The 144,179-nt window shown below is 38.9% G+C and overlaps 1 protein-coding gene and 2 long non-coding RNA genes across 5 annotated transcripts; all 3 read left to right on the top strand.

Annotated features, from left to right (window-relative positions):
* The first annotated feature begins 24,426 nt into the window (after positions 1-24,426).
* Positions 24,427-42,671, top strand: LOC149030677 (uncharacterized). The gene is made up of 4 exons (XR_016178461.1): positions 24,427-24,969; positions 30,155-30,309; positions 33,094-36,904; positions 42,470-42,671. It is a non-coding gene; the product is annotated as an uncharacterized LOC149030677 (long non-coding RNA).
* A 7,007-nt stretch (positions 42,672-49,678) lies between these two features.
* Positions 49,679-64,537, top strand: LOC107064303 (uncharacterized). The gene is made up of 3 exons (XR_001475467.2): positions 49,679-49,839; positions 51,338-52,008; positions 64,396-64,537. It is a non-coding gene; the product is annotated as an uncharacterized LOC107064303 (long non-coding RNA).
* A 32-nt stretch (positions 64,538-64,569) lies between these two features.
* dati (zinc finger protein datilografo) lies at positions 64,570-139,315 on the top strand. 3 transcript variants are annotated; one of them, XM_015316847.2, is made up of 12 exons: positions 64,570-68,147; positions 69,876-69,986; positions 97,413-97,749; positions 121,319-121,512; positions 133,975-134,134; positions 135,823-136,035; positions 136,310-136,432; positions 136,536-136,673; positions 137,091-137,288; positions 138,310-138,530; positions 138,744-138,897; positions 139,067-139,315. In XM_015316847.2, the coding sequence occupies exons 1-12, from the start codon at positions 67,095-67,097 to the stop codon at positions 139,186-139,188; spliced, it is 3,024 nt and encodes a 1,007-aa protein (XP_015172333.1). In that variant the 5' UTR covers positions 64,570-67,094; the 3' UTR covers positions 139,189-139,315. The 3 variants fall into 3 exon arrangements, with proteins under 3 accessions (XP_015172333.1, XP_089034256.1, XP_089034257.1); XM_089178130.1 differs by having other exon boundaries at positions 66,269-68,147; positions 121,319-121,503; XM_089178131.1 differs by having other exon boundaries at positions 66,269-68,147; positions 135,868-136,035.
* Positions 139,316-144,179: the final 4,864 nt, after the last annotated feature.

Genomic DNA, 144,179 nt, shown 5'->3' with positions numbered 1-144,179 from the left:
AAAAGATCTACTGACATAAACGCTGAGACGAAGAGAAGAAGATGATATTGAAAAATCGATAGTATCTAACAAGAAGGAGGAGAAGTAGGAGATGGAGGAGGAAGAGGAGGAGGAAGTCGGAGGCGAGGGAATATAAGACTAAAGTAAGTATGAACGAGAAAATGAGTTTTGAAAGGTAAGGACAGTAACAAGCAAAGATAGGCCAAATCTTAGAAAGGGCTTCAAATGGAAGGCAAACAGGGAGGCAAACGGGGAGGAAAATGGGGAGGCAAACGGGGAGGAAAATGGGGAGGCAAATGGGGAGGCAAATGGGGAGGCTCGATTCCTCGGAAGAAGGGACGAAATTGATCGCGGTGCGCCGTGGAATGATGCCGCATGATTAAACCGACGTGTTGGAAATCTTCCGCGCGATCAAGCCCTCTTCTAAGCTATTTCTTGCTGATCGCCTAGCCAGCCCAGCCAGGTCTCCCCCTCGATCTACCCCCGGCTTCGTCGCCATCGTCACGGATGCCTTCCTTCGAGCTCCTTTATCCTATAGTATCTATCTTCATTTTCTTAATCGTTCCCAACCCCTAGCACTGCACCCGGCAGCTTCTCTCTCGCTCTCTCTTTCCCTCTCTCGCTTTCTCTTACGCTTACTTTCCTTTTCTCCTCTTTCCTCTTCTTCCGACTTCTCCTTCGTCTTCCTCATCCTCCTCAGCCACTTCTCATTCTGCCCTTTTCCGTGCCCAAGATGGCGGCCGTTGACGAAGACGTATTACCTAGGACGATGGAGCGATGCGGACTGAAAGGGATCGGCTGCGGGTTCCTAAGAGATTGGATACTTACGGAACACCCAGCGTCAATGGATTATTTTTTTTTAGATCCCTTATAGCAACGACGATCTCGTCTTGGCGTCTTTAATCGCGATAAATAACGCGTGGATAACCTCTTACCACTTTCTATGATCACACGTCGATTATACCATATTTATGTTCACAACATGTTTTAATCGAAATGTGATGTCACCTTCTATCGGATGACTATCAAAGATTGTTTTTTTAACACTTTCAAATTTAATTAATCTCTAAAATCTTTTACATTACCGGCTTGCGTTCATAGTATGTAAATTAGCGAATCCATTATACGAAGTCTCGTCGATGTTCCACTTCCCAGGATAATGATCGGAAAAAAATTAAAACATTTTTGCGATAATCATCAATAAAAATAGATATAGAGAGAAAGAGAGAGAGGGGGAGAGTGGAATGTAAACATAGACAAACGAATCGATGGAATTTCACTGGGTAGATTATTTTGCTACCCCATCTGCTTCCGTCGCTTCATCGTGTCAAATTATTAAATGATTTATCGGCAACGGCGTAGGAAAATGTAGTCGCGGAGCGGTTTTTAATTTCGCATAATCTGTTTTTCACGCGCGACAGGTGTTCGAAACGCTCGTACTGATAGTTATAATTCGATCGCTTTAATTAATCTCGGGGATAGAGCGTGTGGTTGGGTTCGCTGCCTCGTGCTCTTACATATACATCACATGTACGTACACGCAAACCAACGTGTATGTAAGCATACAGAGTAAGTGTGCGTGTTCGTGACACGGTAGGACGAGCTCGAGGTAATCCGGAGACGAGTAAACGCACGCACGCACGCACCTACCATGCTCTCGGCAAGGTTTGCTAGATATGTATATATATATTATACACATACATATACACACATTCACACACGAGTACGAAGCCGTCGCCGTATGCCAAGACGCGCGCCTCTCTCTCTCTCTTACCCTTTCCCTCTTTCTCAAAGGAGCCAAATGTGGGACAAACTGACATCCCATTCATACGACTACCCTGTTGACTACGTCAGTGGCTCACCCCGAAGGTGAACGCATCTTCCTACAAGATTTTCCTTACACATTCAAACACGTACGCGTGATCCTATTCTATTGAAAAAGAGATATTCAAAGTTTTATCTATTTCATCAATTTTATAATCCTTTCCCAAATATTTATGTTAATTATTACTGGATTTTTAAATCTTTTATTTTTTCTCACTACGAATTTTTTAAAAGAATAAAACTAATCTTTAATATCGCAAGGGTGAGTAAATTTAAGAGAAACTGAGACAAGAAATATGAGAACGTCGGCAAACAAGGGGTGGGTGAGCGGGTGGTGTTGGAGGACCGAAGAAGACGAAGAAGAAAAGGAAAACGAAGAGAAGGATGAGGCTGAAGGTAAAGCAAGGAAGGAAGTTACCAGCGAGAAAACGAGTTTCTGCCCTGGAAAGTCTAGATTCTTCGGGGAGACAGTACTCCACCCTCCAGAAAGAGAGAGAGAGAGAGAGAGAGAGAGAAAGCTCGACCTCGCGTGGCAGGAAATATCAAAGCCTATGCCCAGCAGTCGGTTCTCGGCAGTGGTGTGTACGCGCTGCGAATACGCGTTGTCCTCCATCGTCGGTGTTAGTCCATACGACGTTCTGAGACGTTGGTGTTACAGTCAAGCAAGCAAGCAAGCAAGCAAGCAAGCAAGCAAGCAAGTAAGCAGGCAGGCAGCAGGAGGTGAAGAAAGAGGTGGTGGAGGAGAAAGAGGAGGGTGCGCGCGCGAGAAGAAGTGAGAGGAAGGGAGGGTTCCTTCCTTAGCTCGCGGGTGGGGGCGGCCATTTTCCCGAGTTCTTAATATTTTCATGATGGCGGCCGGCGCTGGCGGAGCCGCTTGGAAATGGGCTGAGTAGGTGGGGGTGGAAGAGGGTGGGCAAGCGGAACGGAGTAGCAGCAGAGGCGGCTTCAGGACATGGGGCGAGAAACGGGGAGAGAGGGGAGAAATTAGAAAAGGGGAGATTTAAATATCAAGCCCCGAGGGGCGGACCGTAGCGTCCTTTTCTCTTCTCTAGTTCTCTCTTCCTCTCTTTCTCTCTTTCTCTCTCTCGGTTGTTCGTTCGCTCGCTCGCTCTCTTTCTCTCCTTTGCTCTTTACCTTCTCGCTCCTACCCTTTCTTCCACCCCCTCATTCCTCCTCCTCCTCCTCCTTCTCTTACTACCCTTAGCTTCGCCGTTCTTCGCTTATGCACTCACACTAGTTTGGCTGGCCTCACAGGCACTCTCACGCACGGCTACGCTCACGCACACACCTATCGATCCTCGACCAGAGAAAAGGCGTCTTAGAGCCGTTCGACGGCGAAGCCAAAAGGAGGATGTTGCTGAGCCAGTGGTACGTGCTAATTGGACGGCCCCAGCCGACGCTTTTGTTCTTCCTGGGCCGACGCGAGCTTTGTCGATATAATGACGTCTCCGAGTGGATGCGTCTGGACCACGTCCCTTGCCAAGCTTGTAACAAGCATTGCTCTCCTTTCTCTCTTTATCTAACTCGTAACTACCCTTTCCTTATCGCCAAAGAAATTTTTGAATATTACTAAAATTAAGTTGTTATGTTTTATCACAATCAGAGAATTGAATTTATTTAAGAATAGAACTTCAGTTTCGATGACAGCCGATAACTGTAATCGCTCTTTGTGATTTCCTTTATTATTTTATCTGGTTTTTCCTAAAATCGTATTTCAAGAACGTCTTCGTTCCTCGATCGTACATTTACGAAGTTATGTAGAGTTATTTTACGCTTCGAAAACAAAGATTGGAAAGCTCGGACATGAATAAAGGAATGGCTTGCATAAGATATAAAAATTAGCAAAGCTCAGATAAATTTTGAAATGTAAAGAGTAAACGGTGTTAGAGGCAGAAAAGATTTTTTTTCGCGGAGACATGTTATGCAAAATCGAGAATTTGATGGTAGGGCAACTCGGTACGGTAACGAGGCGAACACTTTGCCGGATTCTTATCACGTGTGAGGCATGCCACGTGTGCGCTGTCGCGTGTATATAGGTCAAAGTCTTCGGCAACGTTCGCAATCTCAAAGGAGATGTTATACACGAGATAGCTATTAACGTACACCTATGTAAAAGATTACGTTCTAGTGGTAAATTTAACAACTTATTGTTTGTATTTCTTTTGATGCGACGAGTACAAAAGTACATTACTAATCTTCCAGGACTAAAGATGAAGGATAAGATTTATTTTCGTTTCGATGATTCCAGGTCAACGTATTGTATTAGGTATGTTATATAAAACACGAACCTTTTCCGAAAAAGGTTTTTTTAAACCATACATTTGAAAGTCGTACGAAAATAGAAAATAAGTTTGATGAGTCCAGTCGAGTCCAAGACAAGTCATCCATTTTAGTTACTAGTCCGAATCTTTGTCTCTCTCGGACGACAATATAGTTTTATGCTCGGAGGTAAGATTAGGAAATTATTTACGAGGACATTATTCGCAAGTACTGGCTCGCGAGAAGATCGTCGCGCTAGTAAGAAGTATTATAGTAGAAGAAACTTATGGAAAGCTTCGTAAGGAAAATTCTCAAGAGTGAGATTCTCGATGGAACAAGCAGTGCGAAGAAGCAGCGGTGTTGAAGCTAGGGGTGAGCGGTTGGGAGCTGGGGGTAGAGGGATAGGGTTGAGGAGGATGAAGGGCCGTAGAAGCTTGGGAGGGCGGGGGAGAGAGGGGAAGGGGTCTACAAGGAAAGGCGGAGGAATAGTGAATTCGAATTCGTCCTTTGAGAGGCCGACAGCAGGCACCAGCCGGAGGAAACGGAGTAAAATGTCCTGGAAACAACGAAGTCTTTCGCTACTCTCTCCCACTCTACTTTTGCAGGTATAATCCCCTCCTCTCTCTCCTCTCTCTCACCGTCTTTGCTGCTACCGTCGAGGAACGCTCGCTCGCCCACCCTATATTTTCAGTATCTGGAATAAGTGTGCAGGGGGCTGCAAGACTGTGTTCCGCCCCCTTCTTTAATTACGTTCAGCCACCCCTCGCGAACGACTCTAGACGGTATCCCCTGCCGTCCTTCTCCTACACCCCCTCAGTCAAATTCACTCTTCTCCCCCACCCCCTCCTCCTCCTACGCCTCCCTTTCTCGGCTCTCCACCCCCGAACCACCCCTTTTCTTACCCCTTTCCCCGATCCTCCCGCCATTTCATCCATTCATCCTTCGGGCTCTTCTGTTTTTAGAGAAGAAAATTTTAATTGGAATCCAGAGACGTTCCGCCAGTCCTAACTCCTTCCACCTTCGCTTATCTTTCCTACGACTGTCCTTCTCTTCAACGATTTTCATTCCTTTCTGCGAACGTCGTCTTGATTTTCGACCTCTTTCTAAACCGATAATCCTTTGCTTCCTACTCTTTTACTTCCTTCTTTTTGCAGTGAATGAAATTCTGATAATCACTATTGGTTAACTTTTAAAGAAATGAACATCAATCCTTTTTTAATTTTAAGAAAACTATAGGATTAGAGTTATTGCTATCTATCATTCTTACTGTTAAATGTAAATAATTTTACGTCTTTTACTACGCCAAAAACAATTAGTCGGAAAATATCTTAAAAACTAGAATATCAATTAAAAATATTTTTTAATAATGGTTACTTATTCGAAACTAATAAATTTTAGCACGAAGTAAAAGACAAGGGTAATGCAAGCCGGAAAGTCTAAATATTTTCTCTCTAATTGCGAAATCGATAAAATCATCATAATAAGAAGAGATAGGTGAAAAAGCGAACGATATTGATTGATGATGACAGTCTAATTATGAAATTTAAAAATGATATAGCTCAAAAAATCACTTGTACCAAACAGATCCCTATATGTTTATTGGGCAAAGTACTTTGTTTGCTAGAAAAATAAACGATACTTAATTACTGTATGTTTAAGCTTGATCGATTTTTGAATATTTTTCTCGCTCTTCCTAATGCAAAAAAAAAAATAAAAGAAAAAGAAAGAAAAACTTACTTTTTTTCTAGAACTGTAGGAAAATCTTCTATGAAGTCTTACGGTCAGATGAATTCTTTTCAACGCTCTTTAATCTCGTGTGACTTTAAAATCACTTACCAATATATTGAAATTTTATTTACAAATATAGCTTACATCTTGTTCTATAATTTGTCTTCAATTACCGAATAAAATTCGTTTTAGCGATTATCGATTCTAACTTGAAATACATTAATAAATCTAGAATCTTTAAAAATTCTTAATTAATTATTATTTTATATTTAGAGACAATGCACATAATCACGAGAAGAATTCAATCAATAGAAAGTTAAAGATTGATCCTACGAGCAACGCGAAAAATAAAACTTAATAAATATTTGAATGAAAATTGAGCGATTAAAAAAAGTTTAGTGGGAAAAAAGGACCTTTTATCAGTCCATTAAAACCGATCGAATTAAAAGTATTCGTGACAATTCCTTAGGCAAATCGTTCGGAGTAGACAAAGACGTTAAATGGGCGAACGAACGAGGAAGAGAATTTGTCTTGAAAAGCTCGGAATAGGAGAGAAGGGTGATTGTGCATTTGGTGCGAGGTACGAGAGACGAAAACTGGAGGAAGGAAGATAGAGAGAGAAACGTTCGAGAGAAGGAACAGGCCAGTGATAGAACCGCTCGATTGAGTCCACTGAAACAGTTTGTGTCTGCGGTCCACCGAAATTGATCCGGCAACACCGCGGCAACTGTCTCCAACACTCTCCGTTCCTGCTCTCCTCCGTACCACTCTCTCTCATTCTCTCTCTCTCGCTTTTCCTTTCTCTCTCTCTCTCTCTCCATCTCATTCAAAATCCCTCTTTCACCCTTTCCACGAACTGCACCGCCACCACCACCACCATCAGCAACCGCCACCACATCTTCTCGTTCCCGTTCTGGCCATGCGGACACCTGTGGTACCTCGTCGAAGATCGCAACGATTACGTGATCCAGCTTGATCTCTCTAGAGATCCCGATCGTTAATCATACATAAAGCAACTCAATCTGATTCTATTGAAACGAGTAATTATTAAAAAAGCAAAAGAATCGAGTAAAATTTCATCTGTAAGATCCTATCCTATTTATTTTCATTATCAATGTTATCATTATTAAAAAAGAAATGTTAAACAAAAACTAAAGGCATGTAGTTTTTATCTTTATTTTTTAACTTAAGAAGAAAAGTATGGAGAACGTCGACGGAACAAATCGGGAGAAAAGGGAACAAAGGGAATGGCCGGAAGACGAGTAGCGAACGTAGAAGTCCCGTTGGGAAGGGTGGTGAGAATAAGAAGAGGAGGAAAGATAGGGTTGCAAGGCACTCGTTTCGAAAAGGTCGAGTTTCGATGGTGAGGAGAGGAGAAAGAAGGAGATTAAAGGAGAAAACAGAAGGAGAAGGAAAGAAGAAGTAAGGATGAAAAGAGGAGAGAAAGAGAGAAGTAGGGAGGTGGTTGAAAAGGAGGAGGAGGAGGATAGTGGGTGGGTGGGTGATGGGGTGAGGAGAGAGAGAGCTCGGCAACGCAAGACGGATAGAGGTCGTAGTCAGCAGGAGACGATGGAAGTAAAAGGAGAAGGAGGAGGAGGAGGAGGAGGAGGAGGAGGAGGAGGAGGTTAAGGTGGAGGGTAGGAGAGAAATAAAGATGGCCGCTCCCGCCTCCAGGGCAGGACCACCCTCTCCTTCTCCATCTCCTTCATCTCCTCACGGTAATAAAAGGAAAAAGGAGAGAAAACTGAGGAGCGGAGTCGAAGGTGGTAGCTCGGCCTGCGGAGCTGCTACGGACGATGCCGACGAAGACGACGACGACGACGACTATGACTACGACTACAACTACGACTACGACTACGACGACGGCGACGACGAAAACTACGACTACGACGACTACGACGGCGAAGGCGACGAGGAGGTTGTCTGCGGGGGAAACAGTTCTTATTGATTCAGAGGAGCCACCTCTACGAAGGAGCCCGCCTGGTGGACTTACTCCTGGACCTCTATTTACCCCCTTCGTATATATATCTATCTCTTTCTTTCTCTCTCTCTCTTTCTCTCCATCTCTTTCTATCCTTCTTTCTTTCTCTCTCTTTTCTCTCACGTCTTGCCTCCCGGTACGAACGAGGATCGCGTTTAGCTACCTTCCATTGCCCTCTTCTTTTCTTCCTTCCTTCCTTCCATTCTGCCTCTCTCACTCTTTCTCTCTCCCTCTTTCCTTCCTTGCCTATAGCGAACCTCCGGGAATTTTACACCCTGATGTCCGCTTGACTAAAAAGTAAATTGTACTTTAAATCTAGCACGTTTGTTTTAAGTTTTTTTTTTCTTATTCTTTTTCTTGCTCTTTCTCTTTCCTCTTTTCCTCTTTCTTTTTTTCTGTCTCTCTTTGTTAATTATATATTTAAATTTATTCCAAACACACGGTTCCACTTGTTTATCTCTATTTTAATTTTTTTATTTTGTGATTGATACGTACAATTGAAATCTTCTTATCAACATAGCAACGTTTTTTTCGTTTATGTTTATCTGAGAAGTAACGATAACTTGTGTGTATAATAATTAATAATCTATCATACGTACGCGTTGAAAGATGATTACGTAGGTTGGTGCTATCGAGTAGCACGTTGGTTCAAATTACGTTCAACGTAGCTTAATATATATGTCGAACTATAAATATCCATTCGATTCATTACAACATTCGAAATGACTGAAAGAATAAGAAAAAGAAAGGCAAAAATAGAGCATTTTAGGAAGAATCTTTTTTTGTTTCGTATTTGTGTCATCGTCGTCGTCTACTCTTCCCACAGTTTTCATGTATACCCACCATATAGAGGAATGTAGACGTGGAGAGAGCAAAGCCCAGGGGTCAAATTGACTCCGACTTTCTGGCTCCTGTTACACGTGAGAGCCCTGGGTTCTCCACTTGAGTTTATAGAAGGAAAAGCGATTTCAACGAGTTTTTCCAGAGTGCTTGTTTACCGCTTCCAACGTGAATTCTACCGGTAGGTATATGTATGTGAGCGCCCATACATTCCGTAGCCCTTACACACGGATAAAACATGTGTATATACGAGTATATATGTGGACAAGCACACACCCTAAGTGTATAGCGGTTACCCTTTATACATGTATCGTTATATTATACATACGTAGGTGAACGATATCACGCCCGACATATACTAAAAAGTTGTCCATCTCGGAAATACGAGATCGATCCTCAAGGTAAGTGATACAATTACGTTGATACAATTTCTAATTCTCGTCATGCGTACGTTTAATTTTATATTTATATGTTTTTCTACTCATTATAAATATTATTCATCTTTTTTAGATGTCTTAAAATAAAAAATAAAAAATTCTTAAATTCGCCGTTGAGATTATTCTTGAGCTTAAAACAAGTTCTATGGAATTCTTAAGTGATCCGTTGAAGAAATCTAAAGCGATAAGAAACGCCCGCGAACATATCGATCTCCGTTAGCGTAGCCCATTCAACGTGGGCGTTGTACGAAAGGAGAAATGCAACGTCGTAATTTTGTAGAACTTTTCCAAGCTGCACTAGCAGTCAGTTTTCTCTCTTTCTCTTTCTCTTTCTCTTTCCTTCTACCTTTCCCTCCTACTCTCCTTCTCGACTTCTCCAAAGCGTTTCTCTTCTCCTCCTCGCTCACTCGCACGCTCGCTCGGCTCTCTGGGCAAATTGACTTTTCCTAATAAACCAACTCGCGAGGCAACTTCGGCGAAAATCATTTAAAACTTTGCCAGACTCGAATTCGCATCTCGTTTTAATGCGGAGGCCCGCAGAAAGCTCTCTGTGCGTGTGCATCCTCTTCTCTATATTTTTCCCTCCCTCTCTTTTTCTATATGTGTGTTTCCTTTTTTATTCTTTTGTTCCTTCTCTTAACATCTCGACTTCATCGTTCACTTCTCTTACATCGTTCTTACCTTCAACATTGTCGGCGCCTTTGTACTGTAATAACCGGTGCGTTTAACCAAGACGGCCAACATTCGCTTCTTCGCTTTCTTATATTTCAACAAGTAAAAATAACAAGAACATGAAATTATATGAGATTACGGAGACATAAAATGGCATCGAAGTTACAATGATAGCCCGACTCGTATTCGAAAGATTTGTTTACATACATATGTACGTTAAAATATGTAACATTAAAGTTTTTCGTCAAAAACATAGTTTAGCCATATTCGTTAGTTGTCAGAAGGAAAAAGACAATTGTAAACAATTAACCTCCGATATCTTCTATTGATTTCAATGAAATCTCTATTCCACGTGGTTCATCTCAAATAGCGCTTAATGGTTCGCGAAATCGATGTGGATAAAATCGAAGAATATAATCCTCCGTCGTCCCTTACAGTCCCCCCTTTTACATTAAAGTTGCATACAATTCTCGCTTTAACATTATTTCATTCCCGTGAATAATTCAAAGGGCACTCCGCAATGGCTGCAATGTCCTATAGAGACCGATCTGGTCACAAGTCGAGAGATAGCAAAAGAGAAAGAGAAAGAGAGAGAAAGAGAGAGAAAGAGAGAGGTAGAGTCTGTGAAGAGACGCAGAGGAATGGGAAGAAGAGATGAGAAGAGAAGAGAAATGGGAGAGAAGCTAAAGGATCATTCTTCATTTTCTCTAGTCGTTAAGTCGATTAAGAAACCGTCGATAATAATTGGATTTGACGTCGAATCCAAGCGAACGCCGTAAAATTCCTCATTGTTTCCGGTCTCAAAACTTTTCTGTTCGTTCTTGGATAATAAATATCCTCTGAAAGCAAACAAAATTGCTCGAAGAAGAAAAAAAATTAAAAATAAGAAAATATGAATAAACGAACTTTTTACAAGAAAAAAAAATAAATGAAAATTGTCGACGAAGCTACGAATTTGTATTTTGTACGAAAGTACGGAAAGATCATCCTGTCGAATTTTGTCAGGTATATAAATTTTCCATCCCATTAAATTTACGTATTGTTCTGCTTTCGAGATTTACCCATTATACTCATTTATTAACCATATTTTTGTTCTCTCTTGGTTGACTTTGACTTTTCTTTTTTTCATTTTTGTAAATAAATTTCTAGGCGAGAAATGGGTGTACGTAAGTTCTTGCAATGGTTTGTAAATGGGTAATCATAAATCGTTTTAATTTCGTTCTATAAACTTGTTGCTTTTCGTTATGAAGTGGTATAAAGCAAGCATTTACCAAATAATATCTCAGAGAAAATAGGAAACGTCTGTTACGACGCGGACGATTCGCATTAATTAGACAAGTAAATCGATTAATAAAATCACTTAATTCCGAAGATTTGCTACTAGAAATAAATAATATCATATATACATCTCTTTTTATCACTTTATTTACCTTTATTGTTGGATAACTTTTCATGGATATTCCATGAGGATTCGAAGTCGAATTGAAAGATCTCACGCATATAGTTGAAACTATTTCTCGAAGGTGTAAACGTGAATATCGGGTGTACGCAAGAAGCTCCGGTGGTACTCGTCTCTCGGCTTGTTATTCCTGGTTTATGGGTTCTCACGTCGTGCGGCTGCAATGGTGGTTGTGGCAATACGGCTTTCCTACAGGATTCCGTTACTATTTATTTCATGGCACACGCCCTATGCTAGGTCGCTACAAGAATGAAACGACTATGGCTACTGCTATCGTTAACAAAATCCCACAAACCTCGTAATATTATCTCTGAAAGATTTTTTTCCTTGAAAAATATTTATTTTAATCAATTTTCTTTGCTTTCTTCTAATAAATTAATCTTAACAAATTTCTAAAATGACTGAAAAAATAGCCAAGTACAATATACGATATACTTGTTTTTATTAATAATTTATTTTCATTATCATGTAGATCGATGTAGCATATTAAAAGATGCGTACAATTTCACTCGTACCATTCTTTTAATTACTGACAGAATGTATACTTATATTTATGTCGTTTAATAATCAAAAAAAGAAGCAAAAGAGAACATATATAATTGCGAACCTGAGAATTGTGTCGTTTTTAGTAACATTAAGTTTGGAAAAAATCTTTAAAATTTCTTCAGCAAGATGAAACAGTAAATAAGTAAAGAAGGTACTAAGCTTCTCTCGTAAGCCGAGGATCCCGTTAATATTTATTTAATGCTTCGTACGAAGCCGTCTCGAGATAATTACGACCGGTTCGTTCCTTTCGTTACGCTTCTTCTTTTTCTGACCAGCGATACGCGCGCGCGGAGCTTCGCGGTCTCGAAAAATTAATTATATCTCGAAAGTTAAAATCGAGTTTGGGGGGAGGCATGCGTTTGTTTTTGCTCGGCGTCGTTCCCATCCCTCGGGAACGGTGGAAATTTTAAACGAAAGTTTACTAATGAAGGCGACTTCTCCCCCCCCCCCTCGGTCTCCCTTTCTCCCATCTCCGTTACTCCCTCCTTTCAAACCCTCCTTTCCTCTTCTATGGAGCACCTCGCTCCTACATCCTGCGAGAAGTAAAATCGCATGGTGCTTTTCCGCAAACCGCTTTCGCCCGTTTCATCGTTGCCTACGTTGAATGGCCGAGAGACTCTCGCGTAGAGTTCTCCATTTTTTCCACGTTCGTAATTCCATCGAACCAAGCTTTCTCCAAAAAAGAAAGATGAGAAAAAAAGGGTTGTTTCGCATCGCTGATGTTCTTCCTTCTCAATCAGGGCGCAATGGCAACGAATTATATGTATGCCTATTATTGATGATAATAGTAATAATAATAATGTAAATAAATTAAACTTTCATTTATAGAGTAGGTAAAGATTATCCAAGATTTCATTTTGTTTGAGAAAATTCAAGTATTTCAAAAGCGGCCATCTTTAATGAGCGAGCAAAAGAGTAGAAGAAAATTCTCCACCCTTGATTCTTCGCTAACGAGCGACACATTTTCGAAAGATCGATAAAGGGTGCTCCTCGAAACGCGGAGAAAAGCAGTGTATTGTGGAAGGAGGCATAATAGAAAGAGATCCCTCCATTTTGCCAGCCATCTTTCGCACGGAGCTGCCTAAACCACCCTCTCCCCGCGCTTACTTCGTTCCTTCCATCGTCACGGAAACAAACCACCCCGCTTTTCCTCGTCAGGGGTAAAAGCTAGTGAGAAAGGGCTGTCGCTTAAGAGAAGTAGAAAGAGAAAGAGAAAGAGAAAGAGATAAATAGAGAAAGAGAACGAAGGGTTCCTACCGAAAGTAAGGGCTTAAAAATGCCCCTCCTTGCCATCCTTCGCCGACCGTCGCGAGAAAGGGTGCCTTTCCAGGCAACCCCCAAAAATCATTAAAACCATCCCTCGCTGAACGTTTAAGGACTCTGTTCTAGAGAAAGATGAGAGAAAGAGAAAAAGAGAAGAATGCCACCCTCCGAGGAGGTCTAGGACGCTTGAGGAAATTCTTTTCTCTGATGAAACTTGTATATTCTACCAACGAGAAAATTAAATTTGAAATTATTTCTTTTCCAGATTTCAGGAATACTATATCTCTCTCGAGAAACAAATCTCATTTGATTCAATGTAAATATGTATATCTTTTAACGAACGTGGGAGGATAAAAAAAGACCGAGTGAAACAGAAAGAAGAAAAACTTAATATTCAGCATATGCGAGTGAGCGTGGGAATCGTCAATTTTTCATCTATTCCTTGTATCCTAAAGGTTGTGAAGGAGACGAAGGAAGAGGAGAAGGAGCGAAAGTAGGTGGAGAAGCAGCAGGTGGCGCGTTAGACATCGAGACGCAGTCTCTCCTTTTCGACTTAACATAAAAATCATGACCGAGAAGGAAGGAAGCGTATAATTCGATGGGATTGCGTAACGAGTCCAACGAGTTTCTATTTCAACGAGAAAGATAGATATATATCTTTATAGATGTCTGTAAAGAATGAAAAAGAGAGAGAGCGGATAGGAGGGAGAAAGAAAGAAAGAGAGAAAAGAACAAACTACCTGGTTACACCTGCCGCCCTTCGTTCTCTTTTTAAGTCGAACGAAGGTAACCCTTCTCGAAGGACGTAGCAATTTTACATAATTCCTGTATTTTCATTATCGTTTCACTTCATTGGTACGAGAAACGCGAAAGAGTTGAATGAGGATGACAACGTGAAAGGGTGGTCTTTTTCAAACGACCCCGATAAACATTACAAAGGATTGTTACGACTAACCTTGAGTGGCACCCTTTCATTTCCAAAAAGAAAAAAATTCCGTAAAAACTCCTCTTCTTCCTTGCTTATTAACGATAGGAACGATATAATGCAACCGAATAAGAGGAAGGCGGGGGTAAAGGAAAGAAGGTAGGCCTTCACAAGTTCTTGATTGTCAGAAGGACCGGAAGACTGTCAGCGGTTAGCAAGAAAAATCCAGGAATGTAGGTGAAAAAATCCGATGGATCGAAAGCCTTGCCAGATGTTATGCGTCATGTGGACGAATGCATACGTTACGTCCCTCTTGAAGACGAAAAAATGTGACGCCTGGTGTGTGCAAGGGCATGTACTCGTTATCACGAAGAGAATACCGGTAATCGCAACAACGTAAACTACCACTTTCCTTGACCTTAGACGCACAAGCTATATACGTTTGCATTCTAATTATCCTTAATTCAAAAACGGAAGTAAATTTTTTTCCCTCTCTAAATGGAACGCATGTTTCTTTAGATATAATCGTATAAGAAAGAATAGAAATAGCTTGAGAAGTAATCGTTTTAAAAGAAAATTTAAAACATCAAAGGAGATATAATTATAATATATTAATATATATAAGTATTATTAATTATAGTAACGAAATTTGTAACGAAGAAATAAATTCAACGTACCCGGGAATAATACGTACCTACAATATTTAAAACGTTTCAATGAAAGTGATTTGGAAGATAGAAATATTTTTCAAGGGAAAATAAATTGAAGGGTAGGTCGATAGCGAGAGAGTCAATTTTCGGATCTAGCGATATAAATTCGTTTAATCTAAACCAAGATAGCTTCCATTTCAAATCTCCTCGAGATCAACCTCCTTCTATTCCACCTTCACTTCTCCTTCCTCTTACACGCTCGACCTCTTTCAAGCCCGGCAATCCTTTGCTCACGGCTGTACCCACCTCCCTTATATTCTGTTCGCTTCTTCCTTCATCCTCGTGCTCTTACTCGCGAGGAAGAGAATCAAAGAGAGAAAGAGAAAGAGAAAGAGAGAAAGAGAGAAAGAGAGAAAGAGAGAAAGAGAGAAAGAGAGAAAGAGAGAAAGAGAGAAAGAGAGGAAGATATATATATATATAAAGAGAGAGAGAGAGAGAGAGAGAAAGAAAGAGCCTTGCTATTCCTGGATTCCAGTTGCCTAAGACGCCTCCACCGACCGCAGAGTAAAGTATGGGCCCATACTTCACCCGCGCGAAGCTTCGCTCTACCCCTCGCGTACACCTCCTTCTCTTCCATCGAGCGCGTCTAATGAAACTTTGAAAAATCACCGGAATTAACCGAATTTGAATTACATCGAGAGTTCCCTCGAATAGCGTCAAAGAAAGTAGGAGAAAGACGACGAGGAGTGAACTTACCAGAATAGAACTAAAGAGGCAAAGGAAGAAATTATGCGATATACCAGTGAGTACTGCCTCGAAACAGAGTAGAATAGAAGTATAAAGCATTAATGTAGACTAGTTCAAATGTTTTATTGTTTTTTTTTCGTTCCATTAAATGTAATGATATATTTTTAAAGTGAATATAAAAATTCCTACGAATTTGTTATAAAGATCCTCATCTGTGGACTTGGAGAACGTCAAAGGTAGAATTGGGAGGAGCGGGCCAACATCATTTGCCCGTATACTGTCCCGTGGATTTTCTTCTCGGCATACCACTGTAATACTGTGTGCCGTTCGAGAGAAAACTAGAAAGAATGTGAATCTAATTGACTGGAATGGCTAATCATTGTTCCACTTTGGCTAACGTAACCGTATGTTACATTTTCCTTATTAGCAGAAAGAATCAAATTTATTAATTCAATATATGATCAAGAGAGAAAACACAATAAAATGACCTAAACATTCAAGTGGTTTTTTTTATCAGCAATTAACTGAGAAATATAAATGTGTTTTTCATGAATATGGAAATCATAACACTATGTCAACAAGATTATTTTCTGTAAATTTCAAAAGCGTCAAAAGTGGGTGTAAGTGGAACGAACGAACATCTTTTTTTACCCTTGTGCCGTCCCACAAGTTTACTATCGAATTTAAAACAGTACTGCGACCTTTGCAAATCCCTTCTTTATATTTTAAAAAAACACCATTATGGATTCCTGCAACTATAATAGGATAATTTGTTGCTTTTAATCAATAATAGATGTATGTACACCATCACAACGATTGTGACATTTTTCGTCAATCAGATGTTTAAGTTTGATAAAAGTAGCACGTTTTCACAATTTAGAGAGCTTTCATGGGACGTTCGTGTCACTTCACAGCAAACCAGTTTCAAAATACCTTTTACAATCTTTTTCTTCCTAACACGGAAAATTTTAAAAACTTATTAATCGCGATCACAGATCGAGGATAAGAAGAACTATTGCGGAAAATGAAAGAGAACCGTTCGTAACGTTGCAAGTTCAATGGACACTGACCGAGAGAGTGGTCTCGATTCGAAAAATGACCGTCGCATTTGCTCCCCCTTTCCTAGCCCTCCCCCTTCTCCCAAAGGTAGGTCCAGTTAACCCCACTGGCCCCGTTCAAGTTGCGAAGAAGGAAGAAACGGGTGGACGTAGCTAAAGGAGAGCGGATAAAGGTGGAAACTGGACAAACCAGTTTACCGTTTTCAAAATTAGGCTCCCCGGTCGTCGTATAGGTCCGCACACTGCCCGATGTCCACTGTCCACCAGGGGTTGCGTTCAAGTACCCAACACAAGCGTAGATACGTGCGTGAATGCATGTAAAACTTGAGTATGTAACTAGTGAGACCCGGTGCAATGGGCCTGAGACCAGTCTTTCATGATATAACACTGATTCTTTCCTTTCCCCATTGTGAAGCCTCGAAATAAAAGGACCCGAAATTTATGTACAGTTCGAACAACGTGCGTTTCAATGTCTTGCTTCCGACTAAGCTCAAGATTACCGATCTACCTTGTTTTTTTCCATTGAATCGATTGTTCGAATACATTATAGAAGATTTTTTATATTCAAGATACGAACATTTATTCTTGGTATTTATGTAGATTGTTTGAATTTTTTCTATTTTAACAGATTTCTTACGAACGATCGAACTTACATACACATTTTAAATACTTTGAATAAATTTTTCCTTTTATATTATTGAAATTAGATATTTTTTTAAATAATACTTGTTATATATAAAGATTACTTTTCTATTTTTTTTCTTAATAATTCCAAGAAAGTTAATTCTTCCCTACATTACTTACTAATCTACTTCTTTATTTTCATAGAACCAAGTAAGTAGTACCAATGCGATGTATCGCTAAGGTTTCCAGGGGATTTACAAAAGTATGATAGAGAATGAGAAAAAAAAGGAGAGAAAGAAAGATAGAGAGATAAAGCGAGCGAGAAAAGAAGGGATGGTAATATGGAGGAAGGAAGGAAGGAAGAAAGGAACGACGAAGAAGAACGAGGTGGATAAGTGGGGGATGGTCGACAAAAGATGAGAAGGTAGTAGGTGGGTGGTGCTGGTGGTGGAGCTGATGTTGATGCTGCTGTTGCTGGTAGTGGATAAGGGTGAGAACCGTTGAAAGGTGCAAAAAGGGGGCCACAACATCCAGGAGCCTCGGCCGGGGCTCGTAAACATGGCGACAGAGTCTCTTGTTTTCTTATCTATGACGGCAACAATGGGCCCCAAGAAACAAAGACGAAAGACGGGCTATTTATTTCGAGCCATTGTTTCGGAGTCGAGGAGAACAGCGGTAGGTTGCTCGGATCGTAGGAAGGAGAGAAAGAAAGAGAGAGAACGAGAGAGAAAGAGAATGAGAAAGATAGAGATAGAAAGAGAGAGAAAATGCTCTGCTGCGCGGCTCGCAGCGAAGCCGCTATGCCATAAAGACTAAACGCTATGAAACGCTCCGTTTCGCTAGTCCTTCGTAGGAGTCGTACCTTTACTCCCTTCCTAACAAGCACGCGTCTCTTTACCTATCCACGAGATAACGAGTTTTCGTCGACCTATTTAGTCGATTAGATCGGTTCCCGAAAGTCATCTCTACTCACAATGTTTATCCTTTAATCCTAAACTTTTATTCATGCGATCTTTAATGGTTTCCTATTTTTATCATCTATTTCATTACTTTCAAATAATCGATATTTATAAATACCACATTATCATAATACTCTTTAGAATAAATGTCTAAATAATTCATAACTTAGGAATACTCAGGCATTTAAAATTTTTCGAAATTCTCAGTTCCTTTTTCTCTGAAGGTAGTATAGTAACTTTTTCATTTTTTTCTCTCTCTCTCTCTCTCTTTCTCTCTGTCTTATGACGAGCTCGGCTGGCGGTGAATTAATTAAAATTTTCGCAGTCACGGGCGTGGGGCCAATTTTCTAGCAAGAAAATTCTGATTCTAATTTCATGCAAATGGCCGCCTCTTGGAGGGTACAAGGCTGGAAGGGTAAGGAGAGCCGCCCAACGAAGGAGAGTGGAGCGAGGGTGGTTCCTGACTCGCCGCCGACGTCGCCGCTCCCGGTGGCCCTGAATGAGCCAAAGGAAACGAGGGAGAGAAATGCATAGCGGCAAAGGGGTGGTTGGGGTGTTGGTGCTGTAGGGTTGGGTGGAAGTGGGAGGGGGTAAGAAGAGCGACAAAACAATGGAACGAAATTTAAATTATGCTCCCCCCAAAATGGCGATCGTATGCAAAGCGATGCTTAGCCAGCGAAGAAGAAAGAGAAGAGACGCGCCGTCGACTTTGCAAACAACTGCGAGCTCTCCTTCTCTTCATCTCTTTTTTCCCTGCATCTTCTTCCTTCTTTCTCACTCTTTTCTCCTTTTACCTTCTTGCGTTACCCAAAAGTCCGTGTCTTAATTTCGTCTCCGACTCGCATTATCTGACCAACAACATGCTTTTTTTTGTCGTACATATATTTGCCTTCTTTTTTTCATAGCACGGCTTCTTTTTATATCCTTATCGTTACAATTTAAATCTTGTTCAGAAAGTAACGTAAAATCGGGTTCTTTTGCTATATTAAAATGGAACCCACGACTACATGTATACATGAGTTACTTGATACTGTTTCTGTTTCGAGAACATGAAAGTGTATTTGGTATATCGTTCAGTTTTACGTTCGCAATATCGTTTTATTACACGTTGCTGTATGACCGTTAAGTAGTTTTAATGAATTATTTACAATTCCCTCATAAATATATAAAGTCAATGATGTATCAAGGAAACTATAATTGGAGTACTTGTATTATGTAATATAATTGTTAAAAGTTCATTTTTATATCTATATATGTTAAGTTTATCGATATTTTATATGTATTTTATATTCTTTCCTGTAAAGATAAAATTAATATTATAATTTATAATTTATGAGAATAATATACTTATTTATGCTTATATCATCGAAAAATTAACTAGAATTAAAAGTAATGTTTCTTCTTTAGTAGTTAATTGATTTAGTTAAAGTCTCATAAATATTGCGTTTTGCATCCATACTATAATATTAGAACAAAAGAATATTATAAAAGTTTTGTTAGAGAAAAGATAACGTGATACTATTACTTCTAATATTATACTTTTCGTAGATGCTGGGATTTCCTTCTCTTCTCGCGAACGCGGCTTCTTAGGAATAAGGGATGTAAGAGGGCCGCCTTTGCTGCGAGGGCCACGCGAGAATGGCGAGGGGCTGAAACGATGGCGGCGTCGGCGGTGGCGGCGGCGACGGGGACAAGAAGATGGATTCATTTATCTTTCCTGTAGATCTAGCTTATATTTCACCGCCCCCCGAGGCAGATACTAAGACGAATGGTCTCTCGAGCAGATCTTGCAAAACATCAGCCTTCTCCTCCTTCTACCTACCTCCACCACCTCCACCTCCGCCTTCTCCTCCTCCTATTCATCCTTCTTTACCTATCTCTGTCCCCCAACCCCCCACCTTATGCCTCACCCCACCACCGTTTTACCATCGAATGCAAATGTAAAACATTGAAGAGGAAAGCTAACCTCTTCAATGTCTTGTTAATCGAACTCGACCGTATTTATTCTTACGACAAAAGATGCCGCGTCTTAAATTATGACCAAAGAGATTGAGATAAATCGCCAAAATTGGTAACTTTTCTTGGTAAACATCAAGAACACCTTTCCCATATATTGTTAAATTCTTATGAATGTTTTGGCTTTGATATTTTCTACAATTCCACCTAGTCGAATTGATTCAAATGTATTACAATAAATCGTTCGATTATTTCAAAGAAAAGTTCGAATTCTTTACTTTATTTGAAATTTTATAGGATAATATAATATCCATCACCACAGCCAATTTTAACAGTATCTATATGTACTCAATTAGAAATGGTTATGTAAACTTTAATTTCGATATGAAAACTACGAGAAAAGTATGGACGTAAATGTGAGTATAAATGAGTGTCAGACCATGTTCCGTTTCATTAATCCTCGACGGCAAAACATTGAATAAAATTAAGATTTTATAATGCTCTTTATTTAGTCCCGTTTAATATTTGATTTAACCCACCCGAACCGCGTTTATTTAACTTATTACTCGTTTATGGATAATTCCGCTGACCGAACGAGCTAATTACTAAATATTGCGCCTATGGATAGTGTCGCTACGCTGCAATACTAACGGCCACTGTCGTTACCGCCGTAACTAGCAATAACGTCATACTCTCTCTCGACCGATCTTCTACCTCTTTCACTCTATCTCTCTCCATCCATTCATCCCCTCTTCTAGTTTTCCTCATCCACTAACACCAAGGACGACTTTATCTGTCTCCGCAAACGACCAGTCCCATAATCTATTGTAGTAGTATTCACGAAGAAAGGTCGAACAATTCGCTAGCTTACTAACTGGTATGCCAACCATCGTTATCGCCCGTCAAATGTGAATTGATAAATAAACATTAATTATATATATATATTATTTGCTCTTCTTTTATAGTTTTTTATTCCTTCTTTTTTCTTTTCAAATGATCATTAAATTTTGAATCGACTACGAATCAGTGAAGTTTTCAAATAGCGTGTTCGTGTCATCGAATTAAATAGCATCAACCGTCCGATTAGATGAATACAAGAAAAGGGCCATGGATACAGATTTAAGACTACTAAAGTGGGGAGAAGCGAAAATGACCCGAACTGGGGTGGCCAGGAAATGACCACCTGGACACGCGCGTTCGGCTGACCGGTCAAACGGGTTCGCGATAAAAATTCTCGGGAAAAATTCCATACGTTTAAGACCTCCGAAAAACCGGTTCCCATAAAGCCGTAACTAGGGTCCGCTGACCGTTGGTCGACCCTGAAGGGTTGATCACGGCAAAGAGGGTCACCCTAAGAAAAAGTTAGTCGATAATAAATAATAGTTGCATAAGAATTCGAATGTTTTCTCACGACGTCATAAGATGTAGAAATTAATAACAATAACGTTAATCATTAATCAATATTTTTGTGCGATAAGTAAAATATGAATCGTAGATATTGAAGTTCATCTGTCCTTTATGATTCTAGATACCAAATTTTAAGGTAACATAGGAGTGGAAAATGTTACATGGGGTGACTAATGGCGTAGCTACAGTACGAAATCCAGAATAACCAATCAAGGAAAACAGAGCGTTAAAAGAACTGTAAATATATATATATATATAGAGAGAGAGAGAGAGAGAGAGAGAAAGAGAAAGAGAGAGAGAGAGAACGGTATATCAATAAACTAGTGTTTCGGTTTGTGGCATAAATTAATGCAAATTCTATATTCAATTCTATTATATACTCGTCGATGAAGATTGGTTTACGTTTCATTTTCATCTAATACATAATTAAGAGAAATATAATTCATTCGGTCGTTAACATAAACATATCCAACCATACGGAAAATATTCTAAGGGTTGATCTATTTTAATCAACTTAATAGTGAGAAAATTCGAGCTGAATGAGGCAAATGATGAAAATTGTTGGATACGCAAGATATATATAAAGCTATGACGGGTAAGAAAGAGAGAAAGAGAGAGAGAGACAGATAAAAAGATAGAAAAGAAAAGAAGGAATGAGTGAGTAAAGTGAAAGAAAGAGAGAGAAAGAGAGAAGGAGAAATGAGGAACCAGTAGCGGCTTCAAATTTGTAACTTTAGAAGATCAAGATGAAAAACGAGCCATCCACCCCCACCACGACTACTTCTCCGTAGTCCTTCCATCCCCCGCCCCCATCTCTGCGTCTACCTTGAGAGAACCGTGCACAGCCTGGAACACACCACCCTCTTTGAAACAGCCCTCGCGAGGCTACGCTCCCGTTTTAATATTAATGGAAAGGCTGATGGGAAACCTGAAAGGAAGGAAATTGAAGGAAAATAAAAGGAGTAGTACACCCCCTGATGATGTTGTACTCGGTAAACTGTAAGAGTTCCCAAGTCCATTAGTTTTATTTTTATTTTTTTTTTATTCTTCTTTATTTCCTTGTTACGAAAAAAAAAAAAATAAATTCGTTTTAAAGTATGAAACACACTCGATAGATGTAAGTATATCATAATAAAACTAGTACTGTTATTTTAGCGTTGTCATAATTTTTATGCTTTTCATAGCGCATTAATAATTTGTCAGCTTAAAAAAAATTTAATAATTTATGAAAAACGGTGAAAGAATAATCTCAGATCATTTATAACACCGAATTTATCGTGAGAAAATACGACGTCCAAGCTGTCGGCCAGGAAGTGACTGGCAGTAGTTTTTTTAAGAAAGGGTCTTGTTATGCCAGAAAGAAAATATTAGACTTCATCCTTAACAGTGAAATCGATTCGATCGCATTTAATGTATTAAAAATATATTTATTTAAAAATCCAAGGTGTAAATAATTTTTCTTTACAAATGAATTTTTTTTTATCATTAATTAATTTTAAAAACGCTCATCTTACAATTAAATCAAATCTTCTTTTTGTTTAATTTTTCATTTTTTTTTTTTTAAATATTTATAGAAACAGATAGATGTCCGTGTTATCCATAAGATTCTAAAAGAGAAATAAGTAAATAAAAGAATCAAAGTTAAGTTTTTAAAATCATTTTAAAAGGGCATCGAAAATAAAATGGAGAAAATTAGATGACCAAAAGAACAATCTCATTGGCGATGTTCGATGGATGGATGTCCTTTTCTCTCTCGCTCTCTTTCTCTCTGTCTTTCTTTTTCTCTCCTTCTGGCATAATGTCTTGACAGAGAAAAGACGTAAAGGCGGAAAGAGTCGCGGCTCGTCTCCAGGAGAGAGCTGCTTTCGTCCTTTTATCTGAAAGTGCGGGGCCGCTCTCTCGCTTGCCGGGCTTGCCCGGCGTCTTGGAGCGGGCGTCTCCTGGACGACGCCTCGGATCAATACCGACGCCCAGCGTCTCATTGGCCCCTTCTCTTAGGTGCTGTGGAAAATCGCCCCGGAGATGACGGCTAGGAAGAGGGAGGAAGTGTGGGAGAGCAGCCGAGGAAGAGGAAGAGTAGGAAGAGAAGGAGAACGAGGAGGAAGAGAGAAAGAGGTGGAAAAGGAGTAAGGGAGAGGCTGAATGGGTGGGTGTGCGAAAGAGGGTGAACCGAGCGGACTTTTCTTCCTTCCTCCATCCTTTCTCCGTCCTTCCACAGCCTCCAGCCATTCTTTGCACTATCATCCTCCTCCTCCTCCTCCTTCTTCTTCTCTTCCACTACCTTTTCAACCTCCTCTCTCATTTACCACCCTCCTGTTCCGTCTCCTTCCTACAACCCCACGTCCTTCTTTTCTCCCCGTGGCTATTCTTTTGCCTCGCAACGTCTACGTGGTGCCAATGAACGCTCTCCGACGAGCATCATTGACGATTTCATATGAATATTCTACAATGTGGGTATACTTCAGACCCTGTCCTCGTCCTTCTTTTAATCCACAACCACGTCTATTATCTTCTCTTTCTTTCTTTCTTTTTGTCTTTCTCTTTCTCTCCTTTTAATGAAATCGATTCTCTATCCATTTCCAACAAAGGAAAGTATTTTTATCTGAACGCTTGCAATGTTATTCGAGCCTTCTTGACACGTCCGTGTAATTGGAAAATCGTTCTGTCGAGAAAATTCTCTTGAACCTCACTCTCTTTTACCGGTTAGTTAGAAATACTTTTTTTTTCTCATTCTATAATGGCACGCGTACGACGTTTTTATTAGAACGGTATTTAAAAGGTATGGGATTTTTCATTTTACGATTCTTTTATGGATTTTTTTGCTCACGTCTATCAAGTGTTTTTCATTGTAAAGAAAATAGAAGGTATGGTAGGAGACATAGACAAAAAAAAAACAGATTTTCTTTTTCCTTTTCTCTACCGAAGATTGAAAAATCAAATTGAAGGGAACACTTTAATGGCAATGGTTTTTAGTCCACCGAGAACTTCTTTTTTCTCTTTTTCAAGCATCCTAACTACTAAAAGGGTAACGAGCCTCGATAAAGAGGGAACGCGTGCCGGAGAGATTTTTTGCTTCCTTCGTGTCCCACCTCTTTTTTCCTTTCTCTCTTTCTCTCTATTTTCAATTTTTTTTTTCCTTTGCACCGACGGCTCTTTTACTCACCCTCTCTCATCGCCCTTCTCAACTTTCTCTTCTCCTTCCCTTCTTTCTGCCACGCATTTCACCGCACCGTAGTTTTTTTTTCACTTTCTTTTTTTCTCTTTTTTCCAATCCTCTCTCTTTTCCTTCCTTCTTTCGTGAGTTCTAGCTCGGTACCGTAAGGTACGCGCACGGCACGCGGCACGGGACACATTATTAGCTTAATAACTCCGGAGGACCTTTTTTAATCCTGCTACCGTTCCGGGAGAAGCTGTGCCCGCGGAAGACTTTAATTAAAAAATAAACAAGCGAGCCGAGCCGGTAAACGTGCGAGAGATTTAAAGAGACCTCCGGGGGGCCTCCGGGCATTAGCATTTCGATTTTCTGACAAGTACTGGACCGAAGACCGGACCCTTGCATTTCTTTACCTTCGGTCAACCGCTACTATCGAGGAAATTCTCCTATCAAGATACTAAAAAATGCTCTATACAAATTGTAAGTGATATCTTTTTTTATTTTTTAAATATAAAATCTTACATTTTTCTATACGATATTATTTATATTAACAATTAATTTTTTCTTTATCTTTTTATTCTTACCTTTTATGCTCTGTAAGAGAAAATCAATAAGATTATTTAGAACTTGTCATCAACTTAAGAATTAATTGGTGTTTATCTAATACATAACACGAGAACAACATTTACGAAATGGTAAACATTTTGTATATTTTGTTATTCGTCGATAGAAATGATCAAGAGACGTAGGTATACGTATATCGATGTATAATTAGCACTTAATAAATCTCCACCCTATCCATACTTCCTGTCCCATATGGTTCGCAAACCAAGCTAATAAACGTATAAATATTCCAACTCGTTGATTGGCCGTTGAATAACGACATTCTCTGATTAATCTGCTCGATTAAACGGTCAATTAACCTCTTTATTAGTGCATTTCTTTTAACCTTCGTTTTCAAATTATTCTACTCATTTACATCAGCCGCGACTCGTAACCATACGTACAGAAATCGTGCACGATTCGTTACATCAACAATGTCTCCAAACGTGCGTGTAAATCATCCGATACTCTGGCCATTCCATAAAACTTTCCGGCATACTTCCGATTTATTTTTGTGTATTACGATATCTATTAATAAATCTTTCACGATTATTGGAAAACTAAGTAGATTTAAACATCACGAATCGATTACATTAATCGAATTAGCGGTTGATAATTATCGAGCCGTCATATTTATGTATGTGTTTAACGATGAGAATTGACCGAAGAGTGATTCATCAAATTTGAATAATATACGCCCGAAAAAAAGTGCAATATTATACGAGGAAATATCTAAGCTCGAGAGATACACGCAGTGTACAAGAAATATTTTTCAACAAAAAGAAAACAGAACGAGCTCGAAGATCGAGCTACCATTTTGAAAATCGAATTTTCAGTATCCTGCCTGCAGTTTGAAGACGACCAATCCTGTGCTAGCTGAGAGACTCGGTAAGGTGTCCAACGGCTTATTTTTCTGGGAGGGTGAATCTCGTCGTAGGTGGGGATAAGTCGTGGGGGGCACGTAGGATAGGTAGGATGGCCAGCCTTTGGCAAAAGAGGGGAAAAGATGGAAAAGTGGGGTAAAATAGGCCGCTGGGTGGGGAACGAAAAAGGGCGACGCTTAGATGATAAATCATGCTGAGACTCGGTGGGAGGTGCAAGGAGTACGGAAAAGGAGCTGGTTGGGGGTGTCTTGATAAGAGTCCGAGCGACACAATCTACACTTCGTTAACCCATTGCGATGTTATTTAATTTACAAAGACCGTATATTCCGCGATAATTTCAATATTTTGTAAGGTGGACCTGATTAAACAAAAAAAATAAGCTCTCTTTTTATCGATAACTAATTGTAAATATACATATTTTTTTCTTGGAGAAAAATTTACGATTCATTACTTTTGAATAAACAATCGACTCGGATAATTTTTTTTATATATGATGATTCATGTTAAACGGTATAATGATACGTAAACAGAAAAAAATACGGAACACCACAGAATTTGACTCCCGCTTGTTTTTATAGCAGGTTATAGGGAAATAGAAACGTGGGGACAAATCGGATCCTCCCTATAGCGACCCTCGTTTGGGTATCCCCTTTTTTGCATAGCTTCTACCTTACGACGATACAACCCACAATACTTTTTACTTTGAAGTTTTTTTACTGCACCCCGACACTTTTTTAGAGGGGACGATGAGTGTATTATAGAACACAGGTAGACGAAAGAAACATCACACTCAAACAAGTAATAAAAACTCTCACCCCTAGGAAAGCGATGCGACAGGTTTGTCTTTAAGTGCATTAGTATGGACTGTGGTTTAAGTTATGTTGTGTTATCATTCATATCACGTTTCTGTTATCATTCATATATCATTCCTTTAGGTTGGACAGAATATTTAATGTTCTTATAAATATATATTTAATTAGAGATTTTATAATTTACAGTAAGAACAAGAATATAATTTATATATATATTTTTTTTTAATATAAATAGCATTATTATTATGAATTGCAAGAGTGGATAGTTTAGAAACGAACCACAAGAATCGCGAAACTTACAATCGAAAATGTCTACCGTCGGTAGCGATGGCGCCACCGGTTATCAGGAAACGAAAACTCCGTCGGTAACGCAAGCTCTTTGTAATTCTTATTCGGCAAATGCGCGCCATTCGATTTTGCTTCTAATCTGCCTATGTATACATTCATATGTATATATAAGCATACATATATACATACATACATACATGTATACACCCACTCACCTTTCACCAGAAGTAAGCCTTTTCACATATATCTTACAATATTTTCTCTTTGCCATATACTTTTACATAGAAAATTTAGGTCGTAACACAAGCTCTTTCTTTGTTCCATGATTCGATTCATAGTAAAATAAAAGTTAAAACAAACTTTTTGGTTGATTATAAAATATGATGTATAAATAAACTATTGTTTTTTTACTTTTTCTTTTCAAAAAATTAATAGTAGATATGTTCAAATATTATCCCTTCTTTACGATTTACGTGTCGATCTATCTATTTCCGATCGAGATAATGAATAAATCTAGAACGTGCGTGTTGCTTTATCCGCGGAAAGATTTATTTCATTAAGAAACACGGGAGGAATAGAGGAAAATGAGAAGAAGAAGGAAAGCAGAAGGGAAGAAGAAGAAAAAGAAGAAGAAGAAGACGAAGAAGAAGAAGAAGAAGAAGAAGAAGAAAAAGAAGAAGAAGAAGAAGAAAAAGTAGAAGAAGAAGGAGAAGAAGAAGAAGAAGAAGAAGAAGAAGAAAAAGAAGACGAAGAAGAAAAAGTAGAAGAAGAAGGAGAAGAAGAAGAAGAAGAAGAAGAAGAAAAAGAAGACGAAGAAGAAAAAGAAGGAGAAGAAGACGAAGAAGAAGAGACGAAACCAGGAGAGAGAGAGGAAAGGAAAAAGAAAGAGAAAGAGATACTTTTTAACTTCATGTACGAGAGGTATGGTCAGTTCGAAGAGCTATTCTCATCAAGGTCGACGATCTCTCCCTTCTCTCTCCTTGTCTCTCGTACCTACTCTCTTTTCTTTCTCAATATTGCAGCCTTCCTTCCCTCTCTTCTGCACTCTTTTAGATGCAAGGTCCACGGTCTTGAAATCACAGAAGAAAAACTCCTTTCGCCATCCCTTTTATCGTCTTACGAACAACATTTTATATTTATAACATTCGAAATTTTTTAACTTTTCTATGGGATTATCATTTTCATATATATATAGATGTATTTTAATATAGATTATATTGCACATTATATGTATTATATAATGTTATTATATTATAATTAAACATACTATAAAATTATATACACGTATAGAATTAATAAATGTTTTATAATATAGTGTTTAATATAATATATTTTGTGTGTGTATATATACATTATATACGTGTGTATATAATATATCAAATTATTTATTTGAATACTTTCGACTCGTTTCAATTAAAAAAACATTTCTCTCAAAAAAGGGAAACATGACGTGCGCTGATTTCCAACACCATTTCCACCGCCGATAATATTATGGTTATTTTTACAAATACGTTAACTTTTGCCACTATTATTTCTATCAAAGGAAATAATTATCTCGTTAAAGGTAATTATTTTGCATTCAAATTTGTTTGTTCGTTTATTATACAAAACGACAAAGTATACTTTGTTGCCAATTTAATTCGAAAATTTAACTTTAGAATGCAATAATTTGGTCAATAGCCACACTCTCTTGGCAATTCCGACCTACGTACCTTTCATTCTTACAAATTGTATACTTATTGTTTTAGTGGAAGTAAATACAAATGCTTAATACTAATGCATGATAAGAATTGATGCTAGTTTTTCATTTGAAATCCTAAATAAAATAACGTTGACATAATGAATAAAACGATAATTACTTTTTAACCTATATACTTTACAGAAATATAAATATATGTAAATATGATTTCATAAGATTATTAAAACGGCACTTGAAAATCTATCGTGCCGATAAGATCGTTAACGAAGTGGTAACCTTTAAATACTCTCACAGTATAATCTTCTATAAAAGCCATCGAACGTGGTGTTTCCTGCGGGCTAGAACTTGCATATGCTACTCGAAGGTTTGCTCCGTGAACGCAGGAGTCTGTCTGTCTGTTTCTCTCTTAGTCCATCTCTTTCTCTCCCTATCTTTCTCTCTCTCTTACTCTCTTTTTATCTATCTATTTCTCTTATTCTCGATTTCTCGCGGCGGGGAATACATTCTCAAGCTCTTCTTTTTCTCTCTTCTTATTTCTAGTTTCATCATGCTGTAAGCTAAGCACCCAGTCCTAGCAATACACTCGCTTCTCTTTATTCCAGACTTTTACACACGAGGACCCGCCATCATAGTTAGTTGGCTGTATTGGCAAAGCCAGTACCGCCAATTTTAGATGCTTTGCCTTACGTTTTTTTTGCTTTTCTTTTCACTCTTACCCCCGTCTATTCCTTCGCCGTTTCTCTTCTTCTTCTTCTTCTTCTTCTTCACCACGCGTGCTGCCATTTTATTTTCGAGAGTGTGCAACGCTATTTTTAGGCGTTCTAGAAAACCCGCCTCTCCTTTTTCCGGGTCTTGGCAAGTACGAGACTCACGACGGGATAGCCGATTGCCATGAACGCAATGCAAAATTATTCTTATGCGCCGACAACGAAAAATATTAGAAATCTGTCGGTAACAAAATGGTGCGATTGAAAGACACCGCCAAGAGAGTCGAAATTTTTGACGGCGGTCGTCATCGAAATCGTTCGTAAGAAACAATGTAAAACTAATGTTTGCCAAATTTTATTATTTTTCACGAGAGATAGTCAAACTTGCTACTTTGTTGTAAGACATTGTAGATAACAATGTTGCGCAATTAGCGCATGCCGAAAACACATGCTTACGTCTGTTTACCGTTGTTTTGCGAATTTTCGAAATTTACGAAAGAATTGCAAGTTTTTACGCACTCTTATAAAATCTTTTTTTTACAATCTTATAATTGTTCTCATTGTTGTCATTGTATAGCAATAATTTATGCGACATTGACTTTCATAAATTTGCTCAATGGATTATGTTGATCCTACGCCGATCTTAATCAAAAGAAAAAAATCTGATTTCAGATCAGGAATAAAAGCAATTCGGAAAGAGAAGAAGATGAAAACAGAAGGGGTTGCGTTTCGAACGGGTGGAAATTCAATTGGCACGAGTTATAAACGAACGTGGCTGCGGGGTGCGAACGCGCGCAACGACGATAATGTTGAGTTCCATCAGAGTTGTGAGTATTGATCGTTTGGTCGTAAATATGTATATAGTTTGAACTAGCGCATCCTAGTGCATTCTAGTGTCGATAAATATGGCGGTGTCCATCGATGCCGTGGATGACCAAACGGACGCTTTTCGTTTCTTCTCAGTTTGCTAGCAAAGGGGAGCGAAAGGAGGGTCGTTGACCTCGCGTGTGTAAAATCGATCGACGAGAGATCAGAAAGGACGTGGGTCTGCCTATAAATTGTAATGCCCGAAACAACAATTCGAAGGGAAGCGTTTGCAAATAAATTACAACTGAGTGCTGTTTGGTTATCGAACTGAAAGATCGCGCGGAAAATAGGGAGAACAAATTTTTTCCCGTTTACGCTTCTGCGCACGCTTGCCTATTCGTTTCTCTACCCCGTATACATATATAAATTCGTTGTATAAAATGAAAATACGATCGAATTTTACACATTTTAATCGTATATATAATGTTTTTTTCTTTTTAATGGAAAAGGAAAAAATTAAAAAATAAAAGGATTATCAAATATTTATATATTTATCACGCTTGCAGATTAGACTTCAAAAAAAACCGAGAAGCTGAAAAAGAAAGGGAAACGAATAACATTTTTTTTTTAAACCAGATTAATGCAGAGACAATGTTTAGTTTGTAATTACATGTATATCTTTAATTTTTTTTAAATGTTATTGTATTATACTTGAACCCTTTCCTTTTTCAGGCACTCAATTAAGTCCATGTATAATACGTAATCAAATTTCAAGGGGTTTAATTAACTAAAATCATGAAAATAGGTATCTCCGAACAGAAAGATTAAAAAAATTATAATACATAATTTGTAACAAGTATTATAAATAGTATTAAATCTAAAAGATAAATAAAGAAAATCGTTTATAGTAATCTTCTCGATATTCATTAAACGGTTGAAAGTTTTTCCGTTATTAGGTAGCACGCGGTGCAATGGTGTATGTATATCGGCCATGCACGTTTCGTATCTGCGTATTTTCGGACGATTTTCTCCTCGGAGCAATGGTAGAGAGTTCTGCCCTCTCTCGCTATCCCTCTTCCTCCTCCTCCTCCTCCACCTCCTCCCTCTACTCCCTCGCACTCACACCTTTCTATGGAGCGGAAGGGAACGGGCCGGCGTTTAATGTAAATCGCCACGCACGGTTCTCTCGTACGCGTTGGAAGGATGAAGGGGAAAGGGAGCAAGCAAGCGGGTAGTGGAAACCAAAGAGCAAGAGAGAGAGAAAGAGAAAGGGAGAGAGAGAGAGGGAGTGGGTTTTAGAGGGAGGAGACGAAGCAAGTGAGAAGGACGGAAACAGATAGAGGGAGAAACATACATATGTATGTGTAAATGTGTACTTACTCCCGCATCCCACACTCCGACCCATCCTCTGTTTCTCTCTATCTCTATCTCTCTCACACTTGCATACACATATACTGTACCCCTTCCCTCTTTACTGCCTCCCACACCTCCTCTTTCACTCGGTGTTTCCCTCTTCATCGTTCTCTCACTCTCTCTCACTCTCCCTATCTCCCTCTTTCTCTATATCTCTGTTTCATTCTATTTCTCTCTCGTACCATATACCTATCCTACTCTCTCGTTCTCTAGGGACGACAAGCGTTCTTCGTGGCATGCCACGGCACTCTCGTATACTTTTTTTCCTTTTTTTCATCCTCCTCCTTCTTTACCCTCTTTTTCCACGAGCACGGCCCCCCCGGGCAGTCGAGTGATTTTTATAATCTGCTACTTGTTGCGCCGCACTCCACCGACCACCACATCAACAGCACACAGCAGCGGTAGCAACAGCAACGTGTGTCCGAGTATGCGGCCCGCCCGGAAAAACCGGAAAATAGAGGAAAACAAAAGCGCGGCGCATCGGCCAGTAGCTGTGCAAGCGACCAAGAGAACGACCGAGAGAAAGGGGTGCAGAGACGAAAAGAGGGGTGGGTTACTGGCGATGTCGGGGGTTGCACGAGTATCAGAGATCCTCGCTGGAGGGGATGAAAAAAGAAAAAGGCATCGCGGGACCGGCCAACGGATCATTCGCCGTTGCTCCCCTCTTTTCCTCTATGTGTTACGTGTGTATGTGTGTGCATTTGTATGTGTGATACTTGAAAACGAGCGCGCGTGCATGCAAGCCTGCTCCAGCGCACGATACACTATGCAGTTGCAATCACAAGGAGAGTCCATCGGCTCTCTCACAAATTATTCTTTCTAGATATTCTTATTTCCTTTTTTTATTTTCTCTTATGTTATTTTCTCTTACTTTACATTTTTTCAACTCGAAAAATAGTTACGTGCTGGAATCTTTTTAGCAATCATTTATCATTACATTTTTTCTTTTATTTAATTATTGCCTTTTGATGAACATTAGTAGAAATCTGATTACATACTATTATTATTCTTTTTGTAATTGCTATAAATAATTTATAGCGAATTATGCATTATTTAAATTTTCATTCTGCGAAAAATATGTCTGAGTAATCGAATAAATGATGAATATAGATTTTTCAAATAATCGTGGCTACACATTAAGTATTTTCTAAGCAAAAGAATATTTTTTTTAATAAGTAAGATAAAAATACCAATATCATCAGAGAGAAGAAAGCAATGTATCTCACGACAAACTCAGCACATCGAAACTTTATTTATTTTCGTTAAAAAAAAAAATAATAAACGATGCAACAAAAAAAATTTCGTTAGAATAGGTACCGAGAGTTAGACGGTAGGATCAAAGTTCTGATCCGTATAAGTGAACCGTGGCTAAATGGCTTCTCCCTTTTCAGGAATTATCGTGATGTCGGAAGTCTTGGGAGCGCAGAAGGGCGAGGTGAGAGAGAAAGAGAGAAAGGAAGAAATAAAGAGAGGGAAAGAGAAAGAAAAAAGAGAGAAAGAGATACGCGGTGGGTCGGAGAGGCGGCACGCTCGCCGGCTGTTGGCCGAAAGTTTAAAATAGAATATCTCTCGCGAGTAACTTTCATCGGTCGTCAAAAAATCGCACAGTGTCGTATCTAGCGGGGGGTCTTCTATTCCTCTTCTAGCGCTTTCCTTTCTTCTGCTCTTAAACATAATGCCATGAAAGACTAATGAATGAAAAGAGACGCGGAGTCTGAGACGATAAGAAAGAAAGCAAGATACAGATAGAGAAATAGATGTGTGTGCGAAAGAGAGAGAGAGAGAGAGAGAAAGAGACAGGAAGAGAGACAGAGATAGATAAGTAGAGTAAAGGAGGAGGGAGGGGATCCCTCCTTTTCGCGTAGACTCAGCACAGAGCTACGGGATAGGCTGATCTCCAACTCGACGTGAAACACACGGGTAAGAGCTTACATAGGAGAGACGACGCGTGCATGATGTGCATCGTCGCCGCACAGGCTTGAGGCAGAGCAAGAATCCAACGGTGACATGGCCAGGAAGTTCTCTCTACGTTTACTTTCCTACGAAAGAGAGAAGAGAGAGAGAGAGAGAGAGAAAGAGAGTAAAGCGAGAGAAATACAGAGAGGAAAAGAAAAAAATAAAGAAAGAGAAAAAGGAAGAAAAAGGGAGAAAGAGAGAGAGAGAGGGAGAGAGAGAGAGAGGGAGAGAGAAACAGAGGTTCTCGTCGAGATATTTTAGCGCTTTTCCAGAGCGCGCTGCGCTTCGCATTTGGAATTACTCGTGTGGGTGGGAGAAGAACGTCCGGAGGGATCGAAACGAACATACCCGGCGTTTTGGAATTTGCCATCGTTGAATCGCTCGCCATTTTTCCGGTTCGCGCGAATGCCCGAATCTCTGCTGCAATATAGCATACGTATATACCTTCTACTACGTATAACTACGTGCGTTGGTTACGGAGAGAACGATGCGTTTCCCTGATAATATCGCGGCATCGCGCCACCTACGCATAATTTTACCGAACAATTCGAGAATGCCGTAATACCGATGATATCGAATTTGGAAAAAGGGGAATCGACGAATGGATTGATTAGCTGATTGGCGTGCAAATTCGCCGGTATGCGAGACGAGATATTTGGGAAACTTAAAAAATGGAAGATTTTGCGAAAAAATCGAACTCGTTGCATAAACTGATCGATATCAATACGTTGCATCAATTATGTATCGAAGGAAGAGAGATGAACGGGATAAAGATAAAATGAATAAGTAGATAGAAGAATAAAGATAACATAGGCTATTGTATTAAAAGAAATCTGAAAATGAGAAATGGAAATAAGATACAATAGAATAGAATAGAATAGAATAGAATAGAATAGAAGAGAATAGAATAGGATAGAATTTAATCATATTCAGGTATATACGTATACATGATGGACAACATAACAGTAAGAAGAGTAGATGAAGTAAAATAAGATAAGAAAGAAAAGAAAGAAAGAGAGTAAGAGAATAAGAGAGTAAGAACGCATCGACGCCAATGAAGTGACGTAGAGAACGAACGTGCCCTCCGCTCTCATATTCGCTCTAGCTCGCGAGCGCGCGCGTTAACCTAGGACGCGGATCCCGCGCGAGTAGAGTGCACACGCTCTCGCATCGTCGTCGGCGGCGGCGCATGCGCGACTTTGGTTGCGCGCTCTAGACCTACCGACGAGGAGAAAGAGAGTAAGAAAGATCGAGCAAGATCGAGCGAGGGAGAAAAACGTACGTAAGAGAGCAAGATATAGAGAGAGAAAGAGAAAAAGAGGAAAAGAGAAAAAGTGAGTCGACTCGAGTCGGTTCCTTGGCTCTTCTCCCCGCCAAGGTGCCGCTGCATGCATGCATTCTATGCGGCGTGCACCGCATTAGATGCATTTCTAAGTCGCGCCGCAATAAATCGCAGAAATATCGAAGTCGAGCACCGCCATCGAACTCGAGAGCGTTGTGCGTTTCGTGTGGGTGTGGGTGGGTGGGTGGTTGCGTGCCTGCGTGTGTGAGTGTATTGAGACACGTTTCATCTCTTTCTCTCTCTTGTTCACCGCCACCGACGCCGCCATCGCAGCCGCATCTGCCGCAGCGCGAACAAAGAGAGAGAGAAAGGGGGGTGGGCAGTAGGGTGAGAGCGAGGGAGAGAGAAAGCAAGTGGAAGAGAAAGAGAAAGAGAGAGAAAGAGAGATAGAACGAGAGAGACTATCACGACCGGACGAAGAGGATATATCGATCGATCGTTCGCAAACTCCTGCGAGCGAAGAAGTTCCTCTTTCTTCGTTCGAAGAAGACTTCTTCGCCGGTTCCCTAGGCCTCGAAGGGACGAACGGTTTGCAGAACCGTCTTCAGGATCGCGAGGATTCTTCCGTTTATTAGCGAGGATTCGCGTAGTATTCGTCGCGTACGAGCGTAACCCTCTTTCTCCTACTCCTCCCTCTTCTTTTTTCTTTTCTTTTTTCGTCTATTACCCCCTCCCTTTGTAAAACTTTGCCACCCTTCCACCCACCAAGCGTCGTGATTTCGTCGGAAAAATCGAAAGGAGAGGACGGAAGAGAGTAATGTGCGACCCGGCGAAAATCGATGCTCCACCTCTGAACCTTCTTCGTTTTGGAGAAGCGCGGGAACGCGAGGAAGACGGAAATATCGCGCGTTACTTTCGCGGCTTTCTTCGAAGAAGGAGGAACGTTACCGTATCGGGACCTCGCCGAAACTAGCTCGCTAATCGCCAAAAAATCGATTGATTTTTGTGAAGAAGAATGGAAATAGAGAAAGAGTAATAATCGATTCTATCCTAATAAACGTATATTTGATCCTGTCGTTCCTGCCAATAAAACATATTGTTTTTATTCAGAACGCACGTTTTTCCACACGCGTTACTGAGAGGAAAAGAAATAAAGAGAGAAAGAGAGAGAGAGAAAGAAAATAAGTGAGGAAGAAGAGGAGACAAGAAGAGAAGAAGAGAGGAGAGGTGAGAGAGATTATTCGATCGTAGCAGACCCGTCATCATCAGTAGTGTCGTCCACGGCGCGGAGTTTAGAGTGTTACCGTAAAGAGCGAAATCACGGGAGATGATATTCGCGATCTTTCCCGCGATCCTATTCCCGTAAATTGCGAACGTGTACTACTTACGAAAACCGAGCACGTAGTGGAACGTCATACGCGATTGATGTTTCTCTTTTTCAAAAAGCTACTTCTCTCTTGTTTCATTCTTAAATTTATATAAATCTTCTTTTTGTTTGTTCACTATATCTCAAATCTCTATCATTTACCACAGAGAAGTGTCATGTGTAACGGTGTAGCTATAACGGTGCGGTAACGCTCTTATTATTTCGAGGTGATAAGTGAGAAAAAAATAAATAAGAGAAAAAAAACGAAAGAAAATAGGAAGGGGAAGAGATAAAGTTAGCGAAGCTACCTTAGCGGGAGTCAAAGTGGAGAGAGAAAGAAGACTCTGGGAAAATCATCGAATGAACCCAACCAAACACAGGCTCGTCGAGTTTGAGGATAACAAAGATGAGGAGGAGGATGATGATGACGACGATGATGATGATGATGATGATAGTGACGATAATGATGACAATGATGACAACGGTAACAGCATTGATAATGATGACAACGACGATTATTAGGAGAAGTACAGGGATAGATGCAAACGTTTGAATAACGACGAGCCAACGAGTTGGGACGACGCTCTTAACTTCCGAGGTGAGATTAGAGAGAAAATGACACTTCATAACCTTGCGACTACTTCTAATTCCCGCGCTATTGCTTTCCTGCCGTTCCGGAATAGATACGCCGTTGAAAATAAATGTAAAAGAAGTTTGTTTGATCGTTGAAATCAATGATCAATCGACAGATCGATCGATCTGTAGGTCGATTAATTGATCTTTCGGAATTCTCGTATCTATCCCGAACAAAGTCTTCCTCTAATTTCAAATCTAACAAACTATTATCTGATCTAACAAACTATTAATATTCCTTGCTTGCAGAACGAGTTCGCTTTTTGCTACGCAAAACTAACTACTCCGAGCAAAAACCGTGTGGATTGGAGGAATATGGCTGCGACGACGGTATACTCGGTCAACGAAAGCCGAAAATTTTCCTTTTCTTTTATTCTTCTTTTTTCTTTTGTATTTTCTTTTCATTACTCTTATTTGTTCATTTCTTATTTTTCCGTCCCGCCTCTTCCTGTCTTTTCTTTTTTCTTCACTTTTCGCTTACCAGAGAAACCGTCCTACGAAGCAGACTGCTTTTTCTTCATTAATACCTTCACATTGCTTCGTCTTGCCGGCCGTCTTGTTGCAACCGTAGATCTCCCTCCTGGAATGCGTCGGAGTGTCGTCGTTACTAACTCGAAAACCGACATGAGATGTCGAGGATCGACCAATAGGCACGACCCATGGCAGGGTCCTACGGAACGATCGATCGAATAGGTGCCAGAAAGATGGCTGGCGGGGAGGGAAGCTACTGGCTCCGAGAAAGAGAGAGAGAGAGAGAGGTAGAGAGTTAGTGAGAGAGAGCGTGAGAGAAAGAAAGGGAGAGAGACAGAGGGAGAGAATGTGTTTGAGAGCAGAACTACTGAGGAACGTTGCACTGCAACGGAAATTGGTGTAATCCTCCTCTCTCCTCACACTGACGAGTTTCTTCAAAACAATATGTATTTTCGCGATGCTACATAACGATGATAAAGGACGGACAGCGAATGAACAAGTACCTACGCGTTTTCGTGAAAATAACTACTTATTTATAGATCTATCCATATCTATTGTATATTTCAGTCGTCTTACAAAATATATTTATTCAATGTTTGAGAAGATCAACGTACTACTTCGAGTGAAATGACATCGCTCGATCACTCAATCTATCAAACTATTTAATTAAAAATTCTTATTGTATTTCATAATGTACTTACAATACAAGTAATATAATATAATTAAAATGATAATTATATTTTAAAACTGAATTATAAAATAGAATCTATCTACCCATCCTTTCATGGATACTATTCGCGAGCAACCCTTAAATACGATCCCCAAAACAAGTCTAGCCTACCTGAGTTTCACAATGCGTCCTGCAGATCGTTGGAAAGGGAAAACAGGACAGGCAATATGTTGACGTGTGGATTAACAGGATGAGAAGAAAGAAAGAGAGAGAGAGAGAAAGAAAAAAAGAAAAAGTAACAAGAAAAAAGGAGATAATAGAATGGTGGACATCAAGGTTCTCGCCCCTTTCTCTAGCCCCCCACCACCAAGCTTCGTGTCCTGGTGGTCCCCGTGCTATACCTTTCCCTCTCTTAAAATTCTTACACCCCCTTTTTAAGGAGACCAGCTGCAGGGTCAGTTTTCGACGGACGCGCGCAGTATTAAGATGTTACGCTCAAAATTTCTCATCGATCGATCACCATCTTTCCGTAATTTTCGTGATCGTCGTGATTGTAAGTTGTATCGTGTTTTAAAAGTAGAAAATAAGGATCTTAACTGAAAACATTCAATGGACGAAGAGGAACGATACGCGTGGGTTAGAGAGAGAGAGAAAGAGAGAAGGAAGCTAAAAGGAAAGAGAGAAAGAGTGCGAAGACACATCGTTGGATCGTTTCTGCAGTGATGAACGCGTGATGGATATTAAATGGACGCACGGTACGCATCGACAGATTAATTTCATTTACGAAAACCCCGTCGCTTTCAAACTAGACTTTAATAAATAGGTATGGACGACCACCAGTGTAAAATCGGTAGCATAGCTTCCTCTATCAATCCATATTCCCTTTTCTTATTCTTCTATAATTTTCCATTATAATTAAATTTTGCAAAATGATTCTCAAAATTAATTTTGATAGAAAGTAAATTTTGATAGAAAAACATGTGAATGAACTTTGACTTTCGTTTAATAATTATTTTACTTAAGCATCATCATCATCATCATCATCATCATCATCATCATCATCATCATCATCATCTTCATCATCTATGAGTACATAAGACTGCTTGAATTGTTTGTTTTACCTAAATATAATAAAAATGAAAAATTTGGGGAAAAAACGACGTACTCTTTGATAGCTCGATAAAACCTTCTTCTGTAAGATTCACCCTCGTTTATCTTTCCGGTTTTCTTTTACTGTTCGAATAATTAATCACAAATAGTCCATTCTGTTTTTCAGGACGAAGTAAGAGAAAGGGGAATATTCTTCAGCCCTTCTTTTCGAATCGGTCGAACTGCGTGGTGCGTCGTTTAATTTCGCTAATTTCTTTTCTCCCGTTCGACGTTACGCGAGAGACTCGATCTCGCATAAGGGTGAATTCTCCTGGAGCCACCCTTATATCTGGCTAGCTTCTTTTCGATGTCGTTCTTACAAGAAAGACAGAAGAAAGAGAAAAGTACGAAGGGCTTGTAGGGACGTTAAAAACCTCTAAAGGGTTCTCCGAAAAGCGAAGGACGAGAGGGAGGAACGGTAAAAAGATCGGGAATGAGGGGCTGGAAAAATAATTACTTCGTAAACCACGGCTGCTGCGAAACGACACCCAGAGTCAGTCCAGTAAAATGATTTTTTTTGTTTTTTTGGAATATCAACCAAAGAAATTTATTTTTATTCTGAATTACTCGACTTGTACTTTTCTTTTTTTTCATTTACTATTTTATTTTTGGTTATCGGATGAAAAGAAATAGTTAGATATCGATGCTTTTATTATCGGATACGGTAACTCTGTTATCTCTCTCTTTTTCTCTATTTCCTTCTCTCCATACTTCGCGTTTGCTTGTTTAATCATCACAACGAGCAATATTTTCACGCAACAACGGGCATAAGTACACAGAGAGGGCTTGAAAATTTCATAAAAGGAGGTAGAAGGCAACAGATTAATTAGAGGTGTAGCGAAATAATTGATCGCCTTTCAGATAATACATTCATTCGAAATTCAATACGAATAAATCGAACAAGTGCGCGTGTAAGTTGTAACGTTTATGCACGTAAACAGATATTTTACTACTATTATTATTAACGTTATCACTATTGTTATTATTAATACTATTACTATTACTATTAGTATTACTATTATTATTATTATTATTATTATTATTATTATTATTATTATTATTATTATAAATATAATCAGAAAAGATAGCTTAGCTTATATATCGGTTAGTAAAATATCTATTCAAAAGAAAATACATTTCCTCAATGTATAAGTAAAAAGAAATGATCGTATAATTCTTATTCTATTATCGTAAAATAAAAGATAAAATTAATTAAATTACTAACACCACTCAAAATATTCGCCCTTTTTATTTCCTATAAAAAGATAAGAATTACTAATCCCAGGATTATCTTAAAAAAAAAAATTATTTTTATATTATTTCTACAAAATTTCATATCATCTAAGGGACATTAAAAAATAAATGATCAAAGATAAAAAGTCAATGGTTGGAATCGAGACTATTTCGATCGTTTGTATTGATCAAAACAAACGAGAAGAATACTGTGACGGACGAAGATGAAACGCGAGATGGATAGAGAAGGGAAGGTTAGGAGACAGGAGAATGCGAGAAACAGAGTAGAGAGAGAGAGAAGAGAGAGAGTGAGAATGAGAGGAGTAGAGAGAGAGGGAAAGGGAGAGAATTTGGAGGGGATGAGAAACAGGGAAAAGGGAGACGCTTCCAAAAGGACGGACAACGAATGAGACAAAGACAAACTAACTGAAAGTGTGTGAGAGAGAAAAAGATAAAAAGAGAGAGGGTGGATTGGGTAGCGGAGTGAAAGATGGCGTAAAAATGGAGGGTGAAAAATATGGCGTGAGAGTGAGATTTCTTTCTTTCTTTGTTTCTTTCACGTTCGTATTTCTTCTCCCTCGGTGCTACTCCTTCTGTTTCAAAATCTTACAGGAGATCCTGCGGGAATACTTTTGCCGAAATACGCCGTAAGATTTCAAGATTTTTGTACGATGTCTCTCTTCCCTCGGGCATGGGCCAACTTTTTAAGATGATTTCCATTAGCAAACCTAAAAGAGAAAGAAAAAGAGAAACAGAGAGATAGATAGATAGACAGAGAGAAAGAGAGAGAGGGAGAGAGAGCTGAGAATAGAGTAATGCGCGTTGTTTAGTCCCACGATTCGTAAATGGAAACGATCTTAAAAGCATCGTGACTGTTCATTAACAGAAAGATACGAAACATTTTCGTCATTCTTCTTCTTATTTATCATATTTTTCCTTTTTAACTTTATTAAGAAATAAATAAACAATAATGTATTGTCAATAATAATTTCCATTTGTAGGGAAAGTAATAACGTGTAAGGGAAAGAGAGGAGGAAATACTAATTAGTTAAGAAAAAAATATTAAAATTTAATTTTTGTCCTATACTTTGGTCATTCAAAAAGAAAATTAACGTAAACGGTTTTTTTTATATGTGTAGAAAGCTTATCATCTAGAAATAAGTTGTACGAAGTTTCAAGATAATTTTTATTGCTTTTTTTATCTACAAAATTCTGCTAAAAATATTTAAAATAATAGATTTTGGTGTATTCGCATATACCTGTTCTCTAGGTCTGATTTTATTATTACAATTATTATTAAGAAAAATTATTATTAATACGAAAAAATCTGTATCGAGACAATACTCAAAATTTTTTAGTCTTTTTTCTTGAAATAGTTGGAATGATTACAAAATTAAAATAGTTTAAAAGGGCTTATCAAATAAGAACTACTTCTCCTTAAATTAGAAATGTTAAGCCTGAAATGCTTAAAGGTAAGAGAGTCTTCAGTTAAGTGAGTTAGCACACGCATAAACACAATCCTGATGCGATTAGACTAATACCTCAATTTCCAATGACTATTAATCTGCTTTACATTTATGATAGCATTCGTGGTATTGCGAAAAAGAAAAATTTCGAATTGAGATCAATTCCACAGTTTCTTTAGAAACTTTTCCACTCGTAAGAGAACGAAAGAAGAAAGGGGAGGGGATCAGCGGAAGCTTTAACTTTACAAATTTTCTAACATTCTGACTAATTCAAGGTTAGGTAACAGAATGAATAGAATGAGTGAGAAAAAGACAGATATTTTCTAGGTAGAAAGAGAGAAAAATAGCGAGGGGGAGATGGGAAAGGGAGAGGTAGAGGAGGAAGGCGGCGGCACCAGAGTTAAAACAAACATTTTTGCGCGTGCGAGCTTCGGCCATAAAGCTTTGCCCGGCCAAATGCATCGGTTGGTTGTTGCATAAGACTCTAGAATAGCTTCGGAAAATGGTGGACCTTCTCTCTCCTATCCTTTTTCTTTTTTAGATCGGCGCCGGCCGTACCAGCGTACTTTGGATTTTGCGTTTCGTAAGCAATTTTCTTACACGATTTTGTGTGTGTTCATCGATCTCGCGACTCGCGTGTCAACCGAAGATTCTTTTTACGAGAACTTTGACTGTAGTTCGAATAATGACAAAAAGTACATCTATTTAGGAAAATTCAATTCGTGCAAATGATTCGAAGTAACCAACGATAGATATGAGAGTTAGAAAGAATAGTAAATAGTTTTATTTTTGTCGAATAAATAAAACGTTCATCCTTGAAAGAATTATTTGTTAGTATTCTTAAATTAACGCATAGGCGACCCTGGTTTTAGTCATCGATGGAAATCCGTTTTATAGCGGAACAGAAATGATCTCGATGTTTAGAACATTGCATCGACGACCCACGTCAATGCCTCCTTGTTGCACAATTCGGTAACCGTGCAAGAATAAACTTTTCAAATGGAGGATGAAGCTTTTTTCGTGAAAATGAGGAGAGAGAAATACAACTAAGAGAGATGGATGATTAAAATTCGAACTTTTGCCAAGTAACGATGTCTCTCGTGTATCGAGAATTACGCATGAAGAATCGTCGTCTAATGATTATTATTATTATTTTTATTTTAACTATTGTTATTATTATCATCTTTTTCTATTCTATCCTATCTATTCTTTCCATTCTATCATTTCTATCCTATCTATTTTTTTTGTATTTGTATGATTCGTTTCATTTAAATTGAATCGCACACAATTTCGAAACAATTCTTATTGTTTTTGGTTGATTGATTAGTTTGAGCTCCACATCTATAGAATAATGAATTTCTATATTTTTATATTTGACATGTATTCGGACTCTAGTATTTGATTATTGTAATAAATATCAAGGAACTATTAAAAGGAAGAATTTAGTTTAAGATTGAAGAATAAAAACAAATAACACGCAATTGTCAAAGTAATTCTTCAAAGTAAGATCGATGTATTGTAGATGGACGTATCGACGAGTAGCCGTTAATTGACGCTCGATATCGGTAGGAGTTAGAGCAATTAAAATTATTTATTAAAACTAGCTGGCCGGAAATAAATGTGGAAGGAGTGAAAAATGGAGCCGGCACAGAGAAAGAGGTGCGATCCGATTAAAATCTAATTTTTCACGGATACTCTCTTAATTAAAACATTAAATTGATTGCGGCATGAGGTCGAGCATCGAAGTGAGAGGAAGTGGGAGAGGGGGAGGGGATGGGGGTTTGGAGGTGAGGAGGTAATGTCTTCTCAAGGCACCAACGAAGGGCTCGAAGGGTGGAGGGTGAGAGGTACGAGAGGCAGGCATGGGGGTTCGTGTTAAAATAAATGAAAATGAAATCAATTATAAAACTGTTTGAGGAGCCTCTGAGAAGCAGGCAGTACTCGATAGATGGATGGTTAAATGGATGGCCGGGCCGCTGTAGGTTGATCTTGAATTTTCTTAATTAAAAATCCACAGACTTTGCTTTCAATTAAAAACACGAGCGTCGCGGTACTCCTTCGTTATGTCTGTCGACATCGGAAACGAGAATACGTACGTAGATATGTAAATCAAACCGGTCGTCCGAAGAATTCGTACGTTCCGTGGGGTTTATTGTATTTTTAATCGAACTTTTACTTTCGATGACGATAATGTACCTACAAAGAACGAAAACATTTTTCTTGACAATAACGTTAACTTAAAAATTAAATGAAACTATAGATAAAAGTAAAAAATAAAGAAACGATTCCTTGTCACAAAGTTGATCTTAAAAAGAGAAACCAAAAGAAAGAAAGAGAGAGTAAGAGAGAGGAAAATAAAGAGAGAGAAGAGAGAGAAACAGAGATTCAGAATTACGTATCTAATCTCTTCAAGATCCTCCTGCCGCTGGAACATCGTCCCAATTTATGAGCCTCCTAAATCTTGTCCGCTCTGCCGGCCTTCTCGGCTTACCCCGCTGTACCTCTTTTGTCCTCACATACTTTTGCACTTTTAAAACTTTCTTCGTCGCGAAAATTTCATTATAAGTAGCTTCGTCGCTATGGCGTTTGCGATAAGAGGAGGGAACTTGGACCGCAGCACTGTTTACACCGCGAAATGTGAAATATTACCGGATTTTCAGTAACTCTTCCTCACGAACCTTACCTTTAAAGGTAAAGATTTTTTATCTCGACAAAAAATATTGAAACAAATATTAATTCGTACGTCTTTCAGTTGTTCTCTTTAGAAAAATCGTTCAGTCTAGTATTCTTCATAAACGTTTCGCGGACAATACCGCCCCTTAAGTCCTCTAGCTCTCTTTTTTTCACCACTACGGCCCTTTTGTTTCGCTTCGCAAAACAGAACAGACACGTGGGGACAAAAGGAAGAGGCTCGAACAATAAGCTTCGTAGTTGACGACCTCGAGTCGAAATGGGGCCAGCAAACCGCAATCGACGGAAAAGACTAAAAATCACATTTCGAGTCGGCAGCACGCAAATTTTAAACTCTAATGCGATCATTAAGGATATCCGTTGAAAACATACATTAAGGACATCCTTTTATATTTCGCAAACGATTAAAAGATATCAAAATTTATTCTATACGAATTTGATAAGGAAAAAAGTTTTCATTGTGTTTTCTTTCTTTTCTCTTAAATCGTTCAACAAAATTTCCCTCTTGCTTTCTCCAAATAATTTCTATGTAAAAGTATTTTTGATCTTATGTTATTTTATCGAGTTATATATGATCCCATTATGTTCTACAAAAAAGGTAATAAAGATAATACTATGAAATGGAACATGTTATACATGTAAAACATCTTGAAAGAAAAAAAAAAGACAATTTTTAGAAGAACATAATATTTTTGTTTACATTCATCGAACGTATTGACTTTTTCTTGGCCGTTTCAAGAAATGAGAAAGAGAAGAACACCTTGCGTGTAGTTAGTCACGATATCTCGGGTATGAAGCTGCAGCTGCTCTCGAGCAGTCGGGAGGTCATAGCATATGCCACGGTGGTCGACGGTTCCCCGGCTCTTCCGATTGTTCACGTGTTATGTACATGGAGTGCACGGACGTTCGCTTTAGACGCGGTACGGTCACGCGGATAATCCTCGATCTATTATTCTCAAATATCAACATACGCACAGGAAAAATTGGTAAAAAGTTAATTCAAATTATCAATTCTATCTTTTTTTTAATCTTTCGAAAATCAATAAAAATGTAGGTCATCCTTGTTGGTCAGCGATGATCGTAAGGATCGATGAGACCGCATCGCGTGCTAAGAATACAGCAGTTACTCTATATCTCGTTTGACTTGCTTCTTCCTCAAGAACACTAACTAAAAAGAATTATTAAAATTGATAGACGAAAGGAGTAATTAGATATGGAAAAATGTTTTAATCAAATAAACGTATTCGCTCGGAATTGAAGTATATTTTTTCTTGAGGAAAGAAATATCAGAGTGAGAAGTGTGGCCACGAGGTTGATACTTCTAAGATAATTCTTACTTTTCGCGAGAAAAGGGATTGAGGGTAAAAAGTATCTCGAGGAAGAAGTCGGAGTAGAAGATGAATCGTCCGCAAATTGCGGAGAAAAAGGTAAAACTTGGCTGTGGTAAGTTTCTTATTCTACTTCTTCTACTTCTCTACCAACCGTGAGAGGTCGGCCGACTCGATTTTTGTTTTCATTTGATTACTTTGCCGGCGTATTCTTTGACGAGAAGGGTGTGAGAAAACTCGAAACGGAGTAAGTTCGCACGAGGGAGGAAGTCGGAATCGTGAGAATCCAGTTATTATAGTATATTCTCTTTGCCTCGGGATCGATAGCAGGTAAACCTAGACTTGCCAAAATAAATGGGGTAGGTAAACGCGATGTCGGGGGTGTAATTTGCGTGCGTGTGGCCTCGTGTGCTCGATAGGTGTTGAGTAAGGTTAGTCAAAGTTCAAACCTGCTACGGTTTATGCGTCAGGATCAAACAGCCATTTGCTTACCAACGACGAATGTCTCTGACGAATGCATACTTCAACGTTTAAAGTCATCAGAGTATCCTTTCTCACGACTCGGTCTCTTTTCTCTTTCTTCTATTTTCTTCATTTTCGTTTTCCTTCTAGTCGACTCTTTCCCGGACTTCTTCTCTTCTCCGTGTCACCATCCGAGGGATTACTTTCTCATTTAGATTTTATCTCGACGCTCGGCGTTGTCCCATCCTCTCTCTTTCTCTCTTTTGCTTTTAGTCCGTCTCTCATGTTCCTCTCAAACGGCCATTTCCCACTTCCTCCTCTCCCGACTCCTACTGTGGCCAGATCCTTTGTTTTTACTAATTACCCAGGACATCAGCTATTGACCTCTTCCACCTTTACCCACCTCCCGTCTCGATCTTCTCTCTTTCCTTTCTACTCCGCCAAGCGATCATTAGGCGACTAGCCAAGTGTCCCCCTCACACCACCTCATGGTATTCTACCTCATTTTACTGCTTCTCTTCCTTTTCCTTCTCGTTTTGAGAAAACTTTTCTTTTTCTTCCTTTTTTTTCTTATCGAAAAAAATAACACTAGAGTAAAAGTTTTGATTCGTTTATTTCACGAATGGTAATAGTCATCCAGAAAGGGTTGGTAAGGGCTAGCATAAATTCATCGCCTATCGACAACCTCGAGGTCGAGAACTATGTAGATGATCGCACACGCAGCTGTCAGGACAAAAAATCAGACTCGATTGTTTTATCCCTTCTTGGGTCGCCCGATGGTCAACCGGTCGTTCTCTTATTATTATAATTATCTGAATAGGTAGGGTAGCCGAAAATGCAGGGAGATAGACGAACGAGAGAAGAAACGGTTTCATCCCCCTTGTCCAGACTTGATGCCGTCCTACCTACCAAGTTTTCGTACTCTTCTTTCCCCTTATCCTTTTCCTCGCTCTCTTCCTTTTTCATTGAGAAGAAGAAGAAGAGAAAAAACGAACGAAAGACACAACCCTTCGTCGAGTCGGATGAAATCTAATTTTCTTTCTTCTTCCTTTATTTGGTATCTCCTTCTTTGGAGGTCTTAGAGTCGAACAGAAGCCCTGTAAATAACAGAAGTGACCTTCGAATGCGCCACATGCTACACGTTGGACGTCCACATATGCAAATCACGACGAGATCATTGTGCGCTTACCGGTACCCCTTAACCCCCTTTCACCTCGTACCTCCTCTCTACCTACCCCTCTTCATTTTCTTCAACAAAAAGATTCAGGTCAAACTCTCATCCGGTTAGAAATTTTTATTTTTCGATCAGCCGAGTAACAAAAGGGGTCACCCTGATGTCGTGTTCTGCAAGAAGGGCTAGAAAAAGAGAGAGAGAGAAAGAAAGATAGGTACGAAGGGAGGAGAAGAAAAAAGGGAGAATTGAGACAAGACCATTCACTTTTCTCGATATATAACGGTCGAGAGATAAACTCGAAAAGGGAGAAAGAAAGGGAAGGAGAGAAGCTCGTAAGACAATTGATACAATTATGAAGTAGTTGAAGTGGGGTCGTACAAAAGATGTCTGCGAGTTCTTGAAACAATTTCTTTTTCTCTTCATAAATACTTGAATTACCTTCCAACACCATTATTAAAGATGTTTGAAAAAAAGGGTTTAAACGAAGTATAAAAACCTAGCGTGTTTTACTCATATGCACTTTTTTGCGCGTAAAAACGATTAAGCGTTAAACGACCAATGAATTGTTTCGGAATCCCTAGGACCGTTATAGAGACATTTACAATATGAGACGCTTTCGTTGATCCAACTGTCATGGTGGTAGTCGTCGTCGTAATCGTAGTTGTAGTCTCTCGTACAAGGGCAAAATTGTGTGAGCGCGTATCTCTGCAGGTAGTAATAAGATCTAGTCGCCCTATCGACGAAAGGCTCGCGCGAGGGAATGCCGCTGGAGAATTTCCAGAGGCGAGGCACGCCGTTCTGGGGGTGGCCTACCATCCCTCGTGGAAGCGCGATGGAACGAGCTGCGGTCAACGCCAGGATTCGAAATACGATGGTGTACGTATTCGGTTAGGTTGCGTACGCAACGTTCGTGTGTTAACCTTACTGTCACGCCGGCGACCGAAGCACGTGAAGCCGCATCGGCTCCTCGAAATTGTTATTGAACGTCGAGGGCGAATTCGTATTCCTTCCAAATCGACTGAATCGTTTCACTCTCCAACCCTTTTTCGAACATCTTCATTTTCCATCCTAGATTGACTTTAGTAAAAGAATCTTTTGATTTTGCCTAACATTTGAATATTGTTTTTTGGTTTTTTTTTGTTTTTTTTGTTAAGTTTTGCCAATATTTTATCTATAAATGATAGATCATATATGACGATAGCAACAAAGGAAAAATCAAAAGATCACTCGATTATTATAGCTATCTTCGATCAAAGTCTCATAAAGCAGAGAAGCAGAGGCTGCGGTCAACAGCAGGATTTGGAATACACGGTGAACGTGAAGTCCATTCTGCCGTGCGGGTAACAACGCCGTGCTAACCTTACTGTCACGCCGAAGCCAAAGGGATGTAAAGCAACGATAACGCCTCCGAATCGTTATTGTGTACGACAGAGAAACCACCCCTCGGTCGTTCATCGAGCCACCTCGAAAACAAAGTGTCGGTTTTAAGTTATCGAAAAATGCCACCTAATCTAGCGTAGATCTTATTTTCATAAGAGGAGGAATAAACAAATTACAATATTTTTTCGTAAATTATTTTATTAAACATAATTCATAGAAAATATAAGAGATCATAATGTTGCTATAACTATCAATTAATCCAACTTAAAGTAGAATCAGTTAATCTCAGCTGGAACAGTTCGATTGTATCCCACTAGAGTCGGTCTACGATTCGGTCTCCTTTAAGTATAGAACATTATAACGACATAGGTATACTTAATAGGTGGTCTAGATCTTCTAGTCAAGAATCGAATAGTTAAATTCGTCATTGGGTTGCAGTTGATGTGAACCAGGGAAAATTCGTGTACGCAAGTAAGCGTCGCCGTGGAGCCGAGACTCAGTTCATGACTCTCGGGTAGAGGGTAGAAGAGGAGGATGAGGATGTGGATGAAGAGAGGGAGGATGGTGGGTGAAGAGGGTAGTGGTAGCGATGGTGGTAGTGTGGTAGTGGTTGTGGTGGTGACTATGTAGGAGGGTGGTGGTGACGAAGGGGTCGACGAGGGGTGGAGGCGGAGGGCTAGCCAGCGAGAACGTCCGAGAGAGGGTTGGTGGCTCGCTACACGGCATCGGCATACGGAGGTTTGGCCGGTGGTGTTGGGGGGGTCGGTGTATGGCGGCCGATAGAAGCGGCGAAGAGGTGAGGTGGGGGTGCTCAGCACGGGGCCACGGCGCAGTTGCTACTCAGACACGGGGATGCTCGCAATGCCTCTATCAAAGGTTACCGAAATTTAGCGGAAATATCCGTTGTTTAAGCGCGCGTCTCGCGTTTATTCGCGAAAAAAGAAAGGAAAGAAGTCGTGTCTTTTCTCGCGAGGTGTTTTTACTGGAGCGCGAAATTCCGTTTTCGTTCGATAATTATCGCTCCTTTGCGTCGCGGAGAGCGTTTTGGAGAAAAAGGGGGACCGAGAAAGGGTGGGTGGGTGGTTGGGTTGGTTTCGGTTTTTGTCATTAGAAGGGTAAAAAAAAAAGAAATGAAAATAGAAAAAGAAGCGGAAAGAAAAGTATCATTTGGAAGTAGTTGCAAAGAAGTGTGCGAACGAAAGATGACGAAGAACGGAGAGACAAGGGAGAAGGAAAGAAGGAAGAAAGAGGGAAAGGATGAAAGGAATGAAAGAGGAAAGGAAAGGAAGGAAGGAAGGAAGGAATGAAGGAAGAGGAAGTCGCCTTGTGGCTCCTTAGGAAGATCGCACCGCGACGTGCCAGCAGACACCGCCGCGCCGCGAGAAACACGTGGGGGAGAAAAGTCCGGGAAAGCGCGACGAGATAGGGAGTGAGCGAGGGAGAAAGAGAGAAGGAGAAGGACGGAGGGAGCGTCCCGACGCGTCTTATCACGACGCGCAAGGAGCGACGCTGCGCGCCTCCTCTTTAGAAGGGGAATGAGATGAAGGTGGAGGGGACGCTCTTTCCTTCTCTCACACTCTCTCTCTCTCTCGGTCTCTTGCTCTCGAGAAGTACGGAAGGAGAAGGGCAGGGGGTGGCAAAGACGCTCATTCGTTCCTCGAGTCACGTGGCCCCCTTCTTATTCCGTGCTTTTTTCTTAGAGGAGCGCGCGGGAGCTTTGAACGTAGACTCAAGGCCGACGCCTGAGATGTGACCAACGCTGGTCACAGCCCACCCAAGCCCACTTGAACTTCTCTGGGGAATCATCATTTCCGATCGACCATTTGTTTTTCTTTTTCTTCTTCTTCTCTTCCTTTTTTTCTTTTTCTTTTTCTCTTCGATTGATCGTTTATCTTCTTTTCTCTCATCTAATTTTTTTTTATTTCTTCTTTTTTTATCTCAAATTGTTTACCAATCTATTGTTCAGAACGATTAAATTATTGGACCTAACATGTACTTACCTGATCAATTTCTTGCGAATGTTCTCTGATTTCATTTATTTTATTTATACCGTTTACTCTTTTTTTTTTGGTCTTTTCGGAAAAAGATAATCTATGCTTCCATCTATTAAAATTGAAGAGATCGAAATTTCAATTTCGAATTTAAAAGAAATCTAAATGGTACTGGATTTGTAATGGGTTAGAAATATTCCTCGGTCCCCCTTGGCGACAATCGCTCATTGATTTACATTTATCGGGATAAGCAAATTTGCGAAAAAAAACTTGATAATTCGCCCCGTATACGGTGATAGAGATTTATTCACCGCATACGGGGCGACTAATGGAAAAAAAAGAACCGGAAATTCGACGTCCCTTTTCTCTTTTATCTGTTTCAGACGCGTCGCACTGTGTTGTTATGTGTTGTCATAGTTATTTCATTGAAAAATTAATTTCACCGTTTTCGAAACTTGCACCGATTTCTGTCTGTGAAACACAAAGTCTGAACAACTCCTCTTAAGTTTTGCCGAATCCAAAAATAGAAAAAAGAAAAAAAGAACAAAAAAAAGAAAAAGATTAAGCAAAAAAAAAAAGAAAAAGAGAATAGACTCGATTATTTAGAAAACTTACTTTCGAACGTGATTCGTTTCAAAATTACGACGAATAAGAAGACGACGAGGAAGAAAAAAAGAAGAAATAGGAAACCAAGAAAAAATATTAAAAAAGCACAAAAAAAAGAGAAGAAACGAAATTTAAAACAAAAGCATTGCCTTAAGGAAGAAGGAGAGTAATTAATACCTACACCGTCGAAGGAGCAAACGAGAGACAAAGGGGGGATAAAAAAAGGAAACAAAAAAAAACACTTTAGACGTCTACAAAGTAAATTGTAAAGAAATGACTAAAGTATATTTTTAACAAGTTTTGAGAAAACTTTAGATTTTAAACGTAAATTTTAAAAGCGAAAAATGAAAAAAAATCATAAAATTCTTAATAATTAAAAATGTGATCTAAAAGTCGTTGCTACCAAGAGAAGCCTTATGTCCTTGTTTCAATTAGTTCGGTTCCAAACGTAAGTACTAGTCAAGTTCATCATTATCATTACCATTTATTAATTTTACCTTATTGCACGATATAACTTTTCTTTTACGTAGTTTTTAATATATATATACATATTGGCGTACATTTACATATATACATATATTGATAGATTTGAGCTCGATTCGACATATTAAATAACGAGAACGAAAGGGCCCTCCACTATTTCGACTACGAGGATACACATATGCTTATGTACTTGTATTATACATATAAATGTATTATATAATAGTAGAGTCGTCGAAAAGTCTATTGAAAGGAATCGATCGATGAATGAAAGATAAGATTCATCGTTCGCGCGAGCAACTCGATAAATCTTCTACAAAATTCTATGCTCTTCTATTCTATCTCGCGTATAGGTAGAATCATAGTCGCGTAAAGCGATCATTTTACAAGTCGTGCTTTGTAATAACTACTCTCTATCGGCCTTTATCATCGTCGGGGTGGTAACGCCTGTGTAACGGTTATTGTAAAACTCTGAGGTAGCTAAAGTATACTTTCGTACACGTCTGACTATCTACCGTGACTCTATCTTTCTATCTCTCTCCCACTTTCTGTCTCTTTCTTTCTCTGTTTCTCTCTAGTTCTCAATGGTCTTCCTCGATGGTGCTTATTATATAGTAGAACGGTTAAGCGCGAAAATGTCCATAATAATGGCAAGCACTATAATCAGCGGTGTTAGCTCGTGGTAACGCCATTAGGCGTATTATTCTTATGACTCCCGGATTATTAAGTAGTATGCAAAGACGCGTCTATCCATCAAAGCGACGATGTAACGGCATTGCCGCGAGTTATCATTCTATAGTTATCGATTCAGGCGTATTCCTTAAGAGAACTTCTAAAACGTTCCTATTAACATGTTGAAAGAATATAGATACATAAGAGATTTCGATAAATAATAAAGTAATGAACGATTCGTTCGTAACTCGTTCCATTTGATTTATGAGAAAAATATTAATAAAGCTTTTCGTAGTATAGCCGATAAGAATCGTGATTTTTTCGAGTTTCAATATTCACCAAAAGAATGAAAGAGAAAAAGAGAAAGAAAGAAATAGTATAGAGAATAGCGATAGTATAATAATACGAATGGGAAAAGAGCAACGTAGTTAAATAGAATGAAATAAAGGCAGAGGGAAACGCGATGACTCCTTTTTTGATCTGACCAATAGCTAAAAAAGAATAGAAAAAAAACTGAATGGAAAATTTAAAAAAAAACGCCAACACACACATTCATATACAAAGTGAACGATCACCGGAAACAAAGAGCTGGCTTTAGCGTCGAAATCATTCCATTCGACAAGCGAACGATGACGCACCCCTGTTCGGACGGCCCGGGCTGTTGCAACGCGATGATTGCGGGAGGAGTGTGGGTGGTAAAATGGGGGAGAGGTTGGAAGGGTGAGTCGCGAAGAAAGGCTGCGAGGGGTGTTGGTGAGGTGTGGGTGGGTGCGCTGGGCTTCGATTTGAAATTTCCTATTTCCCAACTGGAGGCTCGCTTTCAAAATGAAACGTTGCATGCATCGAATGACGGGAGAAGGGGGTAGAAAGAAAGAGTACGAAGAGTAACGTATACACATATATTTTAAACATACACACATACAAAGACCATAGATAGTCGTGCCATATAGAAACGTTTGTCGTAAAAGGATCGTGTTCGAATCGTGTTCAGCCATACGAGAGCGAGTATTTTTTCGATGATTTCGTAGCACTGGTAGGTATGTGTGCGAAAATATGTACATACGTACGAGTAACGCAATCATCCCCTTTAGTTACGTTCGAAACGGCAAGAGGGTGGCTAAGGGGAGGAGGACGGTGATCGAGGGCGGAAAGGCGTTAGGGAGCCCCCGCCCTCCTCGATCCTCGAAAGAGGAGGTAGTATGCGTTGTACTAGTAGATAGTACGAACGTCGCCGTCCGTAAAGTGCTATGTATGTGTGGGAGAGAGAGAAGGAAGGGGGGAGAATGTAGGAGAAGGATAGAGTGAAGAGAGGAGAGGAGAAGAGAGAGAGGATGCTGGTGAGGGCGGCGCGCCGGCGGCCGCTCTCGCATGCATTTTTTTTCCGCACCTCGCGTATTGATCCCGGAGTCATTCAAAATGGCGGCCAGGGCCGAGTCAGCCAATGACTGCCTGAATCGATGACTGCAGCGAGCCACCCTCGGACCGGCCAATGGGAGCCCGCCGTACGGCGCTCTCTGCGGGAACCACCACCCCGATTATGCGAGACACTGGCCTAAGCCACGTGCATGTGTGCGAACGGGCCGTTTATACGTACACACAAACCTTTAACTGTGTACGTTTCCGGCCCGCTACCGCGCGCGAGCCTGGGCTCGAGAGCTCGTCGATGACCCGGGCCACGTCGATGATTTCCACGGAAAATTCCTCCTTCCCTCTCTTCCTACCGCACCTCGCACTCTCCTCTTCTCATCTCACCTCCTCCCCCTTTCCCTTCTCACCCGCCTCGTTCTCCTCTCGACACCACCCTTCGCGAAAAAGGCAAAACTTCCAATTGTTACCCAAGCTTCACATATATACAAACTTGAATGCACGTTTTTACTTTTCTATTTTTTCTTTTTTTTTACTACACTGAAAAAAAAGCTCATTCGATTGGTCCTTTATTTGAAAAATAAATAAAACTTTTGTAATCTTTTTTTTCTTGATACATTATACTAGATTATTTCAAATAATAATCTTTTAATAAATAAGAATTAAATGAAATGATTTTTTTATATGTTTTCATATTTAAGAAAATTTTTATAAATTTATATCGAGCGAGTACGTATTTCAATGATTGCATTTAGATATTAGAGGCTTAACGATTGTTAAACCCTTTGTAACAATATTCTCCTGTTCATGATGAAATATCCGGTGCAAATGTCTGTACCTTCTGTCAATCATCGATTACTTTCCGTTCGAATTCAATTTACTGACAATCATTCTTTTTATTCACAATTGTCTGTTTTTGCATTACGATAATTGTACATTTTATTGTACATTGTTATTGAAACGACAAATCATTGAAGTAATTTTTCTAGTCAAACTCCCTCGTACCCCTGTTAAGGCATTTTCTTAGAAAAATTTACTTCAAGGCCACGCAAATGTTATTCGAATTTTTCAATCGTTATCTTGGTCACCTTGATCCTGGATGCGCGAAGAGCTTATCTTATCTTTTCGGTCGCACCTAGCCTATAAAAACGAAGATATTAGATACATACAAATCTTTCCGAAGTAAATTATTGTCTTACAAAATACGTCATTCGATAACAACGGAATATTTCTATCTTTTGTCTTAAAAAATAGAAACAAATAAATACAATGTCATTTCAATTCGTCCAGATTTTCTTAAATATAAAAATCAAAATAAAGATTATTAAATATTTTATAAAATGAGACGCAAATATAAAAAACCAAAAAAAATGAACATCCCTTTCATCTAAGGGTAGAAATATTTGGAAATTGATGATTTTCCTCTTTGATGATCGTTCTGTTGCTCTTTGTGAACGGTGCAAAGCAAAGAGAATGTCGAAACTCGCGCGAAGCATGAGGTACGATTGCATCATGGTCCCGCCACAACGTGCTGCTGCATCGTGCGCTCTCTCGTGTTGCATTTGTGTGTGCATATGTACTTAGATTAGCTCCTATTGACACAGCCACAAACGACGACGGTGATGGTACAGTCGGGAAAAACGCGAGCAACGCGTTCTACGTACTAGTCACTTCTCGTCTATCAACTTGCGAGTCGTTCTCTCATCGAATAACAATCTGTTTAATTCTACGAGTAGAGTAGCCAACTCAACCTTTGAACTTGGTGAAACTTGCCAAAGGATTTTCATTGTACTTGACCATCGAATTCGTTCATCTCTTCTTCCTTCCTACTTTGCTCTTTTTTCATTCATAAAATCAACATAAATTATTTTTTTTCCTTCTGATTATATGTAAATTAATTCGTATTAAAAATCAAACTTTACGGTCTTGTCATCGATAAGCTAAAAGAAGACTTTTCTCTCGACTCATTTCGCAAATTAGCACTTCATTTGACTACAATTAAATTTGCAATCGAGATCAGTATCCATTAACGCGAAATATTTAATGCAACTAAATTTGGAATAGAAACGAACTCTACTAATCATCAAAGAGTGGAGCTCAGCTCACGTTCGCTAGCTACTCCCCAATCGTCATTAATACCACCGACCGTCCAAACGAACGTAACAAATTCATGAAGTGTCTCGTTGACTCGCGTCGAGTTTTGCGGATCGCTGACTTTCCCGGCGACAATTAAGCACTTCGATGATTCCCCTTCCTGTCGTCTAATATTCAATGATTAAAGAACGACACACCGAGTAATATCTTACTCTTTCTTTATTTCTCTCCTAATCTCTCTCTCAGCAATAGCACGTTCGATGATAAATTCAAAATTTTACAAAATGTTATTACAGGTACAAGCTTCCTTGATTAAAATCACCATCTTTTTTTTATATAATCACATTTCAATAAAATCATAATTTAATAGTATCCCGTGCAAAAAAAAAGAAATCAATAATTACGATTAAATTAATAATCACTTAATTGCTTTTTTTTTCTTCACGGAAAACCTTCGAGAGATAGATCTTTAGAAAAAAGTAAAGAGGAAAGAGGGGTGGGTGGGTAAATATCAGTAGAGAGACTTTCTGACTCAACTGTACTAAGTCCACGACAGAGCGGTTTTTCTAGCGCGAGCAGTTTTTCTATTAAGCTTCATTTGTTTCTTTCATTGCGTAATGCGCCGGACGCGTCGCTCATTTCATCCTACTACCAACGTCGACTACTCCTACCGTTAGAATTCTTAATCCAGGCCGCAGTTTCGATGGCTTGCGTGCTTCTCGGCCTTCCGATTCGTCGATTCGTTCTAGATCGTTGATAACGGTCTCAACAAGGAAATCTCAACATACAAAATAGTGGATTCGAGAACGGACATGACACCACGCGTTGTTATTTTTCCAACAAGTTTTATAGGGATACTACGTGATAATTCAATGACGAAACATTGGGACAACCGGACGATTTGAGAACGCAGGTATTGGAGATAAATTAATTCATTATTTCGAATGAATTCGCGTTAAATGTTCAAAAACAAATTCGACAGCGCTAAAAGTTCGTTGTAGAGTTTCCTACATAATCGATATCGCGTCAAGTTTAGCATGGACAGAAACCTAAGAACGAGTCACCCTTTTCTGTAGTCGTTTGTTCTTTCGTTCCTTAATCCTCCACCAGGCGTCACCTCGACTCGGGGTAGTATTTCTTAAATGCAGGGATTGAAAGAAAGGTGCTTTCACACACAGGTCAGCGGACTAAACGATATTTGTTTTAAAATTTAGAACTTTGTCATGTTGTTTTAGAATATTAACACTACGATACAAGACTTGAATCTTTTGAATGAGAACTTAAAACAATTGATATAAAAAATTATATATATATATATATATATATATATATATATATATATTAATATGTAATATATAAATAAAATATTATATAATTGATATATAATATTTAATATATAAATAAAATATTATATTATTGATATATAAATTATATATATATACGTTAATCTCATGTGAAGAAATGAATAATGAGAAGATTCGTTTAAGATAAATGTGTTCCAGTAGGCCTAGCAAAAATTTGGTAAAAAAAGAAAATGAAAGAAATATTCGAAGACGTTATCGTTATTGCACCAGGTGACTTTCGAGGCAGAGACCACCCCGCGTTCTTAAGGACAAAACGTCTTTGGGGCGAAACGTTTCTAAAAGTATCGTCGGTAGGTTTGCGAATAAAGGAAAAAGAGGACGATCGAAAGTAGGCAGGATCGGGGCAAGAAGACAAACTTCTTCCTACGCAAAGAGCACATAGTCGTTATCGGAGGATTCGATCGAGTCGATTCAAGCGGCACACGTTGCAACTGGCCGTCAGCCGAATCGCAAGCAAGTGCACGTGCGCGTACACGTCGTACAGTGCCTCTCCCCGTCTACGTTTACGTCCTTCTCTTCTTGCTTGTTATTAGCTCTCACTCGCGTGGAGAGAGTCCGTTGTGTTTCCTTCCTTTTCGTCCAGCTGCCGATCGGGATCGAGGGTCGGAATCGGGATCGGGATTGGGATCTCGAAGGATAACGCCTGACGTCCGATCCACCCACCCCTTTCCTTCACGAGACACACGATTCTCACCTGTTTTTATCCAAACCAACGTACGTAAGATGTAAATATGTGTATACCTACCTACGTGTACATACGTATAGGTATAGTAGGTACCGTATACCAGAGCGGCTTCATTTGTAATTTAAAGCGAGCCTCGATTATCCAATACCCTCTCTCCTCAAAAAGCAACCTCTATGTATGTACGTACTTATTTTCGTGGCTCGAGAAAGAATGGTGCTCACTCCACCCACGACTAGCAAAGGAACACAGTACCGAATCCTTACTTCATGGGCAGCCTGCCGCGACCGGAAGTTCGATCGCGATCACGCTATACTACGCGGCTGGATACTTTCTTTACGCGTATTAACCTGTACTACTCAACCGTAATAGGGAGAATCTTACCAACGAGCCTCTTTTCCTTCCTCGCAGCTCCTTCCCGCCTGCGGCGTTTTCGATGCACGTTGTCGACTCACCCTCCATCGATCGAAAACGTTTTCGCGATAGGCACGATCGTCCGGAAGAGATATCAAAATGACTTGTGTACATACAAAATAGGAGATTCTTTTTTTTTTTAAATCTTCATAACAATCAGGATATTTTCCCTTTTTTTTTATTCAAAACTTTCTTTTTTTAAAGTAAGAGCGTAGAAAAAAAATAGCTCATTCATAAAAGAGGTAACAGGTAAATGAGGTGGTAGTCACAAAGTTACATCATTTTACCGGAAAGAGAACGGCTATTCGTTCGGAAGAGACCCAGCAGGTCAGTGGATTTTTCCTTCCATCTTTCCGAGCTGCTACCTCATTGGTTGACTTTTTCCATACGACGAACCACCCTACGTTCCATATAAAGCAAGGCGAGGCTAAAAGAAAAAGATAAAAAAAGGAATAAAAGAGATAAAGAGAGAGAGAGAGATAATGGAATAGTAGGGAGGAATCGAGTAGATCGTCGATGTTACTTTTATTCTTTTCTCTTTCTTCTCTTGAAATCTTCCAACGTCACATTTTCTACGGGATGGACAAAAGGTGTAGAATGAGTACGAGGGAGAGTAAAATGCAACGTGCGTGTTGGCGTGCGTTGGTAAATAAAAGGAAGTAAAAAAGAGGAGAGCGAAAGAGAAAGAGCAACGGAGATAGAAAAAGAGGAAAAAAATTGGGAGAGAGAGGTTCGTTCAGGCAATCCACAATTCCACGTGGCGGACACGTGGAAAAAAGACAAGACCAGCGTAAAAATGCGGCGCGTGGGGGTTGCTCGTTCGGTGGGGATGAAACGTGTCGAAAGAAGGGAGAGAGAGAAAGAGAGGGTGGCCCGCGCTCGGTGGGAGAAAAAGTGAGAATGAGAGAGATAGAGAGATGGTAGAACAGAAGTAGATAGAGAGAGAAACAAAAGAAAGACTGAGCGGAAGAGTAGCGAGGAAGGGAGAGACGTTCGGTAGGAAGTGGAAGGGATGGAAAGCTCACTCGATAGGGAAGAGGCCACCGCGCACGTTAGACGAATACAAGGAGAGATTCTCACGGCGGGAGGTGGGTGGCAAACGGGGGTGAGGAAGGTAAAGAGAGGGTTGTGGAGAGGGGCGCGTAAGACGACATAGCTAACCATCGACCACCCTCTACACCACAAAATGAACATCGACTCGACTCTACCTACAAAGTCGACGTCCTTTACCATTTCAAGGCTGGACACGAACCTTCTTTTTTCCCAACCGATGAGATTCGCTGAAAGAAAATATTTCTTCCCCTGTCTGTCACGAGGGAACCAATGAAAAAAAAGTCTTTCTAGAACAAGGGGGTCCGCACGGAGTAGGGTGCTCAATTGGAAGGGGAAAAAAGGCTATTTTTTCTTCTTCTCGTTCACCCCACTCCCCCGCGGTACGATTAGTCATGCTCGTCTTGCCATACGGGGCACGGCGCGGTGTACTGAGGGAGGAGACCATTTTTATACGGTGTTTCTCCCTTCTTTTTATTTCCACCTCGGACCTTCATTACGCACACCCCCTTTTCTAAGAGCTCCCACACAATTTTTCAGTCAGTCGAACAGCTTGCCTCGTGACGTTCGCACGTTGCTTGAAGTAGCTTACTTTGAAGTTAGATCGCGACATATAAGAAGAAATTTTGTACACATGCATATATACATAGCTTTATACATACATATATGTATCTAGGAGAATTCTCGGAGTAAGTCAAAGCATCCGTGAATTAACATATAAAAGAGAAACGACGCGAAAAAGGAGGACTCCTTAGCAGTTTTCTTCCCCTGCGAAAGTAACTCGGTGTGTCGGAGAAAGAAAGTAAAACGGATGGATAGATAGATAGATAGAAAGATAGATAGATAGATAGGTAGATAAATAGAGAGTGCGAAAGTGCGATAGAGAGGGAGTGAGAAAGAGAGAGAAAGTGGAAAAACGAAGGGGGAGGAAGGTAAGCGCGAGTGGGGTAGGCGAAAAGAAAGGCACGGAGCAGGAAAGGAGAAGAAATGAGAAAAGGAGAGATCTCCCACTCTTTCTCACCCCTTATACGACGTTTACCCCCGTTTGAGGCGTCGACGGAGTCTCCGGCTCCCACCCGGCGACTAAGGGTAGTTTGCGTACGGCGGGGGAGGACGGCGGTGGCGTCGTCGGCGGCGGCGGTGGCGGCGGCGGCAAAGGTAAGGGAGAGAAAGGTCTGAGGAAAGGGGAGACAGAGCGCGCGCCACGCTCCTACGTCGTTTGGTGGGGGCAAAGGAAAAGAGGGGTGGCTTGAAAACTCCTGTCCTACGACGTATTCTGCTTTTTCCTTCTCGGCTAGGTGTATTTTCGACCCGGAAGGATTCGTACGAGGCTTAAGCACGGTCCAGGGTAGCCTGGGCCCTCGCCCAGGCCCCGTGGACCCGTCTCCTACAATCTTCCTATTAAGGAAACGGAGTATAAGGGAGTCGAAGGGAGGCGAAGAAAGACGAGCAAAGGCGAGCGAGGCGGCCAGAAATTTCGCGACCGCGCACCACCTAAGACAACGCCCCTACCCGAACACGCGTTCTTTAAGGCACGAGGGGGTGGCTTTTAGTCAGACGCACGCGGTCTGAGAAGCGCGCCACCACCGACCCCCGACTCGGAGAAGGACTTAGCGTTTCTCGCGAGCCACAGACCTGAGTCAGTTTCGGTTCCTCCTCCGTCAAGGACTCGAACGCGGAAGAGGAGAGACCTTTTTCCACCGTCGTCGTCGTACGTCGTCGGGAATCGCGTCGTTACCGTTGTAGTAGTCGTCTTCGTCTTCGTCGTCGTCGTCGTCGTTGTCGTTGCCGTCATCGTCGTCGTCGTCGTCGTCGTCGTCGTCGTCGTCGTTGTCGTTATCGTCGTCTTCGTCTTCGTCTTCGTCTTCGTCTTCGTCTCCGTCTTCGTCTTCATCTTCATCTTCGTCTTCGTCCTCGTCTTCGTCTTCGTCTTCGTCGTCGTCTTCGTCGTCGTCTTCGGCAACGTCTTTACCAAGGAAGAACAGTGTCTTGGCTGATACCGAACGTGAAAGAGGTGTTTGCCATTCTAAGCCCTGATAGGAGAGAACTGCCACGCGAGAGTTACATCGCTTATATGCACCGACACTATTTACCTTCGTCGATCCACGGACCCACTGATCTCTAGTAAGAGATCACATTCTTGGATTCTTTCTACTTCTTCGACGAACTCTGCGACTTTCCACGACGATTTTATCGCGCGTTTACACTTTCTTCAAAGCTTCTTCTTCTTCAACTTCTTCTTCTTAAACTTCTTCTTCTTCTTCTACTTCTACTTCTACTTCTTCTTCTGATTTCTGTGATCGTTCTTAGTGCGCGAAACCAAGCTGAAGGAAATCCGTGCGACGCTACCCGCAGTGTTATAACTTCCTCTGTTTCTTTTTCTTCTTCTTCTTCTTCTTCTTCATCTTCTTCATTTTCCTCCTTTCTTTTTCGCACGAATTTAGTAGGTTTTCCCCTCTTTCGAGCGAACGTACCACCGATCCACCCCCTCTCCATCCCTTTACTCACGGAGCCTCTCTGACATGCCCGGTACGTCAGCGTACTAGCTTGCAGTGTTCCGTCGCGATCGCGAACAACTTGATCCTTTCTTCATTCAACAAGATCGGACGTATACAAGTGCCTTTATAAGAATAATGGGGTGCAGAGTGTGCAGGGAAAAGACGTTCGAGAAAAACATTTTATGCGTGGTCGAAAAGCTAAGTGACGAGATCACCGATCGTGATTGATAGGAATCTTCCAAAGAAAGAGAAAGAAGTAGATAGAAATACAAAGAAAAATCAAATAAAGAGTATGAGAGAGGGAAACTAACATAAGACTGCAAAGTGCGTGTCATTTTTTCCTCGTCGTAAGCCGAGAAAAGGACGATCGACAAGTTGTTACTTTGTGCCGCCGGAAAAATCTTCTCTTCTTTCAAAATTTTGTTATTCTGTTTAACGAGATTCGACGATCGTCGTTTTTGTTTTTGTTTTTGTTTTTGTTAATATATCAGCGTATAGTGTTAGTAGTATCGTCGAACGAGGGTGCAAGCATAAGTGTCGAAATTGTGACATCCGTTCTTTATCGTTCGCGCTAAAAAAAATAAAAGTGAAACGTCAGCGTCATTCTTACAATTTCTAAGGATTCTCTCTCGTGTTTATCTTTTTCTTTTTTTAATTTTTCAAAATTCTTAATAACTATTTATTCCGAGTACTTGTGTGCGCTAATGTAGAAGCTTTTTCTTAGTCATTGTTTATAGTTTTAAAAAATTATTCGGTGTTCGTCTATTAAATTTCGTGTGTTATGATGATGAAAATTTGACGATGACAAGAACATTTCGTGAATTTGAAATACATATCTACATCTTAGAAAATGATATTTTCTTCAATTGTTTTATTTACGGAGATGTGTATATTTGAAATATAAGAAGGACGTTGAAGATACCTTGATCGGTTGAAAATTTCTATAAAAATCTTACACTTCATTAAAAATAAAAACGATTTTTCCGACAAAATTTTTAACAAGATTTCGACAAAAATTTATCTGTCACATTTCGATCTTTCGCGTGTCTCCTGTCACGAATCCATAAAAGAAGTTTCTCAATTGGAAATAATTTACAAGTGTTTAGTTTAAACTTCTTCAATGAAACGTTACTAAATAGCGTGACGGTTTGTCCATAAATAAAAGTTTCTTGAAAAACGACGTGCAATTAATATTCAACAAAATTATGACATTAGATCAAAACAAAATGTGTTTGCTGTGCGTCGTCCTTTCCTCCGTCAACAAGAAACTGATCCTTTTTCACGTAGGATAATCCTAGTGTCGAAAGTGCAATGATGCTCGTCGGATCTTGGTGTATCGGCTTTTATTAAGATATTTGTTTTCACATTTTGGATTTTTTTGTTTCCGAAATCCCGTTGAAATCGCGGAAGTTCGTCGTTACGAGTGACGCGACGTATATACGTGCTCACGAAAATAATCTTATATTGAATAGGTTATTAATCGGTGACAGATCAGTGATCGTGTATACACTTGCCGGTGAGAATAAATGCGACGTAAGTCACTTGAAATTAGTTTTAAAAACGAACGAAACATTTGCATTATCGTTCCACATGTTCATCCCGTTAACTTAATCATAAATCTTATGAGTTGATTTTATGTATGTAAAGTCAGTTGTTCATGTTGTTGTTGTTAATGTTGTTGTTCCTTCTCTTTCTCTTTCTCTCTCTCTCTCTCTCTCTCGCTTTCTTTTTCTTTTACTTTTCATCGAGAAAGAAAGCAGATAGAAAAAACATTCTTGCAAATTATTCGTATCTTCTGATTTTTCCATGAAATGGGATGAACATGAATAAGTGTATACCTATCTATTCTCGGCGGCTTGTGTATAATTTAGGTGTTTTATCGTCGAATCGAGCTACATCTATTTTAATAGATACAGTGAAAGCGTCGTTTAAGAGAACGCAAGTGATCATTGATATTTTTTGTTAGTTCTTTTAAAAAAATTCTTTTGATCCTTGATAACTGAGAGACGCGAATTGATAGTTATTTTTCGTAGGACATTCGAAATAAATAACGCAAGTTAGTTGCTCGTTAGTTATGCTTGATAAGGAGAATAAACGATTCGCATGCTACGCGTCTATTGATTGATTGATTGATTTATTTATTAAATACGTGTATAAGATACATCGTCGATAGGCCGATAAAAACGAATGACGTTTCTCTTTCTTCTGATTTGCAGCTTCGAGCGGGAGACGCGTTACAGCGAGAAATTCCCGCGCAGGAGAGGAAGACTGGACAAAGCGGAAGAAGCAGAATAGGACGAGCAAAGCAGAAGAAGCAGAGGAGTGCGAGTGCGGAAAAAGAAGAAGAGCAAAAGAGAAGAGGAGCGATCATAAGCGGGGTTTGGAGTTGTAGTGATCGGCAACGAATATCGAAATAAAGAAAGAGAAAGAGAAAAATTTGAAGAACATACAGAAATAGAAGAAGAAGAAGAAGGTGTTAAAAAAATCGAGAAGAACGATATAGAAACAACGGGAAAAAGAGAAAGAGTAAGAGAAAGAGAGAAAGAAGATTACGGAAGAAAGAACGTGAAAAGATATCGACAGGAAGCTCCAATGTAAAAACCCCGCGCCGCATACATATATATTTCAGTGTGTTCAAAAAACGAGTGTACCTAAGTGCAATATTAATTAAACCTAAACGATAATAAGAAGCAACCACAACTACCATCGACGATATCGGTAACTACAAGCGGTTAATCGATTATCGAAATAGAATTCCTTTTAAAGAGTTAAAGAGAAACGCTAGAGTCGCATTTCGAGGAGGAGTCGTCGACGCGCGCGAGCCAAACTGGCAAAAGAGGAAGAGGCTCGAAAGTTTCGACCGCACAACCGAATAACGAAAAGCGGCGAAAAGCGCTTTTAAATAAAGAAAGAAAAAAAAGTAAAGAAGAAAAAGAAGAAGAATTTGAAGAATCCGAAGACAGTGCACTCAAAGAAACGCACAGAAACACGGAGTGACAGAAATCCAAAGAGGACAAAGTTTCCCTCTCGTCCCGATTACAACTAAAAAAAAGACTCACACGAAAAATTATACACGCACACACGCACACACACATCTAACATTCAACGGGGCTAATACTCAGGGCAAAACGGGACGAGCAGTGACTTTATCCATCAGTGCGATTTCTTACACACCAGTGTAACGAATTAAAAGCGAAGAAACCTTCGACCGAATCCTAATCGCGTAACAGCGTGGACTATACTTCCTCGCTTACACCGTCCGGGCTGGGCAATCCTGAATTTTAACCTGAACTTAAGTGTACGCTAGACTTTAAGTTAGATAGAAAAGAAAAACTAGGCTGTTCTCCTTACTTGGAGTGCATCCATTCGCGCGCGCATCAAAGAAGTTAAAAGAGACAGAGAGATACAAGTAGTACATGCACAACAGAAACACACATTCACATAGAAAAACACACGAACACGGGAGAACACGACACCCTCCTACACACAACGTTAAACAGACACAAAGTAAAAGAAGAAAAGAGAGAGTAAAGAAGAGAGATCAAGTGAACCGACAGACGGGCATCTGTCGACGAGAAAGTAAAAGTATAATATCAACGTAAACACGTATCGACGAATCAGACCTAACTCACGAAGTGACTGAAGCGAATTCGTATCACGGCTACGAGAGAATTGAGAAGAAGCAGCAACAGAAAAAGAAGAAGAAGAAGAAGAAGACGAAAGGAAACAGAGAACAAAATTGTACAACCGAAATCGAGGTAATTGCGTATAGGGGCCGCTCAAGGAAAACTATCACCATCGGAATAAGAATAGGAAGCAGAAAAAGGGGAAGAAGAAGAAGAGAAGTAAAAAGAAAGAACGGAGCGGATTACATGAGCGCAGCAGCGGCCACTAAAGGGCTCGGGAAGTCGCAGCAGGTGGCGAGTAACTGACATTGCCCGCCGCCCACGTCGAAGCCCGAAAAGCCGAGGATCGTTATCGTTCTTACGAGGACGATCCTGGGCTGAAGGAGGAGACGGAGGAGGAGGAGGCAACGCGAAGAGCCAAAGCAATAACGAGGGAACGAACTAGCTAGCCTCGAGCGTACCACGAGCGAGGCAAGGAACGGCGCCAAGAGCGGAGGAGTGTCGGCCGTCGAGCTGCTTACCTCAAGGGGTGCGAAAAAGCGGGCAAGCTGCGCCGGAAGGGGGTAGCCCGGGCTTCTCGCGAAGGCCTCAAGATTTCGGACGCGACGGCGGCCCTGGACCTACGCGCCCAGACGCAAGCCCAATCGGAATTTGGCTTGGACCATCAACAGCAGCAACAACAACATCACCACCAGCATCAGCAGCAACAGCAGCACCATCACCATCAACAGGCACAACAACAGTTGCAGTCACAGCAACAGCCGCAGCAACATCCTCAGCAGCAGCAGCAACAACAACCGCCACCGCCGCAGCAGCAGCAACAGCAGCAGCAGCAACAACAGCAACAGCAACAACAACAGCAGCAGCAACAAACTCAAAACCAAGACAACCGTCCCCACCATCCTCTCCTTCAACAACAGCCACAACAACATCACCCCCTTCATCACCACCATCATCATCATCAACACCACCCGGGGAATCATCTCCACCCTGGCGATTCGGGGGGTGGGATAGGTGGTGCTGGCGGAGGAGGCGGAGGAGGAGGAGGTGGAGGTGTTGGCGGTGCAGGCGGAGGAAACGCTGGAAGTGGAGGCGACACTGGAGGAGGTGCTGGCGGCGGTGGTGGTGTTGCTGGTGTTGCTGGAGGACTACCAACATCAGCCGAGCAAGAAATAGCCGCTAGGATAAAGGACGAGGAAGACGAGGATATTACCGAGAGAGAAGACGAGGAGGAGGACGAGGATCCTTGCAGCTCACCAGAATCCGATCTCGAAAACGACCACGAATCCATGGAAGTCCAAGCCTCGGCCGTCACAGCGGCGGCCGCAAATTTGCACGCTCTGCGACAGCACGTCTTCAAAATGTCTGACTATTGGCAGCAGCCGCAAAGAGGCCCGCCTCAGCATTCGCCGGGGATACAGCATAGTCCGATATCGAATTCTACACAGCAGCAACAGCATCAGCAAGTTTCGCAGATGCATAGCCCACTTGGTCAGCAGCAACAGCAACAACAACAGCAAGCTGCGGTGTCTCAGGTGCAGCAAAATGCCAATTCTGGCTTAGGACAAACAACGAGTCCTCAGCAGCAACTGCAACAACAGCAGCAGCAGCAACAACAACAACATGCGATGTCAATGAATCAGCAAACTGCTCAGGGTGCGCAACATCAATCTTCGCCGGCACCCACGACACCATCACCTCATGCGGATCACCAAGGTGCCATCGCATCAAGCATGGCCCAAAGCCTCCACACGCTGGCGGCACAGACCCAACAAAGTATGTCCCAAACGTCAAGTCCATCGCTGGGAGTTCAAGCTGCCCAAGCTCTTAGCCAAAACCTAGGACAAGCATTGACGCAGGCGCTTACTCAGAACATGCAACAAAACCTCGGTCAAACGTTGCAACACAATTTGGCGCAAAGTTTGACGCCGAATCTGTCGCCACAGCAACAACAACAGCTGCTGAACCAACCGCAGAACTTAAGTCAAGCTAATCAAAGCCTACAGAATATTCAAAATCAGGCACAAAACCTTTCGCAAACGTTGCAACAGCAGGCGCAAAATCTAACGCAAAATCTTAGTCTGAGTCAACAACAGGCGCTTCAGCAGCAGGCACAGAATCTATCACAAAATCTTCAACAACAAGCGCAAAACTTGACGCAAAATTTGCAACAGCAGGCACTTAATATGGCCGGTACGATTGGGCAAAATGGTGCGTTAACTGGTATGAACATGTCGGGTAATCAACAACAAAATTCGCAAAACTCAATGCTAAGTCCTGGCGCAACCAGCCAAGACTCCCACGATGCTACGCTCACGGAGAAGCTTGTCAACGAGTTACAGGTGAGAAAACTAAGCGTATATTTTTAATCTAAAAATTTGCATTTAAACATGAATATATTTTTCCGCATAATGTCACATTTCCTCGCAACGGCATTACATCTTCTTTTTTCTGATCTTTTTTTCTTTCGTTGGTTTTTTTTCTTCTTTACGATACGGATTTTATTATTTTTCCTTTTTTTTCGTTTTTTTCTTTTATCCGCTCTATCACGTCAGCCTCCCTCGACCATACTCACCGAGAGAAGAGATAAATAACTGGGACGAAGCAACCGCGATAAAAATACATAACGCATCGATAAATGAGGTCGTTCACTCAGGCAAACCGACATCGGACAATACTTTCAAGCAGCTTCCACACAAACTGACCGAAGAAAAATATTTGTTCGGATCGTGGCCGACGCGTTAACTTCTCGGTGTCGAGACCGTTAAAATCTCATTACAGACGACTCATTCTCTAACGTTCGCGTGACAGAACCGAAAACGATATTATTTTTCTCCTTACTTCCTAATCAAATTAACAATGAGAGTCTCTAATAGACTCCAAAGAGAAACGTATGTTCTTATTCGCAAGATTTAATTCATTGTCCTTCTATTGTAGGTGACAAGAAAAGAAATAATAACAAATAGAATGAGATATGTACGTTCTGTAAACAATTATCTCGTCTCGTAAATCGAGCCAGACAACGTTGGCAATTTTGACGACAGTTAAAAACCACGACTGTACCCAGAGATACACTTATGTTGCGGCCAACACGCACATGAACACACACACATAAATACACACTTACACACCGAAATAAGCTGAAGTACAATATCGCGTAAAGCTGAGCACGCAGCGAACGGCAGCATTACCATCTAACACAACGAAGACACGCGGAAACACGCTCGATCTCTGCATGTATGTATACATGTATGTATATGCATATGTTACTGTATATATATATAAACTTACACACGTGCTCTCCACGAGGGAGAGCGGGCGCGGGCGTTGGAGCTCTCGTGTACGCGTACATAGAAAGCCGCGATGCCGCAAATGCGAACGCGGCCCACGCACACCAACGCGGGGATGCAGATACGCCGTCTCTCGGGGTTCTTGACCCGCGCAACACAGATAATACCATACGCATACGTCATACGGTACACCGAGAAGATGTTCCCAAGAAAATATCGTGCTGCGTTTCTCCGCTGGCACGATGCAACGCCGATACACTTCTTCGTCACCACGACGGCGACGGCGACGACGACGACGACGACGACGACGACGACACGACAACAACAACGACAACAAAGACAATAACGACTATGATGAATTTCCATTCCACCAAAAATTTTCATTTTTTCTATTTATTATTTTCTGGTTTTTTCCTTATCAATTTTATGTTATAATCTTCCATAAAAAATTTTCAATAATATTATTACTTATTTATGAACGTATTCTTACAAATATAATATCTTTAAAACAATCTTCATCGTTTCTTCGTAATTTTCAATAATATATTTATTTATTTGTGAATATATTCTAATATATGCAATATATATGAAAACATCGTTTCTATAAAAAATTTAAAAAGTCTTCAATAGGTATTATTGATACGTATATGTCGTATAAAGAGCTAGTCGTAGAACAAGCTACCTTATAACGCCAGTCTTAGAGTTTTACTCTAAAAGAATGATAACAATTGATGAAGAATTGGAACCGGACTAATACGAGCCTCCTGTCTTGCCCGATAGTCTCGTGCCTCTGCGGCGGGGCTTGGTGGTGCGGGAGGTGCTGGCGGAGGCGGAGGAATGGGCAACATCAGCGAACGCACCCTCGAGGAATGCTGGTCCACCCTGCAGCGAGTGAGTTGAACACTCAGCCTGTTCACGAACCCCTTTTAAATAATTCTTCTTCGAGTCCCTCTTACGTGCATTCATTCATTTTTATCGCTTTTCCTATTTTTGTTTCGAAACATTGCATATATCTCTTTTTCAATTATTATATTTTCAATTCGACATACATAGATCCATGTTTTTCTTCCATAATTCATACACTCACGCACACACACACATACACATACAAACATTCGTTCTTGCACGTTTTCTCGAAGATCCAATTGGACAGTTTCGTCCACTTTTATTTTGTGCCCTTTACAAAATCACGCTCCGCCACCTCCCTATCATTTTGAGCTTGCTCGTTTATTTTTGCACATCGTTCGAATACAAACAATTATTATTTTCTTTAATAGATTTTCGTAAACAACCCATTTCGTCTTAGTTCGCATGTTATCGATGTATTTTGTATGCTTGTTTCTTCGAATTTACATACCTAACATAAATGTTAATTTTATAAATGAATGAGAAACAAATGATTCGTTCGATCTGACATATTTGCAAAAATCATTCAAAAAAGCGATTTATTAAACATAGAAGTAAAGAAAACATACCAAGTAGAAGGTGTCAAAGTTAATAATACATTTTTACCGTATTTTCGATCGAGAAGTCGCGAGAAAAGTCGAAGAATGAAGAAATAAGGCGACGTTAACGAGCCTTGAATCGCGTCGAAGCATCGCTGCGATGAAAATGGGGTGGGTTTGTTAATGGGAAATAAAGGGGCTGGTGGACAAGAGAGGAGAGGATAGAATAAAGAGAAAAAAGAAAAATAAGAGAGAAAAAGAAAAGAGAAGAAAAAAGAAAAAGAAAAGAACGAAGGAGAAAAGGAGGAAGTAGGTACATTGTAGGTAGGAAGTGAAAAGTGGGAGGAGTGCTACGGTAACGGTTGGAAAACTTTTAAATTCTCGTCCGCGCTACGAAGCAACAATTTGTTTCGTTAAGTAGCCGCTCGGTCTTTTGTTTTTGCGGCTTCTTTTATTTTTCAAAGGGATGGGGTTGGAGAAGTAGATGGAGAAGGGTAGGTAGGGTAAATACCGGTGGTCTCGGTTTTGTTCCTATCTCTCTTTTTTTCTCTTTCCTTCTCTCTCTTTCACTCTCTTAAACTCGGCTCCCATCTCTCTACATCTCTCTCTCTTTCGGCACCTTAAAAGCCCACCTAGCACATAGTACGGCGCACGTTGAGCGAAAACTTGTAAGAAAATTGCAAAAACGGTCGGCACGATGGCGAAGTTTTCACGTTTCTGAGGGATTTAATTAAAAGATTCGGTTCCTTTGTACTCCTGGAGTGATACTAGGACGACGCGTCACTCGCATCAAGAACGGACGCCAAAGACGGCGAAAAAATATGAACTTTTTTGGCTAAACGATAGAGAGAGAGAAAGAGAGAGAGAGAATGTCGGTTCGTCGGCTCTCATGCGAGAACCTTGACTACGACGTCCTTAAGCCTTTGGCCTCCACGTTTAAAGATTCGGGCTTTTCGGGGGAAAAGTGGACCATCTATAATCGGCTTTGTCGTCCACGCGCGTACAAGCCCTGACCCCTTAGACATCAAACGAACGGACGCGACATAATATTTCGCACCCTCCTCACGCACGACTAATCTTTCAAGAAGACGTCCTCTCCCACCTTTCGGCAGGGCAGACGATGCTCAGACGCCGACACCTATACCGACGGAAGTTCTGGAAAAGAACGATACTTCAAAAATTCATTGGATCATATCGTAGTAGAGAAAAAGAAAGAGAAAGAATAAGTGTTACGTGAGAGTGGTAGACTGAGAGAGAAAGAGTTAGTGGGGTGTGAAAAGACTACTTTAAAGCAAACACTCGACAGTTTAGTTCTCATGAACGAGACAAACGCCCTTACGATCGTTTTCTTCCGCTTGCACGTCACCGCCAAAAATTAAAATCCAATTACTTCAACGCCTCGCAACCGTACCCAATAATTCAAATGAATTTTTTGCTTAAGTTCCTCTTTTAACCCTTGCTAGAAACCGGTTCGCTGCTACCGTCCCTGACTAGCAATACAGTCTTCACCGATTCGGGACTCCGATCTCGGATCGGTGACAGCTGCCAGAAAAACCGGAACGTTCACGGGAAGGATAAACGAAGAAGGTGAGAGGAAGAGAAAAAGTACAACTTAAGGAATCTCCGATTACTTTTTGCCTTGAAAGAAATCAACTTGGAATATATGTATTATTTTGTACTTTTCTTTTTGTCGTACGAGTAAAATATGTTTTTTTAAATCGAATATGATGATCTCTTTTCCCTCTTCTTTCTCTCTCATTTAAAAAATTGATTAATTTCATGAAACAAAAAGTAAAGAAAATTAATAAATACAATATCATATCGCTTATCGTTCAGCAGCTATATAAAATTTTCTTATTTAATGGTGTTAACCTTAATATTAATAAAATGAATATTTTTTAAATGTAAAAATTGAAGCATCAATTAAGTGTGTTAACATTAAAATTAACAAAATATTATAAAAGTAGTGTTAATCACTTGGACCTATGACTCTGATATATAACAGTACGAAAATTTGTGAGAACGGATTTTATTCTTACGAATGAAAATCATGCTGCATCTCTTTCTCGCGTGTTTGAACCCCAAAAAAGGTTTTTTTCTGAACTCAACCCCAAAGATCGTTCCTTCCTACTATTTAAATAACGGTTCTTGCACGCGTGCCATTGTTTCACAATTCTCTTTTCTCTTTCCTTTCTTTCTATTTGAAACGGAGTAACCCTTTTAGCAAGGATGCAAAAGGGGGAAAAGGTCCTCTTAGTTTCGAACCGCAAGGCAAAAAGATAAAAGTGCGGCGAAAGGGATTGAACAACTGATGGGAAGTAAAAGAAAACAAAAAAGAAAAAGAAAAAGTAAAAGAAGAAGAAAGAGATAGAGATATGAAAGAAGAATAAGTAAGAGTTCCGTGCCTCGTAGCCGTTACAACAAACGAAGATAAAATTACGACGTCTCAAGAGCAACTTGCTCGCTTCCATCCCGGGCGAATCGCACGGGCCCGTCTTCGCGGCTTTTCTGTAATTTTCTGTGATTTTCAGATTGCATGATAACCGACGATAAGACAACCTTTGCAACTTTTCCTGGTGCTCCCTTTTACCTACACGAGTTAATCGAATATAATTCGATCGTTCATATTGGAGCTCAAATTTGAAGGTGATAATGATCGAATAATATTCCGATCGACAACACTAACCGAGAAATAGAGATGGAAAAAGAGAGAGAAAAAGAAAAATAGAAAAGTTTCTTTTTCTTGCTATAATGAAACAATAATGAGGACTATAATTTGATTGTATCACGATAGAACTTTCCACGAATAAATATAATATCTAACGAAATATTCAATTGACTTCTAATAATTCTCTCTTTCTCTTTCTCTCTTTATCTCACTTTATCTCTATCTGTATTTCTTCTTTTTTGTTTTTGTTATCTTTCTCCTCTATAAAATGACGTCTAAACAGTCGATCGAAACATATAACTCGGTAAACAAATCGAGACATACGTTTTTAACGTATCTAAAGGAAATTCAAATAAAGTAGCAATCAAAGAAGGCAACGTAAAATAATCCTGTAAAACAAAGCGAAATTCGTTCGAATTTAAAAGTAAAGGGAAGGAAAGGGCGAAGAAAGTAAAGAAAAGAAACTCAGCTCTCTCGGCTCCGAGCGGAACGGCACGCAGATACGTGGCAGCCCCGCCGGCTACAGTTCTCTTTCTTCTTCTTTTTCTTTTTCTTTCTTCGTCTCACTCTCTCTCTCTTTCTCTCTCTCTTTCGCTCTCTCGTTCTCTCTTTTTCTTGCTTACTTTCCCACTCTTTCTTTTCCTGTCTCCCTTTCGAGCAGTTTCGCCGTGACCTACCCCAAGAAGATCGCGAAAAAGAGAAAAAGAAGTTAGTCGACGCGATGGAAGGAGGAACGCCGGAGAGTGAGCGAGCCAGTAAGAATAAAAGAGAAAAAAAGAAACAGAAAGAAAGAAAGAACGAGAGGAAGAGAGTAAGGGGCGGAGGAGGTGGGGGTGAACGGGAGGGAGGGAAAGCGCCCACACACGCCTTCGAAGTGCAGTAACAACGCGGAGGGAGAAAGAAGGAGAAGTCGCTGAGGGGCCGAGAGGGGAGACCACTCTGAGCAGAGTTTATTCTTTGTGTCGCGCGTGTGGCTGAGCGTTTTTTTTTATCGTTCGTTGACTCCATCTTTTCTCTCTCTTTCTCTCTCTCTTTCTTTATTTTCTCTCTTTTTCTTTTTTCTCCCTTCTTTCCTTCTCTTTTTCCTTCTCTCTTATGCACTCGCGAGCATTCGTGCAGCCTCGGCGATCTGAGCCGACCAACGCCACGCACGATAAGATTGCGCTCGCAGGGACGAACCCAAAGATCTATACCTCTCGTCGAAATTTGCTTCTTGGTATTCGTTCTCTTCGGGCTGCAAATTTCTCTATCTCTTTCTCTATCTCTATGTCATTCCTCAAGGTCGATTGATGTTATTTTTCAACCTTTTTTTCTTTTTTTAACACCCTCTCATTTTTTCTTAGCGCACTTATGTGTTTATGCGAATAATAGGCATATTACAAGGCAAATCATTGAAATAGCCGAACTGTTTAGTCTCTCAGTAGTTCGGTTACGATTGTCGAAAATGAAGGGAATCGTAGATACGACCAGCAGCGTATTGAGTATAGTTAGCGAATAAGCAAATACGACAGCCGGCATTATGCCGATTAACGGCACGTTCCCGCGCGATCAACGGAATTCATTATCGAACGTAGAACGAAAGACTCGCGGGTCCCGCGAACGTATCGAGTACGACGAAACGCACGACTTCGTTGCAAGGTTATTGACCTCTCTCTCTCTCTCTTTATTTCTCTCTCTTTCCCCGGCGTTCCCATAATGCATGTGCAATTACGGTTGGAGCGCCGGAAAGAGATTCAATGTTTTGCATCTCTGGATAAAATTAAACTCGTAACAGTTTTACGTAGGAACGCTCCTATATGCCTGAATGTACGCGTATTTACGCGTTTATGTGTACGAGTATCTGTTTGTATCACTGATAGAAGCCATGCGTTCAGAACGCGTGTCTGCTGTTTAGTTGGTACTTCAAAAAATATAATTTTTAACGTTCGCCAGAAAATATCATCGATCTTTCATACAAGGTCGATTACCTCGAGACGATCTTAAATGTATCGATGAAAGCTATCAATACGACGACCAACGTTTATAAAGATTTACTCAAGATATAAGAAAGAGAGAGAAAAATGGTTAAATATCTGGTATTAATTCCTGTTTAGGAAAGAGATAAATAGAGAAAGAAAGAGAGAGATAGGGGAAGGGGGAGAAAGAGAAAACGGTTTATAATCCGCGAATGTCCTATATTTAAGCTAGCCTATATTTAAAAGCCGTCGCTAAAGCGACCAAAGTCTACGAAAGTCGATACCAAGTTTCATCGCGATTCTCTCTTTCTCTTTTCTCCCTTTTTACGCCAAGACCTTATTTCTCTTTTTCAGAGGTAACGTTTCGATAAACTTCCACGGCCACTTTTCTCGTAATCGCATTTCCCCCTTTTCCAAACTTTCACGCTCGTCGAATTTTTATTTCCATTACTAGATAATGGATGGGTGAGAGGAAAGAATCAGAAGAAAGTCTCCAGTTAATTTGAAAATAGTAGAAATACGAAGAAAAAATAAAATGGATTAGAGAAACGTAAGGATAAAAGTTCGAAGAAAATAATTTATTTATTCGGCTATTGAAATCTTAAGTATCAAATTAAAATGATGTAACGATATATATGTAAGGTTTAGCAACATTTTTCAAACTCCTTCACGGTTATGAATTCTTCAAGAAAAACGTATAAATAATATCAACGGACGCGATGAAGATGGATTGAATATACGGAGAAAGAAAATATAAGGAAATAAAGAAAAAGAGAAGGAATAGAAAAGGCTTGGAAGACGAAAGCCGTCTTTTCGCTCCCGTTCGAGTCAAGAAATCTCAGAGTCCGCGTCCGCGAAAGAGAGTCCGCGCATATCCGAGAGTCCTCCCCACAACCCTCCTCTCCTCTCTCATCACCGGCTCACGGAGTTGCGGCGGCAAAAGATCGTTGCCCTTCTAAATATAAGTTTGCAAAATCGAAGAACAAAACTGCAGAGTTTTGCCGCGGTCTACGCGGCTCTCCTCTCCGTGTGTATATTGCCGGTGGATCAGCCCCTTCTTTCTTTTTCCTTTTCTTTTTCTCCTCTTTCTTCTTTTTCTCCATCTTCTTCTTCTTCTTCTTCTTCTTCTTCTTCTTCTTCTTCTTCTTCTTCTTCTTCTTCTTCTTCTTCTTCTTCTTCTTCTTCTTCTTCTTCTTCTTCTTCTTCTTCTTCTTCTTCTTCTTCTTCTTCTTCTTCTTCTTCTTCTATACTACTACTTCTACTTCTACTTCTACTTCTACTACTCGTTCGTCCTCTCGCCTTTCCAGCCGACCGCCCGATCCTCCTCCCCCACCTTCTCCACCATCTCTCATTCTCGTTCTCCACCTCCACCTCCAACATCTTCGTTCCTTTCCATCCCTGAGATCCATCCCCACTGTAGCTCCATCATTCCGAGGATTCACGAAACCACTTTATTCGTCTATCGAACGACTTTCGCTCGAAATTCGTGTGTTTCCTTTTGAAGCGTTGTCCTAGGTCATGTTATTTCTTTATTTTGATGTTTCTTTTTTTTTTCTTTTTTTTTTTTAAAGAAAATTCAACACCAAAAAATACCATATTTAATCGTCAAATTGATAGAGTGACCTAAATTGATAACCAGTCGGAAGTTTCGAACATGATTTTTAATGTAAGGAGTAAAAGTGAGCGATAAAAGTATTTTCGCGAATACGTAGCTTAAATACTCGCCTAAATATAAACGCATAAATATATCGTAAAAACTCGGTTAGATTACGAGTGAAAAGAACGAGAATATAGAAATTATAAATAAAATAATATCGCGTAGAAATAAAAGAGAAGAATGATAAGAAGCTTTAGAAGAAGATGGCTAACAGTATCGTACGAAATTCGCGCGCTCGCCCGAACGTAGTCGTAGGTCAGGAACCGGCCGAGTATACAAGAGGGAGGAGAAAGAGGAGAGTGAGAGGAAACGAGGGAGACCGATGGAGTGAGGGAGAAGGTAGGAGTGAAAGAGCGGGGATCCCTCTCACGCTGTAAAAAGAAAGAAAGAGATAACGTGCTCGACATGGAAAGGGTAAGAGAGAGAGAGAGAGAGAGAAAGAAAGAAAGAAGGAGAGAGAAAAAGAAAAAGAGAAAAAGAGGAGAGAGAGAAAGATATGAATACAAGCAAAGTCTCGGTTGCAAAGAAAAACGAAGAAGAAAAGACGACGCGGGAGGAGAGATCTTCCGTTGGATAAGAAAGAGAAAGAGTAAAAGAAAAAAAAGAAAGAATGTGTGGGCGTGGATGGGGTAAAGAGAAGGTGGAGAAGAAAGAGGTAAAAAAGATTGTGCCGAAAGGAAAAAATAGCCGATTCGGAATCTGGGTTAACGGGGCCGAGACGATGCACAATGACAACGCTCCAATGCCATTCGCTGAGAAAGAGAGAGAGAGAGAGAGGGAAAAAAGAAAAATCATCAATACACAACAGTGACACGTAAGCGGGGATATCTCCTCTTCTTTGTTCGATCGATCGCCGTAAGGAAAAAAAAGAGTTAATATAATATCCTTGACAAACGTTCTTCGTTGTTTTTTCTTTAATAAAAATCTTTCAAATTGTAAGAGGATGTCCTAGAAAGTGGACTTTATTGAAAGAAATAAAGAATTAATGCGTTTTGAAAGAGCAGTAGCGTTCTCGGCGTTATCGTCATCGTCATCTCTGCGTGCGTGGGTGAATAGCCTGACCGTTTGGGAGAGGTAGGAGTGGGTGAGGGAGAGGGAAGAAAGAAAGGAAAGAAGAAAGATGGGACTTAAGTACGGGAAAGAGAGAGAGATCGTAAGGTGTGAGACAGAGAGGTATGGTACACGCAATGTATTGGAGAGAAAAAGAAAAAAAGAGAAAAAGAGTGGAAGAGAGAGAGAGGGTGCGAGAGGCGGGCACAAAAAAAACTAAAAAAGATGGAAAAGATCTTTCCAACTCCGTGAGTTTCTCAACGTAAAGAATATTACAAACGAATTTGGGTTTAGGGCCTTCCTTAAGTAGCACCTTCTACCCCCACTCTAATCTTTCCTTTTTTTTTCTTTTTTTTTCTTCCCCCACCATAATTTTCTCACGAAAGGAGCAGCCGAATTTGAAGAAAGACCATTGGCCCGATGTTTCCTACTTCCCGATTAGGAACTGCCCTCCGACAAGGTGCTATTTTCGGGCAGTGTTTAGCCGTCAGCATGCAGCGAGGCATAGGGAAGGTCACGCGGCTTCGGTAAACTTACGGATCAATCGGACGATCTTGACCGTCGCGATCAAGTTCATCGATTCTCCCGAAGCGACACTGCGACTACCGTCATTGTCGTTCATCTCGTATTCTCGTTAATTTTAATGAATCCTCGAGAGTCATGTGTTCGTAATGAAGTCAATGTGCTTACAAGTCTAAAATCGATGTCAAATCTTCTTCTTTACGGAAAGTAGATTGACGAAAGAACGAGGGAGATTAGAAATTTTCTTATTTTTCGCTCGACTAGCTCGATTAGATATATACTCTCGTTGAAAGCCCTTCGAACTCCTAGATGATGATAATAATGATGATGATGACAATAATGATGATGATGATCATCATAAAGAAGAAGATGAAGAAGAAGAAAGCAAGAAGAAAAAAGAAAAGAAAAGAAAAAGGAGAAGCTAATCGAGTCGAAAGAGGACCCACGATCGGTGTCGAGCAAATCGGCGAGCGGCGAGGAGCCGCGATCTTGCTCGCGAGCTAGCAACCCCACTCCTCCATAGCTCCCCTGGATCCGCTCTGACGACTCCTCGAGGCGAGTACTCTACCTTCGGACCTTCGCGCCAGTAACCCCCTCCAATGTGCGCTCAACCAATCGCAACCGAGGACGCCGGCGTGAAGCCTACGCGACGGCGGCCAAACCGATTCTCGCCGGCGCCCCAGCATTTTATACGGAAAAGACTCTTTAACGAAGCACAAGGTGCGCACGCACGATCAACTTCACGCGACACCACGCGCGCATCGTGTCACACGCACACGGGGAGAGGTGAGAGTGTGACCGACGACGACTTTGACGAAGACTATGACGAAGACTGTGACGAAGACGAAGACGAAGACTAAGACGACTAAAAAACGACGAAACGACGAGTTCTCCCTTTCCTACTATTCCTTCCCTTTTTTCTTTCTCCCACCCTTTTCTCATCTTGAGCATCACTAAGAAGATACCACCTACGACTAATCGCGAGTGCCGCCGAATTTAAAAACCAACAAGTGAAGGAACGAACCTCTTTGGTAGCGCCAGAACTCGATCAGTAACGCAAGTAAACGAAGAAAAAAAAGAAGAAAAAGATAACCAACTATTAAGAAAGTTAAGAGATAAAATGAAAAAACTACGGAAAGAAATAACTGGACTACATCAAGACTTTTGACACTATCTATCCTTTTCCTTTCTCTCTCTCTCTCTCTCTTTCTCTATCTCACTCCTTCCCTCCCTCCTACCCTCTCATTCTACCGAGAAGAAAAGGAAGCCAACAAGAACGATAACACAGTATTCCGCTACACGCGAGAGTTCGCGCGCCAAAGACGCGTGCCGAAGACGTGCGGTTCGCGTTGACAGCTGAGAGTGCGTGAGAATTCCTCCCTCTCTCAGCATCTTCCCTCTTCTTCTTTTTCTTCTTCTTCTTCTTCCTTCTCTTCTCCTTCTCCTCCTCCTCCTTTTTCTCCTCATTCTAATTCTTTCTCTTCTTCTTCCTCTTCCATTTCCTCTTCCTTTAGATCTTCGGTCCTTCAGCTAATCCACCACCCCCACCAACGCTCGTCTGACCGTGCCGCGAAGTGCCGAACAATGAACTCGGGCAACGGTGTGCCATATTTTGTGATCTTTTTACCCAGCATCTACTACCACTACAATTTAACTGTGATCCATCCACTCTAAAGAAAGAGTCTTGTGCAGCACGAGAGAAAAATAAAACAAAACAAAAATAAAGAAAGAAAGTAACAAACAAACAAAATAAAGTGAGAGGGAGAAAGAAAGAAAGAGAGAGAGAGAGGTAAGATGAAAAAAAAAACACATATATGACACTCTTCACACTAACGATTCGTAAATTCTTCTCTTACAATTCTTCTCGAGATGTTCGAATTCGAATTCGTCCCTTTGAAATTGATAAACCTTTTCATAATAACCCCTTTCTGTTGCTTATCTATCCGTATCGTAATACGCCTGTTTTCGTCTCTCTCTCTCTCTCTCTCTCTCTCTCTCTCTCTCTCTCTCTCTCTCTCTCTCTCCCTATCTATCTATATATCCATATATCTATCTATCTATCTATGTATCTTCTTCTCGTAAGGAACTCGGTCGCGATTTTTGTTTCTTTTTATAAAAAGGGGGCTATGTCGTACACTCCGATCAGCAACACTCGGCTCCACGAAGCGAGCAACAACCACGACCTGCAGCAACCACGGGCTGCTGCGCCCAACCGGCGACGCCTCGCCGATTCGAAGACGGTTCTCAAGAGAGAGTACGCGGCTCGGCTATATACGTTCTCTCGACGCCGCCCGTCGCCGTCTCCGTATTTTTCGCAGGACCGATCCTCTAAGCGGATCGAGCGAGGCTAAGGAAGAGAGAGAGAGAGAAAGAGAGAGGGGTAAAATTTTATTACATTATGAGAAACAACCTCGAGATACGTGAGATAACGTTAGAAGAGAAACTACGAATCGTATCTACTAATATCGTCCTATCTTTAAGAATTATCTTTTTTGACGAAGTCGAAACGCTGATTACCAGAGTCGATGATTTTTAACCCCTTCTCCCGAAACTTCCTTCCAAAAAAAAAAACAAAAGAAAGGAACGGAAGGGGAAGATTGTAGGGATGCATGTATGTAAATTGCAACAGAGCTCGATAAAAACGATCGTGAGAACGAGACTTGAGCCACTGATAGAGATACATTTTTTTCTATTTGACAAAAACATGAGAAAAAAAAGGAAATATTTTCCATTCAATAAGAATGAAGGAGTAAAAAAAAAATGACAAATTACCATTACATAACGTAACAAAGTAACGCGGATAAGAATGGCCTCGGTTGAGAAGGAACTGTGTTCTTTATTCATAATGAAAAATATCTACATATTTTTCTTCAGTGAAAGTACCATCTTGCAACGAGAGACTTCTTTTTCTATTCTTTTTTTTCGTGAATCTGAAAAGGAAGTATAGCATTTGGACGCGGAAAATTGTCGCTAAAGTTTAAAACGCAACGCCGATGACTGGTTAGGTGATGACGACGACGGTCGCGATGCGTTTTGCATTCAGCTCACGTAGAAAAGAACGTCAGTAATTCCTTTTTCTCCCTTCGTCTTCTTCTTCTCCTTTTTTTTTCATTACTAACGTTAAGTATTCCCTTTTCTCTGTTTTTGTCCTCGATGCATTTTCTCGCGCTCGCGCGCACACGATCGAGGATCATTGTTATTTATCTACTCATGGGATCTATAAATCATTGGACGTATTATAATGCCGGCCTTTATATCTCCGCTCCCCTCCTTCTTTTTACGTGGACCTCGCTATTTGTTTTTTCGAGTTCAACGACTCGTTCGAAGACGAGAGGTGGCGCACACGTTCATGGCTTTGAGAAATGTCAAGAAGCGTAGGCAATGGGTACTCGCTCGCGCAAAAGTCTTAGGAGAAGGGAAGAAAACTGGTGAGAGAGAAAGAGCCGGAAAAGAAAGAGCAAAATATAGGATATAGAGAAGTCCGATGTTGAGAAGGGGATGAGCGGGAGGAAGGGGAGAGAGAAAGAGGATAGGGAGAGAAAAAGAGAGTAAAAGAGAGAAAGAGAGAGGCAGCGGACGTGGCAACGGCGCAAATGCAGAATGCACGCTGACATAAAACATACATATATGCAAGATGCAGCGGGCAGCATCCAACGTTCTCTTCTAGGAGCGCTGCAAGCGCTCGATCTTGTAGTTCGAGCTCTCTTTAACGTAAATATATACTTCTTCTTCTCTCCTCCAACGCTTATAGCTGCTTCTCATCGATCTTCGTTTAAGTTAAAAAAGAAAAAAAAGAAAAAGGGAATTTTGTACAGGCAAATTCGATCGAAAGACTTTCTAACATGACTTTTCATATTTCATTTTACTCAGAGAAATGATTAGTAAGAATGATTTTTAATTCATTTGAGCTGCGCTGTCTCATTGAATAGTTAATTAAAAAAAAAAAAAAACGAAACAAAATGCGTACAATATGCGGGCGTAAGAGTGCGCGAATAAGGATGAGAAAAGCAAGAGAAAAAAAGGAAGAGATAAAGCGAGAGAGAAGGAGAGAGAGAGAGAGAAAGAAAACGCATCGTAGTTGGTGAACCTGACCTCCGACAACGCAGCGGCGTCGACGGCATTCCCCTGAAGCCTCGACGAACTTCTCCCCCTTTCTCTCTTTCTCTCTTCCTCTCTTTCCCTCTTTCCATTTTTCTTTCTACCTCCCCTTTTGCTCAACGAGTCATGCTCGATCGTCGTTAAAATAAATGAAACATTTTATCAAAGAGGACGTTCTTCTACTCCGGGTCGAGTTCATTTCTTTTTTTTCTTTTCATTTTTTCTTATTCTGCTTTCTTACAATATATCTTGACTTTTTGAAAACTTTCCGTTTCGTATAGGTATTCTAATAATATTAACTGTACACGTTCATTTCATTCGAAACAACTTTCGAATATCTCGTAAAACGAGGCTTGATAAAAATACAAAAAAATGAAATAAACGAAGGGAAGAAAGAAAAAATGGAAAGTGCTATAGAAGAAACTCCTTTCGATCGTTTGGGTTTGGGTCTCAGTACGCAGTGATTTCAGGGTCGTCAGCAGGGTCGCCGATTCAGCAATCGGTCGTGCACACTCGGTCAAGGTTGCGTGCCTATCGAGAGACACCGATCCTATCTCTTTGATACACCCGCCGACTACTCAACGTTTCTCGATGATCTTTTCCCTCAAATCTTTTATTTTTCTTCGAAAATATACAAATCAGAAGATATAATTCTAATGATAATCATCGAGCTTTTTAAATAGAATAAATAATACTCTTTTTATTATATCAGTCTGTATATACGTATTTAAATACTTTGATCATCATGATTGAAAAAAAAAGCATATTTAAGGTCGTTTACAAAGTTCGATTGAAATGAATAATAATAGTAATAATATAATAATAATAATAATAATAATAATAATAATAATAATATTAATAATACAAAAATGCCATAAGTAACTCTAGGAATAAAAAAGAAAGTACGAAGGTGATCTTCAGGCGTTTCAAATTTGGTGATGTAAAAAAGTAAAATTAATAACGAGTCGCGAATATATCAAAGTCATGGTAGTAGGGATATTATTTTCCATGGACTGTACTTGGCAAGACTGACCACCGACAAACCCGTTCATATTGTCTTACCTTGCTACAACCATGGCCAAGCTCGTGCTACTCTCGTTGCTACTCTCATGTGTACATAAAGCATACGCACGGATAGTGTGAGCGCGCGCGAGTTCGAAATCACGCGTCGGCGTACCGGCTGTTAGCATACGTTTGATATGATAAAAAATACGGTGACGCGACGCAAGGTTACTGCCACAAGACACGGTGCGATACTAGCTCCACTTTGATTGTTTGTCTATCTCTTTTTTATTATCATTCTTCTTTTGTTTTCTCTCTTTCTTTCTTTTTTTATCATATGATTTCGTAATTCTATCTTTTTCTATTTTACTAATAAAAAAAGCTTATCTTGTTCTGCATCTCAAATAGTAACATTGTAATATCAGTCGCTATTATTTTTTGCAAGAATTCATTTGAAATCGCATTGTAATTCTTTTATTGAGATGAATAAAAAATATCATATTCATTGAATGAAAAATTTGATTTCGTGATGATATTAATACGTGTTTTTAATCAATGTAAGATTTCAAAGGAATATTTACCTATATATATATATATATATAAGTATGTTTACAATTACATAATAGAATAGTTACATATACATATACATATACATATACGTATATATACTCATAATTACATAATAGAATAGTTACCTATATCATATATGTATATATTTACAATTAGATACGCAAATACTTACAGTTTCAATATATAAGTTGAGAATGGTTGCGTATACCGTTATATTATTATTAGATCGAAGCGCGTGGATTATTCCTAAAGAAAAACGAAGTGTCGGAGTTATTTGTAAAGAGAGGGGCATTTGCAAAGAACTCTGTTTTACGCCGACTTAATTAATATCGAAGTCCATTTATTGCAGCTCGTTTAGTTGCCAAGTCCACAGTACTGCGGTTATAAGGTACGTAGACTCCGGCAACAGAGTTGGAAAGAGTAAGCGAACGAGTAGGAACGAAAAGGAGATATAGAGATAGATAGATAGAGAAAAAGAGAGAGAGAAAGAGAGAGAGAGAGAAAGAGAGAGAGAGAAAGAGAGAGAGAAGGGGAGAATCACGTCGAAAGAAAAAGACGTGAAAGGGAGGGATGGGAATGAGCCCGTAATCCAACACGTTCTTGCGCGGATGCAGCTGGATCTTAAATCCAGTATTATTTACTTTTTTTTCTGTTACCGCGACAGCGTAATGATTTCTCTCCTTCGAAACTTTACTGCGAGGTGCAGTGATAAGAGAGAAAAACGATATAATAGAATAAAAACGACACCAATTCGATTAACTTTAATTAATAGCAATTACGTATCGTCAATCTGTTTTATTTACTTTTTTCATGATATTTCTTCATTAATTTTTATTCAATTTGTTATCGAATAACAATCAAGATCGAAGAATGTTAGAAGGTTTTTGTTCGCAAACGCAACGGTTCGCATGACTTGAAAACCCGTTAGCGCGTCGAGAGATGTTTTAATAATAACCGTTAATCGAGACGACGATTAGTTTCGTCGGAAAGCCTTTAACCTTGCGAAACGGATCGTCCGAGGCATAAACTTCGCTTTTCTCTCTCTCTCTCTCTCTTCTTTCTTTAGATGACACGCGCGAGTCCTCGCGAGCTTCATCATTCTTTGTAATTCTGTAGAATGCGGAAACCGTAGGTCATCCGCACGAATAGTTCCGCGTGCGAGAACTTCAAAGTTATTGGCTCGTCGCGTGCTGACGATTCACGACGCTTACGTATATCTATATATATATATATATGTGTGTGTGTGTGTGTATGTGTGTGTTTATGAATGTGGATGCGTGGGTTGAGAAAGAGAGTAAAGCTACAAAGAGCAAAGGGCGTCCTCGTGGAGGACGCTCGATCGAGGGTTACCAAAGACAGCCGAAGAAGAAGGAGCTTAGCGTGATTCTCGCGCGTGCACTCACGCGATCCTCTGTAAACAAATCGGCATAGCTGGAAGAAGCGAACACGATAAACGTGCCAACGTCGAGCTACCGAAGCTAAAGCGGTGATCCCACGAACGACTTTGCTCACCCTCATTCGCTCTCTCTCTCTTTCTTTTTTTCTTTTTCATTCTCTGTACTCCCTTTCCTTCGATCTTCTTGAGGATTACGAAAAGATCGGCACGCTGCGCTCGAACTTTCAATGCCACACGCGAGGACGTCGCGAAAAAAGGAGAAAGGAAACTTCCTTTTGCTTATCCTTCTCTTTTTTCTCTTTTTTTTTTTCTTCACTACGTAGTTGTCGACGTCTTTTACGTAGGTACAAGAGAGGATATATCCGCGAGCTTTTGCCTTGGTAAGATGCGCACGAGTATAAAGCGAGGAATGGAAGAATTTCTAGGCGAATTTCCTAATCGGTTGTATGCCACCCACCGCGACGACAAACGTATTCGCATGCAAACGTTTGTAAAGTCGCGTACGAACGAGAAGAGAGTTAAAGCCAAGAAAGAGTAAGAAAGAGAAAGAACTCGAATGAAGTAAAGAGAGAGAGAGAGAGAGAGAGAGAGAGAGAAAGGGAGAGTGAGAGAGAGAGAAAGATAAAGAGAGAATGTACAACGAACGACGTCGGGCACGCACAACGCACGTGTATACATATTTATACATTCGCGGTGTGTAAAGTACGCGCTCGCAAGAGCGCTAGTGCATGCACGCACGCACGATGACTCAGAAACGAGTCGGAATCGAGTCGCCACGCGTTGAGAGAACCCGAGGTAGCCCGTACCTACCGGAGACGAAATCTTAAACGAGATTACTTATTTCCAACTCGTTTTTCTCTTCAAATTAAAACCAATTAATTATTAATTACTTTTAATGTTTATTTTTTTCTTTATTCATGAATTTATCAATTTGACGAATACTACTCGCACGTACATATATACGAAGAGTCCAAGGAAACAAGAATGACAGTGGCACCGATCCTTATCATTGCCATTGCCGACTTGCCCGACTTCAAACAATGCGATCGCGATCTAAACTTCGACGATTTTAAATTATCTGAGATATGTGAAGCGCATGCTCTAGCACGCTAGTCGATTTCCCCGCGTTTTCTGCATAGTTCTATCTTATCGGAAATTTATCAAGTCCTAATGCTAAGGACTTTACGAACAAGGTCACTTCTATTAGATTTTTTTTTACTTTTCTACTTGTAATCGAATTAGGATAGGATTAAGAGTATAAGACTATAAGAATAATGTAATCGTTCAATGTTTGAAACGAGAACGTTCAAGTTCTCTTTTCCTCTCTCGATGAAACGATCAAACGTTTCTCCGTTAACTCTTCTTGTAGTAGGAACAGTTGCCAAGTTCAATGGAATCGTTTTACGCTCTGCCATCCTTCGTCAATGTTGCGTTTAATGAATAGCACACATTTATGATTAAATACTGCGTTGATGCATTACCGAGAAGAAGGAAAAAAGAGAAAAAAGACAAAATTAGTCAAAGTTAATTGAATTTTACGAATTGAGAAAGAACATATGAGTTGTTGTGCTATTCGTAAGAGAAACAATTGCAAATTTTGGGTGGTAAATTTAAAAAGGTTGACTACGTTAATGTCATTTTAATAAATGTTAAGCATCGTCGACACGCAAACAAGTCGCTAAGTTTATTGTCGTCCTTTATCACCTTTTCCGATCCATGTATGCGTGCAAATATGTATACCGGAGAGTCACATTTTGTTCGACTCATTTTTTATATTTTATCTTTTTATTTAAAATCAAGTCAGACTACACAGGCCGACGAACTATGATAAACAAATGAGACTTGGCAACGCGGCTGGACGACCGCAGCAGCCAAGGCCTGCCGGACTTTTATTTCTCTCTCTGTCTCTCTTGTGTCTTCTCTTTCTCTCTCTCTCTCTTTCTCTCCCGCACTTCTCGCGTTCACTCTGTCGGCCCCTCCCCCGCCAACTCGCCTTCTTGTACATTGCCTTTCCCCTCCAACGGTATCTTGGAGAATGAGAAGGCGTTCTATGTCGGTGGTGGGGAAATAAAATGAGAGAGAGAGAGAAAAAGAGAGAGAGAAAGAGAGACAGTGAAAGAGTACAGAGAAACTCTTATTTGTTTCTTTCATTATTCTCCTTATTTTAGCTATCTCTTTTTCTCCCAGTTCTTCTTTTTCCTTCTTCTTCTTCTTCTATTCCTTCTTTTTCTACTTTCTATTCTTCTTGCCATTGGAAGTACACCCCTTCGTTTGTATCCTGCTTCCACAGCCTTTCAACCCTTGCTAGAACAGTTTATTTTTATTGCTCTGTTTTACAACTACCATTTCATCACTTTTCCCTTCAACTTTTTCATTACTTTTCTCTGTCTTTCTTCTTGATTCTTTTTTTTATATCATTATTGCCGAGGTCAGTAATGCGAAATAACACGAAGAGGGTTAGACATCGATGATAATAATTCTTTTTCTCCAACAATCGTCTTTCTTACTCATTATTTTGAAAACATTGTCTTCTTCTTGCATTCTATTTTCAATAGTTTCATAATAAAACATATTTTATGATACCTATAAGATTAGGGCATAGAAATGGAAAACGTATCGACTATGTTACGCGTGAAAAATGAATTACCATTAATGAGTTTAATAAATATTCGATATGCGTTAGAGACGATAACGTTAATCGTTAAAATTACCTATGTCTATCTAATCATAATATCTTTAGGGAAAAACATATTGTCGATTATGAGAATATATTCCTAAGAATAAATCAAAGAAAAAAGATATCTTTCGAAAGTCTTGCAATGGAAAATAAGTTGTCTCTTTTAGAAAAGAGATGTAATATTATCGAACACGGTAAAAGAGAGAAAAAGGAAGAAATCTCTTAGCTCTAACGTTATCTCTTCTATGATATCGACTTACTCTCGTGTGCAAGTTTCGCGTATTAGACGCACTAGGATTTATCGTCGTGCATCGTTAGAGGCCAAATAAGAGGCCAAGTCTCTCCGAAACGTAGGTATATGTATATGCCTATGTACATATAAGTACTATACATAAGTCGATTGACGATACGAATATACGATAACGCTCGTTACTCTACGACACCGACTTGACGAAATTTATTGGCTTAATTGATTCGTCTTGTTACCCTATTTTTAAGTAAACCACTTTTACTTCCCGTATATCGTTCTTCTCGTTTCAACGAGCATTGAGTCATATACAACAAAGTAAATAAATAAATAAATAAAGAAGGATAGATAAAGAAAGAGAGAGAAGGAGAGAGAACGATAGCATCAAACGATTAAGAAATAATCCTTTTTAAAAAAAACAAACAAATTCGACGTACATGATTCGTTGATAAAATAAACTGGAAAATAAAAGGAAGCTTTATTTTTTTATAACTTTTCGTATTAACGGTAAATAAAATGGACGGTGGACTTTGAATGCAGTATATCACGATTGTCCTGCATTGCTCGATATCACTCGATACACTTTCTCCGTGTTACCGTAGAGTTCTACACCAAGAACATGTTCTCTTCAAATGCGGTCGTTGCTCGAGTTGTCTGCTTACTTCTCTTCTATGTTTTGCATCTCTTGTCTTTGGACGGTTAACGATAATTCAACTGCTCTGTATGGATTGACTCTTTTCCGAAAGTTGGAACATCGTTTACCGGTGTTACCGATCATGTTTAAACTCGATAACGAGTTAGTTTGATTTTTACGTTTGATCGAGAAAGTTTTTAAAGTAGATATATATTGCTTTCTCATAGAAAAAAAAAGAAAATATCGTTAAGAACTAAACGTTACGTTGATGTTCACCATTGGCTATAATTCGTGCCTTCATCATTATCTCTCTCTCTCTCTCTCTCTCTCTCTTACTGCGAAAGCGGATTTTACTCGGGACGACAAAAGAGATCACTCTTTCTCTCTTTTGGTCGCGAATAAATCCGACTAAAAAGTTTCGTCGGGGCGAGGGGCCGAGGAACTTGTGGGATTTCGAGCGTCCCTTTTTTTTTGTCTCAATGAAAGAATCCTAAAAAAGAGGAAGAAAAAGAAAATGAGAAAGAATAAAAAAGGATAAAAAGAGAAGAAAAAGGTATGAGAGACGTAGGATTCGTACATAGGGTAAAACCGAACGGAACGGAACCTAACTGAACCGAAGAAGCAGCGTTTGACTTCGGCGCCGTTACTTTTCCCAGATCGAAGAATCTTTCACGGACGTTTGTGCATCGGTGCATGAAAGTCTTATCGTGACGTCACTGATAAAGCGGCCATGATGGATAGGCAACGAGCGAGCGTCTCTCTTTTTCGCTCTTTTCCTATCTTTCTCTCTCTCTCATTTTCTCTCTCTCTTTCTCTTTTTTCTATTTTTCTTTCTCTCTCTAAGTGCGATCAGACTCCGCCCCGCATGCTCTTCTTCTTTTTTTTATCTCTTTTCCTCTAACGGCACACTCACACTTTCGGTCGAACACTTTTCCAAGCGGCTGACTAACCTTCGCGGTCCCACGCCCAAAATAAATTCGATGAGAGACGTCGAAAAAGAGCATGGCGTCTCCTTCGATAGGTAGGCTCCTCTTTAGAGGGAGAAATTTCTACTCTCGAACGACTCGGAAAAGGAAACTTTTTTACGTGGAAAATGTATATACATATATATTCATGCTAAAAAGAAGATTTTATCGAAAATCTTTGCAAAGTCTTCGTGAGATGAAAGCTCGTGTTGGATTTTAATTTTTTCGACTTGATACGCGAAACTATTGATACTTCCTGTAATTTACTTTTAGACATTAGTCATATTTTTATCAAATCTAATAGATATATTTATTTCGTGTTATGCGATAAAATAAATATTGATTATAGGATAAAAAATCTTTTTATGCCAATAAACATCATGAACGATGATATTTTACATGAAAAAAAAAATTATATCCTCGTCGTTCCAAAATCGAAAGGATGACCAATTAGAATGAAATAAGAAAATAGACAAAAGAAAAGAAAGAGAAAAAGAGATAGAAAGAAAGAAAAGAAGGAAAACATTAATGCGATAAGAGAAGATGGGACGAAATGTCATCGAAGCCGAGGATGGTTCCTCGATCAGTTGAATACTTCCTGAATCACGTGGCTCTCTCTTTCTATTTCTTTCATTCTTCATCATATTCTCAATCTCCCTTTCTCTTTGGTGAAGCAAGAAGGAAAGGGTAAAGGGAAAGAAGCAACGGGTAGCCGCGACTACGTAGAAGTAAAACGAGGAGATATAGAGAGAAGGAGAAAAAGAGGTAGGAGTAGGAGAATACTGCGCTAAGGAGTAGGAAAACGGGGTGGAGGAGGAGGAGGTGGAGGAAGAGAATGAGTATGAGGAGTGGAAGGAACGAGGGAGGTTACGAAAGAGAGATAGCCGTAAAGGCGAAAGCAGGCAGGATTGGCGGCTTCCGCCGTGTCGCGAATACCGATTGGCCAGACCTTCCCCGGAATCGTGTTATTTCAATCGATATCTCGACGAGTAGCCAGCGATTTTTTCTTCCGTCTTCTTATCAGTTCGCCTTTCCAATCTTTTTTCTTATCTCTCTCTCTTTCTTTGTATCCTTCTCACTCTTTCTCTCTCTCTCTCTCTCTCTCTCTCTCTCCCTACCTATTTATCTCTCTATCTATCTATCCATCTAGCTATCTCTTTCTCTCACTCTTTCTCTTACTCATACTCGATCTAATGTTCTAACACTCTGGTACTACTACTATATACTCTCTCTTCCTTCCCCCGCGATAGCACACGCACGCGGCTAGCAGGCTTGCAGGAATCGCGCGCGAGAGAGCGAGAAATCGGCTGACGTCCCCCCCCATTTTCGAAGAGGCTTAGTTCGCGAGAGACGCCACGCGTTGCCGCACAGCGCTGCGTCCGCGAATTCGCTCTTTTCTGCTTCCGGTACGGCGCGCACGGCCCTATATACCCCCACCCCATTTCTAAACTCGGACATCCACCACCTCGATCTATATATGTACATACCAGTTATCCAAAGAAAAAGAAGAGTACATTTCGACGATAAAAAGTGATAGTTAGTAGTAGTTCCCTATCGTTCGGCCACTTACTCACACATCATCCTAGTTACGTTAAATTTCTTTGTGCAACCCCTCCGTTCAAGAGTAAAAAATTCTTTTTTTCATTCGTTAGTTTCGATTACCTCGATCAGAGTGTGTCAACAGTTGGAACATTTGATTCTAAGGAACTTTTGTGTTTCAATTACGTGGATATCCATAATGGAACCACGAGGGTCCGTTCACGTTCAAGAAGTGGTAGAAGGCCGATCTTGAACGCGTTCGTATGATTCATTGATCTTTAGATCCTCCTTGAAATCTTCTTTAGTCAAGATAGAGAGGATCTTTCGTGAAAATTGATCTCGAAGTGGAACTTTGATACGAGAGTGCATGAGTACGTATTTACGCAACGGGTTTCCAATCAACAAAATATATCGAATGGTTGCACTCATTGATCACGAGATTCTTCGTAATGAAAAATATGCGGGAATTTATCGACAAGAAAAAAATATTTTTACCGTCGGCGATTGTCGCCTATTCGAATGAAGGTGACCACGCAGAGTGCATGCGGAAAAATTCCGTAATCGCGGTGGGTTATGAAAGACGGAGGCTAAAGTCTTAACGAATGTCGAGATTTCAAAACCAAGTGTCCTGAATGATCGTCGTCGAGGGATCAAAACAATATTCACTAATTTTCTGTAGTGTTTGTTATAATTTTTCTTTTCCCGCCTTTTCAATTCATGTGCTTATAGTAACTTTATTAGTGAAACGTAGCAAAAAACATAGAGAAAACATTTAACCCCTTACAAGGATTATTTACGAAAATCACCGTTTGTGTTCATCGATTTGTTTCTAAGAAAAATTCTAGTAGAAAAAACGTTATTTAATTAGTCGATTACGACTTGTCGCTAATTTCTTCCCAATTTCCACTTTCCTCAACGATAATCGCGACACGGCTAGAAACGGACGTTCATCGGGGATCGTGCAAGTGATAGGAGACTCGGAGATCGGCCACATCGAAAGTAGTACGATCGTGCCAAGGACCGGTTCTTACCTCTCCCGGTAGAGTTATCTTTCCAAATGAAAATATAGAAGGACAATCTACGCGATTACGAAGTAGATCTAAAGATCGTATCGTAGCATATCGAAGTTTCATATTCTCCCTCGTAGACGTCAGTTGGTAATAGCATCAAGTAGAAAAACGCGATAATAAAGAAGAAATAATAAAAGAAGAAGAAAAGAAAAAGAAAAAGAAAAAGAAGAAGAAGTAAGGAAGAAGATAAAGAAGGAAAAGGAAAAAGAAGTAAAAAATAAGAAACAAATACAAAAAAAAGAACCAAAATTTGTCCATCCAAAGACATATTCTGGCCAGAGTCCAAAAGGAAATTAAGTTTCCAAGGCGAGACTTAGGGTCGAATCAGAGTTAGGGTAGCGATGTCACTATCCGAGTCTTTCATATCGTCTTGCGTGGAGGGTGGGTGGTACTCTTTAGGTCGCGTGCTCAGGATTCTTCCGTGAAGATGTATGGCACCAATGAAAGCCACGGGCCGAGCCACGGGCCTTGGACACCGCCTCCCCCGGGCCAGCCACCCCAGCCACCACCCCCACCGCAAGTTCAGCATCAAAATCATCCTCGAACTCACCCCCACAACCATTCGGCTTACGTACCGTCGCCGTATCAGCATCCGCATCACCATTTACCGCCGCAGGTAATTATTCTCGATATACAGAGGAATCAACGGGATGTCTTTTCGATTCTCACTCTCCTCGATTGGTGTTCAATGAAAGGCGCGATAAATTGATTATGCTTTCCCTGTCCCTCCACAACATTTATCTTCTTAATTTTTTCTCAACGTTTTCTTCCCCCCCCTTCCCCCCACCTCACTACCTTTTCTATCTATCTACAATCTCACGCAACTTCGACACACACTCCGATCAAATTCACTGTCGCAGATTTAACGCTTGCGTGCTAGAATTCATCGCGAAGAACTAGGACGCGCATAGTCTCAGACTTCGTGATAACCCATCGTCGACACTTATTATCTGAATAGAAACGCTCAAACGATACGCGTGCTATACATCGACACGAACACAACGACAACGAAGTAGAGCCGTTTGAAAAGCAAAGCGCTCTTCTTTCATTAGTCTGCTATAATATAAATGAGGTGAAAACAAAATACGAAATGTTCGTCGGTAGGTTGGTGCTTTTTAGCCGTTACTATATTATTTTCATAGCTGAATCTTAATTTGAACTAGAATTCTTTTTTACAATATATAAATTTTCTCCTATTAGAAATTTAATAATTTAGTAACAATATTTTGTAAATCTTGAATAAATATATACAATATGAAATTCATACTTAAATCAGATCTGGTAAATGATCGGCAAACCGGAAACGTTTGAAGTACATTAAAGTTAAAAGGAAAGGAGTAAAAAGGGAAGGAGCCAGTCGGATTAAAGCCGACAATTATGGGCCACAAATTGGCTCACGGCCCGTGTTTCTTCTTCCTCTTTGTATTACATTGCTATTCGTCGCGAGTCGGTGGTACTGGAGATGGATATATGGTATAAGGTAGTAAAGAAGGGAAGAAAGTAAAGGGAAGGGCCGGTGGGCCGAAGGCGTACTCGCGCTTGCTGACTTATACTCGAACTGTTCCACGGCATATGCGAGTCGCGTGGGTGGACGATTTCACGTGAGTATGCGCGTGCGTGTGTGTGCCACCTCCACCATCTCCTCCTTCTTCTCTTCCTCCTCTTCTATAGCGGAGAGGAGGCATATGGTCAGCAGGTGAGAGCTTCGCTTTGTGTATTCCAAGTGTATAAAGTAGCCCAGTTCGAGTGGCCGATGTTACACTCGGACATAACTCACGGTAGAATGGTAGAGAGAGAGAAGGAGAGAGAGAAAAGGGTTGGGAGTCGGCTTCTCCTGAAATGCTAACGATCCCTTCGAGCAGAAGCAGCATCAGGAGGAGGCGGCAGTGATGGTGGCCGCCTTGGCGAGACGGGACGAAACGGGACGGGACGGGACGGAACGGAACGGAACAGTGCGGGATGCCGCGGGACGGAACGGGACGTGGAGGGCGAACCGGTGGTTAAGCCACGCGGAATGTTCTGGATACCGTGCGAGAACGTGGTATCGTGTACATGAGTGCGTGCGTGCATGCGTGCATGCCCACTTGCGCACACGTGCACTCAGTACTGCTCACGAACATCGTAAGAGAGAAAGAGTAATCAGGATTAGAGGGTGGAGTATGTAAAAACGAATCGTAATTGTTCGTTAAAACGGAAACTTTTGATTCCGAAATAAGGAAAAAAGAAAAAAGTAAGAAAAAGAAAAAAAAAGGGTAAAAAAATGAGAGAAAAGGGTTGGGATTGTTGGGGTGAGATTTCTAGGTGAGAGATGGCCTTTAGGAAATACACTGGGTGTCGCTTGATATATTTTTCCATTATTAAGGACATTAAGCCGACGGCCCGCGGCCAGGCGACTCTTTCCGTTTTCTTATTTTTCTCCTTCCTCTTTTCATTTCTCTTCGCGGACCTTGCCTTCCTCTCCTCCTCCTCCTCCTCCTTATTCTACTTCCATCTCCTTTTTTCACCGCAGCGACGACTATAAATCAGAAAAAAAGATTCAAACCAGCAGTATGGTCGGAACGTCGGGACGCAATTTTCCGTCTGCCAAGAGATAAAAATTTGATTAATGGATACGTTGCTTGGTAATTCGAGAAAGGCGAAAATTCTTCTTTTAAGCCTTTTCTTTCTCTACAACAACTAGACCAAGAAACTTTGAGATTCATGAAAGAACTACTTGCTCATTGATGAATCGCTAAATGACAGCAACGACTGTCGTTTGCGATTGTTTATGATATAATTAGAAAACGTTCTATTATGACATGTATTAAAACATATGGTTTAATACGTGTAACTCTTTGAATTAATTGTTCTGGATATACATATGGTTCAATTTGTGTAATTCTTTGAATTAATTGTTCTGGATACATCCTCCTAAGTTAGGTATATCCTCGTAACTATAAAAAATCTAAAATATACACATTATACGATACAGTAATTAAAACTTTTAAAATATTATGGATTATAATGTCTCTCCTGGAAGCGTACGATTTAATTTATTTCGCAAAGAAAAAATAAATTTAGCAAAGGTTGGCTGTCGAACGAACTTCGATAAGAAGAAACAAATTACACGAACACAATACCGATTGTTTTGGTACTCTAGTGTCGCGAAACGAGACCAATTTCATTCAAATCAGCGAATAACACAACTACCCTACCCGCTATGTCCAGGTTTGGAATGAAAGTAGGTACACCGAGTCGAAAGAGGGAGTTGAGGAGATAGTAGAAAAAGCTGAGGAAAAAGACGAGAAGTAAAATCGGCTGACAGTCTCTCCTTCTCTCACGGGGATTAAAAGTCACAGGGATGCCCAGTGTCGATCGTAGGCAGTCAAGCATCGGCTGTTACCTTGAATGCTAAGGAAAGGGTTGAAACTCGAAGAAACTTGAGAACCCCCGGTGACAATTTCAATTCTCTCTATCTTTCTTTTTTTCGTTCTTTCTTTTTCTCTTGATACTCTCTTTCACCTTTTCTCGATCTTCCTTGTTGCACTCATAAGAAGAAGAAGAAGAAGGGTGCCGTGAGATTCTTAAAACTTCTCACGAGATTTTTCGATTTTAATTACAGTTTTAACATATTTTAATAAAATCCTCTGGCGTCTTCCCATACCATTTCGTTCTACCGCCCATCGCTATTCTGATTCTTTCTCTCTCTTTCTCTTTTCTTCGCTTTAATTCCGTTCAAGTTTCAAGCTGTTTTTCTCACTTTCTTTCTTTCTCTCTCTCTCTCTTTTTTCCCTCTTTTTTCTCGGTTAACAGGAACAAAATTCAAAGCAACTTTTATTCTGGACTGTATTCTGCCGGTGTATATAACGTTAACCCTTTCGTTCGTTCACCCACACCCACACTCGCTGATGGAGCAACACCTGTTCTTCCAGGACGTAGCCTAAACCGAACGTTCTTCTTTCTCAGGGTTTCGGTCCTTCCAACAGTTTCGTTCTCCTACGCGCCGTGAAGGAAAGAATGCGAAAGAACTCTAATGTTTAATACGCGTACTCTTTCAATTATCTTAATATTTTGTTTCTATAAGTGTAGAATATATATTCTATTGCAGATTATTATTTTGCGTCAAGACCAAAATTTTTCCTACATGAGTTATATACTCAATGCTATTATAAACATAATATTAGACATAAATTAAGATATTTTCATAAAACGTTCGTTACGTAATTTTTACTGCGATAACAAAACGATTCGATATCGTACAACAGAATGAAAAACAGAATCTATGCGATGACCTCCGACTTCGATGCCGTTGCCGGCGGCATTGAACTTCCGCCGCCACGTAAGTAAAATTCCTATTAAAGTTCCCAATAACGAGAAATATTCTATATATATATAATTATAATCTGAAAAGCTCATTAACTCTTTCTCTCTTCCTTTTTCTCACTTCTCGTAGTACTATACTTAAACTATTGAAAGACTCTTCGTTTAAGGGTTCAGAATTGACATGTATTCAAGTAAGCTTTCGAAGCTCTTTATAATCCTTGACAATAAATATAGAAATACTAACATACCATAGGAATGGTAAACGACTAGTCATCGGATCGAGCGAATCAACGAATTATGCATGCTACCATAATATATTATTTCTGTTAATAGAAATTATCTTTTTGAATTAAAAAAAGTGGTCAAATAGAAATAAAACAAGTAAAGATGATGATCGAAAATTATTATCATGTCCCAAATACATTGTACCTATTTATAATAAATGATAAATCGTGTTAGGGCCGATTTACCATTCTGCGTTGCTCGAAAAAAAGTACAGCGTACCAACTAACCCCGGCAGTTCTTCTCGCAGATCTTCATGCACAAGAGCGCGATGCAGATGCACGCGAGGGAGCTGGGTGCTGGCGCACTGACGGCAAGACCCGGGGGTGGCGTCGCGGGAGGCCTCGCGGGTCTCAGCGTCGGTGTTGGCGTTGGCGTCGGACCCGGGGGCATGATCACCGGTAACGAGGTCAAACCACACCAGTGCCAGCAATGTCTCAAGTCCTTCTCGAGCAATCATCAGCTCGTGCAGCATATCAGGGTTCATACCGGCGAGAAGCCCTATAAATGCAGCTATTGTGACCGCAGGTTCAAACAACTGAGCCATGTACAACAACATACGAGGCTACACACGGGTAAGCTTTTATTTATTTATTTATTTATTTACATAATAGCTTTTATTTGCGTCATTTTTTATTTTCCTTTTTATCGGTTCGAGCCCCTTCTCTACAAACATTTTATCACACTTATCCAATACTATCAAAAAATTCGCATCTTTTTATGACCTCTTTTTAGAGTCAACAGCACATAGTTTTAGTTTCTTCCCGAACGGGTTATCTATTTATTTTACTAACTGTGCCTGTGTTTGTTTGACTTTAACGATCTAACGGTAACTATTTAATCCAACGTAGTTTGATCGTTGCTTATAATAGCTTTTATTTAAATATTTTAAATCATAGGAATATTTTAATATATACGAGAAAGATTTTCAAACAACGAATTGTTGTTTGATAATAGCCATAATAAAAAATCTCTTCTGAAGCAATCTCGTTAGAAGCTAGTTAAGACTACCGATGTATCGATCATTTTAAAGGATTCGCAATAATGCTATAAGAAGGAGAAAAACTGATAGCGGAGCGGTAACCGATTGCTCGCGCCGAGATAGAAAGAATTTCATTAAGGGATGAGCGTAGTCAGTTGGAAGGTATTAGCCTTGGAGCGAACGTTCGTTGCCGTATACGAATCGACCCTTGGAAAAATTTCCCCGATCTCAACTAAGATTTGCTTTAGTACTAAAGAATAAAAAAAAAAATACGGAGTCTTCGTTGGCATGCTAACTATTTAATCGGGACTCTTTTCAAAATAACGACGAAAAAGCGAATTAGAAAACCGCATCTAATCGTAATGTCTAAGAAATCATTTGAGATTCCGTTACATTGTTATTAACTCTTATATTAAAATTGATAAATTTTAAATATCACAACTATTTTACTTGTTTTTAAATCTCATTAATAAGTCTAACCTTTAAATATTCAATTTGATTAATTCATTTCATTAAAAATGTTTAAATAATTACTAAATGTTGTGTACTATTTTTAAGAAAATAAAAGCAGTTACTTTTTTGAAAGAAACGTAAAAGTAAAAATGCTCGATTCTTCGTCGTCGTATGCATACATGTGATGGGAACGCGCTCGTACGAAGGCTTTGCTCGAAAGTTCGTCTTTCTTGGCCGTAGCTCAGGATAAAAGAAGGGCTCGCATTGATTTTAGCCCACCTCCCAACCCAACCGCCCACTTCTCGACTTAGACCTTCTCTTTCGCGACCACCCATGGCCAAATAACTACTGCTCAGCCACCCCTTACATTAATAACCACCCTGACTACGTATCTCCGCCCTCCCGCACCACCTCAGATATACTCGGTGCTCAAAACGGACTGCGTACAACAACGTATATGCGAGAACGTTACTGCCGCATATGCGACTTTGACTTTTCACCTTTTTATCGATGAAACGTCACTGTCTTTTGCAAGCATACATTTGCCCACACATTTTCAAAATAGGAACAATATTCAAATAATGTATTTATTAAGAGTCCTATCGGAGTTTCAACGATCTCGTATATATGTGTATAATCCCTATTCTAATTTATTTTTAATACTATTACATGATAAATTCTATATAGATCGATTTAATCTCTGCAAGGTTAAATTTTTATTTATTTATTTTTTTGATAGTCAATAAAAATACCAAAAATTTACGTTGGAAATTTTCTAAAAATTATCTGAAAAAAACTGTATATAATTGTGACTATCGTTCATTGAAGTCTAACGAATTTATGAACATGTTTTATACAATTAAATAGCTATTCAAATATATTTTTGTATGCATTTATTTTTTTACTACTTAATAGTTTTAACATTTATGGTAAAATAAATGCATAAATTGACTAAAAAGAAATATAGCACTACTATTTAAATTATATTAATATTCGAAAATATACATAAGAAATGCTGTTATTCACCGTATGATAATTGATGTCTATTTTCAAGCTACATAATTTAATAAATACTATATATTTATCTTTATAAAAGATTAATTTTTATTTATGAGATTTAAACTAAATGTATTCATATGCGGTAGAGGCTTTAAAGACTTAAATCGAAACCAAATTTCAATGAACATTAGCTTAATCCATTTAGAGCCTATTATATTTTAGTGAAAAATACCAAACCAAATTGATGTAATTTGAGAAAGTTTAAGAAAAAATAGTTTTAATTTGTAACAATATTCGTGATCATTTATGAAATTTCCATTAATGACATATCGTTATACATATATATATATATATATATATGCACTATAAGGGTTAATTTGGATGAATGCATTTTGCAAAGATATGGAATAACAGTATCGATTTAATAATGCTCTCAAATATAAAACGAAGAAAAAACGAGAAAAACGATAGAAGAAAAGACCAATGAGAATATCTTAGGTCCGATCGAACACACAGCTTCCCTCTTTAATATCTCCCTGTGTCATTCGGAATATCTGTCGGCACGGATTCAAAAATTGGCGGGCGGTTCGTGCCTCGTTACCCACCAACCACCATTTTCCCGACAACTCGAATTCCGACAAACGGCTGCTTGCAAACCGCGCATACCGCTTTCCTTCCGATATAGTCCCGATACGGCATTTACGCGGCGTATTGATCTCTCGTTTCGACGAGATTCTGGCGTGGTGCTATTGGTCGATCGAATTCAAAAAACGGCGGGAATTTACTGCTCCGCTGCGACCGACTGCTGTTTCTCTCTCATTCTCTCTCGGCAGTTATCCTCTATCCCCGGGCCTTCGTGTTTATATATATATATATATATATATATTATATGTATAGATTTAATATATATATATATATATATATATATATATATATATAGATTTAGATATAGATATAGATATGGATATAGATATATACACATACCTATATCTATCTACATATATATATGGCACATATATAATTCATTAACCGAAATTTAACAGAATGCGTGTGAGAAGTGAAATGGGAAGGGGGTGGTGCAAAAGAGGGAGGAAGTTTTGGAAGAGAAGGGGTGGGTCGTACAAGCAGGAGGGGAGGAAGGAACGAAGAGAATAGAAGGAATGACGAATATAATATCGAGTGTCGACGATATCGATACCCGGTCAATAGCTGCAGACTAGACAAATACGAACAGAGGGTATAGAGGGAGAGAGAAAGAGAGAGAGAGAGGGAGAGAGAGAGAGAGAACGAGAACATCTTCTCAAGCATCCCCTCCTGGCGACCGTGCGAGGGTGACTGCGCTTCGGCATCCAATGGGAAAGCCGATAGCCCCACCGAACTTGGATCACGCAAAAAAGCGCGGGAGTTTTTCGATCGCCCGATCGTTCAATAATGGAAGCGAAGTTACGCGTGTCGCCACTGTCGAATAAGCGCGTGCGCGCGCGCGCGTTCATTCGTTCGTTCGTTCATTCGGTCGAACGTTGCACATGCACTCACGTAGTTTGTATATGTGAATATTCTATACCTATAGTGTGGCCAGCGTTAAACACAGTTACATCTACTAGGGTTGCTACTGCCTGGCAAAGATTATCCCTTCGGCAACAAGCAAAACTCAATTTCGACAGCAAAATCTAATGATCGCTCTATTCCACGCTCACGATCGAACGCATGTTTCTAATCAGTTTTCAAGTAGCTTAACTCGGTAAAAAGATCGACCAAAATTCATCTAAATAGTGTCGATGTGATTTAGAAACAGGAAAATCAGAAAATACGTTTTGTCTTTGTTCTTTTTTATCGTCATATAATTTTCGAAACGATCGAGGACGATCGATCGAACTTGTTCTGTTCTTTGCGTTCTTCTAAGAATAGAAAATGCGGATTTACTTTTCTATCTCTATATTTTCTCGATCGTAGATCCTATTAAAGATTTAATCTTAGCTACTTTAGAAACTCCAAATTTACATCCGTTTCGTATTGAAGAGGATCGAAGCTCACTTCTGTTCATCGACAATTTGCAGCTATCATCGGAGCTTCACGATCACACAAAATACACCCCTTTTCGATTGTGAAGCTGACGGCTAAAGTATCGTTTGAAAAAAGGATCACGTACTCGCGACGAAATTGACCGGACAATTTTAAAGCCCACTTAATGCCGCGAAAAATTACCGTTTCGCCTGTGCATGAATAAAAATTAAGGTTCTTTCGCTATGGGGATTGTTCTCATTCTCTCTCTCTTTCTTTTTCCTTCTATCTATCTATCTATCTATCTATCTATCTAGCTATCTAGCTATCTATCTATCTATCTATCTATCTATCTATCTATCTATTTATCTGTCTGTCTGTCTATCTATCTCTCTCCCTTTCCACTCTGGCAAACGACTCGCACTCTCATAACAAGTCTGCATATTCGTATTTACAAGATGCTGCCATAAAGCAAAGTAAAAAGGACGAACGATCTAGAATTCAGACATCGAATTTCTTCTTTTTGAACCCCTTCATTCGCTCCGTCTCTCTTTTTCACTCTTCTTCTTCCCTCTATATCTCTCTGTCTTTCAAATCTTGCCATCAACCAACAGCGAAAGCGACTCGACCTTCTCTGTGACGAGCCGTCACCCTCGCGAGCTTCCTTTTTCTCTCTACCTCGCACTTTTAATTCGCTAATTTTGCCCGTTTAAGAATTCATGCGACGGAATGCTTCGCCAGACGTCTCGAGAAAAATCAAAGCAACGAAAATGTTCCTTCGTTTTCTTTCTTTATCTCACTCTTACTCGTGAACTCGACAAAGTCAACGCAAAAAAAAAGAACAACGGCCATTACCTTTTTCAAGAATCCGATGAAAGATTAAAAAAAGACGGTAATCGCGAGCAAGGAGAATTTTCCTCTTATATTCTTTTTTTTATATAATATTTTATCTCTCTCTCTCTCTCTCTCTCTCTTTTTCTTTTTCGTTTTAATACAATTCAAAAGTCATGGGCTGATTAGAATTTATCATTTTCGATATACGGTTGATTGGCGATGATAGAATGAAGATAGAAGGATGAAGAAGTAATTAAGCGATACATCGTCTGTGAAGAGTAAATATTTAGTTCGATAATATTAGTTCTAACGTTTACTCTTACTGGCCAAACATTAATCCAATTTCCGAATTTGCGTCGAATTCTGACGGGTGCGTTTGTACATAATCTATATCGAATCAGTAGTCGTAGCGTGCTTTGCTGCCATCAGCTTTTTGTTTAATTTATTTTTTTTTTTGTATTTTTTAGTTTTTATTTATTTTTATTTTTTTATTTTTCATTTTTATTTTTATATTTATTATTTTTATTTTTATTATTTTTATTATTTTTATTTTTTTTTTATTTTTTTTCTTTGATTTTTTTATAATATCGAGTCAACCTGTAATCGATCGAAAAAGGTTGACGTTTTATATTTCGTTTTCTTTTTTTATTCATCATCGAATAGAAAAAAATAAACCGTCATAGATTAAAGTAGTTTAAGCCAATCATCGAGTTAATTAATGCATCGTTTATTTGAAAAGCAACAAGAGGAAAAGAAATTAGATAGATCGTCCAACATGGTCTTATAACGAAAAGAAAAAAAAGAAAATTAACGTAGTCATGGCGCATATGCATAGGCGAGGACTATCAACGGGTCTATTCTAATTTTGGTCTGGCAACCCTTCCGCGGCTCTACATTTTTTCCATGAGGGTTAATTTGAATAGAGCCATGGTATAGTATATTCGTTTTCTATACCATGCTTAGACGAAGGGAGGGGACGGTAAGGGACGTTAACGTCGATAATACGCCTACGCTTTTTTTTCACCAGCTTTTCTTCTTATACCCCTGCTCCCTCCACTTTTTATTCATCTTTATCTTTATCTTTTCTTTTTTTTTCTTATCGAAACGAATCGTAGCTTCCCCTCGTAAAATGATTTTCTTTCTATTGCTCTTCTTCATCGGCTGTTTCATTATGGAAACGATCCTATGAACAGTTGTATCAAGCTGACAGTCGCCACGTCAGCATTTTTTAAGGTCACCTCCGAGCAATCGCACGCCATTGTCACTGTACGCGCACTAAAAGATTGCGTGCGTATTGCGATAAGAAATCTCGATGCACACTGTTTACTTGATTCGTCTTTGCATTGATAGCACCACCGAGAGTATATATCAATAAATTCTTCCAAAGTTGTCTTCCGATGTCGATTGATTTATCTTTTTTATAACATTTTTTGTCCCTAATGTAAGTTTCTTCCTGTTGTAAGAAAAAGTACATTTGCATATAATTATATTATTCTTTCAGAGATATCGCGATAATTTTCTTTCTTTTATAAAAAAAAAAAGAAAATATCTTTTTCGTTTCATTTCGTATAATTTAAATTCTGGCAAAAGCATTTTTTAATGTAATGTTTACGTAGAAAAATTTTCTCACGCTTGTTATCTTACTGGTCCGTTTAACACCTTTCCATTGATATTAATGATCGATGAAACCAATTACGAGATGATACAAGATGGACCATGGAATGCATATTATGAACTATTCTAACGCTTTCATTTACTTCTTTTTTGACCACTCTTCTCTTTTTTGTTATTTCTCTCTCGCTTTCTCTCTGCACGGTTAATTAAAATTTAATGGATCCTGCATACCCGGGCAAATCACGTGACCGAAACGGACGCCTTGTAATATAACTATGAAGGAAGTCGAGATAATCCGAAACTAAATTCCGCATACTTCCGATACCCTTACTTTACTAAAATAATAGATATTTTAAAATAAAGCTTAACAAGTGTATTATTTCTTTTCTATTTTTCCGAAGTAGCAAAAAGACGATAATATTTCTTGAGGAATTTCTTGCATTTAAAATGTACGGATCTACGCCTTTTTCTAAATGTTTTTCAACGAACGACGATAACTTTTTCCATATCTCGCAAATCGAGAGTGTATTTTCAGATTGTTGCTATGAGATTTACATTTTTACAACGGCTATCTTATCGTTCCTGTTACTGATATAGAATAGTTCAAGATGCAGTTAGAAGTAATAAATGTGCATACATATATACATATATATATTCTTATATATATATTAGGTATATATATGTAAATATACATAATATAACATAAACATACATAAATATACATGTAAATATATCTATATTTTTACATCGCTGAAAAAAAGCAAGGTCGATTTACTTTTCAATCGAGTATTCGAAGATGATAAACTCATGTAACTTTCGTTATGTTGATATCGAACTAATTAGAAATTTTATTATTGATAGAAACATATATGTATGTCAGATATACAATGTATACGTCATTGAAACGATTACGTGGATCGTTCTTTAAAATACTTAAAGAGGATGCTTACGTTTTTGTCTCAAAAATCGACAGAAGACTTACCCTCGCATTACTGACTTACTTTCGTAACCCTTTTCTCGAAGGAAAATGTCGCAACCTCCTCACCCTCCATCTCTTCTTCCTTCTCCTCTTCCTCCTCTCTTGTTTAATTAGAAGAAAAATTTTCATATAACGTGGAATGATTAAGTATTGTAGTAAAAAAGTCAGATAGTTTTTTTCTTACTTCTTTCACATATATACACACACATACGTACACGTTTATCTACCAAGTTGCTTAGGAAAATTCATTCTACAGTCGTTAACATTAAATATTCATTAATTCGAATCAAGTAGAAAGAAAAAAAAGAATATCTGATCTCCATCGATTAAACACTTTACAAACTTTATAAAGAATAACCTTATAACCTAAGTAGCGTACAAATTATATGCTCTTGACTCATGTTCCTAAGTCTATTATTTATATAATGGACTATATAACAAACGAACGTACATAAAAACTTCTACATTTCGAATATTCGTATATCATGTTTATGAACACTTACGATCATTATAAAAGTATTCGCAAATGAGTTTGATTAGTTATAGCAATATCGATGTTATAAAGTTCTTTCAAAGGTATTGGACGAAACTGTTGCGTTTAAAACGTCAACGAACATAGCAAAGCGTACCGGTTTAGTCAAAAGTAGATTAACTTTCTAATCCTTAAACGAAAGGGATTTTTTAAAACAAAATAAGGTACTATCTTCAATGCGCGTCGTCGAATCACGTTTTAGTAAGGTTGAGCAGCACGGAACCGGTCAGTAGGTTAAGGATACTTAATACTCCTTAGCCTCGAATGCAATAATTTCGCCTCGACAAATGCCACGACGTAGTGAACGCCGATAAACGCATTTTTTTTATATAAATGGGCAAGCATACATGTATATATATACGCATACATTCGAGAGAGTGCGAGCGCGAGCGCGAGCGCTTATAAACGGTTATTAGTACATTATAGCGGGAGCGTTAAATCCGCTACGAATCAACGGCGCGTATCCGTCGCATTTGCAATTACTCCACGTTTCTTATTACGCGTTACTATTGACATACACGCACACGGAAAATCATTGAACGTTTCAGGGTGTGCCAAAGAAGAAGAAAAAGAAGAAATTGACCGTATACTTCGATTATCAATATCTTTTCGATTAAATTACAATGCAAAGAAAAGTTAGAAAAATAATGGAAAATAAAGAGATAAAAACAAATAATTCGACGAAATTTAGTGTTAAAATAATGAAAAAATAAAAGAAAAAGAACTAACTTATAATTAACTTGAAATTAAAAGAAATACAGAAAGAGGAAATAGAAAAGGACTAAAAAATAAAAAATAAAACTAACAATTTATACTAGAAATTAAAGACTCCTTTTATTTCTCAAGAACGTGAAAACTTTCTTCGATTCGTCAGGGTCGATATCCAAGATACGAGTTTATTCCTCGTCCTTATCATTAACATCGAGCTATGTCGAATCTCTGGCGGGAAGCTTGGTTGAGAAGATTTACGCGGGGGCCATTTTCTAACGGATCGAGCATAGTATAGTCGAGTCGCCGGAGGCGGTGCGGTGCAGTGCTCCGCGCGGGGTCAAGAATATTGGGTACGGTCGACCGTAAAATAAGATATAGATTTCCATCTAGTAAACTTTCTATGTGCGGCATGTGTGGGAGGCAAGGAGGCAAGAGGCAAAGAGATGACGCCATACGGTATACGGCCGTACCTACAAGAAAACGAGTCGGGCGTGCATCTCGCGTTGGAAACTTTGTAAGCGTTGTTTTTTTGTTAGTGTGTAAGAGAAAGAGGTTCGCGTTACGCTCTACCTCCGTGTATGAACATATATATGTATATAAATTTATATACATATATATATATATATACATACTAGCCTAAACTCGCGTATACACACCTTTTCAAACTCTCCAGCTGCGTATGAGGAAACGCATGCACGGCAAACAACTAATCGCGTAATTACCTGTATAGTTAGGAACACACTACCGGAAAAATAATTACACGCATTCAAATCGCCGCATCGAAGAAGCGTTAGGCGATTATTTAACGTCGATCTTTTTAACCGACTTGATTAATACGAGCTCTTTAATTAAGAAATACATTTTTGTTTTCAAACTTGCTCAAGGATACGATCTAATTCGATGAAAACCTATAGAAAATATCGAAGGCGAACAATTTTATAGATTATTTTGTATAATAGTTAAGGATATTGCATTTCTCGTAGGTCACTTGGAACAATACAATTTCTTTTTTGAAATAAATCTATCAAGGATGATATATATCTTTTTTCTTGTTTTTCTTTTAATTATCAAGTATTTTCAAATCTGTACTACTGAGAATACAGAAGATAATCCAACTTCGTTCATAAATAGTTAAAGGTGTATCCTGAACTAGAATGTTCTAAAATAGCTTTCTTTTGTGAGTTTTTTTTAGAATGGAAAGAAAGAAATTAAGTTATTAATTTGTAGTTATGGTTTTATATATAAATACTTAACAAATAAAAGATAATTTTTTTTTTAATTTAAAAGAAAAAATTATAATAAATTTCTAAGCTTATTTTATGGGTGTCTAGTTTCTATAATCTTCAATCAGCGAAAAAATTTTGGCGATTTTAAGAAAAAATGTATTTTAAAAAAAATAAACTTTGAGGTACTATAATATTTACTTAAATAAACTTGTTGACAAAATTTTTGAGTTTACTTAGAAGAGAATTCAATACTGAAGAAATCAAATAAGTCGTTTAGTTTTTAGCTATCATGCCCACCAATTTAGAAAAATCGTGAAACTAATAATTGAAGAAAACGTGTTTCAATGTTTTCAATAGAAGGCACACGTGCTCGACACTCGTTTGCTTTTGGCTTGATATTTTTTTAAATATATAGAATTGGCCTCTGTCACTTTGTAAACATATTCTTAGATAGTTTTTATCTATCGATTTAATTAATATAAAAGAAAGATTTTTTTGATATTTTAATTCAGGACACCCTCTTAAATTAGTCTCTGCTTATCTTGGACCGTAAGATAGAACTTTAAAAATTGTGAAATGTATCAACGCCTATGATTTATATGAAGACATTACAATATCTTTTTTGCGACAACATAAAAAGAACTTCAAATGGACGGTTCTTAAAAGATATCAGGTCGTTCAACTAACAGCGACTATGCTGTTAACGCGTACACTAGAGTCCTCCCTTCCTCTCTTTTGGCTTCTTCGAGAGAATCTTTTCGAACAAATGGCTCGCGATGAAAAATCGTAAAGACGCGAGGAGGGCCATCAGAACTTCGACCGGATCCACTCGACGTTTCAGGCCGAACGTTCGTTCTGAGACATTAATTTTTACCCCTTTTCCTCGGCCTCTCTCTCTCTTTTCTCTAGAGCCCCTGGTCTATCGCCATCGAGTCGAGCGAGGCTCTGCCTAATGACCCAAACGTTGTCGTCTTCTTCGTTTCTCCGAGACGAAGTGAAAGAGAAAAAGGGATAGAGATGGAAAGAGAAAAAAAGATCTCGACGAAATGCCCGTTAAGTGGCGAGAAGCGTCGTTGAGAAAAGGGTTGAAGATCTTGTTCTGCATCCAGAAACGATCGTTACCGCTCGGACGGATGCTCGGTAAGAAGAAGGAGAAGAAAAAGGGGGAGGAGAAAATACGAAAAGCCGCGTATACTCTTTCCGGTATCTTATATAATTTCTCCTTTCGTTTTTTTTCTTTTTCTTTTTATTTACTTTCTTTTCTTATCTTTATCTATCCACCTTTTTCTATTTTTTCCCCTCTCACTTACCCAGAGACAAATTCGATTCATCCCTCTCTACTCTCAAGTTTAAAACATTTCCTTTTATTCTCTTTTTCCAAGAGGACATGGTATATTACAACAATAGTTCTCATCAGGAATCAAGAATAAATTATGCTTTGGTTAAATTTGTATCGTTGAAAGTTAAGTAGGTTCTTATTATACGAAATTCCAATGATTGAAAATGTCTTTGACACATCCTCGAAATATTTCGTTTAATGAAGAAAGATATCGGCTTAATAGAATTCATTAATTAAGAAAAAAGGGAAAGGGAAGGGGATGATTGAAAAAAGAATATAGAATGATCAGATATAAAGATCGATGACTCCAAAAGGGAAAATAAAATACACGAGGAAGGTATATAGTAAGGTTTTATAAGAGTTAAAGGATCGATAACCCCTGTCGTTTCGGAAGGAGAGGGCATCGGTCGAAAAAAAGGAACAAGAAATAAAGTAAAAAAAAAAAACAAAAATGTGCAGAGAAGAAGACGATACAAAGAGTTTCGAACGAGGCAGGTGAAACGGCTCTTTCGGTGGGTGAACGTGCGAGAGAAAGAGAGGTCGCCATATGCCCGAATAATGTTCCACCCGCGCAACTCAACCAACCGGCCAAAAAAGAGAAGTTCGTTGGCATCATCGTCATCACGGAGAAAATGTTCGAAAATATCCTATCTGATCAAGCAAGACATATTTGGCTAATATGATTATTCATATCTTTCTGAAAATACTTAAAACATTTTAAATCTGTAGAAAAATTAAAACGTCTATTTAAATTTACATCAGCTGCTTCCTGATAAACCTTCAAATTATACAAATAAAATAATAGAAAGTATTTAGTGGTTAAAAGGTTTCCTTAAGGGATAAAAAAAGAACAATAAGAAGGTTTTTTTTTTACATTTTGATATTACAAAAAATAACGGTGTTCTACGTTAACTCAATGACGATGACTACGAAAGCGTAGGTTTGGAAAGAGGCTGTACTTGGGCGATTTTAACTAGACTACCGATGATGACTGTACACTACGTATACGGGGGGATACACACTTGCACATACATTCACACGCATACATCCGCAAATTTTCGCACGTACGTACATGCGGCACATTCGCCAGGGGGTAGAAATCATTAAAGGGGCGTGGCATAGCCGTGGTTGCCCGGATGACGGTCACGTGAACCAAGATGGCCGCCACTGCCGAGAGTGCTCCCCTCTTTGCAACAGTCATTTGTTATCGGCCATTTTATTTTAATGATTTCCATGCATGCGTGAAACGCTTCGCTACATCGCTTGGGAAAGGGATGCATTCTCTCGCACCCTCTCTCTCTCTCTCTTTCTCTCTCTCACTCTCTTTCTCTATTTCTCTCTCTCACTGACTCTCTCTCTCTCTCTCTTTCTCTCCTCCCTCCACGCATCTCTATCTTTCTCTCACGTTCTCGTTCTACATGCGCTTGGTATCGCGTTCTCCTAGCGCAATGCACACACTATATTGCATCGAACGTAGCTCTAACGCCGATTTCATGGTAATTTCGTACCCTGTAAATTTCAGTTGCATCCACGATAATGCATTCTGTTCTTTCGATAAATTTAATCGAATATTGGGATAATGATTTGTATGAAATTACTTCGTGACCATGCTTTTGGTAAAGTCATTGCGTTTGCGAGAGAATCATTGTTATAAATTTCACGACGAATCTATTCGATAAAGCCGGAACACGTTTTTTCTTCAAATTGTTCACGAATACTCTCGAAAGTTGTCAAATGATATAAAATATTATTATACTCTATGCTTTTCGAGAGTTTTCAAAGATTCAGGAAAAAGTTAAAAATAAGACGCATGATTGCAATGTAATAATAAGCATAAATGCCGTTGCGACGCATCGATCGAAGTTATTGAACTGCAGCAACGTATATTTGATTAATAATAACTACCACGGGAATAATAATCATCAAAACACAATGATTCAATTGGTCGGACGGTTTTCGCTTTACCAATCCGAAAATAATTAATATAACGGGGTAGAAACGCATGAAGTACCCCGTATATTATCGACCGTATTGGTTCCCAAAATTGCATTCTTTTTTAGACTTTAACAGCGTTCAACGAATTACTAAATAGTCGAACATATCGTAAAACGAAACGAAGAAATCGGAAATCTTTTTATATTTTATTCACTCGATTGTTATTTCTTTTTCTCTTCATCTATCTATCTATCTATCTATCTATCTATCTATCTATCTATCTATCTATCTATCTATCTATCTATCTATCTTCTACTCCCATAGCACTCCCCCAATTGCATCAATAATTTTGGACTTTGTAAGAAAATTAATAGAACCTGTCAAATTACTGTCTTACTTTTAAGCTAAATTTAAAGTTAAATTGCTCTTAAACTCCGGGTTTAGCAAGACCGCGGATAAGTGCGCTTTAATTAGCTTCGAACTAGATGCTATATCACCTTCTGAAAATACTTTTTCATCGAAGCCCAAGGTTAACGTAATCTACTCTTCGTACCTCTTCCTCCATCTCTACCCAAACTATTCAATTTTTCCATCGATGATGTACCTAACGTAATCGTATCGAATGAAATCCATTCAATCGACCATTTTAAAATACATAGGTACCTGTAATTTTTTATAAAGTATAAACTTCCACGTGCTATCAAATTTTCAAACTGAAATAAATATCAAATTTTAACGTTTAAATGTTAATGAACGATTGCACAGTTCATAAGAACGTTTGTAAAAACGAAATACGTTTTCCACGAAATTTACCCTTCAGCATCGCTCGTTCGAAATTAGTAGACGCGATCGGCTTTTCGATTATTTACTTATTCATTCGTTCGATCGTTTGTGTTTCGCTTTCTCTCTCTTTCTCATTCTCTCTCCCTCTTTCGCGAGGAATAGTTAATAAACAATACAAATAGCAAGAAAACGTGCAAACAGAAAATTTATACAATAAGTATATAGTCTCGTCACTCTACATACATTATTTCGGAATGATGAAGAGGATAAATAGATGAACTATAGGTTAAATGAATTTCAACCCTTATAGATCTAATCATTGTCTGTCGTTTTTTTATAGAAAAAAGACAGTACAAAGGATTATAAAAATCTCGAAGAACAAAAAAACAAGTAAAATTCGAAACAAATTTTTGTCTGAAGCAGATCTTTTTCGTTTTGTCGATTGGCATTGATTTGCCGTTGAATATTGTAGACTTATGCTCACTTCCGCTTTTATCATTCGAACATTCGAATAGTTTCATGAATATTATGGAGTCATCAGAAATGACAGAAGAGGAGAAGAGAGGAGAAGAGAGTAAGCGGGGTGGGGCACAGTTGGGAGAAAGAGAGTAAAAGAGAAAGAGAGAGAAAGAGAAAATGAAACGAACGTAAAGAGGCAAAGGGTGTGCTGGGTATTCATATATATACATATACTTATAACGAAAAGCGTCAGTATGTATGACGCAGGTGCATGTGAGCGCATTCAGTTTAATGATTTTCAGTCGGTATTTCAATGACGGTGGGTCGATAGTGGGTGGCCAAACGGCAGACTGAGAAACGCACAGTGAGAGCGAAAGAGATACAATATACAAGGGTTTCAAGTTGGGGGCGATCAGCCTAACGCGCATACGCGCACAATTTTATATACGTATGTATATGCATGTATGGTCTCGTCGTCGACTGGTTGGATGAACGGGCAAAATAACGTAAAACAGATCGAGAAAAAGCGACATGAGAATCGTGAGTTATCAATACAGATAGGATTTAAAAAAAATAACAGAAAAAACAAAATATATATATATATATATATATATATATATATATATATAGAGAGAGAGAGAGAGAGAAATAGAGAAAGTAATTGAAATTTATTCTTTTTGTCATAACGCTTGTAAATAAAGAAAAAACTAGTTTTCCGAAATTCTAACAAATTTTCACGAATACTAGTTTGAGTAATAGCGATGAAAAATGATCGTCCATTAAAAGTACGACTATATCCAGTCATTTTATTAGCAAAAAAGTCCAAGTCCAAAACTAGGGAACAATAATCAAATAAAAGTAGTATAGTAGGATAGAGAGAAACAGAGAGAGAGAGAGAGAGAGAGAGAGAGGCTAACGAAGAAAGCAAGAAAGCAAGAAAGACAAAAAGAGAGTAGAGAGAGAAAGAGAGAGAGAGAAAGGGACGATGTAAATTTTCTAGCGGTGCGTTCATTTGTTCGTTGAACGAAATGCGAATGCATTATACATGGATTGCAGGGGACATTAATTTTCTGGCGTGGACGTGTAGTGGGCCGTGGAGGGCCGCTCGGTGGGTGAGCGTGTGTGAAGGCAGAGGGGGTGGTTGTTTCCACGGACGAAGTGGGGAGTCGAACGAAGGAAAGAGATGGCGAGAGAGTAGGAGGCAAAGGAGGACGAGGGACAGGGCGGCGAGTGGGGAGAGTGCATGGAAGTACGGTGGAGGGTGGCGAATCCAGCCTGTTTCCTCTACTCACACGTCCAACCACGTGCCAGCTTTCCGTGCTTTCTACCTACTTTTTGCAATCCCGGTGATTTTGACGAGTGGTTGGAGAGGTGACGAGAGAAAAAGTGGCTAAATTTTCTTCTACCAGGGGAGGGGGAAGAAAAAAATCTCAATTCGAGTTTAACTTTAGTGACGACCATTTTGACGCCTCTCGTTGTTTTCGGGTTTCTCTCTATTTTAATATAACGTGTCAAATACGATACGAAAACGTGAATGATACGGGAGAGTAAAAATACAAAATTAATTAAATATGTTTGTAAAAAAAAAGTCTCTTATCTTTATCGAGTAGTTGATTGAGAATTAGCTCAACGAAACAAATCGAAATATATGTATATGTATATGTACATATATATCTTATCTGAACGAAAAGCAATGAAACATCCTGTCAGAACCAATTTAATGTCCTGTTAATAATCCAAGAGACGTTCGGAAATACGAACTGTTACGTAGAAAAGTACGAACGAGGAATGCATATCGTAACGAAATGAAATGTGAAAATTAGGTAACGCTAGTCATTCGATATTTCAAATTGACGTAATAATATATAAAATGATTAAAAATAATATTTATCTCACGTATTATTTTGTCTATTGCATTTATAACAATATTATATTATTTAAATTTAAATGTTCTCTCTCTCTATCTTCACGAGGAAAAACAATACGATAGATTAGAAAGATTTCTTGTATCATCGCTATCATTACAAACGTATTGTTGTAGTCTTTGTCCGTGCTTTCGCGTGCGTGAAAATTGAAAGATGGTCGAAAAGGTAGGCGAGCAAGTAAAAGCTACAGGGCGAACGTGAGGGCGAGTGTCCGGTCGAGTGCACCGATTCATCAAAACTTCTTTACAATTCGTAATTCTTACTCCTCGACAAAGGGTCTCAAAGGGTTGGGATAGACCCTTTTACATGGCAACATCGGCGCCACCTACTTTCCCTCACCCCCCCCCCCTTTAGTCTCGTCCTTCCGGTTGGCACGCAAGATTTTAAATTTCATCATAATTCTTCGTATCCCTCTCCTCCCGCATGCGGCAACGCCAATTATTATCAGAAGGAAGGCATTATTAAAGAAAGGGAATTATTTCCTTTCCCCGCCCGGAGAAAAGAAGTATATCTCCTTGAAAAAAAAAGTAAGATAGAAATAAAGAATAAAAGTGTTTGGATTTTGTTTTTTCTTATGTAACTAATTGTAAACACCTAACGTGAATTTTATTTCATTTCTAATAACTGGCTAATCATAATAAGATAATTAAAAGAAAAACATAAATTATTCTATTTGTCATCTCCGTAAAATGATGAATAACAAAATAATTATTATTTCATTGACGTTAATTAGGTTGTCAGCTGTAGTACTTTATGAATTATTAATAAGAAATGAAGTAAAAAGTTACTGTTAAAAGAGAAAATCATATAAATTTCCTGCCAAACCGTTAAATGTGTATGCATTATAAAAGTTCGATGAACGATAAAAAAAAATAAAAAGAAAAAAAAAAGAATGGTGAACGTTACGCGGCGTCAGGTACTATTGATAATTAATCGTTTACTTTAAAACGGCAATCATTACTCGAACGGTAATATCGATTAAAAAAAAGAAAAAGCAAACAGATTAAAAATTTTATTCAGTGATTTGAAATTTTCCCTATACGCTGATCACTAGTTCTTTTCCATCGTATTTAACAAAACTGATCATATGCCGCGTACACAATATTTTATTCTTAAAGTTGCTTTACGAGTAGACAGATAGATGTTCGACAACTAATAACGGGTGTTGTAGCGTTTCTTACTCATCAGAAAAAAATGTGAAAGTACGGAATGAAAAATGTTGAGTAGTTCGTTTTACACGATTCTCTTATGAGATATTTATTTCTAACGTGTTTTCCGGTGAAAAAAAAAGAAACGAAAACAGAAGAAAAAGAGAAATATAGATAAAGGGAGACACGCACAGTAGAAAGAAAAAAGAGTCAAATATTATTATACACATATTCGAGTGTAGACATGTGGACGCACTTAATGCTTTATAAATAAATGTTTCAACTGATAATTAGCGGGTAACAATAAGAAACCACCCACTTTCCCCCTATCGCTACTGGCCACATATTAATTCGATTTTAATTGCATCGGGAAAGAAAACATACGGCCTTGAAAGAAAGAACAGGCAATAAAACGAACGTCCGTGTAAAAGAACGTAGCTATAGAAGCGTATAACACGGTATCTTTCCTTTTCCTTCGATATCGTTCTTTGAATTCCGCGAATAAAATACAATTACACTCAGGCAACGCTGCTAAACGGGCAGCACATAAAAAGGGAGAAGAACGTAAGAACGAAACATGTTGGAATTCTACGCGTTGTGTAGGCGAATGAAAATGAAAGGGTCATTTTTTAGTACCTGTTCTAAACCGAATATACATCATTTTTACTCGCGTTATACTTCGTACACGTTTAAGCAGATGAAAGGAAGAAATAAAGAAGAAAAAAAATTAAAAGCAACAACGACTAAACGTTTTCTTACAAACAGAAAAAAAATAAGAACCAAAAGTAAATAGTAAGCATTCAACCACAACTTTATTACATCTTACTATATACTTATTATAGTTTTATACAAAAGAAAGAGAGAGAGAGAAAGAGAGTGCATTGCCCCATAAGAGTCGTTTTAGACAAAAGGAACAATTACGTACGACCATCTGCTTCTTCCGTTAGTTACGAGAAAGCATCAACTTTTTCGATACATTTGAAATAGAATATGTCAAGAATGATTGTCCTGTAAGAAAATCAAACGATTGAATAATCTATTGATCTCTAATTACATGCGATTACGAATAACGGAAGCTCTCTGTAGTTATAAAATGAACAGATTATTAAATGAATCGTAAAAATTGTCGATAAAGTAGTATATACATTCATACGCATTTCTATTTCGTGTAAAGCGTAAATCATTCGTTATCATTTTCTACATCATTTATATAGCTTATATTTCCGGATATAATATATTTGAATTTAAACATTTGTATATAGGTAGGTAAAACACGGTGAGCCAAATTACGTGTTATGTTTGAACAAGCGAAATTCTCATCATGCAAGGCAATCTTTGTAATATGATGAAATACATATTGAAAAGTGAAATATGTTAATTCGTGAAATAACTGAACTAACTAGTTAGAGTATGAAAGAAGAAAAAATTACATTCTATTCGCGAAAGGCGAATAATTAAAGTATGAAATTGAAATTTGATCAAGTATATAAAAAATATTCTTCGATTGCGTTTCAATATCTGTCTATACTGCACTGTTGCGAATTCGGAGTCAGAAAATATGTGTTTTTAGTGCGAAAATTATATTTTCTTCGAAAACTATGAAAACGAAAATAAATTAAATACAAATAAACATATTCGTATATACGTATTCTTTTTCTGTTCTTTAAAAACATTCTTTTATTGACTTTGAACGAAACACGTTACAACGTGCAAATAATTCTAAACCTACCCTTTTCACCTATTATTTTTTACATTCTAAACTAATAAAATTTATATGTATTGTATTACATCATTACTTTAAAAAATACGATGATAATATATTTCTAAACTGAAACTTGATATCACTTCATTTTTAAACGTTTGATTTTTTCTATTAAATTCTCGCATTGTCGATTTTATTGACATACAGCATTGGTTTATGAAACAATTGAGGGAGAGAGAGAGATGAAAACACACTGAGTAACTAAACACTATATCATTACACTACACGATAAATTTCAATTTGATTATCTGTACCTTTACTATTGTTCACACGTATGTAGATTCCTGAAAACTTTGACGCTTAGAGGGTTAATTAAAGTTGATATAACAGCACAACTAGCAGAAAATCTGTTTTCACTGTGATGAGATCATTTCAAAAACTCTCTCTCCAGCAAGAAATACATTTTGATAATAATGAAACACATCAACTAACTGAGGTTCTTACTAAAAGTATATAAACGATCAGTCTTTTTCGGGAAAATTTTCTTATTGTCAATAATTCGAAAATGCAACTTATGAATAGATACCAAGTGTATATAAAATGACTTATTGTTAGAATTTGTATAGGTACCGGTGAGCGATAGAAGTAAGAATAGTTATGTATATGTAAATGACTGCAGTCATTAATATATAATCGTAAAATATAATTACACAGGAACAGAAGAGAGTGACTTTTGAAGTAGTTCATCTTAAAGCACAAAATAATATACTTGATATGCATGATAATCGATCACTGCTTTTAGATTGTTCTCGCATTTAATTTTCATTGATTTACATCGATCGTGATTATCACTATTTCCAACAAAAAGGTTGTTCAACATCCGTCCATTCATTGTACTGATTTCATACTCATTGTCAGTTTTCATAGAACGTAGAGAGATATATAAATGATATTAGAAAAATATAAAATTTACTTAGAGTATACTTATGCGTTTTATTGCTATATAAATAACATGCATATGGATATGATTATATGTACTGCTTGCGAGTGATATACACATATATGCATATATATTTTTATATGAACATCGTATAAATTACGAAATAAATCTAACGCGATTAGTTATCGAAATATTATTCATTAGAAGATCGTTAAAAAAGAGAATATAAAAAAATTGTATCTAATGTTAATGAGAAGATAAATGAGGTAGAAAAATGTATAATACTTACGTAATACAGGAACACTCCTAAACACGTCTCGTTGAAAGCAGAGAAGAATGATGACTAAGAAGAGAAGGGATGAGTAAAGGTTAAGCTTATCGAAAGAACGGTTTCTCGGTCATTTAATGTTTTGTTTATATGTATAAATATATCTCACTTCTCAGCCGGTGTGTTTACATTCGACTATTGTCGTTTTCACTCTAAAATCTTCTCATCGAATTTTAAAATACATTGACCTTCGTGTACATTCGGAGTCCGTCGAATATATTTCGTAGCTGTTTGCGTATTTATTTTATTAGTCTTATTTTTATTTATATTAAACATTTATTTAGCATTTACGGATGGGTGTTTTATTGCTATGCAAATGATATATGATAATGTGCGATAATGTGATTATATGTGCGAATGTATGTACTGTTGGCGAGTGATATACATATATGTGTTAGGAGTATATGCCTAGTATTAAATTATTTAATTTAGTTAAATCGTGGAATCACTAAGTCTTATCCTAAATAAATAGAGGTTTTTGGGAAAACATATCAAAAAAATCTTATTATTTACTAATACTTGTAGTTTTAGAAAGTGACGAAGTTATATATGTATACTCACAAGTAGTTAAAGTATGAGATTGAAATTTGATCTGTTTTAAAGGTCTCTTTATCTTTTTACTCGTAATTATTCGTTCTTATTTCTTTTTGTACCATAAAAACTAATGTGGTGTTAATCGCGTTGTTCTATTAAATCTAATCTACAGATCAAATTTCAATTCCATACCTAACAGTATAATAATTTCATAAATTAACGATTTTTACAATTTAATTTATATATATATATATATATATATATATATATATATATATATATATATATATATATAAAATTAAGAGAGATTTACATCTCTCTTTTTTTCTCTCTATCTCTCTTCGAAAAATGTTTAAAAGGTCTGGACGAAAAAAAAAAGAAATAAAGATTAAAATTAAAAAGATGAAAAAATCGAACAAGTATCTCCCTGCGCCTTTACTACGGTTATTTTTATTAAATTAGATATAATGGAATTCTTCGATGAATCACGCGACTGAATAAAAGATGAATCCTCGCTGTAAAAGCGCGCACGTGTCAGACAGAGACAGAGTGATGAACGATGAGGAGAGATGATAGCGAGTGAAGAGCAAAAACGATCGAGTGCCTGGGGTGAAAAAGCTCGGAGAAGAATGTCGATATTAATAAAAGTTCAATTCAGCCAATTGTTCGTGGGAATTAGAATAAAGGCTTTTCGAAAGAAAATAAGAGAAAAATTGGCTAGCCAAAATAAAACTAACTTTTTAATGTCAACTGATTGACAGATGATAAAATTATCAAGATTTTCTATATATATATATATATATTTTTTTTTTTTAATTGAAAATATTTAAATGCAAAACCAATGAACTAAAAAAGTTGTGTTCACATTTAAATATATATTACTTATTTATTTAAAAGAAATAAAAAACACAAGGCGTATGTTTCGTATAAAAGTAGTTCAATGTTTTACATTTTTGATATATAGAACTGCAATTTTTCTCACTAACGCATTTTGCTTTAGAAATAAATGTGAAGGAATTTAATCGATGAAAAAAAAAATGAAGCAGAAATTAAGTCGATCACGCTTATTCGCTTCATCGATCACGAATGCGCGATAATGCCGTTTTATGAAAGAATGGTAACGAAAGCGTAACAAATGATTTTTTTCGATAAGATATATCGTCGTTTGTAACGATCATACGAAAGAATGACAAAAAAAAAACACGAATCGTTCAATGTACGAGAAATGAGAGAAAAAAAATCACAGGCACTCGATTTAAACGGTGGAATGCCAAACGGGAGACAAAACTTTTCCTTTCCTCGCCGATAGACGTGGATGCTGATACCTGTTGCATGCTGGTGGAAAAAAAACAGGAGGTGTACTGATAGGACGATTTAATGTCTGAATTTATTTTCACGGTTTACTATTCCGTACACACACACCCATATTTACACGTGTCTTTTTTTTTTGCTCGGCGTAAATTACGAGCACACATTATAACACCCTCATCGAGATGGTACTTTATCGCAATATATAAATTGCGTTGCTAAAGCTTAATGAATAAAAATATGAGAAATAAAAATATAGGTGAGATTGTCTCTCTCCCTTTCTCTCTATTTATCGATCTCTATCTCTCTCCATCTTTCTGCATTAATTAAGTGAACGAAGAAACGTGATATGTCTTTTTATTTCGGATATACATTATCTGAATTAATTGAATTATACACTTTAATGATAACTAATATTAGGTGTAGCAATTAATTCAGTGCGTTAATATTAAATTTATTGTATCAAAATTGCAATATTTTTTTATCAAGTAATTTAACAGTTAACTGAACGATAGACCAAAGTCATTGAAAATAATGAAGACTATTTCGAAGGTTAATAGATGTATGATTACTTTACAAATAAATGCTATGTTTGTTAAAAATGCATCAAATTATTTGCTACACTTTATATATCTATTAGGAACATATACGTAAAGTCTATTTAATCGACGATACGATGCGTGAAAAGCGCTCATCGACGAGCTGTCTATCGCATGTATCATCTATCCCATGCAATCTCATCGAAATTCGTTCTCTCGAACGTGACTACTATCGATAAGCAAATACCCGAAACATTTTCGATTCGGTCGGTCTGTCGCGAGCTTAAATTCGACCTACAGCTCGTTACGTCAAATGCTTAGATGATTCGCTCGAGTGCTTTCAATCCCTTCTCGCATGGCACATCAACGATTCACTTTCTTCTTTCCTTTGCTAATCGCCCGTAGGATGATAATTTCGAGGCACATGTTTTAAGCCATCCAATTTTAGCACATTATATATATTTAAAGATTCCTTTTTTAAGGTTTTACTAATAAACAATTAATTTCTCAAATGAAATATTTCAAAATGATATCTAAGTATGAAACTTTTTTAGAACATTTTAAAATAAATTTATCAATGTTAATACGATTCAACGCGATTAATTTCTAGGATAAAATGTTTGTAAATGATACCAAAATACTATCATTCTCTAGAGAATATATAAAAATTTATCAATGTCAATACGATTCAAAAAGATTCTTTAGATAAGATATTAAATCATGATATCTAAATAACTAAAGTTTTTCAGAGAACTATCAAACTATATCGACATCAATTCAATGCAACAAAAACAATAAAATACTCGATATAATAAAATGAATGAAATAGAAAAGAATAAATATTTAAAGTAGAAATTCAAATTTGTTTTACAGGTGAACGACCGTACAAGTGCCATTTACCGGACTGTGGACGGGCTTTCATCCAACTATCGAACCTTCAACAACATCTTCGGAATCACGATGCCCAGGTGGAAAGGGCGAAGAACCGACCGTTCCACTGCAACATCTGCGGCAAGGGCTTCGCCACGGAGTCCAGCCTCCGTACCCATACGTCGAAGGTCAGTCATGTATGTACCAAATCCGACGTCCAACACACGCATTATCGCTATGTTAAAGAGATAATGGGCTGGGGCCGCTGCCCATGGATTCGAGAAAGACGAAGGTCGATCGTTATACGCGTGAACTCGTAACGAACGATGATCTCTTCTCTTTACCTATATTTCGTCTAACTCTATCTTATTCGATCAATCTGATTTTTTAACATTTCTTCTATCTGCCATAGTCTTTTCTATTATTTGAGAAAACTAGTTACGCACGCACGCATATTACGCATACACGGTGGTGGGTCACGCTTGCATTGAATTTTCACGTGATTATAGGGTCTTTTCTTAGATCGAATAATTAGTCCCTTTATCATAATTACAATTGGATGAAAATAGATTCGATCACCTTACATCGATCTTTACAATCTCGACTATTATTTAGGCATCTGTCCGCTGATATAGAAATCTCTTCTGTAGCTTTGAATAGTTCTCGCTTTTACTGTATCTAAAGATGCTTCGCTTCGCTTTGATACCGGTATCTTACATAAAGCTTCAAATATAATTCAAATAAATTTATAATAAATATATTCATCGGGAAAAATGCTTAAACAGTTTAGAATGAATCTTCTTATCCAGTATAATATAAGTTATTTATTAGCCTGTTAATGGTAAAACGTTTGAAATTATAACGGTTACATCGCCGAAGGGTCTGTGTACTATCGAAAGAGAAAGAAAAAGAGAGAGAAAGAGAGGAAGAGAAAAGAGACGAGATAAGGAAAAAAAATAGGAAACAAAAAACCACATCAAGTTTCTACCCTTCGACGCCCTTTCGCGAAAGGGTTGGATGAAATGCATCGTAAAGACGGTGAAGGGAGTTCTCGTTCTTTTCGTAAGGAGGAAGAAGGAACGTTCAATTTACCCTAACCGTTGGATCAGTCTTTATTTGTATCCGTCTTTTTCTCCCTCTTCCTCCCTCCTTCTGTCTCTTTCTCTCTCTCTTATACGGGAAATGTGTTCGCGAACACGATCGATCGAATAGAGCCCTTTCGCAAGGATTCCTAATAAAAAACGCGAGGCCGATCTCTCTTTCACTTGAAAGAGAGAACCACAACGAACGGACTAGCAAGTAAGCAAGCAACCAAGCAACTTTCTCAACCCTTTGAACGCGCGCGTCGGGCACATGTCTCGTCGAAAAAACGTGGGAAGGCATCTGTTGAGAATACGCGAGGAAGAGTTTAGGGGGAGGGAAGTCTATGCCTTCTCTTCTTCTCTTCATCTTCCGTCACGAAGAGGAGTAGTGCTGTTCTACGGTGAAGCTTTTTGCCGATACCAATTACATCGGGGCTCCTAACAGTCTATCTCTCTTTCTCTCATTCTATTTATAGACGACGCGTTCACAACCGGATCGTTATTGCTACCACCAAGATAAGACCACTTTTCCTACGTTGATCGAATCCTGTTGTTCGACAAATCCTGTTTTTCTTTTTTCTCTCTTTGTTATTATTCATCATTCTTCAGATAAGAAAACACGACCAAGAGCGATACGAGAGAGTTTAGATCAAATACGTGCTTATCGTTTAGTTTACATGTATCTAATTTTCTTGATATTTTTTATGATTTTTATTCGAAACTATAAAACATCTTAATTTTAGCAAAAAATGGTACGCGTCAGACTCCAGTAGTATTAAACGAATTTTCCTAGACTTTAATCCTCTCGTACGTCGGGTCTTCCCACGCCAATAAATATTCTTCTTTTAACGCCCAGCTCTCATCGGGATGCTCTAATTGAAAGCTAATCCACGGTTAAGGCTCGAGTGGTGATCCCACCTAGTCCCTTCAGGCACGGCCTCGATAAATCTCCGGTAACGTCGCGTCAGCGAACCCACCCATCCGCCTATCCTGTTTTCCTTTTTTTCTTTCATTCTTTCATTCCTTTTTTTACCCTGAAAAAAGGGTAAAACAGGAAAGTATACGAGAAGGAAAATAAAGCTATACGAAAGTATCCCCCTATTAAAGGGCTATTACAAGCTGCTTATTTTTTTATATCTGTCTCTTTTTTTATTATCCGTTGTTGTGCACAATATAGATAGAAAACTCTAGTATAAGACGACGAGTTCTCGTTCTTCCTGGTAAGGTCTTCTCGGTAGGATTACTTCGACGTGTAGCGCGAACGAACAGTATCTAAACGTGTTTCTTGTGATCCTGTTCATTGACACGATGTTCCGTCATTGTTCGAGTAGGATGCTCGCAGCGTGATGCGCGTAAAATATAATTCCACTTTTTCCCTTCTCTTTCCAACATCAATTTCTTTCTTTTTCTTATTTTTTGTTTTTGTTTTTCTTTTCACGATCAAGCTAGACGGCTTTATCGTTTTCTTCCTTCTTCTGAAGATAATACATACCTATTCGTGGTACTGTTAGTATGTCAAAGACAAGAAAACGTACAAAAAGTGTGCCATCTAAAAGTAGTTAAACGTTTTCGTCGATGAAATAAAAAGAAAAGATTTCAGATGAGGAAAAAGAATATAAGAATAAGAATAAGAAGTAGAAGAAGAAGAAAAAGTAGGAATGGACGAACGAACGAACGAACGAACGTAGAAGATCTTGCAAGAGTACGGAGGAGTAATTAAAAGCCGCCAACGCAACAGAAACAGAGAATTCACCCGTTGGAAATAAAACGAAAGGAAAGGAAACGAAACGAAACAAATGGAGAGCTCGAGCCCATCTTCCGCGGCTAATCGAATTTTCGCCGGGGCAGATTTCTTGAAATTGTTTTCGTTATTTCGAGTCACTTCGTTCCGTCGGACGAGGATTCTGATATCTAATGGCTCACGTTGTTTAAAAAAAGAGAAACGGAAAGTTTCAAAAAGAAAGAAACGGAGAAATGAAGTAAGAAAGAGAGAACGAGAGAGAGAGAGAGAAAAAAGAAAGTATACGAACTAAAAAGAAGGGTAATGAAAGAAGAAGCGAAGAAAATCGTAACGAAAGACCTGTCTGAACATAAATTGCAAGTTGAATCCTTTGAAAAAGAAAAAAATTACAAGTAGACTTTTTTTGAATTAGGTGCTGAAAGTAATTATTACATGTACGTAATTAAAAGAAATATATAATCTCGACAAAAAACATGTAATATTAAATAAAATTAACAAAAAAGGGTAATCTATTACCTATCATAATTATCACATATAAAAGAAAAATATTAATCAATGGAGAACACATTTCATTTTTTATGAACTCTATAGATATACAATAATGACTTTATATCAGAAACAATTTCAGTTACCTAAAACACCTCTAACCACATTAGAAATATACTCGATTATACTTTCTCATTATACATAAACCTATATCGAGCGTTAAGCAAGATTGTGTTTCGTTTCCCGCAATCTCGTTGAGTGTCAGTGAAATCGAAGCAGAGCTAACGTTTTGAAAATAAAACGAAATAAAAGTATCGACTAGGGAGAAAGAAACAGAAAACGGCGGGTTGTTGTGAGGGATGGCAGGAAGAGGAAGAGAAGGAGGAGGAAAAGGAGAAGGTTGGTGGAGGAGGTTAAGGAAAAGAAGAGGGGAGAGGGATGATCGTGGAAAGAGAAACGAAAGAGTTACGTTGGTAGCTCGAAACTTGGCGTGTCGGTGAAACATTATCCCTAGAAAAGGAAAGACAATACACTCCGAGCATAATATTATAATAGGTCGAAGCGTAAATGTATTATAGAGAGTACGGATCGGTACTACTCGGGCATGAAAGTCCTCGTCTACGGTACCTCATCCCCCCTCTGCACACCCTTCTTCCCCATCCTTCAGCACTTTCTTTTTACTTTTCTTCCTCCTTCCTCTGTTCTCTTCGATACTCACCCCTTTTCCTCCAACTCTCCATCGGACAAGGGCGGATCTTAGAAAATGCGTAGTCATCCGAGCGTTTCTTTCATTGCAATCATTGTTTCTCCATTTGCACGTATATGGACTTATGTAAGTTAATAGGCATTTATGTAGATGTATACGTACGCCGTCATGGATCGATGATCTCCTCCTTCGAAATGAACCTCGTGATTGGATCGATTTATAACTGTATTAATATATTTAGAAAATGTGTTTTTGTTTCTTTTTCGATCGTCCGTTGTATTATATTGTTTTCTTTAAATTCACTCTTATGTGTATACATATATTCGAAAGTTATCGAAGCGATTACGCGAAAGAAGAACGCCGACGAGCGTATCCGTTAACGCTCGAAGAACCAGGACGAGATCAAAATAAACTCAACGACGTGCATTTTTGTTGTTATTTTTACATTGCGGGCAAGTATCCAATAGGGTACTAAGTGTGCCGGACGAAGACATATTGCAAAATATCTATCGAGAAACGGCATAAAAGACGATGTCTGAAAATAAGATAAAAATTTAAGAACTCAATAGAAACGACGATACAACATTTCTTTCGTGAAGAAACATGTTAACTTTTTTGCGCATGCGAGATACTACGACAAAAAACTTATCGACGGAATAATAAAAAATAACAAGAAAAAAGATTAAAAAAAAAAAAGTAAGTCATCCCTTTGTTCGGTCCAATAGCTGTTTTATTTCTTTTTCCACGATTCTCGTCTACTGTCACGGAACCTTCGTATTTATCCGTAGTTTAGCAGTACAAAGGTTGAATGTCGTGTAACACGGTATATTCTCCCTGTTCCTTGGGAAAACACGGACAAACAGAAAAAGAGAGAAAGAGAAAAAAAATGAGACCCTTCTTCTCTGACTCACGTAACTCGCCCTACTCTACCTCCTTTTCTTAATTGCCCTCAACGCGTAGCTTGGTAAAAACTCGTTAGCCATTAGATTTATTTTCTTTCGCGACGAGTACTAGTACCACTGCTCGCAAACTCACCGAAAATCTCTCAAAGCTCGTAATCGTTTAGTCTCGTTTTTTTCATATTTTTTTTTGCAATTTTTTCTTTTTTTTCTTTGTTCTTTCCGTCTTCGTCGTTGTTCAATTCGCGTTTTCTTTCTTTCCAAATCTTTTTAGTTAGATGCTCGCAGAATAGTATTAAAGAAAAATATTGTATGTATAGATACACCCTGAATGCAAATATGCTCGTATTAACCTCAATCCAAATTATTCGCCATTAGTTTCGGCTTTTCCTTTGTCTCTTATAGTCGAAATACCCTGTAATGATGATTAAAGGTAAAACGATCTCATTGATGGAAATACCCATGGGAATCATACCTTTTGAACTGTAATTTAAAACCTTTCAATCTACACGCTTTGACCACGCTTATCGAGTTCGTATATATGGTTCATACTTCGCCGTTTATTTTTTATTATTATCAACAAGTTAGACTTATTTTTACCTATCATTCATGATAAATATTTTAAATGAAAGCCGATCAATCATTAATACCGACGAATGTAGCAACAGGTGAATTAATTCGAACGAGGGAGGGGAGAAAAAATGTACTTACGCGCGAGTCTGGAAAAACGTTGCATAAATTGATTAACCTATCCGGCCATTTAAACGATTTGCATAGCATGTAAATTATCGGTTTAACCTTGATACCGACTACTAGAGATTGGAGGTACCTTTTTATGATTGTGTTTTTTTTATTTATCATTTCCCATCAAATACGCAGATAAGATATTATTACCGTAGATCTAAAATTTGAAAAAGAAAAGAAAAAAAAACAAATATAAGGATTATTCATATTTATTGGGTTCCCCAGAAATATCCGATATACCAACATCTTCGACACTTCGATAAGGGTAGTTAATCGTCGGTCCTTAACGTCCGCTCGGTTTTCCAATTAAGCAAGCAAGCTCGAAACTCACCTCTTCAGAGCAGCACTTCAGCCTTCTTCGGCGGTAAACATCGTTGCCTGGCGAATCTCCAGAAGGAGATCTTTTCTTTTTCTTTCTTTTTTCTAGCATTAAAATAGAAAAGTGAGCCGGTCTTTCGTGATAAAATGCCTTTGTCGACCCTTTCTTTAAATAATTCTTTTTCGTAAAGAAAAAAAATATTCGTCACCATAAAAAATGGTTCGCTGACTTCTTTTTCCGACTTATAATTAAAACTTATCGAAATAAACAAAATTTAACGAAATGAAATAAGAATAAAAGCATATAATACGATGATAATACAAATAGTATAAAGAAAGAATAAATAATAAAACACGTTGTAAAAATTATCTCTCCTTATGTGCAATGCTTTTTTCATCGAGAATAAATAAAAAAAAAAAAAAAATAAATAAAAGAAAAAGAAAAAAACGTAAGAAGAAATCCGGGTGTTAAAATCACTGAGATTCTCGCGTTTGCAATTCAACGGATTAAGATCGAGTGTGAAAGAAAAGGAAGAAGAAAAAAAACACAAGAGAAAAAGGAATCAGAGGAGAAGTAAAAAACCGTGTAGTACGAGTTAATAATTAAGTCCCGAGCGGGGACATTTTTTTTTCCTCATCGTTAAACCGCGTTCAACCCCTATGGTATTAATTTTTTTGACCCCGCCTCTGTAGCTCGACGAGCTTTTTTTCTCTCCCACTTTTCTTCTCTCTCTTTCTCTTTCTCGTTCTTTCTTTCTTCGTCCTCATCGTTGTCGTACGTGTTCGGGTAGGAACGAGCCCCTAATGAAATCATTCCCGCGCCGATTCGAAAGCGGACCAGGATATTTCTACTACCCATTGTCCGTGACAACCCCTCTGTACTACGTGTTCTTTATATTTCTTTCTATACGTTTCTTTTTCACTCTCCGTCTCTCTCCTTCTCACTTTTTCTCACTCTCTTTCGGGGGTTCGCCTTTTCCAGAACTGCCATTGGCACAACTCTCCAACCCTTTTTTCACCTTCCAAACTCCTTCTTCATCCTCGATGGTGATCACGCGACACGTGTTGAAAATGCGCGACAACGTTGCTTTACGATAGAAACAACGTTGCTCGAAAGTGGATTAAAATTAAAATGGGAAGGAATAAAGAGGACGTCGTCGTCGTCGTCGTCGTCGTCATCGACGTCGTCAATAAGCTGGGGTGAGACTGTTCGTTCTTTGGGTGGGGATTATCGAACAGCAAACAATATATTTTTTGCATAGATTAATAATACCGTCTTTGTCACTCGCGTTAGTCTTGAATTTAATACATACGAACTGAAATTAAATTCTTTTTCTTTTTTTTATGAATTTGTTTTTACCGTTTTTTTTCCTTATATTCTTTCGAGATAAAACAAATTCGATATTTTAATCGAAACGTATCATTTTCGATTTGAATTAATCTCGTCTGAAAACGTGATCATACATGATATATGTGAAATAGATAAAAGCGTTATTTATATGTAAGTGTATGTTTATAATGTCGATATAGATGTAGATACATGGTTAGAGAGATAGGAAATTCAGTAATATAGCTAGAAACTTGAGTTCGGTGGAAACGTATTTTATTGCTTCTACTATATTATTCCATCGCTTACGATATCAATGTTTAATTAGATAACTATATAAAATGACCCCAGAATTGCAATGGAAACTGCGATCATTAGTCGATATAATTTTCATCGTCCTACTTTATCGTTATTCTCAAAATAAGTGTTATGCGTGTAATCGAAACGAACGTGTACTATCGATAACCTTAAAATATGTAGATTTCTCAATTTCATGCCATTTCCGTTATATTCCCCAAATCTGTTATATATGTTTGATGAAACTGCAAAGTTTGGCAGAAATATTTATCGATGCAATCGCACGCAGCACATGTCAAACGTGTTCGGTAACAAAGTGAAAAGAAGAAGGAGGGAGAGAGAGAGAGAGAGAGAGAGAGAGACAAATAAATTATTGAAAAGATGATGAATAAAATTTAATTACGATTTGTTCGATGACATGTTTCGAATTATTCATAATTCCATAAAAGAGAAAGAAAGGAAAAATTCGAAATATTTGTTTCATTGTATTGATTGTGAAATTTATTTAAAAAGAACTCAATGGACAAATGTTACAAAAGAGAGTAAGAGGAAGAGTTGGAAAAAAAAAACAAAAAAAAAGAAATATAGAAAGAAGAATAAACATTGATAAGACGAAATAAAAAAAGAAGGGCGAAGAAGAAAAGAGATGCGATCGAAAGAATATCATTCGCAGGCTCTGTTCGAGCGCAGCGGAGTCGAAGAATCGTGCGAAGGTTGTCTGCTGGCGAGGCTCGCGACCTCGCGAGTGCGACTAAAAAAGCCAAGGAAAGGAGACAGAGAAAAAGAAGGAACAACAACGAGAAAAGAATTGCGCGCCGCGAGAACGGCCTTGGCTCTTTATCGGCGCGTCCAATGAAAAGAGAATCGCCGCGAATTGCTTTCCTTTGATTTTTGATTTATCTTCTTTACATTACTTTTTTTCAATTATTTATATTATAATATCTATTTATGTTAAATTTAATCAAGAGGTTTGATTATTTTATCCGATTTATATTAAAATAAAGGCTTACCCAGGAAAAATTAATCTCTGCTCTTAATGGTTTAACCGTTCGTCTATCAGAAGTCTTTAAACAAATCTTTTCGAAAAGAAGCACCATTTTTTCTTGTAATTGATTCGTCTAGAAAGATACAATAAACCCAAATGCATCAATTGCACAACATAACTTAATGTTCTGATTTTTTCCTATATGAAATGTGAACAACGCAACTACGCTGTAAAAATACTCAAACAATTTCATTTACATAATTTAAACATTTATTCATGCATTTTTCGATACTTATTATTTATGGATTAAAATAAGTAACCAAAGTTACGGAAGTAACACTTGTTAAAACAAATATATGATTGATCAATTGAGGAAGAAAAAAAGAATAACAGAAAAAAAGAATCTAGTGAAACTCGAATAACCAAACAGATGCCTTGTTCTTGTCAGCGATAAGAAGAAATAGAGGTTTTATCTTTTTTCGGTAATCCGAAGGTGTCACAGCGATTAAATAAAAAAATCTAACCGGTTGATCAAAGACGGTCCCTTCTCTGCGAACACAAAATGGCTACATAGAACTCGGCGTCACGCACCGCTACGCGTGTGCTCACACCCACTTCCTTTTTATGCCACTCCCTGGCCCAGACCCCTAGGCATTGGGCCTCAAAGAATTCGAAACGATAATTTTTTAGCGAAATCTTTCTCGTCAAAATTCTCCAACGGAAATTCGATAATTCGAAAAGAATAATTGAAAGAAAAAGAGAGAGAGAGAGAGAGAGAGAAAGGAAAAAGAGATAAAGAGAGAGAGAAAAAACCAAGGATAAATTATTACCGAGCAAAATTGTCGAGTTGGAAGCTGAAAACTTTCGTCGAGTTTTATGACACGGTCGCTGTGAAATTTATATTAAAGGTTAGGAGGAAATGGTGGAAGACGAGAAGAGAGAAAAAAATTTAATTTCATCGATTCCAAAACGGGAGAAAACGTGTGCGCGCGTTAACTATTGAATTAGAGATAGTAGTTTCGGTGTAACAGACTCGGCCACAGCCAAGAAACTGCCCGAAGAGAAAAATGGAGAAAGAGAAAGATGAATCTGGTCACGGCGAATCATAAACTTCTTCGGAGTATTCGCCCACGCTACGCTTAGCTCAGTCTGATGCTGGAAAAGAACGATGAAGCGAGATCTCGCGAGAGGAGGAGAGGAAGGAGGAAGAGGATAAGAAAAAGAAAAAGAAAAAGAAGAGAAGAAAAAGAAAAAAAGCATTTGAGAAGGAGGTGTGGGAAGAAGGATGAAGTGGAATCGAAAGAAAAGGACGAAGAGAGGCGAGATACTGTGTGCCAGGAACGAAGAAGTAGAAGAATAAGAAGAAGAAACAGCAAGAAAGAGAAAGAGAGAGAGAGAGAGAAAAAAGATATAAGTCGAAGCACTCGAGAGCGGCGCAAAAAGCGAGGATGCAGGCAAAAAAGGAAGAGCACGAGCGAAGAAACCGGTTTTTTCCAGTTGGGCCAGGTCGGGGCGTCGAACCTACGGACCGCAGCCTCCCTCCGAGAATAACTTGCATGCGGCAGCTCCAGCGTCGGCGGCAGCAACGGCGGCGACGGTGGCCAGCGTCGCAGTAGTCCTCCTCCTCCTCCTCCTCCTCCGCCACTCTTTTTTCTTCTTTTTCTTCTTCTTCTTCTTCTTCTTCGTCATCCTCTTCTTTCTCTCTTTCTCTCGACTCAAGAAGATAAAAGTTGCCTTAGGTCCGGGAAAAAAAGAAGGAAACGAGAAGACTCGCCAAAGAACGCACTGAAGAAGGATTAAACTTCAGAAGAAAGAAAAGTGGTGGAGGAGAAAGGTGGCGGGGTAGTGGAGGAAGTTGAGAAGAAGGAAAAGAGCATAAAAATACATTGAAAAGAATGAAGAGAAAGAGTAGGGGGTAAGAGGAGTGGTAAAAAAAGAATATCTTCGAGAGATAAAAAAGAAAGGAGGCCCCCGAAACATTAAGGTCATTGCCGTTCAGTCCCGTTTTAGATGCTCCTGGCGACGACCTCTTACTTCTTTTCTTCTCATCCACTTGTTCGTTCGGGTTTAGCCTAGGTCCGGGATCGAAAACACGGGCCGACGGATAACACGTTTCTTTCGGCTCACATTTTAAACTAATTCTTCGACCATACCATTTCTCTTTATCTGCATCCTATTACCTATCTTTCTACTTCCTTCGAATTAGCGATAATTAGAATCACGATCGAACAAATCTTCTTAATCGAGAGAAGCCGAGTGAAACATTATCGTTGAATTATCGAATTAGCATTAGATAGAGGAATAATTGCATTTTCTCACCTAACTCTCATACTCTCCTGACGAATCATTTAGAATTTTTTAATCTAATCGATGACAAAAGATTTCTTCCATCTTTAAATTCGCTTGATTAGCATATGCAACATTTATTTTATGAAAATAACGAGAAGATACGATAGAATTTTTTTTTTTAATTCTTCTTTTAATTGGAGAAAAAAGCAATGAAGAATACAAAGTTAAAAGAAAGAAGGGTGGAAGGAAGGGAGGAAAGAAAGGAAAAAATAAGAAACAAGATGGAGTGACTGCACCAAAAGTTTCGGGTCATTGCCGTCTTGTCTCGTTTTAGCCTTTCCTGTCCGCCTCCTCCTTTAGCTGCGTTATTCTTCTTCTTCTTTCTCTTTTCTCCTCCGCTTTAAGCAGTCTTTCGTACAAGGTTGGCCGCCATGTTTTTCCTCGGGCGCATACCCCTCTTTTACCGCCTCATGTGAGTGTAACTGACCTTCGTATATGCAAGAGAAAGAAAGATGGAAAGAGATGAGATACAAGGGGAAAAATAAGAATCATACGACCGCGAAACTGTTTTTTTTAAATATAAGACAGCGTAAAAGAAATGCATTAGCTGATAGCGAGGACGTCGAATTTTCATTCACTTTTGTCATTATTAATGTTATTAATAATAGATTAATAACATGGCCCATCGTGAGAAGGCAAAATAAAAGAGTTGACGATTAGATGAAAACAATATACTCGAATAGATTCGTTCTTTCAGGAGAAATTGTTTCTTACAACATTCTGACGATGGTCATGTTGGTAGATAATTATCGATATATCGTAGATGCTACACGTTTTAGTCGATTTTTACGCTTTTTTCCATCATACCGTTCATTGGTGAGGTTCAGTGAGGTCGATCGGAGGAACGTCACCGTTGTCAAGAGGTAGTTCCTTTGTTTTGACAATTTTAGTATTGATTACTATATACTTATATTACACATGCGCGTGGAATTCGAAGATGAATAATAGCAAAGAGATTAGATAATAGTTCTGATTTACGAATGGAGCCATACTCCGATCGTTCTCCAAGCCCCACGCTTTGTTAACGTTCGACTGTCCGATTTCGCGGTGGTAATCTTCGTACAATGCTTTAGTAATTCTTTTCTTTTCTTTTCCTAACTTCGAGAATCGCGCGTTCTTTTCCCTTTGCGAGAAATAATCGTAGTAGAAATTACACTGCATAGGTATATCGTAAAAAGAAAAAAAAGGAAAAAAGAAATGCCATTGTGTAACGCTATCTTAGCACCAAGAAACAAATTATTTTATCCTAAAAAATTACCATGAAATCAACTTTACGAATGCCACGTAATTACGATCACTCGGAAGGTAGAAAATCTTCCTCAAGGCAAGTAAATACTACGCATAACAGTAAATCGTTGTCCGGCGATTATTCGTTCCGTACGTTCTCCTTATATACACTCATAGGACGACCTTTATCAAAAGAGAAAGATCTCTATGATCTATATATAAAATACACAACAAAATAATACTCATGCTCAGATACTCGAATATTCTCGCAAAGGCGTAGATTTCGCGATGGTGGTGGTGGTGCGACTATTGTGGTGATGGGGTGGTGGCGGTGGTTAATTGGTGCCTTAACTCTTACCGGTAATCGTTCTGTTCTGTGCCCTGCCTGTCCTGCGCTTCTGGTTCGCAACTCTGTGGTGGTATTCTCTGGGTCGGCTCTCTACCGGGTGCGCCGCGTGTGCCTGCTTCCGGTTCTTCTTCTTCCGGCCCCCAAAAAAGGAGTTGCAACAGCGTGTTGTGTTCCAGCAACACGCCGCCTTGATCGGCGGCCCGAATGCAACCAGCTGTCCTGTCTGCCACAAACTCTTCCTCGGTGGCGAAGCTTTGATGGAGCACATGAAGCACACCCACAAGGATCCTAATGCCTCCGGCGTTGCCAGTAAGTATCGAAACGACGCGACAGACCAATGTCGAGATTATAGCGTCTCACTTTACGTCTCTCACTTTCTCTCTCAAAATTACTCATTTATGTCCTCCTAGTTGTTCTTCTGTCTCTCTCTCTCTCTTCGGGTTCCACCCTAATTATATTAGACCTGTTTATAATTCCATGTCTTTTTTTACAAGCACGACTCTTCACTATATTTTCCTCGTACACACGTACAATGTTCTTCTATCTATTCTATCATTTCGCACTGACCACGATAGGAACGAATTCTTGTTTTTTTCTTTCTTCTTTAAATTAAATGAATTTTATATTATAAATTCTTTTCAAATTTTACAAGATTCGTTCCTTCGTTTACATTGCGATTAATTCGGCTGGGTATTTAAAGGGATGCTTCTAACCTCATCTTTCGCGATTTCGGGGTGGAAAACTGTCAAAAGGTAGAATAAGAGAGAAAGAGAGAGAAAGAGAAAGATAGAGATAAAGATGGAAATAAAAGTGGAGGAGAAGCGAGAAAAAGAGAGACTAAAGTGAATATATACGCGTAAAGAAGTCATAAAACCGTAAGTAAGGCTAAGAGAGGTGGAGCAACCACTCGTCGAGACACGAGGGGTGGTTCGTCTTTAGTCTTTAAGTACGCCTCATATATCCCCCACCCACTGAAAAAAATTGCTTTTGGCGCGGGCAAATTATGCATACGTTGTCCTGTCATTTCTTCGTAATATTTCGCTGGGCAGAAGAGGGGTGTAGCACTTGGCACACTCACCAACTAATATTTGGGTTCTTAACTAATATACAAACACATATGTCTTCTTTCGGTGCTTCGAGGGTGTCTCGTTCGACCTCTGTGCGCGCCTTTTTTGTGTGCTCGTTAGTGCTTTGTACATCGCGAACGCGCATGGAAACTAAATCCAGAAATGAAAAGAAAATCATCGAAAAGAAATTCCCCAAATTTTGGACTTTATTTGAAAGAAATAGAAAAAGGAAGAAAAACTAAAGAAAAGAAAGAAAAATATAGAAAAAAGAAAGGAAAAAGAAAAAGAAAAAGATGGGAATCTTCGTGAGGATTATCTCTGCGCGTTCGCGTCGTTTGATCGGAGCGCATGCGCGTTCGCGTGCGCGCGCGCGTCCGCGTTTCTTGGATTTTGGTCCGACGACCTCGCTCGTGAAAGGGATTCTTAACGGGTAGGCAGCGAGCAACGTGTCCGAGGTCAGTGCTCTCCTGATCCTTGGACATTCGCGTCTGCAAGGACTATCCCTTCGCCTTCGAGGTCGCCCGGAACGCGTACGTAAGCGCCGTGCGTACACGCGCGTGCACGTGAGTGCGTGAGGATGAGATGAGATGAAGGAGAGAGAAGAAGGAACAAAGTCAACCGCGGCCTCGTTGACCGATGCTAGCGAACTATCGAAAGATCGTGATGTCAAAATGAACGATAAGAGAAGACACAGAAAGAGATATGTATGTAAATACGCGTAATGATTCATAATGATGTCAATGATGACGACGACGACACAATGAGTTGATACGGTGATGCCGATGATATTGATCATGACGATCATGAGATAATGGTGATGATAATTATGGTGATGATTATGATATGGTGGTGATGATGATCATGATGCTTTCGTTCCTTGGGACGCTTTATCCTGCTTGGCATTGACCTTGAAATTGTCTCGCCCTATTGTTCCCTCCGCTGACTGCACAACCTCCGTTGCCGGGGTTTACCTAGCGAAGCGACGGACGGCCAACCACCCTTGCCCGGTGTGCGGAAAGCACTACGTCAACGAGGGTAGCCTTAGGAAGCATCTAGCCTGCCATCCTGAGACCAGTCAACTAAGCACGAGCCTCAGAATGTGGCCGTGCTCGGTGTGTCAAGCAGTCTTCACTCATGAGAGCGGTAAGTGCATCTCCATTTAACAGAAAAAACTTACTCGGTATCTCCGTTAGCGTTGATAAGTGTTCCCGAGAGCCTAATCGATTTCACTATAAGTAACTACATTCTTTTCCTTCGATTTCTTCTTTTCTTTCAACTTAAGGGTTTTCGGATACAACCTTGGCGCTAACGGATCTACGTTGATGAATCTTCTTATTTATATTCATTTACAAAAATTATTCGTCTCAAAGCAAATGAACAAAGCGCAGTCTAACAATTAGTTCATATTTGATCGCAGGTTTATTGAGTCATATGGAACACATGAGGATGGATCCTAAACATCAGTTCGCAGCGCAATACGTGTTGAGTCGCGCGGCGGCCGATAGGAGAGAAAGGGAAATTCTCGCGAGTTCGAGTCTAGGTATAACAACGTGAATCGAATTTTCTTTAAATATGAAATTGTAATGATTATTAAGCGAGGGACGATGTACACGATGCATTCTCATTGATCGAATACCGTTCAGGTGCGGGGCTAGGTGTTTTGGGAGGTCAATCTGGAGGACCACAAAATTTGCAGCAACCACCGATGTGCCAATCGCCTTCGGCCCACTCCGATAGCAGCAGTGGAAACGGACGGCTATCTTCGGCCGGAAGTGAACCTGGTACGCTCCGACTATTGGTTTTGCGCCCTGAAGGAATCGATCATTGCTCGGTGCCGTATCCGTGTATTGCAATTTTCGTATTTCTGATTTGATTGATTAGAATTAACTTATAAAATTGTCTGTAACAATATATATATATACTGTGTACATATATGTACATATATATATATATATAATATGTAGACTCCATGAAACTTTTTTATTATACTTGTCAAATGAATTTGAATGAACGTCAATAGATATGTAATCGTTCATAAATAATATTATCTAATGCAAGACACACGGCTACGGTCCCATCGTTGTACGTCGAATTAATATCCGTCAAAGAGCTCGATCGCTTCGTTTATTTATAAAGTGAACAAATAATTAGCGATGTAAGAGCCAAGCGGTCTCGCACGAGCATACTAACGAGAGTAGATTTCTGCGCAGGCACTGGTCTACTGAACAACAACAACAATAACAACAACAACAACATGGCATCGCCAGGACCCAGCGGTAACAAGCTGAGTGAAATGTTGAGAGCGGGCAGTCAGCCGGGTTCCGCGCAACAGTATCACGACGAGATGCAATCGCAACAACAACGCATGGCCGTCATGGCCGCCGCCGTGTCAGCGGGTGAGAAAACAACTCCAAGAAACGGACAGGATTTCGCTTTTCGAATCGAAACGTTCTTTTATTGCTGAACGAGCGAAAGCACATATACATATTACATATTATACATATACGTATAGCGTTGAAACGCAATAGTTTTGCGTTGTCTTCAAGGACGTCGACGGCGTTATTATACTTTATCGGACAACGCGAGACAACGCCATCCGGGAGAGGAGAAACGATAGCTCCGTTCCAATTATACCGATAAAGATTTATTTACGATGATGTTTTCCCGCGTCACTGTCGTCGTGTCGGCGTTACTGACTCTTATGCCACCGAACATAATTAATTATAACGACGTTTAATAACACTAACCTATGCCTAAGCGGTATCGCTTCGCCCATTCATAGACATACCGATTACAACCGACACATATCAACAAATCTTCGTATCGTATATCTCATTTTATTCGGTTAACGCGTCAAGTTCTCGCTTACCTGCTCAATTTTTCCGCAAAAAGGAGTCTGCGATTTGATCGACTCAAACTTGCTATATGACGTAACGTAGTCGATCGGATCGCGGTGTTTCCTACTACCGAAAACTTCGTTGTATACGGCGAGTACAGGAACGTATCTATGTAAAATATAAAATTCTGAAATTCTACCGCTGTCTTCTTCGTAAAAATATTATTTTCGACGCCGAGAATCATACATAACAAGTCCGATTATTACTCTTCCGAATAAATAAAACTTTCACTGGCCTACTTATTCACGAATGACGAAGAAAATACATATATATTTATATATATACCTCTCTATATATATATTTAATAAATACTTAAGTAAATGTTTCGAATTGTAATACTACGAAATCTTAAGACGACACTTTTTAACCTTTTTACGAGACGTGTTTAAAAAGAATAAGACTGCATACAATCTTTCTGTCCCCCTTCTTCTGCCCGCGATTTTAATGTGGTCACACTTCGTACATATTATATTATAAAAGATATCGTTCTAAAATTCGACAATATCTTTTTCATTCGTAGGTTTGCAAAACTCGGTGTCGCCGAATTTGTCGCCCGTAGATATGGCGTCGCTAGCGGCAGCCATGAGAATGGGCAACAACGGAGACATGAGCGGCAGTGCTCAAGGATCGGCTGGGTCTCAACAACAAGGTGTCCAGGCAACCGGACCTGAACAAGCACTGAGAATGCATCAAGCGGAAGCTTTGTTACGTTCCCAAGCTGAAGCCGCCCTTCGGCTAGCGGTAAATTTTTCTTTGATTAATTATCTAATTATATTACGAAAAAATATCTAATTCTAAAAGCTATTTATCAAATTAAAATATTTTATAGTAACTTTATCTACTTATGAATTATGTTTGAAGACATATTAGTTTAGACAGATATACACAGATTGTGGTTACATTGATAAACACCTTTAATCACACAACAATAACTTTATTATCGATTTGAATTAGGTGTCGCAGGCAGCAGCCGCAGCGGCAAGTTCAGCGGTTGGGGGAGATGTGAGACATCATCTAACTCAACATAATGGCGGCGGATCTTCCGGTATACCAGGACATCATGCGAATCAACAAATGTCTCAACAAGACAGCTTGTCACCGGAGTTTGGTAAGTTACCACATACAATAAAAATAATAACAAAAACATAAGAAATAAATTAAATTTGATTTTTTTCAAATTGTTTCCAAGAACGAGGATCTTTTTTAAATTCAATTCTACTCTCCAATTACACATGTCTGTTAAAATTTCATTAGCATTTTTACATCTGTTTGAACAGGGGAAGCTCTACGTCTACAGGAGCAACGATTAGAGCAAGCCCTGAGGCTTCACGGTGACCCACGCGCCCTGAGCTTTACCATCCAGCAGGTGGTCAACCAACAGAACAACCAGCAACCATGAAAGTTCAGTTACTACTGAGACGAGTGGACCCCTTGGACGCAAGATCAGACGGCTTTGCAGCAAGTCGAACGTATGAATCAACAACAGCAGCAACATCATCAACAACAACAGGCTGCAGAACGTTTGACACCTTTAAATAATCATCAGCAGCAAAGCTCGTCTGGTATGGGCCATCACCAGCATCAGCATCAGCATCAGCATCAGCATCAGCATCAGCATCAGCATCAGCATCAGCATCAACATCAGCATCAACAGCAGCAGCAACAACATCATCAAGAGGATCGAGGTGTAAAGAGGAAAGTAGAAGATATGCTCGATAATGCTGAAAACGCGTAAGCGGTGCGTCCAAGTGCGGTCATCAACGAATTTACTCAACGTCTCAGGAGTATGAAAAAGCAAATGAAAAAATGAAAGAAGCGCGTAGAAGTTTAAAATCAAAGACTTCGTTAACGGACCGGACAATGTTTTTCAATAAACATCAGTCCAAGTCCGTTAGTTTTCGCGAAATCTTCGCGAAATCAACGAAATGAACTTGTTAGCCGTATCGAACCTCGAAACTTCACGTTGGTTTATCAAAGCCTTCGTACGATTTTAAGAGACGTACGGCTAATCCGTTGCACGGTGTCGATTGGACGTAACAGTGGCGACGCTTGCCTTCGACTTTACGATGTTCCTTGCGTCGTACACGCTGTTCCTATTTCGGTCCTAAAAATGTATTGATCTCGATCGAGAACGTCGTGTACGCGACACCAGAAAAGAAGAGACAGGGAAAATAAAATTAGACAGTGCTGTGTTATTATTGGTGTATTCGCGTGTAAATGGACGTTCTCGGGTCGTCTTCCGACCCCCCTTTTATCTCTAATCGCGAATGCTGATTTTCTCCTGCAACTAGGAGAGATTCTGTCCTCTTCATCTTTAAGATCCTCTGGGATCACTGGTACGCGTCGCCACCGTTACGACCATTTCCTCACCCGAAACGTGCCATAATGAATGATGAGTGGAAGACCGTCGTCGTTCGATTTGTCCTTCTTGTAGTGTACTAATACGACCACTTGTCAAGTCGGTCGTGTTTGTATCGCCTTGAGGACGCGAGACGCGGTACTATATGACTTTTTTAGTACAAGAGCCATAACGGCGGACAGGAAAAATCTATGAGCAGTGATTCTTCAGTCTGATTCGTGGTTCAACAAACCGAGCTATATGTATATTTATATGTATACATATATAAGGTCCGCACGATATCGGTCATTATATATATATATATATACATATGTATGTACATGTAATCTATGTATGTATGTATACATACAAGCCAGTCTCAAGGTTCCCTTAATCTTAATCTCCCGTAACGTTTAAGAAGACGAATCACATGCAATACACATATAGAAACACGATGAAAAATAGAAAGAGATGGATAGAGTTGGAGTGAAACCATACACGTATACTATGTGCGTCAACTGAACGATAAGGAAAGATCAATCGTTCTCTCGACGAGAGAGAGAGAATAAGAGTATATACTTTTCCTCGATCATAATTCGTACGCGTATGGTTACATGAAAGACACATACACAAATAAACACACTCCGTGGAGAGAGAAGAAAGAAAATAGGAGGGTCGAACGTGTTTCTCAACGAGCGTGTCGCGTTCCCAAAAAACAATGCTGACGAGTGTGAAAGAACGTTAATGATAACACACCCGCAGATAATCATACACATATACACATACACAAATGACATGCTAATATATAGCGTGAACGGGAACGCGTCACACATATATAATCACACACGCACTTATAGACATTTGGTAGGATACACTTGTACACATTAAGCACATACTGAAAATACACTTAACTGGTAAGATACACACAAACACACATACGTACTGTGTAAACTTTTGAAGAAAAAAATGCGCGCAACTTGTGCTCGTGATAGCACGGAAACTATTAGCTCGTAAGCGGACAAACAAAATATAATTATTATAAACAGTTATATTATATATATTATATATACATACAGAGTATGAAGAGTATGACGGAATAAGCGAAGAGAAAAAAAAGAAAAAAAAAAGATAAGAATAGTGCACGGGTGCGAAGAAAAAAAAAAGAGAAAAAGTCACCCGAGAAAATAAGCACGCGAAAAAACACACATTTTAAAATGAAATTGAGCGTGAATGCGAACGAACGTTTTTCGTGAGCGAGCACGCTCGAGATGATGATGAAGAAGAAGAAAAGATAAATAAAAAAAAAACTAAATGATAAATATTATATATATATTATATATATAAATATTATAAATAATGAATATAGGGTCTATGAGACTAGGATAGTTAGGCGAAAGAGAAATTTCGTGCAAGTGAGGCGTACGCGTTTGTGCGATTTTACGCGATTCCAAGTATCTTAAGCCGAGAAAATGAACAGCGAATGAGTGATAAAAAATGCGAGAAAAAAGTGAATACACGAGAAGCGCATGCGTGTGTGAGAGAATGAGAAAGAAAGAGTGAGTGAAGAAACCGAGGACAGAAGCAATAACGAAAGAAAGAACGAGTGAAAGACATCGATGAATGGGAAGGCTAGGAGATTGGAAACGACGCGTAAACGCACGGATGCGCACGTGGTGCGAATGTTAGAATCGAGTAAATGAGAATGCTTCGTGAGCATCAAGGAAGAACGAATGAGTGAAAATAATAATAATAATAAAAAAAAAAATGCGGAGCGTTTGAGATTTTAGAATGACGTGCTTCAGGTAATCTGAGGTCCTGTGATCGTTATAAGCGAAATATTTTTTTATTTCCGGGTAATATATCTGAACGCGTAAAGCACTTGCGTCGTTTCGAACTTTTACTTGCAATATACCGTTACGTTCTCGCAATACTTAGGAAGAAAGGAGATTGAACAAAAATGAAAAACGAATAAAATAAAGACGAATAAGAATAGAAGTGGATGAGAAAAATACGAAAATGAGGATGACGAGAATAAGATAAAGTTTATCGAAGAAAGTCCGTAGGTTTGAAACGTGGAGCGAACTTTAGAAAACTCGAGCCAACCCTTCGCCCTTTTTCAAAAAACCATCATATTTGAGAATCATTCCATTCATGTTTCTTCACTTACCCTTTTTCCTCTTAAAATGAACAAATGTTTCCATCTAATTTTCTTATATTTAAACAAACATGAATGAAAACAAAGATAATAACTAATTCGTGGATCGTTCGTACTTTCGATGGGGTTTCTTTCGACGAGAACTAAACAAAGATTTAAAAACGAAATGTTGGCTGTTTGTAGTTAACACCAAATCAAACTGACAAAACTGAATTTTCGATACAAACCATTCGCGGATGTAACAATGATCGAAGCGGGAGATGATAATAAGAGAAGAGATAAAAGCAAACCAAAACCCTCTCTCGGACAAAACGGAAACGTAGGCTATTCGGAAAAAAAAGAAGAAATGAGAGACAAGAGGGTGTTGTTAACAAAATTAAGACGGATCGGAAAGACATTGACGCGCGATAAAATTCGACTCATTGTCAGGAGACGTTCGACTTCTTCGTTTCTTTGACTGATGATCGCGAAACGAGTAGAGTGCGGAAACGAATGGTATAGCGTGCCGAATATAATAATCATTTCCCCCCCGTGACATACGTCGAACCGCGTTGTTGTTGTTATTGTTATTGTTGTTGTTGGCCCCCATTCGGAGACTCTCGACGAGACTTTTCGTTCTTTACCGGCTCGTATTTTACTACCTATTTTATCTCCCGCTTCCACAATGTTTCTTCCATGATTTGGAAACGGAAATGTTAGATATTCTCGGTTTTCTTTGACAGAGTAATTAATATTTACAAAACAATTTTGAGATACAATTTCGCTTAACAAATCTTTATTACTAAAAACAAAGAAATATTATAAAAAGTCAAAGAAGACAGAAAAAAAGCCCATCCAAAGAAAGAAATCGATCGATTTTATTTTGTGATAAATCTAGAAACGAAATTAAATCGTTTTAATGTGTTTATTATTTTCCTTTTTCAAGGAACTTGTCCCATCAAGTCCCCTTGTTCGCCAATTACGAAAGTATAACCTAACGTCGTCATCTTCGTTGAACGTAAAAAGACACACGCCGAGAAGCCGCCGGGTAAACAGGCTTTTTCACCATCCGGGACGAGAAAAGAAAAGATCACTAAAGGATTCATCGTCAAAGCTACATTTTACAATCGAACCCGTCTCGTACGCAAGACTCCGGAGGAAGTCGAACCTTTCGATGATCTCGTACCGCAACCATAAAATTTTGAGTCTCGTTAAAAAAAAAGAAAATATTGAAACAAAATAGAACACAATATTCGACCAAACATTGCCAAAAATTATATGATGGACCAAAACGCGTATAACGAGAACAACAAAAAGTATTAAAAAAAAAAAGACAAAAATAATAATAGAACGCACAAAATGGAGTAAAAAGAATTTTAGAAAAAAAAGCGGGCAAAAAAACAAAACTCTTGGTTCGTTCCCCGAGTCTCGCGCTGAACGATCGCGGGTCGATCATTGGTCGTTCTTATTATAAAGAATTTTTACGTTACAGGGCGTTATTTCCTCGGATTAAGTAGTATGTAAATACACCTTGATATCACAAGCATAAACTGAGAATTTACTGGTAAACTTAAAGGAAGTACATAATGCGAAATAGGGTTAGTTTCTATGTAAATACCTAAAGCTGGACGAGTGCATACCCCTCGTTCACGCAACCAACGATAATCGTTTTTATCGAACCAGAGCTTCTGTTCGTCGTCGGTGTACGCCTGGACGTCGACGAGCGTTCTTACTCGGATTATCATTTTACGCTCGTCTTAGAACGATTAGTGAAAATCTTAGAAAGAACGCTCTGCGAGCCGAGCGTCGCTGATCGGGAAATTCTTTTTTTTTCTCGACACCAATACTCTCACACATGATACGCGATGAACACGATAATTACACGTATACTAACACAATTACATACATACAAACATAC

The sequence above is a fragment of the Polistes dominula genome, unplaced genomic scaffold (genome assembly GCF_049000335.1).
Source record: "Polistes dominula isolate Pdom_NZ unplaced genomic scaffold, Pdom_raw_medaka contig_77, whole genome shotgun sequence".
Taxonomy (NCBI): domain Eukaryota; kingdom Metazoa; phylum Arthropoda; class Insecta; order Hymenoptera; family Vespidae; genus Polistes; species Polistes dominula.
The sequence above is the reverse complement of the archived record's forward strand: the minus strand, read 5'-3'. Positions and strand labels throughout refer to the sequence as shown.

Coding starts and splice junctions, on each gene's coding strand:
- dati (XM_015316847.2), top strand. CDS start 67,095: ATGGAAGTCCAAGCCTCGGCCGTCACAGCGGCGGCCGCAAATTTGCAC. Junction 68,148..69,875: donor AGCTTGTCAACGAGTTACAG/GTGAGAAAACTA, acceptor CTTGCCCGATAG/TCTCGTGCCTCTGCGGCGGG. Junction 138,531..138,743: donor AAGCCGCCCTTCGGCTAGCG/GTAAATTTTTCT, acceptor GATTTGAATTAG/GTGTCGCAGGCAGCAGCCGC.